This window comes from Hippocampus guttulatus, chromosome 12 (genome assembly GCF_054856545.1).
Source record: "Hippocampus guttulatus isolate MCC_2025c chromosome 12, RoL_Hgut_1.0, whole genome shotgun sequence".
NCBI lineage: Eukaryota > Metazoa > Chordata > Actinopteri > Syngnathiformes > Syngnathidae > Hippocampus > Hippocampus guttulatus.
Window position 1 is genome coordinate 15966630 of NC_141272.1, and position 142380 is coordinate 16109009.

At 42.6% G+C, this 142380-nt stretch overlaps 9 protein-coding genes and 1 long non-coding RNA gene across 16 annotated transcripts in view; 4 read left to right on the plus strand and 6 right to left on the minus strand.

The window, feature by feature from the left end:
• The window catches only part of sirt2 (sirtuin 2 (silent mating type information regulation 2, homolog) 2 (S. cerevisiae)), an 8070-nt gene extending 5130 nt beyond the window's left edge, over positions 1-2940 (plus strand). The window contains exons 15-17 of one of the 2 annotated variants that reach the window (XM_086125088.1): positions 362-428; positions 2094-2200; positions 2280-2940. In XM_086125088.1, the coding sequence (XP_085981214.1) occupies positions 362-428; positions 2094-2200; positions 2280-2283 (178 nt within the window). In that variant the 3' untranslated portion in view covers positions 2284-2940. Of the gene's footprint in view, positions 1-361; positions 429-2093; positions 2205-2279 lie in introns of those variants that run through there. The other variant, XM_086125089.1, reaches the window with a different exon arrangement.
• A 1575-nt stretch (positions 2941-4515) lies between these two features.
• Positions 4516-16128, plus strand: rinl (Ras and Rab interactor-like). Of its 4 annotated transcripts, XM_086125084.1 has the most exons (12): positions 4516-4743; positions 4893-5058; positions 9151-9262; positions 9914-9986; positions 10935-11023; positions 11163-11245; positions 11455-11686; positions 12420-13070; positions 13941-14258; positions 14373-14504; positions 15004-15294; positions 15942-16128. In XM_086125084.1, coding segments are annotated over exons 1-12 (2304 nt in total). In that variant the 5' UTR covers positions 4516-4741; the 3' UTR covers positions 16097-16128. The 4 variants fall into 4 exon arrangements, with proteins under 4 accessions (XP_085981210.1, XP_085981211.1, XP_085981212.1 ...); XM_086125085.1 differs by having other exon boundaries at positions 4517-4743; positions 15004-16128; XM_086125086.1 differs by lacking the exons at positions 4516-4743; positions 4893-5058 and adding an exon at positions 7574-7889.
• Positions 16129-22321: 6193 nt separating this feature from the next.
• Positions 22322-37944, minus strand: meis3 (myeloid ecotropic viral integration site 3). The gene is made up of 13 exons (XM_086126164.1): positions 37588-37944; positions 37228-37318; positions 29769-29908; positions 29345-29519; positions 29211-29261; positions 29080-29130; positions 28673-28822; positions 28432-28540; positions 27422-27567; positions 26731-26807; positions 25177-25235; positions 25009-25092; positions 22322-23454 (listed from the first exon to the last, which is right to left on the minus strand). Exons 2-13 carry the CDS (start codon positions 37237-37239, stop codon positions 23255-23257), a joined length of 1254 nt encoding a protein of 417 aa, XP_085982290.1. The 5' UTR covers positions 37240-37318; positions 37588-37944; the 3' UTR covers positions 22322-23254.
• An 11458-nt stretch (positions 37945-49402) lies between these two features.
• Positions 49403-50994, minus strand: LOC147197644 (uncharacterized). The gene is made up of 2 exons (XR_015102563.1): positions 50675-50994; positions 49403-50184 (listed from the first exon to the last, which is right to left on the minus strand). It is a non-coding gene; the product is annotated as an uncharacterized LOC147197644 (long non-coding RNA).
• A 3144-nt stretch (positions 50995-54138) lies between these two features.
• On the minus strand, positions 54139-63048 carry itm2ca (integral membrane protein 2Ca). 3 transcript variants are annotated; one of them, XM_086125620.1, is made up of 7 exons: positions 62808-63048; positions 57902-58048; positions 57571-57759; positions 56832-56942; positions 55226-55376; positions 54993-55099; positions 54139-54501 (listed from the first exon to the last, which is right to left on the minus strand). In XM_086125620.1, exons 1-6 carry the CDS (start codon positions 62898-62900, stop codon positions 55008-55010), a joined length of 783 nt encoding a protein of 260 aa, XP_085981746.1. In that variant the 5' UTR covers positions 62901-63048; the 3' UTR covers positions 54139-54501; positions 54993-55007. The 3 variants fall into 3 exon arrangements, with proteins under 3 accessions (XP_085981746.1, XP_085981745.1, XP_085981744.1); XM_086125619.1 differs by having other exon boundaries at positions 54139-54679; XM_086125618.1 differs by having other exon boundaries at positions 54139-55099; positions 62808-63047.
• Positions 63049-64091: 1043 nt separating this feature from the next.
• On the minus strand, positions 64092-73343 carry cab39 (calcium binding protein 39). The gene is made up of 9 exons (XM_086125914.1): positions 73131-73343; positions 69962-70117; positions 69700-69864; positions 68127-68245; positions 67779-67947; positions 66785-66844; positions 66531-66596; positions 66265-66408; positions 64092-66030 (listed from the first exon to the last, which is right to left on the minus strand). Exons 2-9 carry the CDS (start codon positions 70073-70075, stop codon positions 65842-65844), a joined length of 1026 nt encoding a protein of 341 aa, XP_085982040.1. The 5' UTR covers positions 70076-70117; positions 73131-73343; the 3' UTR covers positions 64092-65841.
• A 3583-nt stretch (positions 73344-76926) lies between these two features.
• On the plus strand, positions 76927-78306 carry her8.2 (hairy-related 8.2). Its single transcript, XM_086125776.1, has 4 exons — positions 76927-77012; positions 77145-77240; positions 77327-77405; positions 77662-78306. The coding sequence occupies exons 1-4, from the start codon at positions 76950-76952 to the stop codon at positions 77991-77993; spliced, it is 570 nt and encodes a 189-aa protein (XP_085981902.1). The 5' UTR covers positions 76927-76949; the 3' UTR covers positions 77994-78306.
• Positions 78307-81767: 3461 nt separating this feature from the next.
• Positions 81768-86438, plus strand: her13 (hairy-related 13). The gene is made up of 4 exons (XM_086126234.1): positions 81768-82064; positions 82152-82238; positions 82377-82458; positions 84265-86438. The coding sequence occupies exons 1-4, from the start codon at positions 81978-81980 to the stop codon at positions 84696-84698; spliced, it is 690 nt and encodes a 229-aa protein (XP_085982360.1). The 5' UTR covers positions 81768-81977; the 3' UTR covers positions 84699-86438.
• A 5931-nt stretch (positions 86439-92369) lies between these two features.
• Positions 92370-112885, minus strand: LOC147197649 (period circadian protein homolog 2-like). The gene is made up of 22 exons (XM_086124849.1): positions 112720-112885; positions 108237-108788; positions 107273-107365; positions 106631-106785; positions 106359-106480; positions 105976-106177; positions 104086-104137; positions 102950-103092; positions 102702-102780; positions 102505-102611; positions 102211-102364; positions 101738-101846; positions 101376-101652; positions 100953-101091; positions 100729-100865; positions 99103-99300; positions 98639-98884; positions 96262-97304; positions 95188-95386; positions 94856-95093; positions 94573-94723; positions 92370-94422 (listed from the first exon to the last, which is right to left on the minus strand). Exons 2-22 carry the CDS (start codon positions 108677-108679, stop codon positions 94267-94269), a joined length of 4443 nt encoding a protein of 1480 aa, XP_085980975.1. The 5' UTR covers positions 108680-108788; positions 112720-112885; the 3' UTR covers positions 92370-94266.
• A 6231-nt stretch (positions 112886-119116) lies between these two features.
• The window catches only part of pik3cb (phosphatidylinositol-4,5-bisphosphate 3-kinase, catalytic subunit beta), a 47086-nt gene continuing 23822 nt past the window's right edge, over positions 119117-142380 (minus strand). The window contains exons 3-24 of the mRNA XM_086125309.1: positions 140632-140827; positions 137330-137558; positions 134517-134737; positions 132657-132836; positions 131978-132145; positions 129569-129658; positions 129051-129305; positions 128232-128328; positions 128008-128138; positions 127350-127400; positions 126559-126747; positions 125030-125151; positions 124690-124833; positions 124450-124549; positions 123749-123945; positions 123562-123671; positions 123376-123454; positions 122830-122997; positions 122627-122750; positions 122356-122501; positions 121420-121552; positions 119117-120353 (exon numbers count right to left, since the gene is read on the minus strand). Coding sequence (XP_085981435.1) covers positions 120216-120353; positions 121420-121552; positions 122356-122501; positions 122627-122750; positions 122830-122997; positions 123376-123454; positions 123562-123671; positions 123749-123945; positions 124450-124549; positions 124690-124833; positions 125030-125151; positions 126559-126747; positions 127350-127400; positions 128008-128138; positions 128232-128328; positions 129051-129305; positions 129569-129658; positions 131978-132145; positions 132657-132836; positions 134517-134737; positions 137330-137558; positions 140632-140790 — 3231 coding nt within the window. The 5' untranslated portion in view covers positions 140791-140827 and the 3' untranslated portion in view covers positions 119117-120215. The remainder of the gene's footprint in view (positions 120354-121419; positions 121553-122355; positions 122502-122626; positions 122751-122829; positions 122998-123375; positions 123455-123561; positions 123672-123748; positions 123946-124449; positions 124550-124689; positions 124834-125029; positions 125152-126558; positions 126748-127349; positions 127401-128007; positions 128139-128231; positions 128329-129050; positions 129306-129568; positions 129659-131977; positions 132146-132656; positions 132837-134516; positions 134738-137329; positions 137559-140631; positions 140828-142380) is intronic.

A 142380-nucleotide genomic window follows, 5' to 3' on the forward strand; every position in this document is an offset into this window, starting at 1 on the left:
GCAATAAACCATGTAAACATAATTTTTAAGATATGACCCTACATACGGCGTCAACATCTTTCCTCCATACAAATGTGCATGATCAAAAGATGACACGATTGATTATTGCTTGGCTGCTTTCATCCGGTGGCTGCCGGCGAGTTATTAGCGGCTAAACTGCTTTCAAATGTTTTCTTTCCAAATTTTTCAAGCATATAATCACTCAGCCCTACTTGTATTGCCCTTCGGAAGGTAATCGATAGATTAGGGGAGTTGTCAGGGGCTGACGCAATACTGGGGCGTGCCCGGTATTGGTCCACAGACCGGTATTTGGGGAACCACTTGTATAGATGATATACTGTGGCCTTTTCTCCCTCACCAGAGATGTTGCTCATATCACTACATGTGATGATGGCTGTATGGCACTAGCTGACCTGCTGGGATGGAAGGTAAGTTTATATGTCTAACTGTAATATCAACTCTTGTACTTTCCATTTCATCTGCTATTTGTTTTCATATTTGTTTTTGTCACTTGGAACCTTTTTTTTAAAAGTGTCATTAAGATATCCTTTATTTGTCCCGCAATGGGGAAATTTACACTCAGAGTTCAGAGAGGAAAACACTGGGTAGGGAGAGGGAAAAAAAAAAACACGCTCGAACTATCCTCTTCTGAGGATAATTTAAGTCCAGGATAAAAAAAAGACCCGAGCACATAAATAAGCATATGACAGTTACAACAAGTCACAAGACATAACATGTAATGAGGGGGCGGCTGAATGGGAAGGGGGAGCGGAAGGGGGATGGGCGACCGCGACGCGGCCCGTCCGACCAGCTGCACGGTCCACCGAGCGCTCTGCAGATCATTCCACGTCGCAGGGGAAAAGAATAGGAACGATGAAGACGGTGATGATAAGGATGTGTATGCGCATGTGATTGTCTGGTTGTGTATGCGTGAACAGGCCGCAGCTGCTTCGTCAAGTCTGCTCATGAAGACAGTCCTGGCTTATCAGTCCATGGCCGAGAAGGAGGGGGTGATGGTGGGGGCACTAGCTTCCGTGCATACCTTCCATCCAGGGGAAAGGGGTCCAAATAGCGTTGTTTGTTTTGGAGGGACGGCCGCCAACAATTTCAGGTGGCCTTGAGTCCGTGGCTGTATCCCTTCACTGGCGCCGATCAGCCAAATCCTCAATTCCTTTAAGAAGCGAGAATTCCAACTTCTCCATGTTGTTGTCGATCGTACGGAGACGCTCCAGAACCGCAATTGCGGTTGAGCTCAGTCACCGCTTGAGTCTGAGTGTTGGACATTCGCGCTAGACCATCGAGAATGACCGGCAGCTTCTTCACTTCCAATAAAGCTGCTCCCGTCGGTTGGATTTTGCGATTGAACAGGAAACTGCTAACACCAAACTGCAGCTTACCTGATATCAGAAGGCCGATAATGTAGATGTCTTCCTCCTCCTCAACAGACAGAATTGACAGGCACACCATTCTCCGCTTCCTCCATGGATCTAGGGTGTACCCGGCAGAAAATGTCCCGAGGGGCAAGCAGGCTCCCCACTGCCTGCTCTTCTCGTCGAGAAAATTTTGTCGATTGCATCAAGAGACCAGCCAACCAATTCCATGGTTTGTTTTTAGGATGAAAAATACGGCGGAGGCTAGGAAAAGACAGCACAAGGACAGCACATAGACTGAGTGGCGAGCAGGGGGGTCAGGAGCAGAGCAAAAAAGTGTCCGCCTTCGTCGAGAGCCAAGCAGAAGATGTTACATAATGTCCCTGTCCTGTGGAAAAACTTGGCTGTCCATTTTTGTCCATCCAAGCCATGGATAGAAGAAAACAATGGGATTTCAATTCATTTCAAATGGCCAACACCGATTTGATATTCAAGTGTAAGTGTTACAAGTGAATTAAGTTAAATGAAGTCGCAAGTCGACAGGATTTCAATATGCATTAGAAGCACACAAAATCTTCCCCGCTATTCAAAACAACGGATGTTAGCGAAACAAATGTTGCCGCCGCACCGGCACTGCGCTGCTCTCATTGCAACACATTTATGTCTCTGTGTGTCATTGACATCAGCATTAGCCACAAAAATAAAATTGTTTCTTGTTTACAGGCGGAGTTGGAAGAATTAGTGAAGCGAGAGCACACCAGGATCGACAGTCAGGACAAGGAGGAGAGCAAGTCAAGTGAGAGCAAAGGTGCAAGCTCTTCATCAGTAATGTAAGGAGAAGCGTCGTCTTTTGCAAGTCTTGGCGGTATTGGAGGTTGTTCGTAAATTCTGATTATTTATTGTTTACAGCTGAAGCTTCCACTGCAGACCAACATGCTGAATTCCTCTCACATCCCATGCTTTTGTAAATATGTTTTTTTGCACCTCAATGAAGATAACATGCTTCTGATTCTCTCTGAATGCTAATGTGGTCTATCACATCACACAGCTCTATCTGTTGTCTGTACGGGTTGTTTTGACTTCAATAAACAGTGAGATTTTTCACCTGTTTTGAACGATACACAGGAAGTTGACCTAGTTTAGACCATGGAGGGTAATATATTTATTACAAGAGTGGCAACCTGGGAAAATGTTCGCCCGATCATTTAATGTTTGTTAGTTTCTTCATCAATTTATGTAACCATCTAACAACTTGGGATGGTTCCACACAGTTATAGTATATCACAGACTAGCAGCGTCGTGTAAGTAAACATGGTGGATGGTTAATATACTTGTGCAATATTAGGAAGAGGTGAACTTTTCAAATGTCTGTTTCTAATTAAAGGTATTCATTATTTTAATTTGTATTCATTTGCCATATTGAATAGCGGAGCGTTGCATGAAATAATACCGTAATTAGGAGTGACACAGGAGCAGTAACATCTGATGAGTTTACACTATCTTAACTTGCGTATAAAAAGTCATGGAAACAAAATGACTGGCAATAAATTTTATCTTTGTAAAACTCTCAGTGTTTCTTTTGTCATTGAAGTGTTGGTTTAACTCTTTCGGATACTTTTGGCCAGGGGTGTCAAACTCATTTCACATTGTGGGCCACATACAGCCTCAGTTGATGTCAAGTGGGCCGGACCATTAAAATTATGCCATACTCTGTTATCAATAACCAAAATACCATGTCTTTCCTTTGTTTTGGTCTAAAGAAGCACAAGAACATTGGGAAAATGTTGAAATTTAATGAAAATATCGTTTACAAAACATTTCATGAAGCACCTTAGATTTCCTTAGACAAATGTGCAATTTACTTTTATCATTCACATATATGCATTGCAACTGATCCCACTCATTGTAAAAATGCACAAAACTTGAACAAGTAATTGGTATTGAAAAATATAGTCATGCACTTTAAGATTAAATGAGATATTTTTTAAAGTATTTACACATGTGCATATGAAATCTAGATTTAATTCCTGCCTACACCTTAGAAACTAAGGAGAGTGCTATTAAATGTGTAAAGAAGAAAGTATTCACATGCCCTTGATACCATCTGCTGTGTTGGGTCTGTCTCAGCGAAAGACAGACTGCTGTTGTCTGATCAAAACAATGTTGTCTTCTACTCTGATTAAAACAGTGTGTCCCCTAGAGGATAATTCATGAATTGCACCTTATTAAAAATATTCATTCCGTGTCTTTTATGCATTTTTTCACTTTTAAATTATCCTGCGGGCCTGATCGAACCTCCTTGGGGGCGGGTTCTGGCCCGCGGGCCCTAGGTTTGAGACACCTGCTTTTGGCCATTGTGCCGTTTAGACAAAAACATAGGAACTTGTAATCAGTCATCCCTACAAAGACATTCAAGGATTTCAACTCTTTGGATACTGTTAAGAGGAAGGCCTTTTTGTCTTTTAGCATGACTATTTGACTTGTGAAAAGGAGCTGAAGTATCAAATTTGCCACAATCTTCACCTCCCCATGGGATAATTAAATGCCAGGTGTGCCCAACATTTTGTGCATGTCGTGTATATCTCGTGTATCAGTTTTTGCGCTTGTTGGATTTTAGGTGTAAACTTAAGAACGCTAAACATTTTCTAGATAAAGGGGAAATAACTAACGTTATACAGACTATTACATGACTCCCGATACAAACCAAAAGTTGTAAAAATATCACGGTTAAGGGTAAAGTATGAGCCTTAATGGAGACTTCTTTCTTCTTACTTTTTTCTTTTCTGATTGATATAAAAATGATTTATTAGATACAATCACATAACGGGGTAGGACTAGATAAGTGTTTTACTTCTTCCTACTCCCTTGAACATAATAACTGTGTTGAATGAAGATTGATTTCTTTCTTTTTACTTTTTTTATCTACCTTATTTTCTGTCAAATTATTACTGTATATATGTTTTATGTTCAATAAACAATAAACAAACAAACTTTGACTTGACAATGGTAAATTTGTATGAAAAGAAAACAACACGTTTCTCTATGACCAACGTGCAGTCGAAACTTTTTTTTTTTTTCCTGTTCTGAACACACTTCCAATGCTGGGCTAACCACATGTAGACAGACCACAACTGAACCGTTTCACATGTTGCAACGTAAGTGCAACAATAGGCAGCGGCACCATGTGCAGGGGACAAAACATTTACCAGTGGGGTTCTCGGACAATCTTTGATAAAAGACCGAGGTTCCCATTTTAGACTCTGCTGAAATAAATTGTGCCATGCAGAAAGGAAGAAAGGATTGCATCATGTGGAGACTTTTGCAATTACAGAAGAGCGTGTGTATCGACGTGAACTGAAGTTGCCCAAGACATGTAAGTGGAAGTTTTCCTCTGCCTAAAATCAGAAATAAGGAAATCACCGAACCTGTGTTATGGACATTGTTTGGCATTTATGTGCATGTGCCTGAGTCATGCATCGCCCAATACACACAGTTACATGCATGTATTGCATTTATCTCCAGGGAGAGTCACAGTCCATATAACGGGTCAACATCCATCCCGTGGAGGAGAAGCAGGAGGAAAATGACTGTGCTGGAACTCCTTCGAGGGTGTCAGAAAGCCTGGTGCCCAGCTGCACCCTGGGACAGAGCGCAGGCCCGTTCAGCCCTCTCTGGAACACCCGCTGGGGTGAGATCACAAATGATCTGTTAGCCTTCATAATACATTTCACTTCAGTGAAATACATGAAAAGTTCGGTCCAGTTTTACAAATGCAGGGGGAAAATGTACATATCTGACACGACCTGTGTCTGCACATTAAATGCAATTTGATCGTATTACTTTGTTGACAATGTTTGAAATTGTAGTTGTAGTTCGCAATCGTGTATATTACTGTATAGCAAAATGCATTTTTAATATCTTGTCACTTTATAAGGGGTAAAACACCTCTTGTGGTCCGGAACAGTTTTACACCCGTGCAAAAATATTGTCAAATTAAAACACCAATAACATGATCAAGAAAAGTTTTATTACCTTGGCAAACAGCCAATTTTAATCAGAGTTGGCTTTATTTGTTTGATTATTTTGCACATAGACGACAATAAAATAACCGAAAAACATTTGAAGAAATTGTGCCGAAGAGAACAGATTATCGAAAGGATCTCTCCTTTCAAATTCAATGTCTGCTAAATCATATTTTTGATGCTGAATTCAAAATTGTCTTTACTTTTTTTTCCGATCACATAAGTGTTTTTATTTTTTCATTTTGACCTATAAAAGCTTGCACGATACAGGTTTGACCATCCGTTGTAATTTGAAACACATCTTTTGATGTACTTGAACACATCATCGGAGACCTAGCCTGGGCTCCTCGGGTGTTTCAGGTCTTTCGACATCGGACACCCTCGCCCAGGCGACCCAGCCGCGGTTGATCAGGCTGCGGCTGTGTTCAGGTAGCCCTCGCTTGTGCCCCTGGTACTCCTCTTCAGATCTAGAGCCATCATCAGGCTTTCTCAGCTGCTTCGGTGATGTTCCATGAGTATGATATTCTTGGTGCTGTCTGAGAATAGGGAGGATATCAGGCTTCAGAGTTATGCTGACACTGTGCTGGGGGGAATTTTAGGTGCTTCTACAGATCAACAGAAAGTTTTCAGTCCTCGATTGATGCCCGGATTCCTTCTGGTGACTTCACCGCCGCAGTCCTGCCCTAACAAACTCAAATGCACGGGTGGTATGAATTCCTCGGCTTGCTTTGCTGATCTCCTTGCTGATGGTGTCGACAATCGCTTTCAGCATCTGGTTATGACACTCCACTTGCTTACTGTCTTCATTTCCACTTCTGCCCGAACCACCTTCGGGTCATTGGAGTCAGTATTGCCGGGTGACCCGAACCGCCTCCTGAGACAGCTGCTGACCTTCCTCTCCAGGGTCTCCACAGTGGATATGCGAAACCTCAAACACAAATAGCGGCCAGAATATTCTTGACGATATACCACGTTGTTAAATCTATGCTTTAAACTTGCCAGGGAAGCAGAAATGGTCTGTTGCTCTCAACCAGCTTTCCAGATCTTGGCAGGTTGACTTTGCGGCTGCTGTCAAAAACCTTGCCCAAACTCTTCACGGGCTGCTCTGACAGCAAAGCTCTCCTCATCCCTTCGATGTTGAAATGGAACCTGGCTGTGATCTTGACTTCTTCATCACTAGGGGACTTGGACAGCTTGAATTCCATTCGAGCTCACCGAATGAGGGTGTCCAGCTCTTGCAGGATCCACCCGTATCGCGGTGACTGTCAAATGATCCATAAAGGCCCTGATGGGCAACTGACGGATGCCTTTCTGCTCCAGCACCCCAGACACTCGGGCGTCTCATCCTGAAGTTGTAATAATCCACATTCAAATCTGCAACAGGGCGTTGCATACGATGTTTGGTTATGACGATCTGGACCCGCTTGTGGGGAATGGAGCCGTACGCATTGGCTAAGTCTAACCACAGGACTGTAAGGTCTCCTTTGTGTTCACGAGCTTCCCGGATGAGCTGGGTCACCACGCTTGGGTGTTTTAGATGCCTTGGGACTCCAGCTATCCCGCCCTTCTGCACAGATGTATTTATGTAGTTGTTACTTGGGAAGAAATTGGTCAGTCACCTTCCTACTACGGTATACTGAAGAAGATTTTTCCCTCCTCAGCTCAGCAGTCAGATTATTCTGAACTGATCGATCTTCTTGCAGTTCTTCTTGGGGATCTAGAGGCTCTCTGCACATCCCCACAGCTGCGCCACCATCCCTCTCTTCCAGATGACTTTTGGGATCTTCCAGAGTCGTTTCAGTAGCAAGCGGGAGTTCTTGTCGACCTTGCGCTGGACTCTACTTAGACCAAGGGCAGCATTCGATGGTGTTCTGTGTTCTTCCTTTGGCGATGTCTCACTGGTGTTGAAGTGCTCGGTAGGGAGGGGTGGATTTGCAAGGATGGAATAACTGCCCCCAGATACCCCTATTGGTGAGGGGCTGTTGGTGTTCTGCAGGTGTTGATCTGATGTAGATCAATTATCATTAGCATTCTTATTTTGAATATGGAGGTGCTTGATTCAGAATTAGCCCAAAAATAGTCACATAGAAGTTTCCTTGCATCTCTGATTAAAAAATGTTTGTTGACCAGCTTTATTAATGCTGTAAACTGAAAATTGACACAGTTCTTGTGTCTCCCCTCTGTTCAAAGACCTGATTACATTCCATCATTGTTTGTTCTATGAAATGACATTGTTTGCCCCGATGATATATGAAACATCCTTGGAGGTCTACAAATAATATGCACTTCAGTTCTGTTTTTCCGAAGTGACCTTGCTGAGCCAATACTAAAAATGCACAAGCCTCTCGTTGCGCTAAACAAGTAGTTCCTTTTTTTCGGTAGACAAAACCAATAACAGCACGCAGTTACGTTCGTGGTCGATAGCAGAAGTCGTGTTGAATATCGGATGGTTGACATTAGTGCAATGCACGGCGAGAGAAGATGAGGACATAACGAGGTACGTTTTGCTTTCATGTTATCAGGAATGAATTTGTCTCACCGTAAAAGGTGTCATACAGATACCTGCATGTGGAAAGTGATTGCAGGTAACAGTAAAGACGTTTTAGATTAAACAAACAACCAAGTTACCATAAAAGGAGCTCGCCTTGGCAACAATCTGAATATTCTTATTTCTTTAACAGCAATATCGACCCGCGATATGTGGTATTCGTATTTCGTTTTAGGTGACTTGATTTGAAATGTTTAACAATGGCCGAGAAACAATAATTGTGCGCTGAGAAGCAAGATCAATCTTCTGTACAGAGCGCTCCGTTCACAGTCTTGCATCACGGCAACTTTGCTGAATGTGTAGTTACCCGCACACAGACAGGAAGTGGCTTTGTGCTCACAATGAACACGAACCGAGACAATTCCTCTCAAAGCAACCAAGTACCGAATGCATTCAGAGACACCGCATAGTGATTATATATGCGAGTCACAATCTAAATAGCTGGCTCAGAGTTTCCCCGTGTTTCCTCCAATATTAATGCTTCAATATGTATATCGTAATCTCTGGTTATGTCATCAAGATATCGGAAGCGTTCAAAACTCAGATGGCACGCAATGTCATCATGAGGACAAAACGCAATCCTAAAGTACAATTATTGAAGTTAGAGTGTTGATGTTTCAGTCTGGACAATGAGGAGTAAATATCCATCACTGTTTCCTAATTTTGCAAAAAGTCAAAAGCAGCTCATTTCCATATTGAAAATCCGTCCTTAGTGCGGATACCATATTGCATCTATAATGTATGATGACTCACTTGAAGTGAGAGCCCTCCAAAAAAAAAACAACCTCTGTAGAGTATGTGAAGTCTCTGAGGAGAGACTCAGACATGTTAATGGCTGATACCATCAAGGTTGAGTGCTGGCGTATGTGCTACTGATCTTGAAAAAATATTGATCAAATAATACATTACATGTTTACATTTATGAATATCTGTAAGCTAACAAAATGTGAAAATTTTGGAGAAGCTTGCCGCAACTAGATTCCAACCAGGATGTACGAGCGGGGCTTTTACCCCGCTCAAGTTCCAGCAACGAATGTAACGTCATGGTTCACTTTCAAGAGTAAATGAAACCCGCTCGCTCGCTGCAATCATTTTCTGCTCACCTTCCATTTTTTTTTTATCATTGCTCAAGTGATGTTTGTCACGTTTTTCCTCAATGTGCTTTCAGCCACATTTCAAAAGGCTGAAATGAGTCACTGTCCCCCTCTAGAGTTTTGTGGTGGTGAGAGATTGTGTGACATCGCTGCCCAGCTTCCTGTGTGTGTCTTCGGGAGGAGACGATGAAGCTCTTCTTGAGTATAAGATTTCATGCACAGCCAAAGGTATGGACAAACTACGAGGCAGATCGGATTAATAGGAGTATACAAACAGTATCTGATTGAACCAATGAGTTTGATAGATGGCCATCACTTCATCCTCTTCCAACGAGGAAAACAACCCTAAGAAAACAAAATCCTATTAATTCCTCTTTTTTTTTTCATCATTAAAACATCTACAACAGAATACACTAAATGATAACTGAATAACTGCAAATTCAAAAAAGTTGCGGTCATGTAAGACACAAGTTAGCCGTATGTGGCTAAAATTGTAACGCTCCTGGCTACCGTATTTTCACAACCATACGGCGCAACCGTATTAAAAGGCGTAGTGTCAGTTACAGGTACTATTTCTGCATTTAATTCTAAATGGTAATTTGTTTAGAGTTTATAATCTACTGTAATATCATGAGATTTATTAGCTCCAAAATTGGTTTTACTCATAGTTTGCAAAAGGCCCCCCCAAAAAGAAGCTTCATTTTACTGTTGTAACATGCACAAGACACTTGTCACAACAGATCTAAAATCATTGTGTGAAAATGCGTGGAGAAGCTCTTTCTCTGAACCTCAACTAGTTGACACTTTTTAACATACTGTTACAGTAAAGTATTTAGTAAACCGTTTCGGCTTTTACATTGCCCACTCTTTTTCTGTCAGTTTTTCAGCTGTCGGAGTCTCGTCTTTCTTTCTCTGACTTGGCTCAGATGGTGTTTTTCTACTCTTTGACCAGGTGAGAGCTTTTAATTTCCTTTTTAACTAAGCTTACACCAAACTAATGAACACAAGCAAAAAACAAGGACAATGAAATAAATCCGGTAAATAAAATGGGTATAACAAATTATAATTTACAAAAATAATATCTTGCTCACTTTTGACTGATGCTGTCTTTGTGTGTGTGTGTGTGTGTGTGTGTTATTTTTTTCGCCAAAAATGTGACCAAAAAAAAAACACGGTAGCACATGCGCCTCGCAGTGCAGATGTCATGGGTTCGATTCTGGGCCTTCCCGTGTGGAGTTTGCATGTTCTCCATGTGCCTGCGTGGGATTTATCCGGGTACTCCGGTTTCCTCCCACATTCCAAAAATATGCACCGTAGATTAATTGAACACTTGGTTTGATTGTGAGTGCGGATCATTGTTTGTCTATATGTGCCCTGTGATTGGCTGGCTACCAGTTCAGGGTGTAATACGCATGATGCCCTAAAACAGCTGAGAATATATATATAAAATACAGTATTAAGTGTGTGTGTATAATTTACTGTATATATATCTATATATAGAGATATATATAAAGGGTGTGACTTCGTGAATTATTGCATTGGGTTGTAGTTGAGAACACATGTTCATAATTTATAATTATTAACAACAAACTGTACAGGAAGTGCAACTTCTGGTATTCCTTCCGCTAATGTAGCTAAAGACATCTTAGAATTGCCTCCGAGTGTGATGCAGTGAAAATCCAACACTTACAAGAAGAAAGCATATTGTTCATTGAATAGAAACAGTGTCATTCAGAGATGAGTATTATGACATTTATTGAGGCAGAAGTATAATTACTGTGTAGGATCTCATTCTATTGTGCATGTGTACCTTACGTTCTGACCAAAGTTTGAATTGATATCATGGCATGTTGATGAAATCTCTTTCAACTGTTTTTTTTTTTTTTATTGTCTGTGTTAGAGATGTGTTGGCTCACTGTCTAAGAATTCCTCATTGGATGGACAACGTGGCCCAGAGCAGCGAAGATCGTCTTTCTCAGCTTGAACCCCGTGAGTCATGCTCTCGTTTTACATCCCGGCAATATGCGCTGATTTCAAAAGTCTTGGATTCATGGTCATGAACAAACATGTGATTACTTAGCAACCGGTCACATTTTTTCTAATTTAACATATTACTTTGGTCATGCAGAAACCTGGCTCAGCACACCACCTCATCAAATGTCTGATGAAATGACGCACATGAAGCCAAATAACATAATGTGCTCCATACAGGTACTGTGATGCTTCATAGTTTTTGTGTGTAAAAAAAAAAAATCCAATATAATCTCCAAATGACTAAATTATGCAAACCATGTGTTTGTTGTGTGTGTTTTTCCCATATCAAAAAGTACATTGGTCATGCGTCATGGGAACTGAATATCAATGTTGTTTTCACTTCATCTCATGAATATTGTTCTTCATTTGTTTGTTTGCTTCTCCAGTTGACCTCCACCAATGGTGCAGTGTGTGTCATTAATCCGCTCTATCTTCATGAACACGGCGATGACTGGCTTTCCCATCAGGCGACTGGTTTGCAGTACACCACACCGACGTCAAATTATAGACGAGAACGACGCCTCAGTTCCACTCGGACGTGGGCCGGAGCGAGCCTCATGAGCAAACGAGCTATTTCCTTTGACCAAGAACCTTCATTTGCCAATACTGAATGCTCAGGTTGATTTTTTTATTTTTTATTTTTTGGTCTGTTCTTCCAAAAGCCATATTAATTTGTTTGTGAGTTTGAGAATATTTTGTCATTTTTAAAAAAAAATTGATTTGTGGACAATACAACTGGATGATCAGCTTTACGTGATAACCAAACAGCTGATTTATGTTAAAAAACTAAACATAGCTTCTTTGGAGCACAATCATTTGCTCTCGGGGTGCTTTTTGTGTGACTTGAAATAATGGGAATTTGCTTCCCCTAGAGTTGACTGCAACCAGTCCAAGTTGTCCTCCACCAAGTCAGTTTGGCTACGCTCCAGCTCACTTGTAACCCGAAATGCGTGACTGGATGAGTAGATGAAATATGCTCCTTTTACAGGCCTGGAAGATAGGTTGTTGTTTTTTTCCCGTGTCATCGGTCTGGATCAATGGCACTGCTTCGCAAAGTCAAACTGGCAATTTTGCAACTTGTCACACATCTTATCCAGCTGCTGGATGCACCCATTTACGGCAATTGCTCTTTAGGTTCTGTGTGATAGTCCAAGGGGGGAAAAAAAATCCTCTGCTGTTCAGCTGGTGGTTGGACAACAGCTAGTTGTGCATAAAGTACTGAAACTGAACAGTTGGACTTGGACATGCAATCAATTGTTTGCACAAGATAAGGGTGCATTTTTTAATTGCCCCCCAAAAGCCGAATATCCCAAAATTTTCGCGAATAATGTAGTTTCTGTTTCACTTCCAGGACTAACCCGAGCCAAATCAGAAGAGTCCCCCGCTTCAATACCATCTGTCCAAGGCGGAGTTGTCCTCAGGCGTTCCAGCCAAAGTTCCACATCCAGCCTTTCCAAGAGAGCCAGCACAGGGAGCTTACCTCGTTCCACTGAGCTGCTGAGCAGTGGCAACCCGAGCCCTCAGTCCCCCCACAGGGTCTCCTGGATCGAGGATGGATTGTGGCTGCACAGGCCACACTCCTTGCTCCAGCCTCCATCACCCGAGCTCGACTCGCTGTCCATCAGCAGCATTGAAGAAGAGCAGGAAGATCAGCCGCCGAGCCCCACCAAGCAGAACCCGTCCGCACAGAGCCTGGCCGACAAAGTCATGTATCGCCTCTCGGCAGTGGGCCAGGCTCTCGGCAGCCTGGTATGTCAGAAGAAGTGGCTGACCCACCGCGTGCTAGAGCTGAGCAAGAAGAAACGCGGCTTGTTTGCAGATGCCGTTAGAGAATTTGTGGAGGTGACGCTGCAGAGAGCAACTGATCCTGGGGCCTTAACGGGGTCAGAGTTCTTACAGGAAGTGAGGTCATCACTAACTTTGCTGAGAGAGACTCTCTTGGACTACCCTGATATCCAGGCACTGCTGGACAGTATGACCGACCTTAGTGATTCCGAGATAGGTGAGTGAGCTCACAGTGGGACTTTTTTGAAAAGGGTTCTTTCCAATGAAAAGTAAACTCTCACTGTTTTATTCTTTTTAAACGTTTATCATGTGTGCCTCCATTCACATACTACTACAACTGCTGTGACTGCTACAATGACTACTAGGGCTATTACAATTACAACTAATGAATAGTGCTGTCAGGTGATTAAAAAAATTGTGTGATTAATTAATTAGGGTCTGTAATTAATTATTTTAATTAATCTTTTTTTAATGTCATCTACAAATTACTGAAAAAAACCCTATTTTTGTTTTAAATATGTTACATTATTGAGAATTCTCACATGCTGCTCTATTTTCACCTCTACACTCCTCACCGCTGCTGACTAAGCCCGCCCAACTCCAATGGGAGCCTATCAGCTTCGGCTAAACAAGCCTCAACATAATGGCAGCCAATCAATGTCCGCTTCAGGCTGTGACTGACAGTTGTTTCCCCACCCTCAACAACTCGAACACAGGAAGCCAACGCATAAAAAGGGCTATTAGAAAAAAGCAATTCACCTACAGAAACAATTAGGGCAGAGAATAAAATTTAGATTAATGCCATAAAAAACAAAAATTATGTGACGTATTGATGTGATGTAATTAATGAATCACAATTAACGCGATAATTTGACACCTCTACTCATAATCATCATCTTCATAATAATAATGATGGTAACCATTATCATGTATTGGGGGGAATACTTTATTTTAAATCTAAAAAGGCCACATTTTATAGTCTATATGCACTATGTACAAGAGACCACCACTGTTGGAAATTATGATTGCCTTTTTGAATTGTCTGTGTCTGTCATGTAATTTTTCTGTGTCTGTGTAATTTCTTTAGACTCCCTGGTAGAGATGTCAGTGCATAAGGTGGCCCTTAAGCCTGTGTCGGCTCACATCTACTCTTGCATTCATATCTGCCGCACCAATGACGGCGGTCTGCAACGGTTGGAGAGCAAACAACGTGTTCTGGAAGACAACGGCGTGGAGGCGCTGGGAGGAGCGGCTGGAGTTGGAGTTCCTGACTCAGTCACTCTTGAGCGGATCCAGCAAAGGTGGTTGAGGATGCACGAGGCCTACTCCCCAAACAAGAAGGTCCATATCCTGCTCAAAATCTGCAAGAGCATCTACCATAGCATGAGTGCCAGCGCCAGCTCAGGTAGCCTGCTGATTATTTTTTTTGCTTTTATTTTTATTTTTTAAAGAGCATGGTTAAGAGGAGAAACCATACCCAGCATGGCCAAAGTATCAGTATCAGTCTCTTTTCTTGCAGATGTGGTGTTTGGAGCTGATGATTTCCTGCCTTGCTTGACATGGGTACTTTTGCGCAGTGAACTGGTCAATTTGCAGATAGACACCGACTACATGATGGAGCTACTGGACCCCACGCAGCTACAAGGAGAAGGTCTGGAAGATATAGTAACACTCACCAACATGCAAAACCCCCCCCGCAAAAAAACCCCAAATTACAGTGCTACTAAAACAGATGCGTCATGGTTTATACTTTTCAGCTTTTTTGGTAGCTTCAGATGCAAATGATGCATTTCGACAGTTTCATTATTGTTGTAGATACTTTATGTGTGGAGTTCTGTTTGGCTAAGTGATTCTCAAGCACTCTGCAGTGGCAAATTAGCGTAATACTAGAGAGGTATGATTGAACTATAAGTTGGTCTAAACATTATTTTTAAAGATCAGTTTGTTTCTTCACTTCCTGCAAATATGCCCGCATGAAGAAAATGCACACAAGATTCAAACCCTGGACCTTGGATCTGTGAGGCAGACGTGCAAACCACTAGACTGTGATTCATTCATTAAATTGCAACCATATTATGTACCCAATAAATGTGCAATGTGTTCGAGGTGCCATTGCTTTTACAATACTCACATTTTTTTCCCATCAACAGGTGGCTACTACCTGACAACCCTGTACGCCGCTCTCTACTACATCAGCAGCTTCCAGCCACGCTTGGCCGCCCGTCAGCTTAGCGTCGAAGCACAACACTCTCTCAGCCAATGGCATCGCAGGCGCACCCTGCACAGCAACCAATCCCGTCACAGTACGCGCCGACGGACCATTCGCAGACAGATGTGTCCTCAGGAGTCAGTGCAGGCTTCCGTGACAGAGAGTTCGGATGTAGAAGAAAGTGGAAAAGATGAGCCACAGCGGGAGACAGAGAGCAACGCAGAGACTGAAGGTGAACACACTGAGCAGCAGCGTGGACAGGATGCAGACCAGGACACTGAATGAGGATTGGAGGAAGAAAGGACATAAGATTAAAAAATGGAAGACAACGTGGGCGATGTTTGCTGAAATTGCTTCCACATTGGCTTCAACCACGGCTAACTACCACATAAAGTCAAAACATGGCTTGTTCAGGATTTAAACGCAGGAAACCCCTTCCGTCACACTGAGCCTACAACCTGAATCACATTACACAGGCGACTTGGTAGTTGGCAAGGCCAATTTATTTCTTCATAAATCATACATTCTACATGTTTTTTATAAATCATATACATACACATACACAGAGCTAAGTTAATCCTACATATTGTTCATTTATTGTGCTTTTTTTTTTGATGGTCTAAGAATATCCATCCATCCATTTTCCGATTCACTTTATCCTCACAAGGGTCGCGGGGTGTGCTGGAGCCTATCTCAGCCATCTTCGGCCAGTAGGCGGGGGACACCCTGAACTGGTTGCCAGCCAATCGTAGGGCACGCAGAGATGTACATCCGCATTCACACTCACACCTAGGGACAATTTAGAGTTTTCAATCAGCCTGCCATGCATGTTTTTGGAATGTGGGAGAAAACTGGAGTAACCGGAGAAAACCCACACAGGCCCGGGGAGAACGTGCAAACTCCACACAGGGAGGCCGGAGCTGGAACTGAACCTGGTACTTCTGCACCGTAAGGTCGACGCGCTAACCACTGGACCACCGAGCCGCCCGCAAATAATATTATCATTGTTATTGTCTGTCATATATGTACAGTAATGGCATTTGAAACTAAATCTTTCCAAACTATACCAATAGCCTGTCTGACATGAATTAATGATTCCTCCTTGATGAATGTTTCAGAGTCCTTTTATCTGCTACGTTGCAGGTACAGTATTTGTTTTTGCAGCTGCAGATCTCCAGCCTGTGTCAAAATGTCCTCTGACGTGACTTCTGTTTCTTACGTTGAGGATGTATGATCATTGTCATGCTGTTTTACTCGTTGACTGTTCAACCTCTGTGAACGTTCAATCACCAACAGGTGCATATTTTTCCAGGCGCTTGTGCAGGTGTGGTGGTGGAAACACAAAGTTCTCCGGACGGTTTCAAACTCCCTTTTGAAAACGGTTACCACTGTCCCATGAAAAAAAGAACACATTTGTAGCATCGATTTCAAGAGTCACACCATTATCACTATTTCCCTTGATTTAGCACACATGAGTACATTTAAAATCTGTTGGAGGAGACACAGGTCAAATTTGGCTTGGGGTATTTTTTGGGTCAACTTGGGGAAAAGTCACCAAATTTCACGGTGGAAGAATTACATTGAAGATATTTTTATTCCTGGCAAAAATGGGTCAAATTTGATCCTGACAGTATGTGGGGTTGAAGTGATGTTGTGTATGCGAGAACTTTTCCATTGAAGTGCATGCGGGCATATTGAAGAAACAGACCAACATAAATTGAGCTTGTGCTTATGAGTGAGTGAAAAACGGACTATCCGAGCCAGATGCTCCCCTTCAACTCAAAAAGACAGTAATACCTTTGTACCACTAGGGGGCAGTTATGCATGTATCCGGCCTTCTATTCTTATAACGCTTGTCCTCATGAAGGTGCGCACAATGGGTCACCGAATGATACACCCCAAGTAGCACATCAGTAGCTTGCAGGCCAGGCAGCTGTTTGGATAATGGATGGGTTGATGCATTTTACATATAAATATGCTGGTCAATGGGGCAAATTTGCAAATTCGGAAGTGTGTATGAAAGAGGTAGCATTTTTCATTTATCAATTGAAATAAAAATTTTAAAAGGCCAACTGCTGCAGTTGCAGAAGCATGTGTATTACATGCATCACAATTATTACCGCTTTTAATTAGATTTTTTAAATAATGTGTAACTTTTTCAGTCAGCTCTTTGAGTTTTATTGAGTGGTACCTGTAAAATCTTTCATGATTCAATATCAAGCAAAGTCAATGACAGCAGGCGACACTATTGTTGCAAGCTGCTACTGCTGATGTCGTTGTCTTGACTTGGAGTTCGATAAAGAACACAAGAGCAGATTTGGGCCAATTAATTCTTTGGCAATGAAGGCCCTGTTGAAGCTAACAAGGAAACCGATTGAGCGCACGACTTGTTGAGGAACGCATGGAGCCTTGAGGACATCAAGAAATCTTGAGCACAAACTAACTTGCAGCCAGGAAAAGAAAAGCGAGATACATTTGAGATGTACGACTGCAGAATGCTGGCTATGTTCCAACCACCTGAGTCAGCTGACAAGCTTACACAGTGGTGGGAGGGCCAAGGTATTGTACTCGTATTTCCAGTGAGAATTAATTCATAAAGAGCAGGTAGGTAGGCAAGTAGTGTGTTGGAAGCTGTACCCATGCGCATGTGATGATGCTGAAATTGAGTCCAGACATAAAATGGACCTAAAACTCCAAGTGAAATTACTTTTAATCCTTTCATGCACCTCGTAACCTGATAACATGATTCTCTGTCCACTGTAGTAACCGCTGTTCCTGAAAGGGTTAAACGGCTTTGCTTCGGTTTGGTACACTTTATTACATGAAGACGAAACATACAAACACATATACAAAATAATAATTTTTAAAAACTCATACAGTATTACCCCAGACCATAACCAACCCGCTCCCCTCCCCCCCTTCACCCGGCTGCTCTCCACCTACTTCTGGAACAAGTACTTTTGCCCCCAACTAGTCATTTTGCAAAAGAAAATATATGCACCAGGACTAGAAACACATTGCATTGCAATTCTGTTATCAATCATGATGTAATCAACAGCATGTACAGTATGTATCCAATATACTCATGAATGCACATAAATGACGCACAAACACATGTAAATAGTTATACGCAGGGGCACTTATGTAAATGTTACACACAAACAGCTCAATGTACACACATATGGAAACGTCTTATCGCTGAATTCTTAATGACCAAGCCAATCAAATTTGCCTAATGAGACATCTGGCTTTTTGCCTGCATGTTGATGTCAAGCACCGAAACAGCTGGCAAAACACACACACACACACACACACACACACACACACACGCACACACACACACACACAAGCAAGCAAAACTTAAGGATGTGTTAAAAGGAGAATGAATGATCAGAACAAGACTGGCACATGGTCGCCCCACCATATATTTCATATGCAATATATTATGCATACATGAGTGTGCATCTAAAATCCTCACCACATTCATGAATTAGATATATGACTGTGTGTGTATGAGCGAGAGTGTGTGTGAAACGGGGGGGTTACCACAGATGGCTGTGCCCTGAGGCATCTGAGGTACTGCAGCTAGATTGTGAAGACTGCATAACACACATCCACGTGTGTGTGTGTGTGTGTGTGTGCGCGCGGCCACTTACAAACTTTTACTGCACAGAGGGCAATGGTGCATCACAAATAAATGAAAATTGTAGTAGTAAAGTAGTAAAATTGCAAAAAGCAAACAGTTGTCGTGCTAAGGAGTCATGAGAGGCCGATGTGGAACCGTACCACTAAACCGTGGACGAGCCCGTTTCCACTGTGATCTTTCAACGGCTGTCACCATCCCACAGCTTTCCCCTGCTGCCTGCACGCGCACACACACTCACACAATCAAGCACCTTTTGCTTTCGAAGCCTCCGCCCTGTCCTTTTTCACCTCTCTCTTTTATGCAACTCCTTGTTGCTGTTTTCCTCTATTCCCTTCTGCATTCATCTCTTCATTTTGTCCTTCCATCCACCTCCCACCTCCCACTCCCTCAGTTACCTCTTCCCTTGAAGTCCCTTCCTCACCCTCCTCTCCCTCTTGTCTGAACTCTTGACAGGTATGTAATTGAATGATTAATGACGAACAGAGTAGGCCCTCTACACACACACACACGCACACACACACGCACACACACACATGCACCTATTTACGCCCTCAAACATCGGCCATGCACATTACATACAGACCATTGCCAAGCATTACATTCAAACCAATGATGGAACATCATTCGCGATTGGAGAATTGCTGCGCACTCAGAGAAATGAAAATACAGAATCTGATTGTTGATTTGCCATTTGTTTGGAAGTTTCAGATTCAGTGAGTTTTATTCCCATTCCAATAACCTTTCACCTTCTTGTACAACAAAACACACGCACACAGGCGCACACATGCCCACAATATGCTACAACAACCATGAATAGTTTTCATTACCTCCTGGAGTAGCCTCCATTTGTTCACATAACGTTTCATTTGCTGCAGTGTCCAAGGCAGGTTGTGGGATCAATCTATCGCCTGACCAATGTACACTCATACAACACGTGAGTGACCGAGCACTACACTTAAAAAGATCAGGTTCACCTCAAGTTTTCTTCCTCGCTAATAACTATTTCCTGAGGATTTTATCAGATGTGACTGTGTGGAGTGTGGCTCTAGAATAGAATAGAATAGAATAGACACACTCAGAATCACCCCACATACATTATAAAGCGCCCTATATAATGAATCTGTTGCACTGTTCAAATGTGCAGTGAGTAGAGATTATCCCCCACTTAGTGCCCACATTGCGTCTTGAAAAATAGTGACTGACTGATGGTCACTAGAAAAGCAATGTATCCCATGACGCATTGCACTGATATGGAAAAATAATTTCCATGTTTTTGACTACCCTTTGAGTTTTCAGTGCAAGACAAATTCCCGAGTTGTGACGCGCAAGCACACAGATGGATATTGATCCAAAGTGCTTTCATTGGATTAATATTGTAAAATACGTTGTCTTTCCCCATGACGGATGATTCAGCTATGAACTATAGTCCACGCTATTAACCCATTCAGTACCAGCCAATTCGAGACGAAGTCTGAAAAGACGTTTAAAAACGTCTTTGGGAGTGAATGAGTTACAATACCTAAATAAGATAAGATAAGGTAAGAATCCTTTATTAGTCTCGCAATGGAGAAATTCCCAATTCACAGCAGCAAAGTTATGAAAGGAAGAAGTAGAAGAACAAAATATAGGAGGGTTGGGAATGAGAGCTGATGAAGAAATAAAAACCCCAAAACAAAGGTCTCTGAAATCTTTTTTTAGATTTCGATCAGGATTTAAAGACGGGCAGTTCAAAAAAGTCCAATGTTTAATTCTCAGCCATTCTTGGGTTTTTTTTTGCTGTTGGAGGACCAAGGCGGTAGCTTTTCTGACATGGGGCGCATTTCACTCCAAGATGCCTTGTTTCATTTTATACAGCGCAGACTGAAGACTCTCTGCGCCCAATGCAGCAAAGTAGTCCCGCAACAAAACAGAGCCGGCTCATTGTTTCACAGTAGGCACAGCATTCTTTACTTTGCCCACAGGCACAGGCGACGAAAAAACTCGAACTACATGCAGGAAAAAAAATGTATGGAATGGTTGCTGAAATAACTTGAGACTGGAATTTGCCGTATTATTTTTGGACAATCACCATGCTTCTGGGAGAATGTCCTTTGGACAGAAGAAACAAACATGACTTTCCGGCATATCGCATTATCTTATGTAAAAGGGTGCATACAATGAGGCGGGAAAGAACACTGCACTAGATCACTTTGGAGGAGGCTTATGCTGTCGAACAGCTTTGCTGCTGCTTATGGAACAAGGTGTCTTAAATCTGTGCAGGCTACAATGAATTCTCAAGGCCAGAAAGGCATTTTGTTCGAAGGTTCGGGATGTACCAAAGGTCCTGCGGACTCTAACAGGACTCTAAAAACGCACACAAAATGGCTTCGGAGCAATTCATGGGACAATTCTGAAGTGACTGTCGGTGAGTCCTGATCTAAATCTTGAACAGCCTTGACGGGAGAAGCTGCATGCTTGGAGAAGGCGTGCTTCAAACTCGAGACATGCCATAGGGAGTATACACGTTTCACTCTCTTCATTGCAGTGACAAAAGGTTATGCAAAAAAAAAAAAAAATTTAAGATAATGACACCATAATTTTTTTCCATAACAATAACACATTTTTATTATTTCAATGTATTTTTATTTATTGCACTAACTTTAACTAACATTAAAAGACTGCAATGTTGACAACAATCATATAGTTTAGCCAGCCTTCAATGCAATCAATTTAATATTTTTACAATCATTTTATTGCGTGAAGATTTTCAGGGCAGGATGTCAGTTGTATCTTAAAATGACAATGATCATTTTTATGACGTGAATAGCCTGTATGACCTTTGTGGACGATTGAAGCAAGCCGACAAAACTATAGGATCCGAACAAGCAAGCAGGCACTACAGTGAGGCGGTAAAATAGTGAGTGAGAACGTTGTGTAAGGGAGGTGTAGGGGCGCTGAGGTCGGGACCTCGGTAACAGGAAGAAGAGTCATTTCCTGTTGACCTCAGTTTGAACTGCAACCCCTGACCCCCCTGCTGCCTCAGGCCCCACTAGGGGGCAGGGTGAGGTCTGAGGGGGCTCTCTAGGTTTGAGGGGTGAACGCACGTTTCTTTATGAGAGGAACGCGTGAGGACGTATCATTTGAGAGATAGAGCCTTCCCCTGGACTCAGGATGTAGAGGACAGACAAGTATTGCAAATGTCTGTGACATTCTGAAATCTAAGCATCCAAACAGGGACATTTTATCCAGGGGTGAAATTGGCTGTCTCGTGCAGTGAGACAGCACTCATCCCACCCGAGATACTGCTGGGCCATTGGCGAGCTTTTCTTAGAATGACAACTCGTGGGGCGGATCTTATTTGTTGGTTCCTGACGGCTTTCCGCTGTCTCCTCTTCCGACGCGCTTGGCGGTTAGCGTTCCCAGCTAACGGCTGTATGCTCACAGGCGCAGAGCTCTGAGTAGTGCTGAACAATTCAAAAGAATTCAAATGGACATTGGAATGTAGCGGAATGCAATTTTCACAAAGCAAAGGCTGTTGCAGGAAAAAAAACTTGTCATTTTTGTATTTGTTTGGTGTCGAGATAAGCTCAGCGTTTAATAAGTGCAGTCCATACAGAAAGATGACCCATCCACATGTGGTACAAAAAAACATTTTAATTCTTTGACCATATCATTCATTCAGAAACATTTTTCAATGCAGTCCGAGCAGAGCAGAGTAGATCGGGAGCGGAGTGTTTAAAGTCCTTTGGCTGCAGCTCCCGTCTCACTGCTGCGACACGCAACACGTATGCAAATGCTTGAAGAGCTTGTCTCCACCGTGGGCGCGTGCACGTGTGTCTGTGCGTGTGAGTATGTGTGTGTGTTTGCGTGTGCGCGCGCGCGCTCGTGCAACGCACACCTGTTGGCATATTAAGGAGGTAAGTGGTATGAGAGCGAGGCAGACTGGAAGTCATTCATCGTGTTCAGCTTCATGCTGAGGACGAGCACGAAGATTTCAAACAAGCGTGGGTCAAACTGCAACTGCCGTGAGTGGCTCACATAAATACAAAAATAGAATAAAAACTCAGATAAGCCTTAAATAAAGAGTGGGAGAAAAGGGTGTGTGTGTGTTTTCTGGGCAGTCACTTGTGCAGGAAGACAGAGCTTGAAGAAGGCATGGTCACAGGATCGAGGCGCACCCAGTTAATGTCTTTGTAGTGTAAAAACATGTCTGGCGATAAATATTGGTCTGTCGTCCTATCGTCTCTTGCGGGTGGTCCAACAACACGCGTGGCGGGATATCAACGTTAAAGCATTGGTCTCATCCACAGGACACAGTGGAGGCGATGGGAGCGGAGGAAGCACTTCTACTCAGAGAGTGGTATGGCTTATACCAGTGTGTGTGTGTGTGTGTGTGTGTGTGTGAGCGAGAGAGAGAGCTACATTGAGGTCATTGTCTTTTGGTAGGGAATGTAAACTCTTGGAGCAATTAGTCTTGTTTTCTTTAAATAGTGTGTTGGAATCATCTCACGCGCACACACACACACACACATACACACACACACACGCGCGCAGACACCCTCCACAGCTAGTGTGCATGGATGTCCAGTCCTTGTGCAAGGAGGGGCTCAGTGGTGTGAGCGTGTGGCGGCGGGTGAAGCAGCATGGCGGCGTGCGGGTGCGGGCCCGGGTAGGGGTGGATGGAAGGTCCTGGGTGGGCTGGATAGGCTGCTTGGGATAGCAGAGCCCCGGAGTAGTCCCCCTGCAGAGACGGCATCCCTTGAAGACCTGCATGAGGTGGCAGAGAAGGGATATGGGTCGCAATTTCGAGCACGACAAACACTTTGGCATAACAAAACGCCCATATAAACACAGCACAGACACTTGCGCTTGTTGTGGAAGTTTGAGCTGTCCTGGGAGAATGTGCTAACTGTAGCTGTTGTCCTTTGTTGTCCGCTCTGCCCCTGCCCATATGTATGGCCTGACCAATGTTATATATGTGAGGGGGGAAAATAATAGGAAATTTGCCCCAATTTTTAGATAGAAGGTTTCATCCCGACCCCAGCAAAAAGTGAATCTTCCCAATTCTCCTCTGATTTTAGACGTATGAGGATTGCACCCAATGGCAGCAATACACACTTTTATGCTTCTGCCAGAGTTGAAATAAGTTGGTCCACTTAGAGACATTCTTACCGGATTTGTTGTATTTTATCACTTATGACTTAATATTTGTGCACTTTACTATTTTACTACAATGAGGCGTTCAGATGATTTCCTGTTGAAAATTTCAATGTATTATTTATTGTAGTTTTCAAATTAGGATTTTTTTTTAATGCAAAGAATTAGCTATTGCTTTACATAGGGGCTGGAGTTACTTCATTCTCAAATTTATTGGAATTAATTAACATCATTATTTTATATTGTCTGGTTCTGTGTTTAAATCGGTATTCTAACATTATTTTTGTGCAACCCTGTTACTGTAAGTGGAGTTGTACTCAAATGACATTTGTAGTCCAACTTACTTTATTTCATTGGGATGGATTTATTCCATCTTAAATACATTCATACCTCGGTTTTTGACCATAATCCGTTCCAGAAGGCTGTTTGAAAAGCGATTTGTTTGAAATCCGAAACTATTTTATTAGCCCATGATGAGGGGCTAATACACTAAGCAGAAAACACATAAAAACAGTCAGATTTGCGTAAATCACAACAAACGCGTCTGCTCACAATGAACGTTACACGAGGAAGCGTCAACCGAGAGGAGTCGAGTGGCATATTCGGGTTTGATCAGTTTGGTCGAAAACCGGTTTTTGGTCGTAATCCGAGGCGTAAAAATCTCGAATTTCCTGGTCGAAATCCGATTTGGTCGATAACAGAGACGTTTGAAAACCGAGGTTTGACTGTCATGTTTTTCTGGTGCCTGCGAATCTGGAATCGCAGCAAACAGAGATAAATTTACAAAAAAAATATATCGTCAATGTGAGCTCCTGAATGGTAATTCTGGAATGAGCCATCCTGTAAATTGTCGTCATTGATGTCGGTGCAAGCGTGTATGTGTGTGTGTGCTTGCTACAAAGGCCTTTCCAATAAATCAGCTCCTTCCAAACGGAGACCAAATAAAAAGTCGCTTCAATGTACGCTCAATCCTTGACTCAAACAGCACTCTATGACATGTCGTTAAATAAAAATGAAAGTCATCATTGCTTGCATAATTCATTTCTGTATTTGAGGAAAAACTACGGCGTCTGTTCAAAGTGTGGTTTGTTAACCACAGTACACCGCGCTTGAATTTGTCTGATGGCTTTCAGTCATCAACGCGTCCGTGACGTTGTAGCTTACCTGCTGCTCGGAGGCCGAGATGAGCTTGTCCGTCAAGTCCGTAACCGAGAGCTGCTCCCTCTGGGCTGTAGGGACCACCCTGACCTGTCGGGGGCCAAAATATCCACAACCTCAGTCCACAGCCAAAAGGGACGGACGGCCAACGCTGACTGACTTGGAAACACGAACCTGAGCGATTTGACTGGTCGATCATGGGCTGAACGATTCTCCTCCTGGCGTTGATAAACCTGAAACAAGAGAGTGCCGAGAGAATGGAAGGGGGTCCGTTTGGGGAGGAAAAAGGCTGACAGAGAAACTGTTAACCTTTTCCCTTTTATAACCACTTAACCCTTTCAGAGGGTAAAGTAAATCAACGTTTGAACAGGGCTTGTTTTGATCACCCTGTGACAACTGATTGATCTGCTGAGATGGTCGAGCTCTGTGTGTGTGTGTGTGTGTGTGTGTGTGTGTGTGTGTGTGTGTGTGTGTGTGTGTGTGTGTGTGTGTGTGTGTGTGCGGTTACATGAATCCATAAAGGTTTTGAATCTGAATGTGTTTTTTTTAATTTTTTTTAAACGATGGTAGCCTTGGAAAGTAGCCCTTTATTGCCAGGGTAACTACGGACCATAGTTGCCGGGTAAAAATTCCAAATGGAGACTACTTTCAGAATCGCATGCTTGTCCCGAGCCCAAAAAAAGGTTACTAAGTGTAATTATTGCAATAATTGCAATTGAATGGACACAATATGTATCCAGTAATCCCTCGTTTATCATGGTTAATGGGGACCAAAACCACCCGCAATAAACGAAAATCCGTGAAGTAACGACCCCCCCCCCTCCATATAGGTACATGTACATAATATTTATAAGGCCAAATTTAATGGTATACATGCATGTAGAAGTAAATTTTGAAGTAATTAACATGACTTAATGCTGTATACTAATAGATTTAAACATGTATAAGTTAGGTTAGTTTATGAATAACAAAATACAGTAAACATATAAAAAAATAATAAGAAGAATATATTTTTTTGTTTTTTTAAGTCTGTAAAAAGTCCGCAAATGGTCCGCAAGAAGCTGCGAAAGTCAGCAAAACAACAGCAATTCACATAGAGCAACATATACAGTACTGTACTACATGTACATGAAAAAAAATTATACATATATATATATATATATATATATATATATATTTATTTTTTAATGAAAATGTTTGAAAAAATCCACGATGCACTGAAGTCGCGATAAACGAACCGCGAAATAGCGAGGGATCACTGTATTTGAATTATCTCCCAGGCAAAAATGTTGGAATTTCAAGTATTTCAACATGTGCCCTGTAAAGGGTTTACAGGACATGGGGGTTTGCTGTAAATAATTTGAATATTGGATATTGATTTGCTATGAAGTTTTATGAACTGGGTGTGAGTCCAATTTACTGCACCGCCGCTCCTGGAACAAAATGCTTAGTGGGATGTTTCGTCTCCCTTTTAAACCGGCTTTATTTTTAGATTTCATTGGCCTCTCATAAAAACGGCGCACTTTGATTTAATTCACATCTATATCCGACAGAATCCCCTCAGCAGAGCTTTAACAAGCGAAACAACGCGGACGAGGCTGGCTTTATGGTTGACGGCAAATAATACGACCCCGTGCGTTTGAGAAATGACAATTCATATATTTAAAGAAGGCCGAGTGATTATTGAAAAACCGCAGCACTCAAACGGGTCTATTGATCGGCACTGACCAGTTGTTGACCTGTAAGATGGTCAGACCCGTGTCCAGTGACAGCTGCTTCTTCTGCTCCTCCGATGGGTATGGGTGCTGAAAGGACACACAACACAGCTAAAGGAAACATCACGAGGCTTTTTTTGTTTTTGTTTTTTTTTACAAATGTGAGTTAATATCAGTCGTCTCGACAGCAGGAGGCTCTGTGGGCTGGTTAGTGGTTTTAGTTTATAGCCAGAATGAAGACCAGTATGGGAAATCTCATGGTAACTACCAATGACCTGGCTCTCCTATTTTCACCCTTTGAAAAGAGACAGATTTGTGCTGTGCGTGAGTGTGTGTGTGTGTGTGCGCGCACAGTGGCACAATTGAAGGGAAGCAACATTTGACCTGCCTCATTTAGTCACTAATTACCAATCTTACGGCCTGGTCTGACAATTACTCACCCCATTTATTTCACTTCCGCAATTATTCAGTCGCAAGCATATTCATATAATCGCTTCATCTCCGAGTCTTCATTGAATTTAACTGACCTCCCCTTGCTCCACCCTCCAGTATTTCCAGCCGTGTCAGTAAAGCTGCACCTACAGGCTAAAAATCCTCTCCTTCAGCAATCATCTTTTTATTTGCTCAAGCCCCGTTGTCGGTGTTCACCATTCATATGAGCAATGATGATGAGAAAAGGTTGAAAGCATGCCGCCCGCACTCACCGTTAGATGCTGGAAGAGCCACGCTCTCATTATGTTTGTGGCCACTTTGGGGAAAATGCCTCTCTTCTTGTTGTTTCTCCTCTCTCTGTCAGACTCGTCCTCTTCTCCTGTGCTGGGGGAGGCCACTCCTGCGTCCAGGCCGTCGCCTGGAAGCAGAGCAAATACCGACCTAATGTGAGAAAGTGCCAGAAACCGAGGCAGGGGCGGGGGAACTTGTCAGACGATTGCTTGCAACTCAAAGAAAAGCGACGGCATAACATCCAACTTCATCAGGAGAGCTGCCGCCGCTCGTTCCTGCCGACCGCTGTCAGGCTAGTGAATGGACAGACCTGAATACCTGGACTCACCCCCACGCACCCATTTTTCATATGCTTCGATCTACATTTTATCATTCATATTTATTGATATACTTTTTGTTCTTCTACTTCTCCATTTCATAATTTTGCTGCTGTCAATTGGGAATTTCTCCATTGTGAGACAAATAATTGTTTTCTTATGCCTTATCCGTCCGTCCCTGTCGAGTCAGTAAATACCGGTAGCCGAAGATGGGTGAACATTACAGTTGAGCTAACATACCTGTCAACTTGCGCGTTTTCCTCATATTTTATACGTTTTTTCAATCATTTCAAATCATGTACGGCGTATTACAACTTTTATACGAAAAAATACAAACAATTGTGAACCGATCTCGCAAAGACCATTTTGGCTCAAATCCAGATCGTCTCACCCGCTGGTAGCCAACGTCAATGCCGTCGTCGATCGCTACTATTGTCACGGCAAACCAGCAAAAGTAATCCTTAGTCGTATATTTTTTTTTCATCGCTGCCTACGGTCGGATTGATAAAGCATGATGTGCGCAGGCGCGGTAAGCCGTTGTACGGGTTTTTTGTTGCTTTGTAAGGGGAATCGTAATCATTCATAAGGGCAGCTATTAGCCGAGGTTGACAGGTATGAGCTAACTCAAAGCGAACTCTTTTTTGTGTGTGTGTATATTGCATGTAGGAGGGCACCTGTATCACTACAGTTGTCCGCTATGCTGTGCGAAGGCAGACCACAGGTGCCCGGGGTTCCCAAAGGAGTGGTGGCACATTCATCTGGCTCTCGTAACCACGACGCATTCTGCAGAATCAGAGAGAGAGCAGGAGGGGTGAAATCAGCGAGTCATGAAACCTCGAGCCGTTGGCCAGACAAATGTCAGGTTCCCCTTCCTTCTCTTCGTTCTGCGTCTTCTAACTTTGTGTCATGTCGCACCTGTTCGGACAAACTGGTGCAGGATCCGTTAAAGTCCTCCATGTCAGACTTGGAGCCTCCCTCCCGTTCGTCCAGGACCAAGTCTGTGGGCATTTTGCCCTTCAGACAGGTGATGTAACGGTGGCAGAAGTTATCACATAGGTCGTGCACCTTTGGGAAAGAATACAAGATCGACTTCTCAGCTACTATTGCTTAATATTCACATGTACAGTCCACATAACATTGAGACGACTGTACTGAAATGAAATTATCCCAACAAACCAAAAGCCTTTATGCCCGTTTGACCGCAGCATCTCAATTAAAAACAGTCCTGGCCCTATTTGTGTTCTTTATAATTATTTTTAACCTAAAATGTTTGTTTCGCACTTATCTCAAATGTGCGGGTGAACAACGGGTCGTCAACCAACCTTCTCTAACTCCAGCAAATGAAAGCGAAGAACTTGTATAGCCTGAATCATCTATGAAGAAAAGAAAGCTGACCATAGGTGCAACGTATCGTCGGGATGTTTCCTCTGCAAAAACCATTCATGTATCTTACCAAGTTGTCCAGCTCCGGATTTGAAGAAAATATTGGTTTCTCTGAACGAATCTGCGAAAAAGGAGCGTCAAAATGAGACCGGGTTTGCATTTCACATTTTTTTCCGTCCGTTGGCTCTCAGAGCTGCCCCTCACCTGTTTAGCAAATGCAGCGATGTCATCGTTGAAGGATTCCGAGGAGCACACGTCGCTGTGACTTGTCATGCCGGGGAGGTGGGATGTGGCCGATAGGGAGGAGGAGTCTCGGGGGGAGCAGGTGGCAAGCTCACACTTTTCAAAAACTAAGGCCAGGAGTGGGAACAGTGGGTGACTGCACACACAGGCAAACAGTTAACATACTTCAACATAAACGCGCTGACAGTTGACACACAGCGTGAACGCCATACATTCACGGGAGGTGTGAGAAGTCATTTTAAAGCACAGTATCGATGAAAGTGACAGCTGTAAATCTCACATAGGGAAGACAAACACAGGCTGAATGTTGATGCGCTTCAAGCGCGCACAGCGGTTTCAAGCGTTTTCATAAATCCCGTATAGGATTTCACACACGTGAACGCACCCGTAGATCTGGTCCTTGTGGTGTTTGAGGGAATCGGGGATGGGGGCTCCGTACTGAGGGGTAGGAAGTGGTCTGACATCCTCCCCGTAGACCGCCATCGACATGCCCTCCGTCCCCGAGTAGTGCACCAGATCTTCATACTTGGACACAATAAGAGACAAATAGAGCGAACATAAGACACATGTGGCATTGGACGGCATGGGCATTCTATAGTAGGGATAATGTGCTTCTCTTCAATGTTATAAATAAATAAATAAATAAACAAACAAATATATATATACTGTATATATATATATGTACAGAGAGAGAGAGAGAGATCTCAGTGGTTCCCAACCAGGGTTTGATCGAACCCCAGGGATTCGGTGAATCAGTCTCAGGGGTTCGACGGAGCCTCTGCCATGGAGGTTAAGACACACCCGACTCAACATGTCAATTACAGTCATACCTCGGTTTTCGACCATAATCCATTCCAGAAAACCGTTTGAAAACCGATTTGTTCGAAAACTGAAACCATGCTCTTTAAAAAAAAAAAAATCTTTATTGAACACGTCTGCTCACAATGGAACGCTACACGAGGAAGCGTCACTTCGTCGTGTCAGGAAGGCGAGAGGAGTCAAGTGGCGCATTCAAGTGCACTCAATTTGGTCGAGAACCGATTTTCGGTCGTAATCCGAGGCATAAAAAATTAGAAATTTTTGGTCGAAAACCGATTGGTCGAGAACAGAGGTGTTCGAAAACCGAGGTTTGACTATAGTTATGACACGCCTGCTTGGCCATCACTGGCAGGTTCATTTTGTGCACAATAAAAAATATATATACTTCATACTACAATTAATTGTGTTGACATGTTTTCAGTTTTTAATAAATGCGTTGTTTGTTTTTTTTGTCCTGTCATGTAAAAAGAATGCTATTTTTATTTTTCACTAATGAAGGGTTCGGTGAATGTGCATTTGAACTGGTTGGGTTCGGGACCGCTAACAAGGTTAAGAACCACAACAGTATTGCAGTATATAAATGCAGTACTGTGCAAAAATCTCAGTTCATCACGAGCTTTTTACAGTAGCCTGTTGCCTGTTGGCAAAATAAAATGCAGAAAAGAGTTCCATTCTACTTAGTATTTAAGCAGTGGTGCCCAAACAGTCGATCACGATCGACCGGTAGCCCGCAGACCGGCCCGAGTGGGATGAACGGATGAATCCTGTTATTCGAATCGTATGGGCTAGTAACTGTCACAAAGCGTGCGGTAATTCTGTACCGACTAGACATACCTGCCCACTGTAACACCGCCACCACCAAACGCTCGTCTGCTGACAACAGTGGCTGACGCATACGCGCTCCTTGACGTCTCCAACGTCATTTCTGCTCAACGTGAATCGACTTTCATGAGAGAACAGCACTGAGGCCCACCGGTCCCTCGTCTAGCGTAAATGCTCCCTGGCCCATGCAAGACGAGACGTCTGTGCCTGCTAGTGTGGTCAGGTAGCCTTGCAGGTCACCTAACGTAGACCACACTGATGTAAATGGTTTTGAATGGTCTGGTGTGACACTTGGGTGCCTCTCACCTCCCTTAAAAGTGCCTGGAGTTGAGTGGCATTCATCTTCCAGTTTCTGCATGACACTCTGTGACACTCAAAGCTCAATGGCCACTTTCATCTGAGAACGTCCTGTTTGAAGCATCGCAATGGCAAGGTACTGTTGATCCATTGTGAGGTGTCGTCTTGGTCTCATGATGTCAAAATGTGAACAGCATGATGAGGACGACTGTTCAAGCACCGGCTCTGATTGAACCAGGACATTTAATGGTCAATTCAAGAGTAGCCTGTTGTGAATTAAGAATAGCAATTTGTGCGAAAAGTACGGAAACATTTAACAGTTGGACATGTGCATTCAAAGGCTGAGAGAAGATCGCATTAAGTTCAGGTTTGAAGTCCTGAAATTTCCCCGAAAAGCCAAATATCCCTCACTTTTTGTGAGTAGGGTTAGGTAGGCATTGAGTTCCTTTTCAGAAACTCTTGTATTTACTTTCTTTTTCTGTTTTGTTCATATTAGGGGCCATTATAGGTGTTGCTCATCATTACTTACGTGCTCACGTGTGCATGTGTCTGTGTTTGCGTGCACGTGCGGTAAAGGTTCGATCGTGGGAGGTTGGTTGCTTGAAAAGGAGCACTTAAGTCCAAAAAAAATTTGGGGTTCAGAGCGCTTCCTTCGACTTTATATAGTTGGTCAATATTTTGTCTTGATTTCATTTTTGCCCTTATTGTGTTTATTGGGAACCTTGGGAATGGCTCGATGTCACATTGCATCGGCAGGGGCAGCTTGTTCAGTCTGACTGGATTTTGGATCGGATTGGATCAAATGTTAGAAATGAGTTGTTCAAAAGGGAAAAGATTCTGAAATCGGATGAGATCATGTTATGGACATTTGAATCTGGATCAATCCTTCAGGTTGTGTTCTAAATATTTCAGGAGGGTGTGGATACCTCTGATTGATCAAATAAATACATACATACATACATAAATAAATAAATGCCAGGATTATCTTGATCAAAAATCAAATTCAAATAAACATTCTCTTTCCCCACGAAATAAGCCCCCAAACACATTTCAAGTACAAACTAAAATGATATCTTCAATTTATGTCATTCATCACCGTATATTAATTTCAAAGAAAGAACATTGTTTATTTGAACTTTTGGACATTTTGCCTGGTTTTAATTTAAGACTTCTTCAAAATATCCACAATGTGTTTGTTTTAATATATTTGTTATTTGTTGCGACTCAGAAATCTTAATTAGAGGTGGGCGTTTGTTACTTTCGTGTTTTGTTGTAAAGCAAAAACAAGTGACCCCATGTTGGCTCTTCTACCTGTTGTTGTTTTTTTTTTTAATTCTTCAAGCCCTCATGTGATACGTCGTCCCATTTAGTGTGCCGGTATTCTTGAAAATGGTGTTTCTGGATCAGGGAGGTCGAACCCAATATTGCTTTGAAAAACCGTCATCAGGGTAAAACTGATTAAACTGATCCTGGTTGGCAAAAAAATCGCATTTCCAAATCGGTATCATTTTGATCCAGATAACATTTTTGAACAACTGGCCCCTTAAAATATACAAACGTGAATGCCAATTCTTTCATCACACAAATGTCAGTTTAACCGTGGGATGTTCTTCCATTTTTGTGTTTTTTCAAATGTGTTCTAATAAAGAGATTGAGAAATTAAATGTGCTTAGTAAAGCATTTCTACAATATGTATCAGCAATATCCTGGAATGACAAATGTATTCCTCTGCTATTGGAATTCCACTTTTATGGTCGTTTGCATTTGCTTGTACAAGAGCGTAAATATTCAAGCATAGATGTGAAGTCATATGAAAGTAAATTGAAGGGGGGAGAAAAGAAATAACACTGAAATTGTCCTTTTTCCTTTTCAAACAGCATGTTTGTATAAAATCAGAAAGAAACAAATGTTCCAGGCCAGGCGCTGAGCAACATAAAACTTCATACTTTTTTTTTAAATAAAGGAAGATTTTTTTTCCTCTGAAATAATTCAAGTCAAGTCAAGCTTTATTGTCAAATATGCTCTATGTGCAACATACAGCACAGATGAAATTACTTTTCTCTCTCAACCACAGTGTGAACTTTTTTTTTTTTAATAGACTTTCTATCCACCTTGCGGCAGCGCTGCATCGAGCCAGACAAATGCTGCATAAATAATAATCACATTTTGTGTACTGTTTAACTCTGAAGCCCGTTTTGGATCCTCGTCGACAACAACTTCCTGAATGTGACACAACAGCGGAGAGGTTGGGATCTCGAAATAACAAACGGGGCTTCATGGCACAAGTCAGACTTGAGTGGCCGGTCAAAAACACCCCTCGTAAACATGCTGTGACTGCCTCGCAGAGGTTCGCTATCGTGCCCCGAAAAATTGTGGCAATTGTGTGCCACACACGCATTCTCACACAAGCATTCCCTTAGCAGCACTTACACCCAAGGTATCATCAATATACATGTGCTTGGCTCCCTTGCTCCCGCCTCACCCGCTCCTTCTCTGCGCTAGTGAGCTCATTTGTGCTCGGCTGCAGCTTCCCTCTCTGAGGCTGCTCGGGTCAGCACATCTACTTTTCTTCCAGCTAGATTAAAGGGACTCCTGTCACGGTCCCCGCAGAGCAAGTGAGATCACAACACCGACAGACAGCACCTGCTCCATTGGCCCGGACACCCTTCTTCCATACTTCAGCGTTATTTTAAACGCGCCGTAAAAGTTATGATCTGCTTCGTGTAGTTTACGTCTGTGATGGACTTCTCCCCGTGGGCTACCACAGAGGTGATGATTTACCACGGATATGCACGCTGTGGTTGTAGAGGGTACAGTGAGGGAAGTGATCCCTTTACCGATATTAAAAATAGATAACAATGACCGCCCATCCATTATCTGTGCCACTAACCTTGAGGTTAACCCGGTTAACGTAAAGACCGGCCATTCTGAGGGCATTCACAAAAAATAATAATAATAATTACCTGTAGCTTGGGTCAAAAACACAACAGTACAGAAAGACTATTCGGTGTCAACATACAGGGGTTGGAACCAAAATAATAATTATTGACGCTGTCAGAAATGTATTGATTTTATGATATGTTTAGGACACTGGTTGTTAACCAGGGTTCAATCGAACCCTAAGGGTTCGGTGACTCGGTCTCAGGGGTTCGACGAAGCCTCTGCCATTGAGGTGAAGACACACCCAACTCAACGTGTCAATTAGTTACGACACGCCCACTTGGCCATCATTGGCTGCAGATGATCACATGACGGTGCTTGTCCAATCAGTGCTGCGGGAAATTTAGTTTGCTCAGTAGTCAACGTGTGACTGTCGTGATTGTAACTTGTGTGATTTTAGTGGTCAATGTGTGAGTGTCGTGATAGTACATCGTACAAAAAAAAGTATACTTATATCTTGAAATTGTATGAACTTTTTTTCTGTTTTTAATACATGCATTTTTTTATATCTTGAATTTATAAAAAAAATTATAGATGTATTTTTCACTAATGAGGGGTTCGGTGAATGTGCATATTTCCTGGTTGGGTTCGGGACCTCTAAAAATGTGAAGAACCACTGGTCTAGCAAGACTGTTTGCAGTACCGTTGACCGAGATTGCATCAGACACAGAGGAGTTTCTCATATTTTGGTAACCTCCTTAGCTTAATAAGATTATACTATGTGAATTTCATCACTTCAAACAACAAGCACAGTCACTAACGTATGTAAATGAATACATCTCTTGCAGTGTCAATCCAAACTCATTTGGAAGACTTTTAGCCCTTGTCTTGGATCACAGCAGATTAGGCAACTGGTCATATTGGTGTATTTCAATCTGATTAAAACTGGCAAATATTCCCTTCACTTCTCTATGTGACTATATTTCTGCAGGTTCCACATACGCCGGATCGCAGGACTTCACCGGCCCATCTGCAAGGCCTCCCAAAATAGGGCCCACTTTGGGAATGCACTGTCCTAAATGGCTTATCAAATTGTTTCATAGTCCCATATGGCCAGCGGGATCACAGAAAGCACCTGCTCTGAGGCCCTGGTCCGAGACACCTTCTAGTTTTATGGAGGTTGGCTATTAACACAAGCAGCGCTATCGGATTGCGCGTCTCTCTTGACGCATGACCCCGATCGGGTTTCGGTGCATCGAGCGGATCAAAGCGCAAAAGGCCGAGATGACAAATTCCGCAAATTTCCCCCCTTTTTAAGTCGCAGAGTTGACAAACGGCCTGCGAGAGGCAAGACAACATTTTCATTGCGAGATGTAATTGTGTTATTTTAACAGATAATGGGGCTCTAAAAGGTCCAGCCGCCGCCGGCGGAGGAAGGACGCGGGGAAAAGTAATTCCATCTCGGAGAACTTAATTTGTCTCCCACAAAAACACTTTGTTCAGGTTGAATAGTGAAATAAAAACAACTTCTTTTGTTGGCTGCAAATAAAGAAGAAATAATCACGTCTCCTTAAATTCTAAGATGTGAGATGGCTTCTCGAAATGAAAGGTTTTTACAACAATCAACTTTCTCGGAAAATAACAATGCTTTGATGTATTTGCAATTTTGACCAGGCGGACGTTTTGTTTTTGTTTTTTTGTCGGTTTCTCAACTTTTCAGGTATACTTCAATATACTTCTAATTTTAAATCTTGTTGAACAGTAATGGCTTGGAGTTTAAAGAATGAACAATTGCTGAAACTTATTCATGTGATGAATTTCAAATGGAGATCTCTTCTAAAAGTCTTTTCGTGCGGCAGCAAAATAGGCCGGGGCTGTGTCATAAACCACCAAATGAACTTTAAAAGCGTTCTACGAAAGTGGAAAGAACAGACAACCAATGTGAAAACCACTCAAATGATAAAAATGAATTATCCATTCGATGAGAAGATCTTCTTAAGAAGTGAAAATAGAAAAAGGAAGAAAAATAACGGACACTGGTGGTCATCTTGATCTTAACTCATGATCGCTGGCAGTAAAAGCAACACCATCTTACAAACTAGATCACACTTATTATTTTAAAAATCAGTTTTTACATCCCGTGTGCGTGCGTGTGTGCGTGTGTGTGTGTGTGCGCGCGCGTGTGTGTGTCCATCTCTAATTGCTCCCCTCCTCTGTGAGGTCTCAGCCCGCAGCCTCACTTCTCCTCCTCCGTGCCTCTGAATCAGTCTAGCAAAAAAAGTGACCTACTTACCGAGTTGAACAGCCGCCCCTGCTCTCCTCCTCTTAATGACCCGCACCATCTAACCCTTGTGTGTATTTTGCACCGTCGCACAACCAACATTGTATTTTCACGAGAAAACTCAACAAATCCCTGCACGCCAATGCAGCCAACTGTAATCCACACAGTGGCCGGCTGCCTTAAAAGTCAAATATGCTCCAGCGGTTTACGATCATACTGATTTATCATAACGCCCAAAAGACAAATTTGCGGTAGCTTAGATCAGCACTCCAGCACTGGGCCTTCGGGGGAATCGTAGGAACTGGTGTAAGCTTATGTTATATTATTAATGATCATTTTATGTTTGACCATCATATTATTTCATGTTAAGCATTCCTAAATTATATTCTGTTGTTTAATGATTGCTTAGACATGGTTTTATATTGATAGGTTCTGATTGGCTGTTAAAGTAAGAGAAGCAGGAAGTGATTTTTGTTACGAGAGTCGTGTTCTCGAACGTGCTGCGGTGCAGACGCTTGTTTCCCCCTCTTTTAATAAACCGCATTAAAGGATTCCATCTCTCCTTTTGTCATTCGTAAAGAAGAGCCATCCACTGAAAAACAACGAACCCCTCAACTTACACTAGCTTCTAATTAAGTTTTCACATGCAGCAATGCCGAGTGTTGGTGTAACTTACCTAAAATAAAATAAAATAAAAAACACACACACACAAACAAACATTACGGGAGTGCAAGCACGGACGTACCCTTTTCTCCATGCGACTCGCCAGTCGGTCCTTCCCCCAAGATGATGATGCACTGCCCGGCTACAGTCCAGCAGGCTCAGCCTCTGTGCCCCTGGAAGAAATGTGAAGACATTCAACAGCAGCTCGTGTTCTTTGCAGTCAGTGGATCTGCATTTTATAGCATGTACGTAAAAAAAGATGGCATTTTGAGCTCGTAAATAAAGACATATAGCATCCTGCGGGGAAGGGGGGGGGGGGGGGGGGGCTTACAGTGTGCACAGTGGCAATAAACGCTTCCATAGCCTAAATGCTATCAAAGGCTACTACAGTACAAGAGAATTCACACAAAAAAAATAACGATAGCGGTATAAAATATCCCACCTAAACGTAAATAGCTGCCGCTTGTGTTCGAGCCGTGTTTTAAGTCCAGAAAGCAGAGGCTGCGATCCTCGCTTCCGCCTGGTGCGCCTCTCGCTCGCTCCCGCTTCAAGCCGATCGGGATGCTCGGTGCTGTCGGGAAGGCTCCAAAAGAGACGGAAAGCTTCCAAAAGAGAGCGAGCGTCCTTGTGCTCGCTGTCCACGCAGCGGGCGGCGATTGGCTGCAAAATGTCACGGGTGGGAACGAGCGATTGTGTTTTCAGTCTCAAGAAGAGAGGAAGAAGGAGGAGGAGGAGAAGGCGTGATGATGGTGGCGGTGTGCGGGAAGGTTTCGGAGGGTCAAAACGCGACGGGGTCTCTTGCTCCCACTCATCTCCAATCCCTCCGCCTTTTCCTTTTCCTCGTTTACTACTCCTCCCGCTTATCACGCCAGAGAAGACCCCACGCTCGTTTTCTTTTTTAATCGCGTCCTCTTGCAAGATAACTACTTATATCTTTGAAAGCATGCGCCATGATGAATGTCCACTTTAACGCGAGAGAAGACGAACTGCTAATAAGAAGCTGTGATTATTTGTTCAGGCACGATCCGTTCACATCACATTAAAAAAATGATGCAATCTGTCATGTTTTGTTTGCTCCGGGGCCAATTTAATTTAAAAGCTCATTAGGAAGCTAATTGCGGTAAAGGCTGGCATACATCGTATGTCATAAATAAAGTCAAAGTGTGCTCGCTGACGTGGAATTTAAAGGCTGATAATAGCTTTCAAAGTGTTTTATTGTCCGCATATATCCTCAAGTGAACAGTCTTGTGACGTTGCGCAAATGTTGCCAATTGGTCCTTCCTCCGTGGTGTCAATGTTTTATTTTCACTTAACATGGGGGGTCCGGGGGGGGGGGGACATATCACCCTCACGTGTTTAAAAAAAACTCTTGTGTTGTTAATGACGCGTCAGTTACATAATAATTATTCAAAACGTCCCTCTTTGTCCGCTCCTGCTGCGAGGGGGCCAAGGGGCGGCTCCACTTCAATCGGCTGCCGGTCCACGTCGGCACCATGGGCGGCCTGGAGTGAGAGCGTGCATGGGGTGGCTTAGCGAACCCGAAAAGGTCTCATCCAGCAAAGGCCCCTCGGTCTTTTTACTCTGCAGGTTGCTGGTTTCCCTGGGAGGGGGTTGGGTGATGGGGGGGGGGGTACGACAGTCCCCCAAGCTGCTCCGACACCAAGCCGGCGGTACTAACAGAATTAAAAAGTTGTTAACATTGAATCAAAAGAATTCACTTCCATCACACTCCGTTGTCGAGCAGGTTCGACTCTGACGCGTTTGTAATTTCAAACCATCTTCATGTTTTTCCATCTGTCTTTCTATATCTCCCATCTTGTGTTTCAATTGGTCATTTCCACTTTGACTAACAAACCATTGATGTCGATCACTTTAGTTAACGTGCCAAACACTCCAAAGTAAATTTTTTTTTTCATCACATCAGTGCCTGTGGGACGACACCTCCTTTAACATGTTAATGAGAGCACCCTTGGTACAACATTTGTTGATAAGTTTGTGCTGAAAGTCAACACATCTGATTGAGGGTGTCTCGAAGAGCACCAACACCGGCATCACATACGATGAAAGAAAGAAATAAAGTACATATCTGCCTTTTCATCAGTCAAATTAGTGTTGTCGTTAAAAAAATACGACTAAAGTGTGTTGTTTCCCTTGGTACCATAAACATGAACTTTGAGCAACATTTCTGTCTCGACAAAGATGATTTCACGGGGACACTTTCCTGGTTTCCTTCAAAGGATCATGACTGCAAAACCATATCAATGTATGGATAAAACAACAAAATGATGAATGATTAGTCTATAAATCAGATGTCAAGTGAAAAAAACGTGCACAACTATTGTTTTATTTATTTATTTTAAAAAGGGGATTTGGTTACAAAAAAAAGTTTGTATTTTTTGTAACGCTAGACAAAGTGACGATACTTGACAGTGACAGTGACTGCACCGAATCGTCATACGCGGCACTAATAATTTGGTTGTAAATCTCGTCAAGATAGCTTTACATCATTTCGACAATGATGAAAAAGAACCCCCTGACCTTGAAGTGAGAAATGTCGACTTTGTAAAGGCACACAGCTCTTAGATTGTATCTGTAATTTGTGCAAGTGTACCTACAATTTTGTCATAAAATCATGACACTTGTACAAAGATCTGGGCTCTGAAAACCTGCAACCTTGGGAGATGTCGTTACGATGTTACAAAAAAAATGATGTAAATTTCTTCCTCGATTGACATTTTAAACGAAGGTTCTATAAATGGAACATGACATTTGTGAGGTTACATTTTACCCAAATAACGTGCATTTGTTAAGGCTTTGGTTTTGTATGCGTGTACATTTTGACGTTATTTTTGTTTTGATGCCACTTGAGAAAATAAAAGTAATAGTAACCGATCATAAGTGGCCTTTATAGTGTTAAGATGGTGTTTTTAAATGTGGTTCCAAACTCCTTTCTGAGACGTGGCAAAACATCAGCAGACGTTTACTGCAGATCCCACCTTGGGAAGATTCACATTAAAAAGCAAGCAATGCGGAACAAAACACACACAGCCCAAGTTGCTCATAACATCCATCCATCCGTGATCCCAGTTGCTTATCCTTGTCATTGATTTGTACACTTTTGAGTCACCCTGCAGGTGATGCCCTCCATAAGCAAATAGGTCATGTTGTGTGTCTGTGTGTGTGTGTGTGTGTGTGTGTGTGTGTGTGTGTGTGTGTGTGTGTGTGTGTGTGTGTGTGTGTGTGATGAATGCTTAACGTATTTCATTTGATCCCGGATGTAATGATATGATTTCAGACTGTACTGACATCATTATGGAAAAGATATTGCAGTGCTGTTTGACTTTGTTGACACCAAAAAAAAAAAAAAACCCCGAAAGATGTGAATTCATTCAATCAGGGCAGAGTCAGCGACTCAAGAAGCGTCTGTGTTTAGTCTCGGAGGCCGAGCAACAGAAGAGGTAGCGCGCAAGGCCACCCAGCCTAGTTGACTTCGGTGACTTGGCCATTAAGAAAATATGGCTGCCGTGACCTCTGGAAAACCTTGCACAACCACCCAAAACATCAGAGAACCGTGACCCTCCAGCGCTTGCATGTCAGAGTGGGAGTGGAGGTGAGTGGGGAAAGAGAAGATGAGGGAACGAAACAGAGAAGGCTAAAAGTTAAGGGGCAGTCAAAGGCGGGTGGGGGGGCGCACAGAGTGCATTTTTACGAGCCCGCGCCTCTCCAGTTTCTGGGTCATCTGGCCGCACGGGCATAAATTTTGGGCCCCTACTTTGCTCAGCTTTCCGCGTTTCCCTCACATGCGCTCTTATCCGGCTTGTTTGCAAAACTTTTCCTCCAGAGTTCCCTTCGCTCGCCACCATGTGAGCCATTACTCTTTCGTTATTTCTCCCCTCTTTCTACATTTTGGAGTGCTGACCTTTTCCTCCACCATCTTTCCTTGTCCCGCCCCCCCCCCTTCTCCATCTCTTTTTGTTTATGGTAAGACGGCACTACTTCTCTCCCTTCTGTTATTTTCTTCATCTCCCTCCCCACATCCCCTGCCCTGCCGCTTATAGATGGAGATTAACTGGGGAGCGCGGCACCATCCGTCCTCATGACTGTTTGTTGTTAAGGAGATGGATGAAGGCTCCTTCTGCCAGCCCCACGCAGCCGCAATTACACCAGCCGCCATGATGGATGGCGGTGAGGGAAAGGGCGGAGGGAAAGAAGGAGATGGAGAGAGAGAGAGAGAGGGGCATCTATCACGCCCCTTAATCTACCTGTCAGTGCACAGGCATGGATGGAGGAGGTCGGCTTTACCCCGACCGCTGCTCTGAGGTGTATTTCTTTCCCCGACTCGGTTTGTTCCGACTCATTTTGGAAGTCTTGCGGCTAAAAGGACTCAACTTATTAAATGTCCCGATGTGTTCACTTGATTACTTTTACTCTATGTGTGAGGGGCAGTCTGCAACACGAATCAATAGTTTGATGTGCAGTTTGGTACTACGGATTATTGTGGTCGTGGTTTACGGTGGTGCAGAACTGGATTGTATTATAATGAGAGGTCTTTCGAATATTTCAATCGCATTCACATTTACTTGCGCCGGCGACACGTGGCCTGCATGGAAATCAGGCATGTAAACCACCGTAGCATCTGTGAGGCAATGATAAATATGATCGGGGGGGGGGGGGGGGGTTCATCTTTGGAGACCCCACAAGATAAGGAAAATGGATGGATGTCTTATTTTTACACACAACAGAGGACTCATTACTGCTGAAGCTAATAAGGTATGAGCTAAATGTGTTGAATTTACTCCATTTTATTTCATCAAGTGGTTGCATTAAATAAGATCTTCTGGATCCAGATACATTTTAGAAGTAGACTCCTGCTCATCTTCAAAAAAAAGAAATTGAATCAATTCAATACACCATTTTTTTCAGTGTATGGTGGTGGAGCATTGCAGGTCAACACGGCTGCAAAGTGTAACCTCGACAATGAAGTACTGTTCAATCAATATGTCGCTGGTAGTATCAATCATAAATTAGCTTCTTTTTTTTTTAACAGCTACTCTCTTCACTTAAACAGATGGTTTCTCAACCCTTTTTGTCCATTTTAATCACCCACACGTTTGCACCTGTCCAGTTGTTGGAGCCATCAAAGAAACCGCCGACGATGACCTACGATGGGAAAAAAAAAAATCTGCATCCAAATTATTGCCACAATGCTACAGAAACATTATGAAAAGCAATCTGGGGTCCCCGACCGCCCCTCCGCCCCTCCTGCTCCCCCCTCGCATCCTCATCTTCCTCCCTCCTACCGTCTCATCTGTCCTGAGGAGTGAGAGATGGGACGGAGGGATTAATACTCTTCCGCCCAGCCAACCCTGGGAATGATGGATGGACAGATCCAGAAAGGGAATGGAGGAGGACAGGAAGATTAAAGGAGAGAAGTCTGAAGCTTCATCAATCCAAAGTCGGAGACCTGGCCCACATCACCCGCTAATAAGATCTGCTAGGAATCCATGATGTTGGAGAGAGGCAGACAAAGGGGAAGAGAGCGAGATGGGGAGCAGTATAATAGCATTAGATATAATCGAATCATGGCAATAAGATGTGAATGGATAGCGGTGATTATGTAGAAGAGAGACGCTTGGCGCCTTGATGAAGCTTTGAGGTGTGAGGAGAGACCTCATCGTTAGGCATCGGGGCCCGGCCTTTCGCCTCGGTGAGCACCTTCTCCCTCCTTTTATTTCAGATTTCCTCGTTCCAAGTGAAGCCCAGTCAAGCGGGCGGGTAAGGCAGACATTGGCGCTGGAGACAACGTGTGTTTAGCTTGCTACAGTAAGTGGCTGTGCGGCTGTGCACTTGTTGGCAGATGCGCATACATTTGCATGCCTGCATTTGTTGGTGCGCGTGGCTTATATTATGGCGGGGGGGGGGGGGGGGTCAATGTGATGTTAAGCATCCACTGTAAAGGGGGATAAAGTGCAGTTGGGCAGCCGTGACCTGACTCGGATGACATCAAGTGGTCGGTCACCGCCCTCCTCTCATCCAGGGCCCCGCAAGCTTCCCCCACTTCTAACCTCCGAGTCCACCAGGGCACATTTTTCATGGCCCAGCTGTCAGTGGGCCGTGATTGGTCGGCTCGGTAGACAGATAGCCGATAGGCTCTGATTAATAGTTGGGGCCCAAGAACTTCCTCATTGATCAACGGGACAGGCTGGAGGAGGAGGAGGGCTATGGGAGGAGAGAGAAAAAGCATGCCTGTCGCTCTGCAAGTGCTGGCTGATAACCCCGATAGCGTGTGTGCGTGTCTGTGTGTGTGTGTACTTTACAAGTATAGATTAAGGAAGCAAGAAACAGGATAAAATGTAAGCAGCACAGAGGGAAAGAGTTGCCGATGTATTCACTTTACTTTTCATCTCTCCTCCACTGGCATCAGGTGCAGTATGAACATGGAGAGGATCTTAACAAACTAATCGCACACATACATTCATGTATGCAACCGTATATGTTTTCTTGGCATCCGGTTTTAATAAGCAATGTTGCATGACTGGGATAATATGTTTTACTGTATCCCGTGTGTGTGTGTGTGTGAGAGAGAGAGAGAGAGAGAGATGGAGAGAGAGAGAGAGAGAAAGAGAGAGAGAGAGCACGTCCCTCCTGCTGCTCTGTCCAGCCTCCGGTTGATTGATGATCTCCTATCCCACGGGGTCAGCGGGGTCATGACCTCCCACTTTTGACCCCCTGCTGAGAGGGTCTCTCTCTCTCACACGCGCGCACCCCCCCCCCCCACACACACACACACACGCACACACACACAGAAACAGATGGCCTTCGGGCAACTGGCACTCCAGTCACCTTTCCCCAAAAAAATCATGCCATCCCTCCCACATGAATGCCATGTAAACATACAGTACAGTCATTGTAAACATAAAATACAATAAAAAATCTTTGTTGAAGCATATCACAAGACTGACTTTGACACCTACATATGCACATAAGGGAATCAAACGTTTTGTACAAACACGGCTTTCTCCTGAGTTTGTAATTTTGGAACACACACTATGCAAACGCTTTCCACTCGATTTCCACATGATCAACAGACTCCTAGCAAAACTCTACACATTTATGGCTATTATTTATACTATTCGGCACACCGTTCGGTCACCCTGTCGGGCGGGGGGCTGGTTTAGATGATTAGTTCACTAGTACTCGAAATAAGACATAGGTAAGCTGTTGCCGTGGCGTGCAATGGAGGGAGCAGGAAGAGTGAGAGTTAGAGGAAGGCGTGGAAGAAGACGTGGGGGGTGAAAAGGGAGAGGACAAGAAGGTAAAGGAGGATGGCGAGTAAGAAACAGAATTACCATTGACATCAGAGCTACAGTAATCATCCACAAATGTACGTTGATTGTTTTTATTCCTTCTCTCTAGCTTTCAGCGACATCAGTGGGATTGATGGGGGCGCGTGTTTGTTGTTGTGACATGGAGAAAAAAAAATAATTTGGTATTTGTTTTGATGTAAATAAAGACAAGAGCTTGTCAAGTTTACATAAGTATGACAAAGGTGTGACTTCAAGCCAGATGTGCTTTTCATCCTTCCCGTCAGTGTGTTTGTGGTTTGATGCAAAAATGATATTTTTACGAAGGTTTGAAGAGTTAAGGAAGACATAGTTGTTTTGGCACGAGAATGAAAATGGTTTGGGATTTTGGTGAAAGGTTTTCTTATTTGTGTGGAGAGTTTTGCAAAAATAGTCAAGAGTTACAAAAAATATGCTTGGGCGCTCAGGGAAAAAAATGCAAACAAAGTCAATAATGGAATCGTTTTTTTTTTTTTTTTTAATTAAATAGTCCGATTTCCAATTCACCAAACTGCCATTGAAACGGTAACAAAGCTCATTACGAAGCAGGATAGCCAACGGATTTTTTTTTTCTCAGCCAGTCAGCAAAGAAACCTCATGATATGATCGAGTGTTAAAAAAACAGTCTTTCCATGGAAATATTTCCTGAGATTAAAATTTAAGGCTAGATGTGAATGTTGTTTGACCTCAATAATCAACCCCCCCACCCCCGCCCGCCCCCACTCCCCTCCACGCAATTCTCTGACCAAAGCCACGGTCCTCATTAATGTGCATGGGTGATTTTCAAGTGCATCATTCTGATGATTCAGAACCGGGCCAAGCCAATATGTGGCGCACTGAGGCGATATTATATTGGGTGTCCACAAGTTGTGTCATCTACCCTAAAGCATACAGTATCATGTCATTGTTGTGATATGCATATTGGTACTATAGATTAGGCCAATGTAAACAGCAACCGAGAAGGTTTAATAATCACAAATGTTCTATCGTGAAGACGCTTTCATGCAATAAAGTGACAGTATTTACTTATTCGCATCTTATGTTGAGACTAATAACGCTCAGAAGTATGTTGTCAATTCAGCAGTACACAGTCCTAAAAAACTGGGGCCGAGGAGGCTATTTGCAGAGGTAGGAGTAAGTCACAATGTGCGAACTGCATGTAAGGCAAACAAGTGTGACAGGTAGAGAGACCAGCTATACCCTCCTCAAATTTCAAGCATGTTGAGTCAAGTCTTTACTTGGTTTAAGCAAGGTGTCAGTCAAGTCATACAAAATGATGAATTACAATAAACACTGAAGTAATGATCTTTTCTGTTTTTAGAATTCTCAAACAAAAGGTGTATTTACAACAAAAAAGCTTTGCCTCATATATGTATATATATATCCATCCATCCATTTTCCGAACCGCTTGATCCTCACTAGGGTCGCGGGGGGTGCTGGAGCCTATCCCAGCTGTCTTCGGGCAGTGGGCAGGGGACACCCTGAATCGGTTGCCAGCCAATCGCAGGGCACACAGAGACGAACAACCATCCACGCTCACATTCACACCTTGGGACAATTTTAGAGTGTTCAATCAGCCTGCCATGCATGTCTTTGGAATGTGGGAGGAAACCGGAGCACCCGGAGAAAACCCACGCAGGCCCGGGGAGAATATGCAAACTCCACACAGGGAGGCCGGAGCTGGAATTGAACCCGGTACCTCTGCACTGTGAAGTCGACGTGCTAACCACTGGACTACCGGGCCGCCCTATATATATGTATATATGTATATATATGTGTGTGTGTGTGTGTGTGTATATATATATATATATATATATATATATATAGGGCCCAAACTGAAGGGGGGGACGGACACCACCCGAGGGGTGAAACAAAGATTTTTTTCGTTTTTTATATATATATATATATATGTTGAAAACTGCAAACTCCCCCTTTAAGGTTTTAAGGTTTACGAGTGTTCCTTTAGTTTCAGATTACAGTAATCCCTCGTTTATCGCACTCAATGGGAACCAAAACCACCCGCGATAAACGAAAATCCGCGAAGTAGCGACGAATAAACATATTCAGGTAAAATAAATAAATATATATATAATTTAAGTCCGCAAACGGTCCGCGAGAAGCTGCAAAACAACAGCGAGTCACATAGAGCAACATATACAGTACTGTACTCCATGCATATGCATTTTTTTTTTATGTTTGAAAAAATCCACGATGCACTGACGCCGCGATAAACAAACCGCGAAATAGTGAGGGATCACTGTAATTTAAGAAACATTATTCAGTGTGCGTCAACCTGTATTCATGCCACTTCTGCACTACCATGAGTACAATATATTGATTGCATGCTACAGCCTACAAGTGCTTAAATTAACGAGCTTTAACATTGCTCGTAGAATATTAAGTGAAGCGATACTGTCTTCCTTTGGGATCATTCTATTACACTCTGCAAATACGGTGACTAGAGCAATGCTGTGATCCAGATTTGAGGTAAATGAATGCAAACACATAAATGAATCCTCTCCTCTACTTCAATAATGTGATGGCGATAATGTGTGTGGTCCACCAATCCCGTCAATTGTATTTTTGTTTTATTCAACCAACAAAATAAGAGATATTTGATAAGAAATATTGATTTAATACGCTGTTTAGATTGAGTATTTAAAAATGAAGGGAACCTTTCCAAGAAGGGAATCAAGGTAAATTGTGGGCCCCATCTTATCCGGACAAAACGTCGTTATTGTTTTATAGCTGAACAGTGACATCTCTTGGTTAAAGATGAAAAGTGTCCATATACAGTAACAGAGTGCGACTTACTTCCATCTCTCGAAGTAGCGCCAACTGCAGGGAGAAGCGATAATATACAGTATTATACAGTAATATAAAGGTTATATATATATATATATATATATATACATACACACACACACACACACACACACACACACACACACACACACACACACACACACACATACACACACACACATATATTAGAGAGGGCTGGCCTGAAGGGCAGCACAGAGGCACTCATCCTGGCTGCTCAGGAGCAGGCCCTGAGCACCAGAGCCATTGAGGCCCAGATATACCACACCAGACAAGACCCAAGGTGTAGGTTGTGCAAAGAGGCACCTGAAACGATCCAATCCAACACATAACTGCAGGGTGTAAGATGCTGGCAGGGAAAACCTACATGGAACGCCATAACCAGGTGGCTGGCATAGTCTACCGAAACATCTGTGCGGAGTATGGACTGGAAACCCCAAGGTCAAAATGGGAAACACCTCCGAAGGTGGTGGAGAATGACAGAGCGAAGATCCTGTGGGACTTCCAGATCCAGACTGACAAGATGGTAATGGCGAACCAACCAGATATCGTGATCATAGATAAAGGGCAGAGGAAAGCCGTTGTAGTGGATGTAGCGGTCCCAAGTGATGGAAACATCAGTAAGAAGGAAGACGAGAAACTCAAGAAATACCAAGGGCTCAGAGAGGAGCTGGAGAGAGCCTGGAAGGTAAAGGTGACAGTACTGCCTGTGGTGGTCGGAGCACTCGGGGCAGTGACCGCCAAACTAGATGAGTGGTTGCGCCAGATCCCGGGAATATGGCAAGCCATTTGAGCATTTATTCCAAATCCCTGATATCAAACATAAGTGTGTTACACTAGTTCGATCTCTTTCAGCACTAGTTCGACACTCGGCCACACTAGTGACACCGAATGTCGAACTAGTTGCACAGAAATCCTCACTAGCCACTCATTTTTGGCAACTAGTGCCACTTTTGTCCAACTATCCATCCATCCATTTTCCGAACCGCTTGATCCTCACTAGGGTCGCGGGGGGTGCTGGAGCCTATCCCAGCCGTCTACGGGCAGTAGGCGGGGGACACCCTGAATCAGTTGCCAGCCAATCGCAGGGTACACAGAGACGAACAACCATCCACGCCCACACTCACACCTAGGGACAATTTAGAGCATCCAATCAGCCTGCCATGCATGTTTTTGGAATGTGGGAGGAAACCGGAGCACCCGGAGAAAACCCACGCAGGCCCGGGGAGAACATGCAAACTCCACACAGGGAGGCCGGAGCTGGAATCGAACCCGGTACCTCTGCACTGTGAAGCCGACGTGCTAACCACTGGACTACCGGGCCGCCCTTTTGTCCAACTAGTGCTGACAAAATTCTAACTAGTGACACCTGGAAGCACACAAGCAGAGGGAACTTCCCAGCTAGTCAGCTTTTTTATGCCCTAGTGGCCCACTAGACCAAACTAGTGAGGTTCAAAGTCTTACTAGTTTACTAGTAAGGTTTAAAAAGTGTTAACATGTTAACTAGTAAAACTTGGATTGTTCTAACATGTTAACTAGTGGCCTATGATTTCCTGCACTAGTTAACTAGTGGGAGCTGAAATATCCATTAGTTAACTAGTGGAGGATAAAACGTTGATGGTGCACTAGTTTAAGACCGTTAAAGCCTTGATATCCAACTAGTGAGTCCAAAAATGTTACTTGCTCACCAGTGATGCCCCAAATATCCACTAGTTCCACTAGTGCGACATTTTGACTTCACTAGTTCGACTAGTGAAGTCAAAATGTCGCACTAGTGGATGTCACCCTACTCACTAGTCAACTAGTTAAATGGTCGTTTGATTTAACTAGTTAACTAGTGATGGCAAAATGTTCACTTGTACAACATGTGAAACACTAATGGCTCACTGGTCACGCTAGTTACGCTAAATGCTAATCAGGAGGCAGGACAGTGCCAGAAGTGAACACCTCCTATTGGCTCCACGATAAGAGCACCACCCAGCAAAAAATTAACCCTTTAAAACCTGATTCTGAGCTTTCACAATTATTTACCGCCATTTGCGTAATATCTGCAGTATACAGAAGGAATCAAGCAATTTTTACCAGTCAATGTATCTGTAGGTGATGTTTATTTATTATGTACACGGAGATAAAGAGTAATGGTACAGCTCTACAGTATCTTTCCACTTTTATATATGTATGCTATACTAAATAAAATTAATACGGCACCATATAATGCAACAGTTCTGCAACATATTCTCCCTAAATAATGATGTGAATTTTCAGTTGTTGCTAAATCAGTTAGGATGCTATAATTTGTGGTGTAGATGCGAATTTAGGAGAGCAGGACATCGCATTGCAATTGGAGCAGCAGCTTGGTTGATGATGTCCCCAAACCGGCTCATCTATTATATTTGTCGTGCAATACAACGAAAATGAGCACAATTGAAAAACATAGGCTTCTTATATTTTAAAATAAAATAATCACATGTTTACCGTTCTGGGGTTTCTACAATCATGAATGAAGGCATTATTTACAGCATCTTGACAGCAGTGTGATCGAGCAGATTAGATGGAGTAGAATTTGATTGGGGCTTCACTGATTTATTTCATACAATTCATATCCAAAACACAGTTGAAAAATATTTGATTGTTAAAATATTTAAATACAAGAACTATATCAAGAAATTAACAAAACATACACAGTTTTTTTTAAATGAGGAGAAAAGTCTAAAAACATATCACAGATGACAAACGTTGTGCCTCTCCTCCTCCTGTTCTTCAATGAAGCTGATCACCCTCCAGCTCCCGTTAGAAACATCGTGCTGCTGAAGGTGTGCCGGCAGAATGGTTGTGATGCAGGAGGTGCTGTGGACTCTCCCAGAAACGAGGACCTAGTTTAGTTTAGTTGTAGATCCAGTAAAACGTAGTGCAAATGTTACATTATTTATAATGCACAGTTACAGTCTTGTGAATATTAAAAAATGTACTTCATGTAATGCAGGCAGCGAATAATTCAAACGAACTAAGGCAGCAAACAGTAAGAGCAAAATCATGTTCCAAACATTAACTTTAACTCTTTTTTAAATGTCAATTAGCTTGTGAGTAATAAGACAAAATGTGACTGTCAGACAGAGAACTGTCAGAGCAAACGGCAGATTTGAGAAAGTCCTGCCGAAATAAATCTGCACCCGTCTGCGACTGTCAGCGTTGAACTGCCGCCATTGCTGTCAAAGTCAGACACATCTCCGAAATCGTTGGAGCAAATTTTTAAGCAGGCTTCATCTTGATAAATTGACCACATATTTGACATTTACACCATAACTTTACCGCCTAAAATAATCGTAAAACAACATTTTGTGTAACAACAAGAGTAATATTTACCCGAAAAGCTTTCAATGCGTCTGAAAGTTTTCTCCTCCGTTCTTGGCTCGAAATGCATCATGATTGGCTGGCTGCCGAAGTCCACGTGTCTGTCGGACGTGCTCTCATTGGTCTACAAAAGCCCTTTGAGTATTTATTCCATATTGCCCACTAGTTCACTAGTAAGATCATTTTGACGCCTACTAGTGAACATGTAAGCCACAAAACGCCCACTAGTTCACTAGTAAGATCATTTTGACGCTTACTAGTGAACATGTAAGGCCATAAATGTGCCCACTAGTTCACTAGTAAGATCATTTTGACGCTTACTAGTGAACATGTAAGCCACAAAACGCCCACTAGTTCACTAGTAAGATCATTTTGAAGCTTACTAGTTGACATGTAAGCCGCAAAACGCCCACTAGTTCACTAGTAAGATCATTTTGATGCTTACTAGTTGACATGTATGCCCCAAAACGCCCACTAGTTCACTAGTAAGATCATTGTGAGGCTTACTAGTTGACATGTAAGCCACAAAACGCCCACTAGTTCACTAGTAAGATCATTTTGAGGCTTACTAGTTGACATGTAAGCCACAAAACGCCCACTAGTTCACTAGAGACGCTCGTGTTTATTCAACTAGTTAACTAGTGGGAGGCATTTTGTCTCACTAGTCAGACCAAGAAATGAACTTGTGCAAGGTTTGACTGAACATTTTTGACATTTTTCCTACATGTTGGGCTTTTCTTTTCACTTGTTGGTGTTAATCAGCACTTGTGAGCGAATGTGCACAACGAGTGCAACAAATATCTAACATGTAGGGATTTTTGTTGCACTAGCTCATGTTTTTTGCATACTAGCTGGCATGCACATCGCACTAGCTAAATAAAATTGCTTACTAGTTGACATGTGTGCACAACTAGTGAACTTGTAAAGTTTTGTAACTGCCAAACATGTAAACTAGCCAAATGTGATTATTTCACTAGTAAACTAGATGTGTGCACATGTCACCTAGTGCCCAGTTTTGTCAAACATGTTCAGTCAAAGTCTATACATGTTCAGCATTGAGCCTGACAAGTGAGACAAAATACGTTCCACTAGTTAACTAGTGATATGAAAATCTGTGTCACTAGCTCACTAGTATGTCACACTGAACCCAACTAGTTTACTAGTGAGGAAACATGTGTATCACTAGTTAACAAGTACAGTGAAAATTAGCCCAACGAGTGTAACTAGTGGATATCTCTACATTGACTTGTGAACATGTTCACATTTTGAAACCGTCTAGTTAACATGTAAGGTCAAATCGATTGCACCTAGTTTACTAGTTTGGATTTCTGGATTCACTCGTCGACATGTAACCAATAATGGGCATCCTCCAGTGAACTAGCTGCAAATCCTCAGGACAACTTGTAAACTAGTGTAAAACATGCAAATGAAGTGGGTGTGATTATGACAAAATCTGAATCCCGATTGGTGTATTTTAACTGCAGATCCAATTGGAATCCTGCAGCCACATTTCTGCCCCACCTCCTCATTATATTTTGTGCAACTAGCTTACTAGTGAGCAGGTTGGCATCCACTAGTTCTACTAGTGAACATTTTAGACCTCACTAGTTGAACTAGTCCGACATTAAATGTTACACTAGTGCAACTAGTAAATATTTGGGGCATCACCAGTGAACAAGTAACATTTTTGACACTCACTAGTTAGATATCAAGGCGTCAAGGGGCTTTAACTAGTAAACTAGCTACTGTTTTATCCGCCACTAGTAAACTAGTGAGTATTTCAGCTCGCACTTGTTTACTCGCGCAGGAAATCACGGGTCACAAATTCACATGTTAGAATAATCCATGATTGACAAGTTGACATGTTGCTGAAAATGAATGACTAGTTGGAGTTTGTATGCAACTAGTTCGACATTCGGTGTCACTAGTGTGGCCGAGTGTCGAACTAGTGCTGAAAGAGATCGAACTAGTGTAACACACTTATGTTTGATATCAGGGATTTGGAATAAATGCTCAAATGGCTTGCCATACGGGAACAACATCGGACATCTCAGTCCAAAAATGTGCAGTGCTGGGAACAGCAAGGATACTGCGCAGAAGCCTCAAGCTTCCTGGCCTCTGGGCTGAATGGAGGACGGACACCACCTGAGGGGTGAGACATGGATTTTTTTACTTATATATATATATATATATGTGTGTGTGTGTGTTCTTGAAGTCTCGGCATATGTATACAATAGTAGCATGACTAAGACTCTTGAGTTATATTCAACGCTTCAAACGCTATCTTGTAATTTCGAAAATTGCAATTTGCTGATAAGTTGGAGAGTCGTTGGGTACTTTTCTCCAAAAAGCCCTTGGATCATTTCTGGCCCGTTTGCATGGTGTCCCTCGCCACGAGTTCAGTACACTGACGTTCTCCCATTATCACCAAATATGTATGATGTTAATTAGTGAGAATAAGAATTGTTATCTTCCAAGTTGTGACTCAATGTTTGAACGTTGAATAGAATCAAAAAACCGTTTAATCGACTGGAATTGAATCGAGCCTTTTTAGTCCCACATCTAATGCATGATGTACAATATTGTTTACATTGCAGCATGTGTCCACTGTACTGTATAAATGTATTAGCTAAGGGGTGGTAGAGTATAAACGACAAGGAGAACGAGAAGGGGAAGAGAGACGTCTTCTGTTGTATGTGAGCAAAATGATTCAGTCAGGATTACAGTTAACCTTCGAGAAATAGAACACCAACTCCAATTTATTTTTTTCGCAAAGAACAAATGCTTGTGGAAATGCCTGCACAATTATGCTGAACAAAAATTTGGAAATTATGAATGACTAAATAAATAGCAATCGCAATTTGAGAGCGACACGAGACCAAGCGATTAAGTCCCACAAGCGTGTGCCCCAGGAGACATGGTCAGGAATCATGTGGTGACGCATGCACATGAATTACACTGGTCAGCAAATCTGAACAGTAACTACGTTTTTTAATGAGATGTAAGTAAACATTTTCCTTTTTTGCAATTATTCCAAATCTGCCCTAAATTTCTCTCTAGCACGCTGGGTTTTCATCATCATAAATATGTAATATAAAGGCTAACACGGGTTAGCACGTCCGCCTCACAGTGCAGAAGTGCAAACTTCGATCCTCGCTCCAGCTTTCCTGTGTGGAGTTTGCATGTTCACCTCGTGCCCGAGTGGGTTTTCTCCGGGTACTCCGGTTTCCTCCCACATTCCAAAAACATGTATGGAGGTTGATTGGGCACTCCAAATTGTCCCTATTTGTGACTGTGAGCGTGTCTACTTGTTTGTATATGTGTGCCCTGCGATTGGCTGGCAACCGGCTCAGGCTGTCCCCCACCTACTGCCCAAAGACTGCTGGAATTGGCTCCAGCACCCCCGCGGATCAGAAAAAATGGACGGATGATTTCAAATAAACATTTACATCAAGAATATATGGACCACTGACAAAGTCTTTTTAAACTTTATTCACAGACAAGATTTTATAGGCGGGTAATATATACAGGTAAGACGGCTGTATTTACCCAACATCAAAAAATATGCACCCATCCGTTATATTAGGAGTAACATTAGTCCAGTCTTTGAGTCTGGACTAAGGCTTTGTACATCTTACAAAACAGCTTATCAAATAGCTAAAACGCATGCAAGGCAGAAACAGATAGGGTATACTATTAAATGATTCACATATGCATGATTTTCAATAACTTAATTGTATTGAAAAATGATGGGCCCTACATCCAATTATGGCTCTTGACTTCTGGAAGCCATGCCCAGTACTGCCCAGCGATGTCTTGGTTGCACGGTGCCTTCTTCCCTGCAAAGGAAAGACGGGACGAGCCGAAGCAAAAATGCAAACGCAACTAGTTATCAGTAGTTTGATCTTTCCAGTACAGAAATCGAGAAGCGACAAAATGAATGTGGTGAATAGATCAATCTCACCTTCCGTACATCTTACCGTGATACTAACCACACAGATAAGAAGCCCTCCAGAGCTGGAGGGAAAAAAAGGTCACTTTGACAACAAATGGGAGACAGTCATTTCTCCTAACAACAGTAACTATCATTGTACTCCCCAGGGGCCAAAAGACTTGGCTACATGGAAATCCTGTGAGAGAACCTGCAGGTTATTATTGCATCATTTGCTGGTACAAATAATCTGACAGTGGGGGGGGTGGGAATAGGGGCGGTAAATAAGCAGGGGATGGAAAAGAACATTGGTAAAGTGCAACATAATTAAATCCACAGGGTGCTACAGTAGCTGGAGAGGTGACTGGGATGTGCCATTGGTGGCATGCCGTGACACACCTGTGACCATCCTGCTCATATTTCGTCACAGATAACCGTCTCCACCACAAAGGTATTCTCAAAGTGACGGATGCGGTGGCAGTCCTTCGCCTCTCGCTTGGTGATGCCTGTGAGAGAAAAGAGGCCAGAGACATTCGGGTTGAGATCCTGGGCTACACATCTGATCACAATCCAAAACCAAGTCAACGACCTCCAGACAATTTTTTGCGATAGACTCGCTTCAATCGGCTTACCTCTGCGGGAGACACGACGGTTCAAGCGATATGTGTCTTTGCCGTTGCAAAGGCGAGAGATGAAGGGTCCCAGCTGATGCATGTTGTGCACTTTTCCGGTCACCACCATCTCTTCGTGAATGATGTAAGTCTGAGGCAAGTATGTTCCTTTCTACAGGACCACAAAACATAGAGCACATGGGAATAGGTTCCTGACTGACCCACGAAAGGTGAAAATCTGCACACAAAGACCATATGGAGAAAGCAACAACTTTTTTTTTTGGACGAACCCCCCTCCAATTCATTGATTTTAATACATTTAAACTTATTCAAACACACTTTTAAACTAAGCATGACATGTAGAGTGTACATACCACATTGTAGTGTCGGTTTATAGATATGTGACTTTAACAGGGGTGTCTTGTGAGATAAGCAAATTTGCTTCCGAGTGTCTGTGTTTGAGCTGCGGCTAGCTGACAGCAACTGTTGTGTGTTATCGTTCTGCGGTTATAAACGGCTGAAAAGTAAACGCGGGACTGTGACTCTCTTTTGCCATATCCGAGGGCAATACAGGAAGTATACTGGAAAAATTCATTTAAAAAGTGATGTAAAAAAAAATGTTGCTCCGTGTGACAATGAAGGCGACTCCAGAGCACTCCCGACAGTATTCAAGTGCAATAATGTTTGCCCAACCCTCCATCCATCCATCCATCCATTCATCCATCTTCTACAAGCCTATTCCAATTTACTGTTGGCGAAAGAGAAATTAATTGACGGATTGGTCACTAGTCAATCACAAGGCGCATAGGGCTGATTGACAGGGTTGGACTGAACCAGTGTCGTCTCAGAACGCGCCCAGGGTGTGGACTACAGGCCGCACTGGGCCAGACCAGCAGCCGCACAGCAGAAAAAGCCCTTTATTTGTAGTATTTATTGGTTTTTATTGTTTGAGTAATTAAGTTATGGCAGTTGAATTGCATAAACACTTGAAATCATCCACCCATCCATCCATTTTCCGATCCGCTTTATCCTCACAAGGGTCGCGGGCAGTGCTGGAGCCTATCCCAGCCATCTTTGGGGCAGTAGGCGGGGGTCACCCTGAACAGGTTGCCAGCCAATCACAGGGCGCACGGAGACGAACAACCATCCACGCACACACTCACACTTAGGGGCAATTTAGAGTATTCAATCAGCCTGCCATGCATGTTTTTGGAATGTGGGAGGAAACCGGAGTACCCGGAGAAAAACCCACGCAGGCCCGGGGAGAACATGCAAACTCCACACAGGGAGGCCGGAGCTGGAATTGAACCTCTGCGCTTTGAGGTCGACGCGCTAACCACTGGTCCAACTGGCCACCTCACTTGAAATCAATGAATCAAAAAAAAAAAAAATCAATATATAACATGATTCTTATTTCTAAATCGCCCAGCTCTAACGCACATTATATCCGATATGGCTGTGTTTACATGAAAGAACCGTATGCAAAGACACACATCATATTGGACCTAAATAACATCACCTGGGTCCATAGCTGGGCGGGACGACACAATTAAGCAATACATAAATAATGCAAATATTAAACATAACACACCTGGTGATTTGAGCATGGAAACAATAAATGCATTACCTTGACGTTGATGAGCAGCTCCCAAAGGTTGCGCGGGGGCATCACAATGGTGGTGTTGAGCTCGATGACGTAGCACTTGTCCAGGGCAATATCATGGTAAGCGGTCAGTCCCTGCAAAACACAGACGCTTATTGCAGATGAAGATGACACAATAAATAGCTTTAAAAAGATTCTAAAAAATTTCAAGTCATACGTTATTTGAGACATGCTAGCAGCAGGCCTCTGGAAATGTCGAAGAATGTTTACAACTCCGAATTTATTATACAGCGGAAGATACCATTTCAAAGACAGTCATACCTCGTTTTTCGAATGTCTGTTATCGACCAAACCGGATTGCGACCAGAAAATTCTCGATTTTTACGCCTCAGATTACGACCGAAAACTGGTTTTCGACCAAACTGAGCAAACCCGAACACGCCACTCGACTCCTCTCGGCTTCCTTACACGAGGAAGTGACGCTTCCTCGTGTGTCACTTCCCCGTGTAAGCGTTCATTGTGAGCAGACGGTTTTTGAACAGCCTTCTGGAACGGATTATGGTCGAAAACCGAGGTATGACTGTATTTTGGAAACGGTCCAAAATTTGAGGAGCAATGTGGCTCAAAGGAGAAAGTAAAGACGAACAAGATGATAACATCCTGGATCCGCATGAACTAGTCGATACAAAAGGTTCCTTATCGGGTGAAACGTGGATAAACTTTACCGAAGAGTACAAATCAAATACAAAGTACGTTTGCTCACTCTGTGAAAATCGTGGATGATGTCAGCCGGATCACTGCCTCCAAAATGAGGCACGGGCACGGTGATCTTCTCATAGTTGTCGGCCAAGTAGATGCCAACGTTTTCTGCCAATTCCTGTCGTCCACGCAGCGGTGCGTACACAGAGTCCTCGTAAACCACCTTGCAATGGAACAAGTTCTCCTCTGGGGCCTGTTTTCAAGCACACAATGCCAGAAATCACTCTCAAACTTAAATCAAACTTACTCTGACAATTTAAAACAAAAAACATGTTTCACTCTCTGATTTTGAAATGCACATTTTGCAGTAACAATAGACAAATCGGCGGCCTTACGTGAGGTATGAAGTAGTAGCGGTACACATAGATGGAGGAGAGGACCAGACCGGCCATGAAGACAACCAGGCCAAACGTCAGGCAGCACATCCCGTTGAGTGGAGACTTCTTGGGCCGCAAAGGTAGGACTAGCTCATCCTCCTCCTCCTGGGAAACACGCATATTGAAACTGCTACCTTCCATCAAACACTTTCCATCTCACTGAACTTCACTGACACCAGTGGACGACTACCGATGTCGACAAAATGTTCTATACAGTATTTCTAAAAACTGTCAGTTGTTTGTAAGAAAACGTTTGGGGGGTTTTTTTTCCTCTCCTCTACACCCCTCGCGATCGACTCGGGACCAGTCCGCGATCTACTGCGATCGCCGTAAAAGGCACCCTAGTGTAGTACGTCATTGTGCCGAAACAGCGAACTCCGTTGGATGTTGGTGCACTGTGGTTAAAAGCAAAAAGAGGCAGAGAAAGTCCCCTACTAAGCTGCAGTAACAGACATTCCCACAGAGCAAAGCAGGGATAACATAATATAGCATAAATATTTGACAGCTGCACACAGCTCTAGTTTGAAAGTTTGACATTTCCGTAACATTAATGCCAATTTCTTTTCGCCCATCCACACGGTTTCACATTAGGTTAGTATCACGCAAGGAGACTTTCAAGAGATACAATTAGATGGTGTGGTTGAACATTTTACTTTTCAAAAGTATGTTTGATTCTCTTGCATTTTATTTGTCAGTTTTACAGCGAACCTCAACTCGGAGTGGCAAATAACTTGAAGCAAGCACACTCCCCTCTTATTTTGATAACTGTGTAAGTGAAAGTCGTCTTTGTTTTATTTACTTAAAGCGATGTTCTGCGAGTCTCCGAAATTTACTGTTAGGATTAATTTAACAGTTATTGTAGATTGCTTTGGGCTACAGTTACTGTACACTGCGAGAAGTGTTTGAAATATTACACTCTATGTAGGCAACTACTAACTTTTAGTAAAAATGCTTTTTTTTCGACGTTTCTAATACAGTAGAACTAATTTTGCAAGGATCAGAGGAAATGATGAGAGTACTTGGCTAAGAGTGACTCAAGATGAGACGCGATGGTGTGACTCCAGCATTGACGCCTCCAGTCTCACAGCCCATCTGCGAGCACCAGTTGCATCCATCTTTTTTCTTTTTTTTTGGCGGGGTGTCACTATGTAGTCGAGCTGTCCACGAGTCGGTGATGAGCCCAATAGAGAAGTGAACTGGCCGTTAAAAACGAAACGCTGAATCTGAATTTTTGAAAGAACGGGGCACAGTGGATTCTCAATGAGGAATATTTGGGCGGCAACAGTCACGTCTCAGTATGAGCGACGTATCGTAGCCTTGTAGAATGAATCAAGCCAAGTAGCGAGTGAGCAATAAACTCTAATGAGAACAAAAAGGGTTACTGTTGCCCGTAAGTATGCCAAAACAGCCATGCTAACAAACTGGTGCGTGGTTTCCAGTGGCCGTTTCGCAATCTGAAGAGTGCAGAGTAGTGCGTCATGAACTCGGCAAGTACAGACTCCCTAAAAATGTGTGCGAGATTGCTCTAAGAATGCAAGTCTCTTTGTAAATTGAAACAGCTGTGTACTTATCTTCCTTCTGTAACTGATGTATTTCCCTAATAGCAGCCCAAAATACACCTTGGGATGTTTTCTTAGCCAAACTTTCACAAGTAATTCAACCGACGCTTGCCTGTTTTAAGCGAGCTGACAAGAACGTCTTGTCCGTGTGTTCCGAGTTTATTTGTACTTTCAATTGGAAAAGTATTTGGGCCGCAACTGATAACGTTTCACAGGGTCACAACACCTTTGTTTAGTCGTCATTGGTCGCTCACGCCACCCTAGAAAGGGAAAGGAAATACGAAAATGGCACTAGCTAACAACAGGTGCAAAGCAAGCGGATGGACTTAAAATTGTTCCAAAAGAATACCATTGGTTCTGCCGTTGGCCAGTGTATGGCGAGGGATCCCAGGGGTGAAAGTACATTATTTTAAACTCTGGATTATGAATTGGGGGTTCTTAGGCTAACGTGCCTGTTTGCACTGATGTTCGAGCTTTCGAAAACGCCGGCATCATTTCTGAGGTGCAGCACAGAAACGAGACTGACTCAGACAATGACATGGGGGAACTTGCCGTGTTTCATTGTGAACTTCCCCAGCTGTTCATGAAAATACGATACTCCATTTAACATTACGATAACATTTTATTCCCCATTTTTGGGACACGTTTTTCTGCAAAAGTACAAATACTGTAGTAACCCATACTGTAGTAACCCATTTGAGTTGATTCAGGACGCGCTTGTTAAAAGGTAAATGAATGACAAATGCAGCTTTTGGGTCGGAGTCCAAGCTCTACGATGTTTGTTTGTTTGTTTATTGAACATAAAACATATATACAGTAATAATTTGACAGAAAATAAGGGAGATAAAAAAAAGTAAAAAGAAAGAAATCAATCTTCATTCAACACAGTTATTATGTTCAAGGGAGTAGGAAGAAGTAAAAAACGTATCTAGTCCTACCCCGTTATGTGATTATATCTAATAAATCATTTTTATATCAATCAGAAAAGAAAAAAGTAAGAAGAAAGAAGTCTCCATTAAGGCTCATACTTTACCCTTAACAGTGATATTTTTACAACTTTTGGTTTGTATCGGGATTATATACTTCCACACCCTGACACTCTTGTCAATTTTCTCTTGTATTCATAATGGATATTTATATACCTTTCTCTATTTATCAACTTAGTTCTGATTTATCATTGTATTTAATGTTTTGAATTTATCATTTTAACTCTGATTGATGTAGGTTGTTTGTACTATTTTTTTGAACTCAGCAAGCGATTTACTCATTTTCAGGTCCGTTTCGAGATTATTCCACAGATTAACACCTTTGATAGATACACTTCTTTGCTTGATGTTTGTTCTTGTTTTGAGTTTTTTGAATAAGTTGGTACCTCTTAAATCATAGCTGCTTTCTCGAATTTCGAAAAACTTCTGAATGTTTTGGCAGAGCAGGTTACTGTCTGCTTTGTACATTAATTGGGCGATTTTAAAGTCAACCAGGTCATAAAATTTCATCGTATTTAATTTGATAAATAGTGGATTTGTGGGTTCCGTATATTTTGATCTATTAATAATTCGAATTGCTTTTTTTTGTAGGTTGAGAATAGGGAGTGTGTTTGTTTTGCAGGCATTTCCCCATACTTCCACACAGTAGGTCATATATGGTAATAATAATGAAGTGTATAATGTGTAAAAAGATCTCTTATTTAGCACTTCCTTGGTTTTGTAGAGGATCCCTACGGTTTTGGCTATTTTTCTTTTTACGTTATCGATATGTGGCTTCCAACATAGTTTTGAGTCTATTACTAATCCGAGAAACTTGGTTTCATACGCTCTTTCTATCTCAATTGAGTTTACCATAATTTTAGCTTGGTGTTTGATTGGTCTTGTGCCAAAAACAATTAACTTCGATTTTTTCAGGTTAAGTGACAATTTATTTCTGTCGAACCAGTTTTTTAATTTGTTTAATTCGTTTTCTACGGTTGTCAGGAGCTGTTTCAGATTTATTCCAGAACAGTAGAAAGTTTTATCATCAGCAAATGGGACACATTTAAATTGTTTTGAGACCTTGCAGATATCATTTATATATAAGATGAATAGTTTTGTACCAAGCACTGACCCCTGAGGAACTCCGTGAGTGATTTTCAGTTGATTCGTTTTTTTATTGTTGAGTTGCACGTACTGACTGACTGAACTTTTTATCCATTTATAAGCTACACCTCTAATGCCATATCTTTCTAGTTTTTTCAATAATATACTGTGATCTATTGTAGTAGCCACCAACTCTTTTGCACTAATGTCTCAGAACTAACACTGACAAGACAGCTAAATACATCTCTAAAAATAATTTCCCAAATCGTAAAACCAGGTAAAATGCGCATAATCTTTATTTTAATTTTTTTAATAAACAACGAATACAAACATTTAACTGGTTTTGTTACTCTGTTTTCTTGTCAAGACTCGAGTTGAGTTTGCGTAAGCCTTTGACAAGTTGTCCAGCGCTCCCTACGTGTAATTTCCCGAATGTTATGACACTGAACGGGAACATTTGCGGAAATTACATGGGCGCGTGAGGACAAGGACACAACGGTGCATGTGTGAACACATTCTGTTCCAAGCAGCTCTTTGTGTTCTCTCATCCCACACTATCCGGAGGCTTTTATTTCACACCGGCTGAAAGCGTGACGCACCACGAAACCTGTGTCTCCCCCGCTTGTCTCGCGAAAGCACATTTCCGAGTCAGGAATGCACACAAAGCGCTACAGTTTCTCAATATTCGTCACCTTGCTATTTAGGGATTCTACCATACGCATCGTGAGCTGATGACTGCACCGCTCACTCTCCTGTGAACATTTTAATACGATCCCGCAGGCAGCCTCATCTGCCATTTTGTCATCAAAACCTGGTGTATTTCTCCTATCCTGCAGAAGCTAATGGGGTGCGATTCCATGTACATTTTGGGGTAAATTCTCGCAAATCGCGACAGACTTCAACACACAGATATATACATAGACTGCAATATCGCTACACAGTACTGGCTTTGCGTCTTGTCCTCTGCATAAGAATCTACCGCGGATGGGTTTACACTAAATTCAATCGAGGCTAAAATGAACTGAACGCATTGTAAGAGGAAGCCATCACAGCCCAGGCTGGTTTTGTAGTTAAACAAATGGCGATACTGTGACATGTCAAGCTTCACATTGGCGTCCATGTACACGACGCACAGTCACCCCCGGGTTATAAGAAAACAACAAGCAACATTCATAACAACAGAAGAGATACGATTCAAAACAAAACAAATAACCAAAAGGAAACTAAACTCACCATCGGGTGGGGAATGAGGATTTCCGTCTTGTCGCCATTATTCTGTTTATCTTCTTTCTGCCCCGCGACAGGCTGGAAAGTGATCTTCACCATGTTTCGGTGTGTTTTGGGTCAAGTGTGTGTGCCTGCTCTACAGATCGTGTCGAATAACTGCTCACAAACAAAACCTTCACCTTTCAGACGGGCCACGTTCTCGCCGCTAAACTGCTTTCTGTTTGTTGCTCTCTACCGGAAGTGGGCTGCTTCCTCCCCCCCTTATCCTTCATTCTTAAAGGGCCCTTGACAAGGGCACTGTTCTCGTTCTTTGTCCCACAGTACGGTTTGTGATCACATTTCAATCATCACAGGAACCGACAACATCCATTTTTTTCACAGCTTAATCCAACCCGCTACCACACGGAGTGGTTTCTTGATTAATAATCTCTCTGCACACGGATTCCCGCTATTTGCTGGCCAGCCCGGCGGTCGCTTTCTGCCACGAATAGCAGGGACACACTTTATAGTTTGAAATTGTAACATCACTATTGGCCACTAGATGGCCGATATGGCTTCGATGCACTTCTACCGGGTCTTATTACAGTACTTTCCTCTACTGTGCTGAATGCAAACTCTCAGGATTGCACCTGCAAATTTTCTCAAATTGAATTACCGGTAGGAATGGAATTGTAAATCTGCAGAAATGAAAGCATTTAGCTTTAAAAAAAAATTTAAATCGTTGAGGAAAAAAAATAGCCCTTTGTTATCCCAAAACCAGTGCCGTTTTGGTGGACACTACACCACCCTAAGAATTCAATCCAAGTATTTTCATAATGATGTTGCATTTCAAAATGCTACACTTCTGAAATCTGTCATTTCAATATAACCCAGGTTAAAAACAAATACATAAAAACTACTTTAGAGCCTCAACTCTAGTTTAAAACAGCTGACCTCAATTTGAAACTCTACCCTCTGGAACTACACTTTGACCATTGTGTCCACTTTCACATTGTAATACGGTCCAATACAACGTCAGCAGAAGTCTATCACTAAAGTACACCAACGCAATCGGAGTCATAATTACATAACTGCATTTGCATGCTTAACACCTCTAGAACAAAAACATAAAACAAATGAAATATATTAAGTGCAGTTTGGCGGTAACTGTGCATATGCATAGTTGTGTCAATTGGGAATGCTGAAGTACCATCTTGGCGCTCGACATAGCATAAGAATGAAATGCTCATATTTATATCTTGACTGCATGAACACCCCCACCTAAAAAAAACAAAACAAAACCCAGCATCATTTAATTTCAAACGTTTTTTCTTTATTCTTATTCGGCTCAGGACTTTGACACTTCCGAAAGCACCCAAACGTTTTTCGCAGAAATTGGTGTCAAAAGCTGCATACAAGCTGAGTTCAACGTGATATTTCAAGGCTGTTAAAGAATCAACTCCAGTACAACGCCGTTAGAAGAGCATCATGCACAGCCAGTGTAGGAACATGCATGCTCAATGTGCATGGAGGGGCCGGGCTCTGAGCAGTGCTGTTGCCTGCACTCCAGGTATTTATTATTACCTGTTTGAACTATAAATAGTTTCCAGAATGTGGACTATCGTCGTCAACTCACTGCAATTCTGTTCATAGGTCTGCCAAAGTACCATGAGGACAAACCGTCACACCCAGTGTCCTAGCCACAACTGCTTAACACTCATAATTGTACTGGATTTATCCAGCCATTTAAAAAAAAAAAAAAAATCTTTACAGGAAATAGGAAAGCTACCAAGGTCCTGCTGAGTTTACCACAGACGCACTTCCCAAGAAACGCGCCAATAGCTCAGAATGAAGCGGGAAATACAAAAATCACTGCTATTGAGAAGTGGGGATCTCCTGGGGTCCTCACCTCCAATTTCCAGTGAGTTACTAAGCAGGCGATTGGCTTGTAATTCAAGCTCCACTGATCTCAACCTTCCTTTTCCTATCCAGGATCACTCCTGCTAGAGCCACCCAACCAGCAATGATATTAATACTTCCACGTTCCCTCTTTGTACATTATATCAATGTCGGGTAGCAACCTGGGAGCTGCCCTTTAGGTGACATACAAGAAACCCAGCAACCATTTCAGAAGTAAAATGAAATGTAAAAACAATTGACACCAGTCTTGCTTTGGGTTTAGGTAGTCATTTAAATACCATGAACGTTATGTTTGAGGTAAAGACCAATATTATATTCCTATGTTAAGGTTAAACAAAATCTACATGTCAAAAAAAAAAGGCATATGTACATGTTCTCCCCGTTCAAGAAAAGAATACAGAGAGGACTTTTGGGCGTTCAAAAGTGACATCTCTCTTCCTTCGCCCCGAGTATTTTCCGTGCTGGGTCATTTAACACAGCACACAGTAGGTCAAGACTAGCGGGTGGCCTGGCATTTGGGAGCTCACCCCACACATCGCGTTGTATGAAGGCATTGACGCATGTGCATGTCAGTCTGACCACTGAGCATGGCGGCCACTCTGGCCGGGCCACGGCGGCGCCGCCAACAGGTGCAGACGGACCATCTGTCAGCTTCCGAGGCATGCAGAAAACAACCATGTTTCTCGTACCGCTTCCGTCACAAAGGTCGGAGGCCATCATCTTGCAGGATGTGCGTATGAAGCTGGAGGCGTTACACCTGTAATGAGTCTTCGGTAGGTTTGAAATCTTGACTTCCTATGTGCGTCTCAAGTTATGGTTCAATGATTTTTGTTTACGATGGACTCGTGTGTTATTGGACCATATGTGGTTCAAGGTGCATGAAAGCAGCAGCATCTACTGTTTTCTTTTGAACAAAGACTCTGGGATGAAACCCCTCCCCAAAATGTTCACTTAATGGGCTGGCAACTTCCCAACAACTTGAAATGCGTATGTTTTTTTTTTGTTGTTGTTGTTTTTAAGTTTGCTTCCGAATTTTTTTTTCAGAAAGCAGAACAGCAGTAGCTGATGGGTCCATTAGGCAGGTGTTAAGCGGTCAAGACATGATGGCCCCGCCCCCCTCATTGTCCTTGGCAACCCTGCCTCAAGCCTCCTGCGGGGCAGGCCTCTTGAGGTCCCGGATTTGTTTGACCAGGTAGGTCTTTTCATCATTGAACTGTTCATCTTCCGTTCTGTCGTTCTGGAACTTGCTGAGGAACTCGATGAGCTTGGCCTGGTTTTTCAATAAGATGTCCAGGATGGGCTGAGTCTTATTCGGGTTGGCCACAAACACCTGACACGAGAAGCAGAGAAGCACATGTTCAAATGTGGGCCAAGTGTGTCTCATATGGAACACACGTGCTGTATGTAAGGGTGGAGGGATTGGTCCTTTTTTTTTTTAAAGAAAAACATTTAAGAAAATAATTGTTCTTTAATGTACTGTGTTGCAAATTATTTCCTACGAGATTGTGACATAGTGGACATAAGATGGTGTTGCCTGTGCGAGTGGTTTTTCGTTTCCTTTTACCTTAAAAACGTGGAACGCCTCAAATTGAATGTTGCGGCTCTTGTCACGTAGCAAATTCATCATGAGTTTCAGATTTTCGGGCTTGCTGATGTACTTCGTCATGATGCTGAAGTTGTGCCGGTCAAGGAGCAACTCTCCCAGTAACTGTTACGTCGAGAGTGACAAAACGGACGACAGTCCATCACACAAACAATGGGAATGGTTCGCCACTAGATGGTGCTCACGGGGGGATTCTTGACACGTTTACAAATGCTCCGCGCTCTTACCTTGAGGGACTGCCTTTTTGTCACATAGTTTTCAGAGTGGAGTAACTTCTCGTATTCACTAAAGAACTACAGAGAAAAGAAACAGAACACAAGCCGATGATCTCACTGGGAACAGTTTCACCCAAAAATGGCTTAACACAGCCCTAACAGAAATACTGTACAGTATGTCTGATAAAAAAAATGTTCCAAGAATTCAAAATTGAGCATTAAAAGCACATCAACCTCAACATCAACAACATACCCTGCGCACTTACTCTGTCATAATGTTGCTCCAGAAACTCTGCGCTCAGTAGCTTGTGTCTTGTAAGGAGGTCCTACAATCAAATTCACAGCAAATTTAGACTTGGTCATGGCAATGTCTGCTCCCATATTCTCTGACCGGACAGGTAGAACAAAAACACCAAAGAACAGATAAGAATTAAATATCCAGACTCAAGAACCCTGAATTGGAAAGTATATTTTTTTAAGTTACAGTACGATAGTTGTACGAGTGAAAAGACCAGTAAATGGACAGACAGATTTTCTCATGCTTTCCAAATACGTGTGAATAAAAATACAATTTGAGCGCATAGCTGCTCTACCCAAAAGTGATGCTCATGGTCCCATTAAAATGATGTCACCTCACAAAAAAAAAAGTACAGTCATGCCTCAGTTTTCGACCATAATCCGTTCCAGAAGGCTGTTCGAAAACCGAAACCACGCTCTTTAAAAAAAAAAAAATCTTTATGGAACACATCTGTTCACCATGGAACGCTAAACGAGGAAGCGTCACTTCCTCGTCTACCCGAGGAAGCGTCACTTCCTCGTCTACCCGAGGAAGCGCCACTTCCTCGTGTAAGGAAGGCGAGAGGAGTCAAGTGACGCATTCAAGAGCGCTCAGTTTGTTTGAGAACCGAAATTCAGTCGTCATCCGAAGCATAAAAAACTCAAAATTTTTGGTCGAAAACCGATTTGGTCGAGAACAGAGACCTTCGAAAACCGAGGTTTAACTGTATCTAAATAAGTGTATAAATGGCACACAATAATGTTAACTGACAATTGAAAAAAATTGACCTTGAAATGCAAGACTGCTAAAATCACGAATGCCTCTATCGTAGCTAACACTTTGGCCTTCAAATGGCGTTCCCATTGACTCTCCGTCAATGGGACAATCTTCAATAACTCAAAATTACTTCATGTAGAAAAACATGAGGACACGATAAGATAGATGCCTGTCGCGTGTGCGGTATCACAATACAGTCTCCTTACTTTGAAAGTGGCGAAAGCGTCTGAGGCAATGTCAAATGTGGACATCTCCACGTATCGGAAAAAGTCATAAAACTGCTCCGACCACAGTGTGATTTTGGCGAGGGGTTCATGTCGGATGCACTCCCTCAACATGATTCCACAGTTTAGGGCAATCTCCGGACACTCGTACCTGCACAGCACAACAACAGGTCCACTGAACAACTATAGTATAAAGCCCAAACACAAACACACACAGCACAGTATCATTGCACATGTGTGACTGGAACAAGAATGATATGAGGCATAAAATTGAGCTGGTCAATTATCAGCCCAACACCTACTTCAAGATGCAAAAAAATGTTTCCTTACCCTTTTAGTAACATGAAGAGTATATTCTGCTGGGTACAGAGGTACTCCACCGTCGGTGTCCGAGTGCCAATCTGACGTCTCAAGATGTTGTTGAAGATCTGAGCTACATCTTTCTTGCCCTGTGTGTGAAACAACAAAGACGTGAATGTCTGATCAAAACAACCGCACAATGAAGACACACTTCCATAACACATTTCCTAAACTAACAACCCAGTCTGGTAAAAATACAAAAAATTACGATGTCATGGCCACACACTTCCTTATTTGTAGAATTGGGTGAGATGATGATATATATCGTAAAGACGATAGTAAAGATTCTATGGTGTCACGTTTCTACAACCGTGTCTATCGTCATCTGTCATTTGCAGCAAACTGCATCTTATAAGCAGAGGTGGGCATCGCCAGTCCGGTGAGTCTCTCAGTATTTCAAGCCGGCCCAGTCGTCTGCGACAGCCAAACGGCGTCAAGAACAGACTTACCGGTTCTGCGTAACACGCGGGTGGCGCACACCCGACACAGCCAAATACAGGGGGAAAAAAACAACAACAACCAAAACAAAAACTGTGCTGTATACCTTTTTCAGTCCCACCTACCTCAATGACAGACATGTGTCATATTGACTTGCTTTAATTTTTTTTTTTTTTTAGGGACCAGAGACATCAATGTTAAAATGAGAGCAGAAATGCAAGTTCTTTATGCGTTAGTTCGGTACAGGAGTCGGAATCTTGTCTACCTGCGCGCAGCCGAGAAACTTCTGGTGCTTGCTCGGTGTCGCCGCAGTTCGCATTAAAACAGCTCCATGTGTACCGTTTCCAAATTATTGAGTACGTCACAAGATCAACTTCGTCATGTACGGGGTCAAGTCCCATCACACCACCATTCTTCCAAGGTGGATTTTTTTTTCTTTTACTAGCGTTTATTTATCTGTTTCCACTCTTTGAATCCGGTCACTATTTTGCAGAGAAGAGGCAGTTTTGTAACTCCACCCCTAATTTTCACCAGTACTGCACAATACTGATATTTCTGGTTCAGTGAAGCTCAAACTGTTATTCTTCTCAATGGTGCAAATATGAGGAAGAATGATTGAACTTGAAGTGAAGAGATACCGCTGATATCATGTTGGGGATCCAAAGTACTGTATTTCTACTTTGAATGTGATCAAACTAAAAGTATAAGATAAGAAAAAGATAAGAAAAACCTTTATTAGTCTCGCAATGGAGAAATTCCCAATTCACAGCAGCAAAGTTATGAAAGGAAGAAGTAGAACAACAAAATATAGGAGCTGCTGGAAAGGCAGCCACATTTTGAAGTCAAAATAACAAAAATAACACAACACAACACATAGGACACAGACAGTCGTGCAATCTTCACCACTTTTCTGCATACACTTTGTTGTCTGCGTTCTACGAAAAAATAAATCTATATGGCGGCTGATTGATCCTAAATATCCCGTGGGCGTCACCCGGGTGGGATAGAATACATTTTGGCCCCCTTTATGTCTGATACATGGTCATTTTCTCAAAGATGGGTACTTTGGTATTTTGCTTTGTCTTCTTCGTCAATAAGCTTTTACCTCAAAGTCAATGAGCTGCAGGTCGGCTATCAGCGTGCTGAGCAAACCGCTGTTGTAAAGCTCCTGAGCCAGTTGGGCCACTGCTTCCGTCTGGGGCTCTTTCTCATTAGTCCCGTACAGGATTTCCTTCATGGCCACCAGGCTCTTCGACACCTCTTCCGTGGCCTGATGAAGTAGACACACGTGAATGCTGAATTCATTCCGACATGATCCAAGAAAGTACTGTCTCAGCCCAAGAGCAATTTTGTGAGATTCAGCCTACCTTCTCGGCCTTTTTGTCAGAGATGTCATGCTTTTCAAGCACTGTCATGCTGTCCTTTAGGTTCTTGACGATGTCCGTCGGCGACTTGTGGGACTTGCCAAAGGGGAACGGCATGGCGGTGGGTTACCACGACAAATTGGGCAGCGCGCAGTCCACCTGAGTTATCAAATATAAGGATGGAAGAGGAATTGCAATTTATACGGCGTGAAAGTAGCATTCTGCCCGTGACAACGAGTTCCAACAAGTTCAAGATAATTACAAAACCGTGTGTCAGTCAATGAAAGGATGATACACAAGAGGTGACTCTCTCAAATGATTCCATGCAGACGTGACAGCGGACATGTTAGCACGGAGGCTGACAAAAAATGATAACAGTAGATCAAGAACACGATGTAGGGCTCCAAATCAGTAAGTATGTACAAACCGAAGAACATCAGCATACCATGTGTACACCATTTTAAATACAGCTCTTGCTTCATAATGAAAGTGTGTCGAAAGTTGTGGCCGGCAACAGCCTTTATTCATCGGATTCGACGGCATATTGAAACAGCTTTTCCTGAAGGCACATCGAAAATCAGCATTGTTCCCGCGATTTCCAAAAAGCTGCATCAAGTGTCAAGGAAGGGGCAAAAACAAGCAGTGTTGGAGTTCTAAACTCCTCCTTGATCCCGAATACTAGTTCAATCTTGTCAGGGCGATTTCAAGAAATACTTGTGTTGACATAAGCGATACAGCTGTGCGCAAGCCCTCCCACCCATTTTAAGAAATGCATAAGCTAAACATAGAAAAAGGTTGCTGCAGCTGACCTGGTCACGCAATCTGAAGCCTAGAAATGAAACTGTCATTACAATTGTAGTGACCCAAATTATCATGGTTATCCATACTATCGACATATTGGTTTGAGAAATTTGAAAACAGACTAAACGAAAACCATAAACTATGCACACCTAAAAATGCCGTTACGGGGTCTCCCGAAAAGTGATCATTTTGAACGTACGAAGCGATAAACACGTGCTACTACAACAGACACACGATAATCTTTTCAGCGTGATAAGAAAAAATAATTTCAAGATGGATTTTGACTTGATAATAATCACTGACTGTAATTAATAATTTCAAGTTGGCCACTTACACGCTGTTGTTAGCCATTCCTGGCTCCAGACCCTCAAGTCAACTATCCACAAGACAACATGAATGTTTCGAATTTTTCATCAACCGTGCATGTGATAAGAACCACATCAATGTAAACAGACTCACAATTTATTTTAATCTAACACAATGGGAACATATTCAATGAAAACAATTACAATTCTCAGTCCTGTTAATTGTGTCAATATCTGTGTTCCAAGTAACAACAACCAGCTGTTGACAACCTTATCTCACTGCTGCTAGTTAACTTGAGCTGCAAAACAAGGTCTCTTATCTACACGAGCCCCTGACCCACCCAGTTACTTTCGACTCGCTCCAGACAAACATTTTCAGCAGATGACAACCCATATCTTTGTTGTCATTTTAAAAAGAGCCTCTTGGGTGGCCATAAGAGATAATCCCAGGCTCAGTGAAAAGTAAGATAACAACAACCAATATGAAGTTTGCGTCACACGGCATGACTCATAGCAGTCTCATGGTCTATGTCACTCTCACGGAGAATCACCGGAACTAGAAATTTGTGGTTCTGGATGACCATACTGAATCTCCCGCTCGTTCATGAGTCCGTATGTGTATGTAGCATAAAATATGTTTATTAACAATATGGACAACGACCCCCCCAACACACACACACGTTTTGCACACATTCATATTCATATTTACACACACAGCTAGCATGAGAAGGTTGCTTAATATTACATCTTTAATCATCTGGAAACACCTCAAGTTTGCCAGGTGGCCAAATCCGTCTTTCACCCCGACTAATGCTTGTTAACATATCCCGCAGGCAGCCTTTCTGCTCCTGACCTGCTTCAGTATCAGTGACGCAAATAGGAAGGCATCACATATGGCAGGTTCCATCAGCTGCTGCTGCAATGACTGCGCCTGGCATGTTGGGAGTCAAAACTCAAAACTATTCACATGAGGAAAAACATTTCTAATAGGAATACAATAAGACAAAGTGTTGGACATGAAAGATCAGACCAACAATGCAAAGGAGTGAACAGTGCTGCACACCTGAACTGCTGTGGGATCTAACACATGAGGCGTCGCAAATTGTCTGAGCTGTACTGATTTAAACAATAGTTTGACTTTCGTTTGCTTTTGTGTATTACTGCACTACATCATAATAGAGATATTAACATTTGAAAAAATGAGGTAGCACACTATTGAAACAACCCTGTAAGGTGCGTCGCAGTCCTCCAAACAACGTTGGAGTACATCCAATGTGATCAATTAGTCGTACTCCAATTTATTATGAAGGTCATTTACTTGCTGAAAACGTTGATAAAAAACAAGGGGGGGGGGGGGATCATAACTGAAAGCTAACGGCCCATTTAGCAGTTGGTAACATGACGCTGAGTACCTCCCATTTGTGTTCAAGCATGCCTGCTTTGTGATGAGCTATAGCCTGCCAACTTTGCGCCAGCCTGGCACAACGCTCATTTATTCGTTGCGTGGCAAACACAGACACTCCGTAGAACATGTGTGTCTCATAGTGCTACGAGTACCGATTTGGCAACAAAATGGGAATCTCTTTGCGAGGCAATGCGGCCTATTACGCTTCAATCACTGCTCTCCAAACCGCTGGTTTAGGAGTGGAGACGTGTGCGTTCGTTGCAGCGTGTTGTCGGGGGCTGTGACAGACCCCCCGATTCCAAAACATATTAGCTCCTTTATTCTTTTGGAGTGTAGAAAGATCAACGGCTGTTCAAATACGTAGTTGGATAGTAATTCCGCACTGTAAGTCAACAATAAAACGGTGGTTGATCGTGGTAGCTTAGCATGGTCAGGCCTGGCAAAGGCTGATCGCGACAGCTTGCACAATCAAGCCCGTGCTTGACATCAACAACAGCATGCTAAAGATGTGCTACAACACTCACGACGTCATCAAGGCAAATGTCAGCAATGCTCAAACGTTTATAAAGGGATAATACCTTTTGGGGCTTCAACCGTTCAATTAGGCAGTCGCACAACATAATCTCCAAAAAGTGGGAACACTGGAAATGCAGCAGATTACCTCGTGAACGGCGTTTTCACTCGTTTCCCCCAATTCGTCACGTCGGTTAAAGGCAACGCAGGTCTAACTAAGAACAAAAAGCGCTTTGTTTTCCTGCGTCGTCTCCCCGCTTGTTCGTACTGTAGATAGTTGTTAATGTGGAGCCACAGTTCGCCAGATCCCCTCGGTCGCTGTTATCTGGCTGCGAACATGAGCAGAAGCGCCACTGTCACCGTCCCGCGTCTCTTGCGCCCCCTCTGGGCGTCTGATCAGGTGCAGTCGTTGCGGTTAGACGTCCGCTAGGGAGCGCGCTTAACCCGTCATCAAGTCGCCGCGGCCTATTTTAGGGGTGCTGGAGCCCGACTAAATGATTTTCTTGCTTAACCTCCTGACGACTATTAGTTCAAATTTGTCCTCTGTAGAGGACATTTGTGAACCTAAATATCTCCCACCCAGTGCATCCAATCGCATTAACTCATTTTGTGCTCTAAAGAGGACATTCAGTGCTTTGCAATGATACCAAATTTGAAGGGGGTGGGGCTTTGTTACTTTGACTTCTCAATAGAAGAAAATGGCTTCCCTCAGTGCAAGCACTTTTTATGGGAAGAGGAAAAGTAATACTTTGTATCAAACACATTTTGTCTTGAAATGCTGTTGGCATTTTATTTATAAGACTCTTATGTACACGTTAAAGTGTTGTTTTAAGTGTATTTGAGCCTAGTATTAAAGTGTTTAAAAAATGTCCTCTGTTGTGGAATTTCCAAAATTTCTTTTGGAGTAGTCCAATTACTTCACATAGATTGGGGAATTTCAAAATAAATGTGATTGGACAACATATTTTTTTTCCTGGTAGCCAGGAGGATATTTATTTATCCAACCATCCATTTTCTAATCCGCGTATCTATTTATTTTTTATTAAAACATGAAACAGTTCCATAAAGTGCCAAGAAAAATATTTGTCAAAAATCATCACCTAACTTATTATCCACCCGCCCATCAATCTTCTGATCCACTTATCCTCACAAAGTCCGCAGGGTGTGCTGGAGCCCATCCCAGGAATCTTCGCGTAGTATGCAAGGTACACCCTGAACCAATCAGAGGGCACACAGAGACAAACAATCATTTGCTCTCACAATCACACCGAGGAACAATTTCGAGTGATCCATTAACCTGCCACGAATGTTTTTGGAATGTGGGATGAAACCGGAGTACCCGGAGAAAACCCACGCAGGCACAGGGAGAACATGCAAACTCCACGCAGGAAGGACGAGGCATTGAACCCTGCACCTTTGCACCGTGAAGTCGACATGCTAACCACTTGATGACCGTCGTCGCAATTTTAAATATGATCAGAAATCTGTGGTTTTCCCGCTTCAGGACGGCCCTTTTTCTGTGTGATTATTCAACATATTCTGCTTAAATATATTGAGCATGTCCTTCTGATTAAAGATTCAGTCCATGTTTTCTCGTGACGTCACTGGGATTCAAGACTCTTGGACATTGCTTCTCAATTGTTGCCAACATGGGGACCTGCAGTTTTCTTTTGTCACAAAGTCATGACCCATTTGACTAGATGCTAACAGCAATTAAGAAAACATAATAGCTACACATACAGTACATAGACTACATGTCCAAAAGTGCCTGTCAGAGCACCTTACGACACTGATGATGACCATGTCAAGGGCAAACACAAAATGTATTCTTAACATTGTGACAGTTACAACCAAATGTTGTATGTCTGAATTGTTGTAACTGAGACCCTTCAAATTTTTACTACCGGTTCACAACCCACCCAAAACGTGACCCACTTTGGGGTCCCGACCCACCACTTGAGAGTCACTGCTCTTGGACACACCCCCTTCACCCACCACATCACTCCAGTCTTTCAACAACTCCACTGGCTCCTTGTCTGTTATACCGCATTCAATACGAAATACTGTTTTGCACCTTCAAGGCCATGAATAACCTTGCTCTGCCATGTCTCTCCTCCTTCACATTGCGACACTCTCTCGTTCTGTCAGATCTTCGTCCTCTCTCCACCTCTCCGTTCATTCTTCCAATCTGACCATCGTCAAGGACAGAGCCTTCAGTCACTCTGCACAGAGAAAACTCACGCAGGCACATGCAAGAACAAAATTCCACACAGGAGGGATGGGGCCGGAATTGAACCAACCCCCTGCATCGCCCATAATATTATTATCATCTTTACTCTATCATTTTAGTGTAGAAGTCAGGTGGAAATCACCCCAAAAATCTGGACATTTTAACGAAGCAAATTTAGATTTTAATGAAACGTGGTGTACTTATTACATCTGCTGCCATCAAGGGGCGTGGCCACCTTCCTTTGAACTCTGATTTCTTTTTTTTATTCAACACGGAATTACACTGAATTAATCAGTGAATTAGTTCAGTCTGTTGGCACTTCCCCCGCGACCCTAGTGAGGATAAAGCGGTTCAGAAGATGAATGAAGGCACTTCAAGAAGTAATTCGAGATGAAGCTGACAGATTGTGCTTCACCTTGCCAGAGGCTCCTCCTCCTCCTCAGCCTCACCGTCCACTCTTTTTTTTGGGGGGTGGAGGGTGTGTGTGTGTGTGGGGGGGGGGGGTCATTACTCTCCTCATGCTGATTAGTTTTGCATGAATACAAGCCTTTGTTGGTCTTCTGTTCCCACGACCCAGCATTCGCCTGGCAGTCGCGTGGCTCCAGTGCACGGGCCCCCACTTCAAGGCTCCAACGATTGTTGGGCATGTGGTCAGTCTAACATCTGCTCAACAAAACCGTTACCAGCAGATGCTCTCCCACACTCGACGGCACAAAGTGTGCTCCAGAAGTCAGCTGGTTCCTTCAGCACACTGCCGGTATTTTAGGGATTCGTCCCTTTCAAGTCGCTTTCTCAACAGAGCTGCATGAGGACTGCAGTAATAATTTCATTAAGAAGAATACTTGAATTATCTCGCCAGAGACAATTACGTTGGACATGCTTTTTGGTACGATTGCAAGTGATTTGAATATTCAAAGATAAAGTCCCAGAAAGAATGCGGTCTGCAGCAGTACTCCGAAGAAAACCGACATCGTCATAGCGGGGTTTTTTTTTAATTGACCTTTGTGACATTTGTGACTTCGCTCTGCTGATTTTGTCCAACATCAACAAAGCAACCACTGAGTACACCAGGCAGTAAGAGACTGTTTTGACGGCCATAGGCTAACTACGTGGTTGCGCAGCAACATTTGTGATATGAATCAAACGATCAATCAAAACTCAGATGAGTTTAAGGATAATTCATTCAAAACAGAACAATATGCACTCTGCCACACCCAATGTGCATGCACGTGTGCTCTCGAATTCCCTGCTGATTTGTCAACATTTTGTTTCCATCAGTCTGTGGCCTTTGGGCGCGGAAGGAGGCGCGGCCTCTTTGCAGGTGTAATGTAACGGAGCTGTCGCAAAGAATGGCTGAGAGGCTCCTCGGGGCAAATACACGGTAACTGCACACCCTTGTTCATCTCAGGGAGAGCAGGAAATGGCAACTTTTCATGGGTGGTGGCCTGTAAGGGAGTGCATGGTTTCAGGCTGAGGCTGGACATCTGTTGCTCATGCTCACCCCCCCCCCCCCCCCCCCACCCCACCCCACCCCCGACACCCAAAGAAGGCCGCTTGGTTCTCTGGGTGAATTTGTTGAATGGAGGCAGTGACCTGGCAGTCGTGAGTGTGTGTGGGAAAATCCCACAGCCAAAGAGAGATGCTGCATTCACATGCTAATTGTGTTTGTATAAATAGGAGGGCCGTAGCGCGCCGAGGGCCCTAGAGACACGCTTTGGAGAAGGGACTTCCAGCATCATGACTGCTACATCGATGGCGCACACTGTAGGGAAACACACCAGTGCAAAAGAGGAGAGGAAGGTATGCCACCATTTGATACCATAGAGCATTTTCTGCTTTGAGAGAAACTTCAAACACGTCGCTCTGCTGGGGCGAGTCACTTGTCTTGTCTGCCGTTTCATCGAGGTGTATCTTTTGCCTTGCGCTTAACAGATGCGGAAGCCTCTAATTGAGAGGAAACGACGCGAGAGGATAAATAATTGTTTGGATCAATTGAAGGAGGCCGTGATCAACGCCTTCAGACTTGATGTGAGTACTCCACGTGTCTCGGCTCTCTATCAAAAAGGCTGAAGAGAAATCAACTTCATACAAACTGGCCCATTGTCTCTCAACAGCAATCCAAACTCGAAAAAGCCGACATACTCGAAATGACAGTGAAGCATCTGCAAAACATCCAGACCACTACAGTCAATGGTAAGATTCTTTGTTTGATTTGTGTGACGCGACACGTCCTTGCCTTTGGGCTCATGTTGCGCCACGCGGTAATTTTTGGAAGCAGAGAGCTTCTAAGGATGTCATTTCAATTGTTGATTTCACGACACGTGACGACATATTCTATTCCTAAAAAGCTGCCATGAATTTATTCCCGGGAGGGAACGCCCGCTGCAGGTTACGTAGTCACCACTAGGGGACACTATGCCACATGTTGACCAGCCGCCCTTCCTTGCAGACCCTCTGGAGGCCCAGCAGAGATACAGCACAGGTTACATCCAGTGCATGCAGGAAGTACACAACATGCTCCTCACCTGTGACTGGATGGACAAAACTCTTGGCTCCCGCCTGCTCAACCACCTGCTCAGGTCCCTACCCAGGTCCACCGAAGAGCACGCCGTACAACCCACGGCCAGAAATGATGTCCCAACTCTGGTCAGTCAAGACGCGCGACCCCAGCGCAGCAGGGAGCAGACCAGCCACCACCTGTCTGCCGTTTCTCGACGCCAGGAGAGGGTTGTGCTGCACGGCTCCCGCTTGGGGACGTTGGAGATGTGGCGGCCCTGGTGAATCTCTGAATTCCATCAGCTTGTTGTTTGGCCAACCTGTGTTATGTATCTTATAGATATGCTGCTCAGAAGACAAAAGTGGGGCAGTTTTGTTCCGGTCGTGATTGTTTTTGGTGTGTTATAATGATTCTATAAAGACCTTTGCGCTGTACTTCTCTTCCGAAGTTGACTTCTCGTAGCCTGCATTGTAGAAGGCTCTTATTAATCTTTCAGGTATTTATTGTATTAACGGAGTATTTATTCGCTATTATAATGTATTGCTTTCCTTCTTTCGTCCGCTTTCTCGGCATTGCATAGATCTTTGTCTGACCCTTTTTACTTTATTAATATCGGTCATAATAAAATATATGAATGACTGCGGTTCTCTTGTCTTCATTTTGTTCAGATGTATTAAGGGTTGTGTTTCGTTTGACGTTCCTGCAATGGCGTCACACAGCTTAAATGTTGAGTTTGGTTAATGATTGGTAACGGCAGCGTTAAATGTTTGCGACCGTTGCAATGAGTCCTTAAAAATGCCTCACTCACTTTTGACCGATTTCTTTGATTTGCAATATTTACTCAACTGAAGCCTCAATGCAGTGGAGTACTAACACGTTAACCAAAGACACTAAATGTTGTCAGATGTGTTCGCGCCAAAACGGCTTGGTGCAACAGAGGTCCTATGCGGTCAATTCTGTCAGTGTGATTTGTGAAATTTGGAAAACACTCCAATGCTGACAGCGACATAAGATTGAGCTTACTGGAATCCCTCCAACTACAACCGCATCTCCTATCTCTGTGCATGTCACATGACAGTATATGATATTTGTTCAAAACTTGCATGTCAATTAAGTACCCGTAACATTCTAACTGATGCATGTCACAAGGGATAAATATTCTATACTATCACTTATTAGAGGATGAGATTTCGTCACGTGAATGCGACTGACATTGTGTCTTAATATGTTGACTTTGATGTTGTTACAAAGTAGGTCCGCACCATTCCACCCCTTTTTACGATATATATTCTTCTACATAGGAGAGGTTCAAGTTTTTTCCCAGCTGTCTTCCGACAGTCGGCGGGGACACCCTGAACCAGTTGCCAGCCAATCGCAGGCTTCAAAGCATTATTTTCAAGTTCACATCAATCAAAAACATGATCTTTTTTTTAAACTTTGCAATTAACTTATTAAATGACTGTAATTTTCTTAATTAAAATAAGTTTTAGGTCTGAAAACAAAGTTCTCAGTGACGCAATGCACCCTGATTTTCTCGAGGGATATGGATCAGGCCAGCCTGTGACTAGCAAAAAAAAAAAGAAATAAATCTGCGTATAATCGAAACTTATTATAAATGCATTGTAAATACACAAGATTCAAGAAAAAAAAACATGGATGGACCTCCAGTCATCATTTACCAAGAAAGAGGTGTTTGGCTCTCAGAACAAAAACAAAAAAATTGAAAATAAATTCACGATTAGGTGATTCTGCGGGTAACGAACCGAGAGTAGGCGGGGGTCCAGACTAATGTGCAAAATAATGGTTAAGGTAACTATAACTTCAGAGAATATTTTTGTCACAGCAAACATTTAACAGCGACAAGATCAGCATTGGTGCAAGCATGTCAAACATACATCTGCTGTTTCAAATACTGAATCGCACAATTCAATACATGTATTGAAATCACACGAGAAGCGTGATTAGAATTTTTTGTTTTTGCACATTAGTGACACATTTTACCTGCCGGTCTGTATAAAATATGAAAGCATTGCAGAGGAAAAACAAAGTCACGGACAGTGCCCTCATCATGCAGGGCTGAGAGTGACTCCCGGGTGTTTTATGGGCATTGATGTCGAACTCATCAATGGGATTTCAAAGCTATACATATGGCCCATTCTCCGTCATGATGGTCGTTATGACTGGCCCCCTTCATGTAGCCAGGCGGCAGGGCACGGAGGGGGGATGCTTGGTCCCTCCTCGAGCTATCCAACAAAGGCCGGTCGGGACAGCTGCTCCCAGTCCGCACCATTAAAAGATGTGGCGCAGGGGATCTGGGGGTGGCGAGGTGCCAAAGCCATTCCACTTTAAAGGTCTGAGACGCTTCCTTCATTTGGGGCAGTAGAGTTTTACTGACGCTTCTTGCGGAATGACGCGCAAGAGTGGCATTTTCCGTGCGGATTGATAAATCGAGATGCACCGTGCGCATCTTTCATCAACAGCTCAATGTGGGGATCGTGCACGTGCCTAAGATTGCACAAAAGGTTGAGAACAGAGTGCATGATGCAAAAAAAAAAAAAAAAAAGGAAGTGGAGGAAACAAAGAGCTATGGTTTCACTACAATATTTGTAAAATAAACACGACTTTTTTTTTTTAAATTTAAATGCCGTTTTCGCAAATGATGTTGCGTGGCGGATAACGTGGGAATAGTTGCGCACCAATCAGGAGTCGACAAACAGGGAGAACAAACGCATAAGCAGCAGGCTCAGACCAACACCTGTCGCTTTCTTTGGATAAGGGCCCTTAATTCCCCCGGCTGATTCTGTTTGGGCCGAGGGGCCGCCAACAGCAGCTGCCAACTGAAGGCATCGCGTTACATCCGCCCAACAGGCGAGACGGACGACCTGCTGAGGCTTGGACACAAATGCGAGCAAGAAAGTGGAACGGTCGGGCGCAACAAATTTCATGCAGACAATCAGGTACGCCTTGTGGAATCGAACGAGAGCACTGACAGGAACAACGTTCACGACGGAGCTTTGCTTAGAACGATGCTCATTTTTTTATGATGACATTTACAGACATTTAATCATGAAATGACTACATTTCATATTGTAGATGTGCTCTGCCCTAATGCAATTCTTATATTGAAATCATGATATTTCTTTAGCTTCAACATGACTACAAATACATCACAGACTCGATCTTGTAATGCACCGGTGTCAAAGTCAAGATCTGGCCCGCCACATCATTTTATGTGGCCCGCGAAAGCAAATCAAGCATGTCAAGTTCCATGGTGCTTGCTAAAGTCGGAACCAAAATGTCATATTTTCATATTACATAATGTCATATGTAATCCACAATAACAGTTATTATGTTTGACTTCTGATTTTAAAACTAGTTATTCATCAATTTGTTGTGCTCTGTGTATGTAATTTGTGTAGGCGATTAAAGATTTATATGGTTTCCCAAAACTCATAACGGCCCTCCAAGGGAAACCGTAACTACAACGTGGCCCGCGACAAAAATGAGTTTGACGCCCCTGTTAATGGATCCCAACTCATGCAGTTATTTTTTTGGCAATCTCATCCTGGGCTGGTGAGTGTGCCGATTGCTGCGACACGAATAAAAACAAATAATTAGGACACGCAATATAGAAAATTTCATGTACATACAATTTGCAATATGCCATATGTGCCTATTAAAGTATGTCTTTTGTATGTAATGAGTCTATCTATCTATGTATCTATCTATCCATCATTTGTGTGTGTGTTGTGTGTCAAATACACTGGTGTTTGGAACAATGCTCACAAAAGTACAATAGTACATCTGCTACATTAAAGTAAATAATTATTCATTATTTTTTGTTGCATTTTGTACATTAGCTTACTCTTGGAGAAAATAGCTTGCCAGCTGTCTTTTTACCATTATGTTAGAAAAAGAGAGAGAGAGAGCACTTTTTGCGCATCTAAAGTCCTTCATTCAGGCAGCAAAAAAATGAAGCGGTCGTTGCCTTGACACAAAAAAAAAAAAATCTCCCATTTAAATCTGACCAGCTCTTGTGCGGCTGACCGGAGACAAAGAGCTACTTGCCTATTGGCTGCCGCCGTGTGCGCCCTGTTGTCCCCCAGCAGGAACAGCTCGGCCCCTATTCACATGTAAATAAACCCCTATAAATACTAGTAACAACAAGTCAGCCGGCGACAGCAGCACGTCTCATTTGGATTGCACATTAAACACGAGCCAGGCAGCAGAGAGGGAGAGGAGAGGAGAGGAAAGCTCGACCAAGCAACATGGCTCCTTCTGCTCGGCATAGCAAGACCGACTTTGGCGTGCAAGAGGAGGAGTGCTACTACGGCATCCGGAAGGTGGACAGAAAGGTACACGAAATGGAAATAGGAGGCTGCGACGCACTGGGATGCAAGGCGACGTGGGAGTAAATATGTGGAAATGTTCATGTGTTGCAGACTAGGAAGCCTCTGGTGGAGAAGCAGAGGCGAGCTCGCATCAACGAGAGTCTGCAGGAGCTGAGGAGCTTGCTGGCTGATTCGGACGTGAGTACGCGCGCTAGCGCGCACGCACGCACGCACGCACGCACACGCACATGCGCGCGCACCTCACTTCACTCAAATGACACTCACATGCAGAATTTACAGTGAACTGCATTTCCACCCCCACCGCCCTTTTAACAGTTGCACTCCAAGATGGAGAACGCGGAGGTGCTGGAGATGACGGTGAAAAAGGTGGAGGACGTCTTGAAGAACAGAACGCAAGGTTTGGATCTCTCCGATATCATTCAATATAAGATGAAATAAGCAATACTCTTTGAAATTGAAATCCAGGAGGGTGAAATGCAGTTCGTTGGTGTCACTCAATATGCGGTCAAAGAAACATGGCTCGTAATCAGTGACTGTCCTCAGTTGCATGGGTTGGATGAGATTAGTGATTTCCCAACCAGCAGGATGTCAGAGCGGTGGCCCGGTGGTCCAGTGGTTAGCACGTCGACCTCACAGTGCCTTCCTGTGTGGAGTTTGCATGTTCTCCCTGTGCCTGCGTGGGTTTTCTCCGGGTACTGCGGTTTCCTCCCACATTCCCAAAACATGGCAGGCTGATGGAACACTCTAAAATTGTCCCTAGGTGTGAGTGTGAGCGTGGATGGTTGTTCGTCTCTGTGTGCCCTGCGATTGGCTGGCAACCGGTTCAGGGTGTCCCCCGCCTACTGCCAGAAGACAGCTGGGATAGGCTCCAGCACCCCCCACGACTCTTGTGAGGATACAGCGGATCGGAAAATGGATGGATGGGATGTGAGAGATCATAAACTGATCTAGTTTCCCTTAATTGGTCACAAAATATTTTTTTTTCTACAGCAAGTGAGATATCTTTGATCAGAGCCATTGACGTATAATGGAATATGTTTTCACTCGATAGCAGAAAGTGCATGCTAGATGTAATCTCTTTATCCACTTTTTGTAACATTTTTGTTTTAAGGTGTGCGTCGGTTAAATAAACTTTATCACGACTCGTCACAATATGAAAATATTTCGGACAATTGCCATGCTTCCAACTTTGTGGGAAACTGTTTGTTGAATGCTTGGAGGAGTTTTGTGTCGAAGAACACGAGAGTCCAAACTTCAACCCTACCAAACATTTTTGGAAACTAGACAGCGAATGGACTGGAGTCAGGCCCTTTCTCAGGTGCAACATTGAGGAACTCTTGACATCACAAATCCAACAGATAACACTCCAAAACCCTTTAAGGAGCCTTTCCAGTTAGAGCTGCAAAATTGCATTTCATCTTTGGAGTTTCAGTAGGTATCATGTTCAGGCGTTGTGATACTTTATGCTCAAATAATGTAATGCCATGACAGATCAACAAGGGCGGTGCAGGAAATCATCTAAATTCATCTAATTTGTCTGATTTAAAAAAAAAAGTTCATAACTTTGTTCATCTCTTTATGCTAGCGACATATCATGTCAGACAGAACCATGACATGCTCTTCGAAGCCTGTCCCCGTTGAAATACAACAGAATAAGTAATAACTGCAAGAATGTCAACTGAGAGAAGATCCTCCTTATCCAGCGATCCCTCACTCTAACGCGGGTCACCTTCACTGTTTCACAGATTCTTTTTTTTTAGTGCAGTTTTTTTTAACGCTTATAAACAGTGACTTGCGTTCTGCATCCTGATTGACTAAGGCACTGACCAACGTGAACTGTCTCCGCACCTCGTTTTTATACATACATAGCCCACAATGTCGACGAAACGTTCTGCACCTTGTTGAGTGGTGTGTCATGAAATATTTTTGTGTCAAACTTTTATTTTTTTTTTCCCACGACCTAAAATATACACTTATGTACCCAGGTTTTAATTGTCAAGCGTGACTGGCATATGTATAAGTATACTTGAGTGAGCATAAACCCCCCCCCCCCCCCCCCCCCCAGTAGCATTGCGACTACAGGATGCTAATTTTTCTAAATTCTATGCGTTAAACTGTCAATATGTGTATGGACTAAAAATATCTCCAAACTATCTTAAATGAAAGTCCAGTGGAGCTTTCCCTAATCTCCTCGCTCCAACAGAAACAGACACGCTGAGCCACGAAGCGAGCGAGCGGTTTGCAGCCGGCTACATCCAGTGCATGCACGAAGTCCACATGTTTGTGTCCACCTGCCCCGGCATCGACGCGACCGTGGCCGCTGAGCTGCTCAACCATTTACTGGAGTGCATGCCCCTCAACGAAGACCACCTCCAGGACATGCTGATGGATCTAATCGCGGACACGTCCGGGAACGCGGGCGGCACGTGGCGCGGAGGCGGAGACCCGCTTTGTTCAACGCTGGCCTCTCCCGGGGGAAGGAGCATGTCCTCCGGCACGTCAAGCGAGGACTCGTGCTCCGATCTGGACGACACCGACAGCGAGCACAACCAGAGCACTACGGAGGCTTTGGAAAACAGAGAAGCATTGAGCACGCCCACCACAACCTACTCCAGGTCCATGTGGAGACCTTGGTAGGAGACTGCCGGTTTCCGCGAGCTGCATGGATCTGTGGGCGCCTTTGAACGGAATGAGGAAAAATTCCACCCCAAAACAAACACTTAATAATTACAAACGAACCGACTTTTCCTCCGTCACCTCATCCGTGGATTTCTATCTGGTCTCCACAACTCACCTTCACAAGATAAAAACAAAATGACCCTGTGGATCCATGGGATGGTTCATTTTTTTTCTACTCAGTCTCATTTCAATTCTGGGAAATACTAAAGTCCACTCAATGCACACGCCAACAAAATGTGTTTGCAGCCGGCCGTTGGATTTTGCAGCTTCATTGTTCCGTTTGAAGAGTGGATTTTCCTTTAGGCCCGTCAATGAAGTAGTGGTTAGCACACTTCCTAATTCTGAAGTCCCGGATTCCAACCTCGACTTTGGGCTAACCGTGTGGCATTTGCATGTCCTCCCCATGCATGCATGCATGTTTTGTTTGTTTTTTTTTGGTCCAGCTTCCTCCCGCATTCCCAAAACATGTATGCCATGTTAATTGAATACTCCAGATTGTACATGGATGTGATCGCGAGTGTGAAAGGTTGTTTGTCTACTTGTACCTTGCCATTGGCTGGCAACCAGTCCGGATTGTACCCCGTCTCTCGCCAAAGTCAGCTGGCATCGGCTCCAACCCACCCAATGATGACCCCAATGAGGAAAAGGAGTGTCCATAACACTGGTCAAAGGCAATTTCTAATCAGACATAGCTTTCCTTATGTGTCCCTAATGTATTTTTGACACTGATTTCAGAATTGTCTTTACTTTTCATCCAGTACATCCATTTTAGAGATATTTTCTTTTTTTGGTTTGTAAGATTGAACTGTAAAAGATGATGTCATTTATAGCTATGATGTTTCTGGAAAGAAAAATCCACCTGTTGCTCAACCCAACCTTTAATTCAGATAAATATTATTATTATTATTACTATCAAAACCTGATGTGCTAAAGCACATGTGTCAAAGTCAGGGCCCGGGGGCCAGATCTGGCCCGCCACATCATTTTATGTGGCCCACGAGAGCAAATCAAGCATGTCAAGTTCCATGACGCTTGCTAAAGTCTGAACCAAATTTTCAAACTGTCATATGTAATCCACAATAACAGTCATTATTCTTGACTTCTGATTCATCAATTTGTTGTGCGCCGTGTATGTAATATGTAGAGGTGATTAAACATTGATATGGTTTCCCAAAATTTATAACGGCCCTCCAAGGCAAACCGTAACTACAATGTGGGCCGCAACAAAAATAAGTCTGACACCCTTGTGCTAGAGGGAAAAAACCCAAAACAAGGGCCCATTCGGAATAAGTGAAAAAAGGCATTTAGAAAAGTTTACCTCTCATCTCAGATTAAAAAATGCATTAAAAAATCTGTCGACCAGTGTTACTGTTGCATGGACGGATTTCCCTTGAGGGGAGCATGTGGCCCGATAACACTCTTCCTCACACTTACAGTTCAGCCACGATGGACAAAATGAGGAATTGACCCCTGTTTATGTGAATAACTTTCATGTACTGTATATAGGATTTGTATGGGGAGAAGCAAGCTCTTTTAGAAAATGTAAGTTTGGCAGTGCCTCTGATTAATATAAATACTGTATTTTTAATGTATTCCATCAAGATTTGTAGTTTATCTGTCCTGTAAACTCCTTTAGAATGTTGTGTTGCTATCATGTGTAGATCACTGACTTGGATGAATAAAATATTTTAACGGAAATGGTTTAAGTGTACAAGTCATGTGACTTCATGTGAAGACTTTTTTTTGGGGGGGGGGGTCACATTTCTTGTTTTGTGGGGAACTAGCTGTTGATGCGAAGATGTTCTTTATACTGCCGTGGGAGTCACAGCCCATCCATTCTGTGAGTTAAACTCAGTGTTGTTTTTACTTTCTGCCTCATCAGGCATGCACACTGTCAAAACAAATACGTCACACTGCTGCTTCAAAACAGGTTTTGCTGACAGCTTTGCATCCTTGACACACAAGCGGTTAGAACTTCACGCATTGTGCCAGACGGGGTGTGTTGAAACATAAAACAAAAAGCAACCAAATACTGAGTTTGGGGCTCATTCCATATGATGCCCAGCACTGCGTTTTCTTTGTAAGGCAATGTGATTTGCTTGATATGATTTTGAACTTGATTCTGGTCTGTTTATTGACTCTCTCTATGAGCTATCTCAAAACTGAGATCCACATTGTTCATTAGATGTCAGACTACATCAGTATGTAGATACTCTTGAACTGGAATTATTATTGTTTTTTAATTATGCTCATGTTATCCTTTTTTATAGCAGAAAACAGATTATTATGTAACGTGTTATGATTCAGGTGTCAGGTTATTTACTTACAATCTCACTATATAGTTAAAAAATTGAGTGGTTAAATGTTATTCTTGCTTTTGACCTGCTTTCATTTGAATTTCTATGAAAGTTGCATTCAGTTTTTTTGTTTTCAGACAATTGGATAAAAAGACTTGAAAATGAGAACACAGCATAAGACAATGTTTGCATTGGTTCTCATTCGATGTGAAAGCGCACAGGCTGTGGCTGGTGAGTGTGCGTTCTCCTTCGAACATCCTCTTCTTTGAGTCGCACCTCTTAGATGAGCTCATTGACAAAAAGCTGTGAAATCCTGTCTGGATTGTATGGACTGAAAATCAGAATGCACTGACAGCCGTCTTCTTCCTTGATGACAAAACCAAGCAATTGTGAAAAACGCTCAGTGAAAACAAATGTGAGTCCATTTCACGTTCCCTGAATTGAATGACTGAATATTTGAATTGAATATACGGTGTCGGATGATCCTCCAGCCTTGAAAGTATTTAAGGCAAGTAATTAGCAAGGCTGAGCGGTGGAGGGGTGTGAAAGTGACAGGAAACACACAAGGAGCTCCAGTGATCAAAGCTGCGGCTGGCCATTTGACAGGGAAGCGTCAAAGCCTCGCAGAGCTGAAAAGAACTTGGAAAGGATACGGGTTGGCTCTGGTTCTTCAAAGACAAGGCACAACCATGCGCACGCGCACACACAGACGCACAAACACACACACACACACACACACACACCGAGGCCACAACATCTCAAAGCGTATTAATACTTAAATAATGAAGATCTCCTCTCACTTTAACCATACTTAATTTCATGACGTGAAATCGGCGCCTGTTTAGTTGAACACAAATCTGACAAACATACAGGAAGCTTGCATGACTTATTCTGTTGCAACGGATGTCAACCAGTGTATACGCGGGTTTATTGTACCTTCGGTCATGTCATGGAAGAGCATGTCAATGTTCTGCTTGTCGCTATATATTGCTGGCCTACGACATATAAACAAAGATATATGTTGGTGTTTTCCGAGGGGCACCTCTGATGATCTTTCATTGCACCTTGGTCGGGAATCAATGCTTTGCTGATTCCCACTGTGGACATCCAGGTGTTAAAGCAGTAAAAAAAAAAAAAAAAAGTGCAGAGATGCAAGGTTCAATTCCGACTCCCACCTTCCTGTGTGGAGTTTACATGTTCTCCGTGCCTGCGTGGCTTTTCTGGTTTCCTCCCCCCACATTCCAAAAACGTGCATGGGAGGCTAATGGAACACTCTCAATCAGGGGTGCCAAACATACGGCCCACGGGTCGGAACCGGTCCCCAAGGTTGTTCCATCAGGCCCACGGGATAATTTAAAAGCGAAAAAATGCTTAAAAGACACGGAATTAATATTTTAATAAGGTGCAATTCATGGAGTATCCGCTAGGGGGACACACTGTTTTGATCAGAGTAGAAGACAACATTGTTATGATCAGAGAAGAAGACAACAGCCGCCTCATCTGTCCCTGAGACAGACCCAACACAGCAGACGTTATCAAGGACATGTGAATACTGTACTTTATTCTTTACACATTTAATAACATTCTCCTTCATTTGTAAGGTGTAGGCAGGGATTAAATACATTTTATATGCACATGTGTAAATGGTTAAAAATTCCTTTCTTTATAAATCTCGTTTAATCTCAAAGTGCATTACTATATTTGTCAACACCTATGACTTGTTCAAGTTTTGTGCCTTTGTACAATCAGTGGGGTCAGTTGCAATGGATATATGTGATTGATTAAAATAAATTGCACATTTGTATGAGGAAATCTAAGGTGCTTCATGAAATGTTTTGTAAAAGATATGTTCATTAAATTTCAACATTTTCCTAATGTTCTTGTGCTTCCTTAAACCAAAACAAAGGAAAGACATATTATTTTGGTTAATCATAGCATAGTATGGTATCATTTTAATGGTCCGGCCCACTTGACATCTACCGAGGCCGTATGTGGCCCACAATGCGAAATGAGTTTGACACCCCTGCTCTAAATTGTACCTTGGTGAAAGTGTGAGCGCGGATGGTTGTTTGTATATATTAGCCCTGCAATTGGCTGGCAACCTGTTCAGGGAAAATACGGTAAATAATTCATTCAACTTGATTCTTTTACGTCACAATCCCTCCCCGTCTCTTCTGGTGTTCCCCAGGGTTCTGTCCTAGGTCCGCTCCTTTTCATTGTCTACCTCCTTCCGCTCTGAAACATTTTCCGCAAATTTGGCTTACACTTTCACTGCTTTGCGGATGACACCCAGCTCTACCTCTCCAGCAAACCCGACGCTTCTCTCCCACCCTCATCCCTCTCTCACTGTCTCTCAGAAATCAAATCTTGGTTCACCCATAATTTCCTCAAGCTAAACAGCAATAAAACTGAACTCCTACTCGTCGGTACCAAATCCACTCTAAACAAAGCCGACAGTTTCTCCCTCATAATTGATAATGCCACTATATCTCCTTCCCCCCAGGTGAAGAGTCTGGGTGTCATCCTTGACAGTTCACTATCCTTTCACTCCCACATCAATAACATTACCCGGTCCGCTCATTTCCACCTTCGCAATATAAACCGCCTCCGTCCCTCACTCACTCCTCACACCACTGCTATCCTTGTTCACAGTCTCGTCACTTCCCGTATTGACTACTGTAACTCACTCCTCTTCGGTGTCCATCAAAAATTCCTCCATAAACTTCAACTTGTTCAGAATTCAGCAGCCCGGATCATCACGAGAACCCCCTCCTTCCATCATATCACCCCCATCCTCCGACAGCTCCACTGGCTTCCTGTCAAACTTAGAATCAACTTCAAATTACTTCTCTATACATTCAAAGCCATCCATAACCTTGCGCCCCCCTATCTGTCAGATCTTCAAATCTCCATTCGCTCTCGCTCACTCAGGTCCTCATCCTCCCTCCACCTTTTTCTACCCACTGCCCGTCTCAGTACAATGGGGTGCAGAGCCTTCAGTCGGTCTGCCCCCAAACTCTGGAACTCACTTCCTCCCAACATTCGTAATATTGACTCTCTTTCCATATTCAAAACCCAGCTCAAAACTCACCTATTCAGACTTGCCTACCCGCCTTAAATCTTTCTTTCTTTGTTTATTATTTTATCTGTGTTTTACTATTGCTCTTGGTTGTACAGTGTCCTTGAGTGTTATGAAAGGTGCTTACAAATGTGATGTATTATTATTATCATCATTATAAAAACACCTTTTAAAACGCATTATTATTTGTTCTCTTTAAAATTGCTGACTTCATAATGATAGTCTGTCGGAATAATAGAAGCTAATGTTCCTTTGAAATCTGTTGTCATTCCACACAAGTATATTTTGTTTTTTTACTGAACATAATTTGCTTGACTAACCAAATGCAATTGTGTGGAACAGGGTGAAAATTAAGATATTGATTGTTGACAGCTCAATGATTATTGACAATTGACAAAAGTATTCGCGGTCGAATGAGCACCCTTCCATGGAACAATTTCTCTCCACCACTGCCATCTTCTCAGTTCAATTAACTTTGTGTCGAACCAATCAAACAGGAGATAGGACTTGAGCATCTTTGTGAATCAGCTCTAGGGTGGTGGCCAGTGCATATAAGTTTTGTTTCAAAGGTCAGCTTAGTGAATGCAACAGTTGGCCTGAGAGAAATTTAACGGCCGCTAGGCAGCATATGGCGCTGAAAAGGATCCCTGGGCAGCCAGCCTGGCTACCCTCGACTGTCTTTGACTCTCAAAGAAAAATCACTTCTTGCAGCAGCAGCAGCCCAACTCGGGAACGACCTCCAAGCAGTGTTGGGCGTGCCTTTGGGCTATGAACAGTTCCCAGTCCACAGCCGACAACTGGGTCTGCAGGTACCCGAGTCGCTGCGGCTTTAGGAGCCGCTTTGGGACCCAGTTGGAGGTTGCTCAACAGCAACAGTAGCAGCAGCAGGCTGAACATCAAAAGCATATTGTATGTTGAGAAGTATCCGACCGGATTAAGAATGTTTTTTTTTTCCCATTAACTCACTGAGGCATATGAGTGGACAGTTGCAGACAGAAGCTTAAGCGACCTCATCATGGGCCTAAACGTCCGATTAACTTAGATTTATTTTTCATTGATTGATTGATTTGAATTCATTTAGGATTTTCTGTAATCGGCGGCATGGAGGTTGATTGTTTTAGCACATCGGCAGAGTGCAGAGGTACTGGGTTCAATTCCAGCTCCGGCCTCCCTGTTCACCCCGGGCCTGCGTGTGTTTTCTCTGGGTACTCCGGTTTCCTCCCACATTCCAAAAACATGCATGGCAGGCTGATCGAACACTCTAAATTGCCCCTAGGTGTGAGTGTGAGCGCGGACGGTTGTTCGTCTCTGTGTGCGCCAAGATTGGTTGGCAACCAGTTCAGGGTGGACCCCGCCTACTGCCTGAAGACGGCTGGGATAGGCTCCAGAACCCCCCACCTCCGCGACCCTTGTGAGGATAAAGCGGATCGGAGAATATATATATAAAACGTAGCCACCACTGAAACCATAAAATTTAGACAATTATGAAGCAAGACTTAAGATGACATTTTGCCATCAAACAGCGTCCAACTGAAAACAGCAACGTATGAAATGAACTTTAATGATTCATGAAGGTGTTAGACTGGCCAAGCCAATCACTGGACCTTAACCCAATCTTTCCATTTTACTTCCTGAAGAGATGACTGAAGGGAGTAACCACCAGATATGAAAAAAGAACTGAGAGACTTTGCAGCAAGGGGCTGGAAACGCATTTCAAGTGAAGAATGCAACATTCCTGTGAAGTCAACGGGTCGCAGGCTTGATGCAAGTCGATGTTATTGCAAGCAAGGGTTATGCTACAAATGAAAGTGAATATAATAATGTTCCAATACTTTGGCTCAATTAAAAAGTGGGTGGCTTCAAACAAAAGCTGCCCTGTCTTGAATTGTTAAATACGGAAACGTGTTTTTTTTTATTCCGTTGATTCTCTGACCATGGCGATGTCGCTGGACCTCCTCGAGAAAAGCATTTTGTCAAGACAGTAAGAAAGAAGTTAACAAGAACTCCAACTGGGAAGTTATCGTTCCTTATTTTTCCGAGGTTTGTGAATCACAAATCTCAAAATCGATCACTTCCAAATAGTCAATGCTTTTTGGGCTCTTTTCAAAATGTGGCCGTGCGACTTCCTATCAGTTTTGTGTGTATGTGTATTTTTTTTAACCTGCACCTTTTATGAGTCATTGCTTTTTATGAGTAATATTTGTATTTGTAGGCACAACATGTACCATACCAACACAACTGCTTTCTCAACTGTTTAAATAGTTCTTGTAATTTTATTACAACATATTACAACAAAGTTTCAAACACAAATCCCTACATACAATAATGCACAAAACTGCACTATAGTTGAATATAACCAGACTCATACAGTGGCAACAAAACATATGGACATGACACGACCTCATGTGCCAGTACCGTGTATGTATATGCATTTACAGGTCAGGTTTCCTCTCATTCGCTCACAACTCTCCCCAATGTGGAATTCATTGAATATTGACTTCCCTCTTTGTGGAAAAGAGTAAGGCGTAAAACATTCTCCATGTTCCCATTCCCGATGTATGGACCGCATTTGCACTCTCAATGCTTTCCACACCCAAGAGCTTTGGGGAATCCTCAGCACAGAACTGAGACACATAGGGAGAGTAAATGGGGTGAAACGTGGATGTCGTCGAGCCTCGGCCAGTCCGACAGGACCGTCACGCGAGAGAATCATCACACATGGCCCAAATGCACGTTTAGAGGAAGTTCTTCACTGCTCACAGTAGTAACATGACACGGGGGCTGTGTCCATCTCCAGCGACACATGTGTTACACACTCCTAAAATCTTTTCATCCAATAAAATAAAATGGACAACATAGGACCACAGAAACCGAGTTAAAAATTGGACGAAAAGCACAAATGTTGAAAAGAAAAAATGACAAATCCTTGGTCTCGCCTGATACATTCCCAAGCTGAGTTTGTCAAATGACCTGATCTGATCCCAGGGTGCCAAGCATCCCACCCGACAAAACAAAACTGACCGTTACGCCGTTTCCTGACTTCATGCAAAATAATAAAGGGGTTGTGTGGCAAAAATATTTGATGCATATTTCTTTCCTATGGTCCCATGATTTGTTACATTCTTCTGTATTCACAGAATACGCAAGGATTGAATACAGCACTGGAAACCATTGAAGCAATGACTGTTGCAAATTGGGAAAAAAATAAATAGTAAAAAAAACGCCCCTCTGCTAAAACTAGTTTAGTATTCTTCAATTCCTATGGATTTTATATTTTGAGGGTGTGTGGTTGTGGTGGTGGGAGTACTGTCATCAAACATGTCACCCACTACCTCTTGTGTGCAGGTTTCATACTCCAGTTTAGGCCTCTTGACTAAAGTGACCTATGAGGTCCTGCAGATGACTTCTACATGTAATATATACAGTAGTCAACTGCCGCTATATACAATCTTCATGTTTAAGCGATTTGGCAGTAGCATAAGAAACCCTGGTCTCGTTTACATCAAATACAAAATAAATTAGTTCAATGTCTGTCTTGTGCTGTGCATCAGATCGTCACTGCCGAGGCAAGTTGCAGTTCGACTGCACGTGGTCCGTCATTTCTATTGGCTGATGAGTGAGTGACATACTAGTCAGTCAGTTTGCCTGATGACAGAAGTGCTACGCAATGGTCCAAGATGTACACGCACAAAAAAATAAAAAACACAAAAAAAAACAGGGTGACCATACATCATCAACTCCAATATTCCTCATGGATGAATAATGAGCTGGAGGAAGAAAAAAAAAGTGCTGATATTAACTCTCAGGAAAATAAGGTTAGGGGAGGGGAGAATTAAATAATAAGACAAGTGTACATTTCATATCTGGGATTGAATTCGGACAGCTGTACAGCATAAAGGCTCTGCACGCACAGGCTGCCGTGTGATCACTTTGTACTCATCACGCTCTCACAGAGTCAGCACACAAAGACACTCACAACATCCACACAACCGTCACAGCTTCAGTTCATCTGTGTTTAAAGAGTCTCGTTGAGGACGGCCAGGCACACGGCCGGTGAGTGCCACGTTTACAATATTGTGTGTCTGAGTGTGCGTGTGTTAAGGGTCCATGGCTGGTCAAGGGTGTCCCCCACTGCTGGCAGTGTAATGGCTCACGAGCCAGAGTCAAGCTTGGGCTGCGGCTCCTCTGATTGTCTCTTAGCGTTTTCGCATTCTTGGCTCAGATCCTCGCCCATCTCCCCTATGTCCATTTCAGGGAGGTTTTCCTCGATGTGGTCCTCTGCGGCATCTTTACAGTACAGACACTCCTGAACACACACAGGGTCGCATTAAAGGTTCCGGTTAGTCGGCATGCTTTGACACACTAACCAGCCAGCAGACAGATAAACAGCTGTACAAAAACAGGACTGTCAACATTTCAATGGTGTCTGAAATATTTCTGGGAATTTGGTTCGGACCTTCACATTGATAGCTGCAGGTAGCCCCCCTCTTCTCATCCAAGGGTGTTCCTCCAGCAGCTCTCGGCGCTGGTCTGAGGAGAAGTGGGGCTGGTTCTTCTGCATCTGTCTCAGCCGTTCCTTGTCTTCACGCAAAATTTTCTGAATGTCCCTGTGGATCAAGTCATGCAGCATTTTGATGTTCTGCTTGCAGTTGAATAACAAGACTTGGTGAATGCACTGCTCATTAAAAATACCCCCCCCCCCCTCCCCCCGTTGCAGCGAGTTGCTGCCGTTGACTCACCTGCATGGCATTTGGTACGTCATCATGACCTTGTCGTCGGCGTTGGCCATCAGCAGCCAAAGGGGCTCCTGAAGAACGTATTTGATGAAATGCTTGCCCTCGGCTTTGGCTGACGTCGTGGCCTGTGATTGGCCACCGTCAGAATCTCCTTCTCCTCTCGTCTTGGCTTTGGTTTTCGTCTTCGGGTCATGTTCCAAAGAATCAATACTGCCAAAGTATTTGCTCGTGTTGCTGGTCCCTACAGAGAGTTTTAGGCAAACAAGTTGAAGCCAATTCAACAGGGGCTTCAAAAGCAGCTTTCTTTTAGCTTGGTTCGGCAACTATGGACAAACCTGTTCTGCTGCCTGAGGCTCCGCTTGCTGATGTACCGCAGCCATTGCAACCAGAGCCTGATCCTGAGCCTGATCCTGATCCCGATCTGGAGCCCATGGACCCAGATGTTGCTGAACCGGTGCCAGAGTGAGAGATATCCAGTAGGTCACAGGAGGACGAGTGACCGTCACTATGCGCGCCATCCTCTGGAGAATTAACCTGCATCATCATGCGACAAGAGAGAACACAGATGACGTCAAAGCTCTATGGAAAGCCGTTTGTATTCTAATTGCGAATATTGATATCAATTCAGTGACAGATTGATTGGAAAGTTAGTTTCGGAGGTTGAGAGTCAGCTGGAAATCGGACTCACTTTCTCTGAGAAGGACTGAATCACAGTCCACAAAAGTCAAAGTGCAATACGTGCGTTGGATAAAACTGGGATGAAGTGTTTCCCATGTTACCTGCTCCCACTACATGGCACTTGTTTTTAACTGTGACGCAGTGCTAGAAAAAGAAATTCCTCCACCACTTTGTCTGAGTGCTGGGATTTGACAAAAACGCTCAATGTTTATTTAAGCCGAAACCTTTTTGGCCCAGTTGTTGAGCTCCCATTTGTTCATACATGAACAGAAAGAGGGAGCCCACAGGCTATGCAGCCTTCTAGGGTTAGTTAGATGAGTGACAAAAGGTGTCCACCTCCACAAAGGCGCTGCCCGATGAGATCGCTTGTAAGCAAAACATTACAGAAATAATGTGCTGTTGTGCCACACAGCTGACGTAAAAAGTGGCTAAGCCAAATAAATAAATTCAAACGTACCTGTAGATATTTAAATGTATGAAATTAATTGAAAAAGATGAAAATGGATGACATTTTTGCTATGAGTTAGTTGGTTTTACAGACAGAAAACTTAATTTAAGCAATTTTTTTAAAAACACTTGTTGAAATATTTAGTTCATTTTCGTGACCTAACTCTCTTAATGTTGAGGACCAAAGCACGTACTCATAAATGGATCTCAACTCGATATCAAACACATTGCCATGCAGGTGCTTCGCCAGATAAATTACGACTTGATTCAAAACAATCTCTCACCAGCTGGAGATTTTCAGCCTTGGCTGAGGCTGTCGTGCTCTTTTCCCCCACAGGTCCTGCTGCAGCAGAACACGCCGCCGTGCTGGTGCTGAGAGGCCCAGCAGAGGGCACCGTACTGTCCTGCCGTTCAACCGAGCGCTGGCCCTCTTCCATGCTCAGTAGATTGAGCTGCAGGGGCGAGCTGCACCGTGACTCAAAGAGTGTCGGTGATGTGGTGCGCTCACGTGCGCCGGATGCTGGGGTGGAGGAGCGAGATGCCGCCCCCTCTCTGGGCTCCAAACCTAAGCCTTTAGGGGCTTGGGTGTTTAGGCTATAAGGGAATGGCTGAGCTGAATATGGGGCCTGGGCTACAAACGGAGTCGGGACTGAGAAAGTTGGCTGGGGAGTGAAGGGCTGCTGGGCAGTGTAGGTGGCTGGGCGACCCTGGAAAGGCTGCTGGGATGGAAAGGCAGTCGGCACGGGGAAAATCTGTTGGCTGGTGAAGGGGGGTTGTGTTTGCAAGGTGTAAGCTGGCTGCGGGGTCTGAAAGGGCTGCTGGCCATTGAACTGAGGTTGCGTCTGGGTCTGCTCTGGGAAAAACGCTGGTCTGGGAGCAGGCCCCATTTGGCTCAATGGTCCCATTTGAGGGAAGAGGTAATTTGGTAGCACAAAAGCCACCACCGGCGTAACGATGGGCGCGGGGAAAGGAGTGGCAGTCGGAGGGACTTGGCTGCTTTGGCCCTCCACAAAGCCCGTGGAAAGGGAGGGGTCAGGACGGGGGACCTGTGCTGGAGCAGCAGGTGTTGGTGGGTAGAGCTGGTACGCAGGTACCATGGCTGGGTAGGACACGCTAAAAGCAGACAAGGACGCTTCCGATGGAGACCATGACGTTTGGTTGAGGCCCTGAAGAGGGGGGCGGGGTTTGCGGTTTGACACAGCGCTGTCTGACGATTCAGGATGCTTCATGCGCGGCTTCTTGGACTTCCTGTTGCGGTTCCCCCTTTTGGCAGTCGTCTCTGGCCGAGTGGCGCCCTGTTTGGCAGCACCTCGTAGTCCTGATGGTTCTGACGTGACACATTCGGAGGTCAAACAGTTGTACTTCACATTATCTGAACTTCACCAAAAAAGGTCATTCAGCACATCACACACACAAGCAGATAATAAATGAACTAACATGACAGAGGCATGAAAGACAACACTTTGGACAGTTTGCAAGTCAACCAGGAAACCTTTGACGGAAGCCCTTCTCTCTCCCACATGATTGGGCTAGAACGCTTTTTGTACACTTTACAGAGTCATTATTGGATGAATCTGTTGAGGGGAAACTTGACTGGCCTGGACGTCAACCAAATCAAACGGCTTTACGATAAACTACAAGGAAGGATAATGAGTGGGCCATATCCAGAGTGGCTGCCTTTCCAGCAGCTCCTATATTTTGTTCTTCTACTTCTCTCTTTCATAACTTTGCTGCTGTGAATTGGGAATTTCTCCATTGCAAGACGAATAAAGAATCTCTTATCTTATCTTATCTTATCTTATCAAACATTTCACAGGAGTGCAAGATTTGGTATCTTCTTTTTTCACTTCATGTAGGTGTAAGAGCTAGGCGTCCTTATACAGGGTGACCCAAAAAGATGCGTACCCATATTTTATTCGATAAAAAATCAATTTTTTAACAAATGTCTTTTCTGTTGCAGGACGTGAAAGGTGAACCTATGGATGATCGTTTTTAGCTATAGTTGCCCCAAAAATGTCTTGGACAAATCAGCAGAAGATATTCTCCCTGGAGATCTATTTTGCAACAAAATCATACCAGAGTGTACAGATTCAGTTTCGAAAACTTTTCCATTGTCGCAACGTTCCACCAAAATCAACGATTGTTAGTTGGGTTACGAAGTTCAGAGAGCATGGGACTGTAGTGAACTTATGTTCTAAAGCCACAGGGGGAACTTATTCAGGCAGGAAAAAGAGTGCAAGGACAGAAGAAAACATTGCTGCAGTGAGGGACTCAATAGAACGCAGCCCTAGGACACATCTTGGGAAAGCCATAAATTGACTAAAAATTGACAGAAATAGCTGAAACTCTGGTGAATGGTCTTCCATAAACTGAATAATGTGTGGTTGTAATTTGAAATAAATAGCTTTCTAATCAAACTCACAATTGAAAATTTCATGGGTACGCATCTTTTTGGGTCACCCTGTACTTTAGCAATTGAAAGAGAGACAGCCAAGACAAAGGGGTCCAAAGTTCACGTGAAAGTAGAATGAGGTTGTCTCTTTCATGTGTAGGAGCTGAACGGCCCATACTTGAATTCAACGTCAGTGCGTATCCCAAGTAAAGCTACCTCCGTGATTAGGGTGAACAAGGTGATGTGGTTGTTCAGAAACGCTTGTTTACCTTCAGGATTGACTGGGCCCTTCTGCCTGTGCAGATGGCTGGAATAGTCCTTCTGGAACGTCCTGGCTTTACAGAGTTCCCGGCAGCGATTGAGGAAGGCCTGCTCTTCTTTCTGCGTGTGGGCTGCCAGCACCTGCTTGGTCAGTCCCAGCCGCTTATAGGCCTCCTTCTCCTGGCTCAGCGGAGACACCACACTGACAGGCGGGGCGGGAGGTGCGGGACTCTCGGCAACGTCCTCAATGATTTCTGCCAAAACATCGTGTTCGTAAGCATCAGTCGACATTTGGAACACTCTAATCTAATACCCTATGCTGCTCTTACACTCTCCTTTTTGCATGGCACCTTCTTACGGCTACAACATATTTGGTTGTATTAGCCAGCATTACAAGTCCTCATCTTATTACTTTGTTTCGTGTTCGGATTCGGAGGGAATTGTTATTTTTAACTGCAAATATAACACTCACCAGACTCTGGTTGAGGCTTCTTGTCTCCCACATGCACAATGGTGCTGCTATAGCTACACTGAGATGTGATTGACACAACACTTTCTGCCTTGCTGGGTAAAGGAAGGGCTCCCATTGGTGCTCCAACCACTGCTGCTTCAGACTTCTTGAGCACTTTCATGTTTGACAATCCAGGCTGGGCCTCGAGCATCAAAGAATCTAAAGAAACGAGTCACACATCGTTGGCACATCACTAAATCCAAGAAAAGTGCATTCGAAGAAAAAGGTAGAGGGAAATTTCTCAAATCTTCTTGCTGTGCTGGAACACAAATGTGTGTGCATGCAGATATGTATACATACGTATTTTAGGGGTGCAACATATTTAAGTGCATCATATCCAGCGGTCGGCAAATGTGATAGCTTAGCCCCTTGTGAAAATTCACACATTTCCTCTAAATTCCCAATGGCCACCATTCCCCTGTTCGGGACTGAGGTGTTTTAACTGTCCGAAAAGTTGGCTTAAACCCGAGGATATTCACTGCTAGCACGCAACTACCCAGCCACCGTTGTTAAAAACTGGGAGGCAGATACACAGTGAGAAGTCTCACAGTTTTCCCAATTTGGATGTAAATAACTTGAAATTAAATCTGAAAGTCTGCAGTTGAAGAACAACTTATTTGTTTCATTTCTGATCCATTGTATTGATGCTTGGACCAAAAAAGACCAGGATTGTATGTGTACATGTCCCATGAAGGAAGAGCTCATTCATGTATGATTACCGACAAGGAAAAAGTACCGTAATATTACACATAATAATCGCTCCTCTATTGAACAGTCCCACCCACCCTCTCCAGCCCGCCCTGACAGCACTAGGTAGCTCCTTCAGCCAGAGACTGTTACACCCGCGCTGCAAGAAGGAGATACCGACGCTCGTTCCTACCAACTGCTGTCAGGCTGCTGAATAAAAATAGCAACAATAATATTAATAATAATTAAATGATGTGGAAAACAACTGTAAATAGCACTGCGATTTATCCATTTTGTATTTATATTGCACTTAATTGAACGGTGTTGTTTTTTTTTTTCTTCTTCTCTCTGCCTACATTCTTGCTGCTGGAGGCTGTAAATTTCCCCAGTGTGGGACAAATAAAGGATATCTTATCTTATCTTGAACATGAATTATGACACATTTCAGTTTATATGCATCATACATAAGGCGTATTTAGCCGCCTATTTTACATTAGCAAAAACACCACCAAACAGAAATATTATAAAAAGCGCTTTAAATGCAACATGCAGAGAATGTATTTCTATAGTATTGATTTTACTTAATTGCGCGAGTGTTCTGGAACGTAATGCTCACGATGGTTTATTTCTTATGCCTGCCACTCACTATAAGACACTATTTTAAATAATAATACAATAACCATAATAAAAAAAACTGTTACTAACACGGTAAACATACAGTATAATTTCACTTTTAACCTAACATTTCAAGACATCGTTGATTTTTCTAAGAGTGAACGTGTACTCAACTGAAGCGAAAGCCATGAGCACAAAACCGAGAAACGAACCAAACTGGGAATTTTGTAAACCGTTCCATCGCAAATGTGTTCGTGTGTGTAACCTTGAATTATCAACACACACCTTTGTTTGAACCACCAGGAGCTTGCACGGTGCCCTCTGTACACTTTTTGTCATCATCTGAGTTGGAGGAGGTGGTGTTTGAAGAAAACTGGTATTTCCTCTTCACAGTGATGGGGATGTTACAACTCTCCAGGTACCTGAAAAACGGTACAGGAGACTACTGTAAGTCTAGAATGGAAACATGGCACAAACACAGATATACACACACTTGCACAAACTCTTACCGGATAACACTGTCAAGGCAGCTAATCTGCTGGTAGGAGCAGACAGTCTGGTCTTTAAAGGTGAATTCATCCATGCTCGCCGCATTACTGTCTCTCGGTGCAGAATCCTTCAGACGCACCACTGGACTCTTTTGCGACGCTGCCGTTGCAGAAAATGAATCATAAGATCATGTCAGAAAGACACCCAATATGCATGTAACACGTTTAGTGCAACTAGCGTGTACAAAAGAAAACAAATGAGTTTTCTCACTATCCTTCACTTTACTGTGGGTTCTCTCAAGGTGCTGTGTTAGGATTTTTCACAATTTTAAAGCACCCAGTCCAGTATGTGTGTTTGAATGGAATTTTGTTTTCCTTCTGACCACTTCTATGGAAGACAGTGAAACCCTCAAATGATCAGTTTTATTATTGAACCAAGCTCACCATCAGAGTTTTTCTTTTCGTGTTTGGATGGGTATGGAGCTGGTGATGGCGGAGGGGAGCGCAGGCACAGCTGGGAGTCCTGGTTCTTGAGCATGTGAACTCCCTTACAAATCTCCTGGAATGTCCTTGTGGGCTTGGCCTTGCTCGTCTCCTCAGCTGTGTTCCCGGCTATCACATTCCCATTGCTTTCGCTGGATGAGCCATTGCTCACCTGTTGTTCGTGGGAGCCATTGCTGCCATGGCTACCATAACCACTGGATCCCATGTTGTGAACCGGCTAAGGATACAGTGGCCATTTAGAGAACTTTGCAAAAATCTGCATTGAACGGTGTTTCAATAAACGATATATATAGTGTACATACTTGTAGGAGGAGCCTGTGGATCTGCTCACTAATTTCTTGGATGTCTGAGTCCATCATCTTCCCTTCATTGAAAGCCAGTGCTGCAAAAACATCTTCATTCACAGGGCCCCTGAAAATAATGTCAATCGTGTCAGTTAATGCTATGCAATGACTATGTAGGGTTGAGATGTGGTGCAACCAAATTTGATGATGAACTATTTCAATGCATGCCATCTATGACTATGAATGTGACAAATTAAAGTCTAATAACACTTGCCACTTTGTTTTTATGTGCTTTGCAATTGGAAACTTAAAGACTGAGGACATGATTATATCATGCTCATTTTAAAATATTCACACTTCCCCCACCAAAAATTGGCCCAATACTTTTTCGCATTAGTGTGCCGTCATGGTTGGCAGAATTGTCGATCAAAATCCAAATTGGCTATCAAAAAGGGTAACATAACTTTGAATGTGTGCAAGCAAATACTTACATGCGGACTTTATGCCTTCCAATGACAAAGGAAACTTTACGGCTCCAGGGGTTGACAAAGCTGGACCAACTCGTGTCAATTGTGATGTATTCCCCATTTCTTGCACAGAAGCGTATTGAGGAGTGGTCAAATGGTTGACCAGCATACTTCAGAACTGTTGGTGAAGGGAAAGCGTGTGAGATGGTATCGTCACAGAATATACTGTACATTTTTTTTAGGAATTTTAGTTGTCATAATTAGTACAGCCTGATCGTAAAGACTATATGAATCCTAAGAAAGAAAATCGAGCCTTACTCTTGCGATGCACAGCCAGCATGATAGGTCGATCACTTGGGTGCAAATTGAGCAGCACGGGTGTTCCGATCAAGTCCTGGGGTAGGTAACCCAGCAGCGGAACAGCCCTGGCGGGGGATTTTGAAAGTCAAGAGATTGATTCCCCACACGCAACATAGGGTCATCCACAAAGTTCACAAAGGTGTTCTCTTACTCACCTTTCATCCACGTCCTGAAAAACACAGTTTGGCGTGTGTGTGGTGGTGAAGATGCGCTTGTCCGGAGGGATTCTGGGTGCTAGCAACAGAGGAAAAAAAAAAAAAAAGAGACGTGTGGTTAAATTGAACCAATTTAAAGCATGGATGGGGAAAAGGACATTTGTCATAGTTAAACGGAGCCTTGTCAAATCCATGTTTGTAAAGTACCGGTAGTAATGATGGGCCAATGCAATGATATGTGGTCTCACCTTCATACCCAGAGTGCACCCTCTCTGCCAGCAGGAGGCAGCAGAACTGCTCCTCAGACAATTCTGCATCTTGGACTTTCATGAGATAAGGAGTCATGCGAAAAGGGTAGTACTGCATATCCCCATAGTGCTCCTTCCCACCGCTGAAACACATACATGACCATTTCATTTAGTTTTGTTCCATTCAAATAACTCAAGCGGACTTGCACTTGTCGCCCTGTTGATGCGTTATGTCCTATTATGAGTGATAGAAAATTGGGGCTCACCAGCATGGTGCAGGTGCACACCAGGCAGCCATCAAGAGCTATTATTAAATTAGCTAACTGGTCATTCAACATTGTGATTTCATGGGAATATTGTAAAAGTAATGCACAAATGTTAAGACTTGCCGAGGTTCAGAGAAATTGTTACATATTGATATGTATCTCTTTTCTTAAAACTTTTACGAGTGTGTCATGAACATGATCAGACTTGTCTGCAACGTCTGCACAACCATTATAGTATTGCAAGTAATGCACCGCAATCACTTTATTTCTGCTCGATAAATCTCCACATTGTTGCACAGCTGACCTTCGGTGCGCAACTGCTGAGTGGCACCCTTACATGACGCAAAGACTTTCTATACTTTTGTTTGTCGTAGTTGCTCGTTAGTGCAATTACTAGTGACAGTCATGATTACGGAGACAAATTTCTTTGTGTGTTTTACATAGTTGGCCAATAAATATGTTTCTGATCAGGGCCTTGAAGGAGACGAATATCAGCAATCATTAATATTAACAACATATGACGATTAAAGGTAGTTTGAGCAAATTTGCTATTTCTGTGCGCATTAAACTGGTAGCCCTACAACATTAATGAGAACCCAAATTGTAGTAGTTTTCTAAAAAGGTTGGTGACCCCCTGGTTAAACCTTTAATGTGGCTTCAAACTAGTGACCCAAGAGCACTTTTTTGTCATGGAAAATCAAGCAGCCCAAATTAAGTCAAGTGCAGTAAAAAGGAGCAGAATATCAGGTGCTCACAGCTACTACCCCACACAGTCTCTCTTTGCTCCAGCTAAGTGCTACTTCGCTTACTCGGGCATGGTTAGAGCAAAAAAACTATGAATCACAAATACTGCTGTGTGCTCTCACTCACCTGATGCGGCAAAAGAAGGATTTCTCCTGCATGCACTCCGTGGGAGACGACTCTGCATAAGGGAGGAGAGGCAGGATGACTATATCATCAACAGTGCGCATTAGCACAATCAACCATGCGTTCAAGTTTTTGATGAGACCAAAATGTCAGCGAGGTCCTACTCATGACATTTACTGGCCAATAATAAATGTGCCCGTTGCCCCAAAGAAACCAACTTAGGGCTGTCCCAATTCAATCATGATTGGAAATTGGGGTCAATCACATTAAGCCGATAAATATTAGGTGAAAAAGATCTCCCCCCCCTTAATTTTTAAAGGTCACAAACTGATAAATAAATGCAGAGGAACAATGATAATGCTAAATGAACGAGCAATAGTTGTTCGTACATAAAAACGAGGAAGAGATCAGATGTTTACTTATGGGGCGAATTGATTGATAAGGGAAAAGAAGTGCTATGGCGGCGACTGACTAAGCAAAACGTAGCTGCTGCCTGATGACATCGCTCCAAGGCCACACAGTAAAAAAAACGACATTGGAGCTTTCCATGTGGAACGGAGATTTATGTTTTAAATTTACAGACTAGACTATGTAGTTGTTCTATTTTAGGCCCCAACCTGGGATTTCACTTGCTTATATTTGAGACTGAATGTGAGGCTATCCTCTTAGAAGGACTGTTAAGCGCCCTAGTTACTTCTACAATGGTGCAGTGTGTGGGATAGATTCATTGACCATTTAAAACGTATTAATTTTGTTACGGCACTCACTAAGTCTAATTTCTGATATTACGTCTTCCATTTTAGTTTGTTAATTTAAGAGAAGATATGTAAATGATTTTTGCCTGTATCTTTTTTTATTTTTGTGCATCACCACTGATATGCTATAAAAATATATTTGTTTACTTGATATCACCTACTATTGTACTAGTCGTGAAGCAATGTAAAACGGTTTCATGTAGGGATATTTGAATAAACATACAATTGACAAGATTTTTTCTTCATGCATTGGCATGGTATCGAACTATTTTCTTTGCAGATAGACAGAATCAATAGACTTGCAATCATGATGGAAAATATGTATGATGGTACATGCCTAAGCCAAAACTTTAGTGAGACAGCAAAAATACAAGCTGTATTGGATGTATTAAATATGATTTTTTTTTGATATTTGAAAACAGCAGGAGGCGGTATGATACCCAGTAGAATTGACAAAAGCTCAATCCCTTTCCACTAAAATAGGTATATTATACAGTAACCTCCAAAATTATTGGCACCCCTGGTTAAGATGTGTTGAAAGTCTTAAAATGAACTTGATTTTACTGCAGAAGCATACTCTCACACTGAAAAGTGCAGACACGGTACACTAGACACAGAATCACGCTCCTCTCATGGCCATCTCAGTCCCCAGACCTCAACCCCAATGAAAACCTGACTGACCAACTGACTAAATGCACTTAAATTAAGCGTTGGATTTTTCTCTCTCTTTTTTAAAAGTTTTATTTTGGTCCTATATTGTTGAAAAAAAAAAAAGAATTTATGAGAAGCTAAAAAAACATTTTAACTTGGGGTGCCAATAATTCTGGAGGGCAGGGTATATAAATACAGAGAATAAACAGCATATAATACAAAACAGTGTGGCAGGTGTTTGTCCGTGTGCATGAATTGGTTTGTGATATGTTGCTCATCGAAATGAAATATGTGTTATGTGTGTACGGGCATGTGTGAGTGGGTGGCTCATGTGAAAGAAATGGATGATTTTTTTTTACATGTGTGCAGGTGGTGAGATTTGGGTTTCATGTGGGTTTTCCACGTGCCTGTTGCAGATGGTGGCAATCCAACCTCCATGCAACGTGTTAAAGGGCAACACTTCTACCCGTTTAGAAATTGCTGTTACCTGCTCCGGTGCACATGCTCCACGAAGGCAACCGGTACGGCGTGGTGAAGCTGTAGAACACGCTCACGTCCTGAGGTGTCAAGAATTCCACAAACTTGGCATTATGGAACACCTCGCGCTTGCAGTTTAAGATGGTCGCAGCCTGATCGGAGATGTAAACTATTTTTCCGGTGATTAGTGAGACAGCCACAGCAAAGATGTCCTGGAAGACACAAAATGCATTGCTGTACAGTGCCGTTAAAAACTTCAAAAGAAAAACATAACAAAAATTACATGTGTGTGTGTGTGTGTGTGACAATGACAATTGACAATTTTGGGGGGCAATATTTGATCGGAAATTAATCCATTTGAAGCCATCAGAGATCTTTGATCAAGGGACTTACAGTGTTTCTGAGGGTGTATTCAGAAGTGATGCTGTTGATTTCCTCAATGGTGTAAGATGACACTTCAAACCCAGGTGGTTGGCTGTCGTTGATCATTAGCATTTGGTAATACTCCTCATTGGCTGTAAACGGAAAAAAAACCACCACACCTATAAAGCTGTAATTGTAGAAGTTGATGCAGGACAGCATTTGCTCAACAACCAAAGACAACGCTGATCCGGTGTGGTTGTTGTAGACTCACACAAGATAGCTGAGCAAGATGGAAGTCTTACCTTTCACCTGCTTGACACACCGTAGAGCATATTTGAGTGTGTTGACAGTGGTGGACTTGCCCTTGCTCCTCTTCTCCATGGGCAAATGCATTTTCAGCTCCTTCAGGGTCTTGAAGAGCTCCTTCTGTGTCTTTGCCTTAGCCGACTGTTCGCTGCTGCAGAGCATACACGAGACAAATCCACGTGCATCAGAGAAAAAGGGTCTCACCAATGCTGGCACGCTCCTGAGCGGAGGTATAAACTGGCTGAGGAACGATGATGGGATTGACTGGCACTGAGGTGAGTCAGCATGAGTGAGATGTGGATGTGGAGGAATTAAAGAGCCCTTTCCTCTTACAGCTGAGGCTCAGTTACTTTGGTGAAGGGCAAAAGGACGAAATGGAAATAGACGGAAATGTGGCTGACTGTTCAAGTTCTGAGGGGTCACTTGAATCTATCACACGTTAAACATAACTTTGAAAGGCTGATATTAATGCATGCAATCAAACCATGATGATGACTGCACTAGTGACTTGCTGTCACTTGTATTTGGTTAACCAACAACCACACTAGCTACAACTGCTGGCATATAGGCCCTCTTATAGCTTATCATATAGGCGAGTTGAACTGGGAGCTGTAAATGTGTTTAAGGTGTACACTTACCTGCAACCACTAGTAGATGGGTTGTCCTGCTCAGAGCTCATCAGACTGAAGGCATTGGAGCTGCTGGGTGGTGAGGGGCTGTGAGAGTTGGAGCTGTAACATTGAATAACACGTTAGTGACAAGGTTGGGAGCACGGTGAAGGAACAGCAAGAGGGCCACAAAAAAAAAAATGCTACGCAAAACATCAAGTGATCTAGGAACTTGTTTGAAAGTGTCAGACGATGTGAATTTAGGTAAAGAGATTGATTATGCATGGAAAGAACACAATGAGTCCTTTTTAAATTAATTAGGCCAATTAAGAGTCCATTCAAGTCTTGAATGGTTTTCATCGAACTCCAGGACAGTCAGTGCAAAACATGCTTTGGGTCTGCGTCTTGAACTCCGAGAAATTGTATTATAAAAGATGTGGAGTATTTTCTGTCTGAATTCCGCCAAGAATGTCCTTGGAGAAGAAATACCTGAGATTTAATTTGCAGCTTCGTCCATGCTCAAAAGCTACCATGGTGCTCATGATCCCAATGGCCATTAGAGGGCTCTCAAGGAAACCAATTTGTCCACAATACAACGCAGTTACAGCAGCCCAGAATTTGAGAGTCAACGTTCCTAAATTTCACACTGCAATTATACTGACCAAAAACATCAGTACAACACTCTATGGCTAATAAGTTGACGTCATAAATAAAATGTCTGCTACTTTAGACTGGGTGTCTTCATACCGATACTTTTGAAGCCTGCACGCACGCGTCTGCAATACTTTAAGAGTTAAAGTGCTGCTGAATAAAACAATTCTGTGACTGGCATCTTAAGTCTGAAGAAGGCAGACAGTTTTGCAGCCATGACTCATCATAGAGAAAATGGTCCGTCTATTACATTTAATGATCCATACTTCCATGACCGAGACGGTCCGCTTCAACAAAACGGCGGAACATTTGTACACGACTGAGTGCGTTCGAGTGCTTTCACCTCTTGTTGCTTCCTGATGACTCGTGTAGAGCGGAATCCTTCCCATTTCCATTTGAACTGCCCACAGATTCATTGCCATGAGACTCATTTCCATGCGATTCGTTGCCATGGGATTCTGTCCCGCTTCCGCTTGAGCCAGCCATCTCGACATCTTCGTGTAAGCGGGTGCGCTTCCTTTCATCATGCGGAGAACCGGACGAGGCGGGGTGCTCCTGGCTGCTGTCGCTCCCCTCGGAAGCCAACCCCAACTCGGGTTCCATGTCACCCCCGTCCCTCCTGCTACAACCCTCACTGTAACTGCTGGCCATGCGGTGCAGTTGGCTGATGGCGGAGCACGGAGAGACCTCTCCTTCCTCCACCTGAAAGATGACCCTTTCACGGGACCGTTCCCGCCCGTCCAGGGTTGAATAGCGGTAATGGTGAGGATCACTCTTCTCTGACATGGAATGGGACAAAGGACAGGAAACAGGAGTCTAGGCTGTCTTCCTCATGGCAGCAACCACAAATGGAATTGCAGTGGGGTAGTTGAGCCCTCACCAGGAAGGACGTTTTCTACATGAAAAGGGAACATGTACATTTGGCATTATAAAGTCATGCTCAACAACAAAGAATCCAGCCTAAAGAAAGCAGCAATCAATAATGGTGAAGAGAAAGTTGACATGAAAAATTCAGCGGTCATGACTGTTTGAGGTAGATGCTAAAGGAAAGGGCACCGTCTCCCAAAATAACTTCTATTATTACAAATAACACGGGATTCAGACCTTTCTGGGCGAAGATTTTCAATTGAAAGGAAGGTATGAAGCTCTGAACACGAATGAGCCTCCCAAATATAAATAGCATTTGTAATTCCCATTGTTGTACTCTCAGCAAAATGCCCATCCGCCATAGAACACATTTAGATGCATAAATTCTTTCTAAATTGCAGCTTTGTCCCTCCAATCTTAGGTTTTCTACAGGAAAACCTTAGATAGAGATCCTATGCAAACATGGTGAATTATCGATGAGTTCACCTTATGTAACGCAGAGATGTACTGCAGAATTGACTCTTAGGCCCAATTCGATACAGATGATGTACAATTCTGTATGTCTGATAGCAACCCTTCCCGTCCATATATTGCAGTAGCAGCTGATATGTCACTTTAAAGGAAGGACAACTTACAGTGTGTCACATCCACTCTAAATAGATAACACAACCCAACGTAAAAAAGAGGCGATTTTCACAAGCTTAGTATTTGCCACCCCGACTTTAGATTTCTTTAGGAGGTATTTCCAGTATGTTTGTTGAATCCAGCCTGCAACAAACACTGCACGAAAATGCAGGCAGCCTGCATCTACAACGTTTATGTAAGACAACTTCGGCAATCTGATCACTACACTCTTTACATAAGCACCTGTGTGCAACCTTATGATGAAACAAACCCCCCACAAGTAGTAATGTTTAGTTTTCTCTTAAAGAATACAATAAATTCTAAGCAACGACACATCCTTCTGCTTTTGACATGCTCTGAAGTTGGGATCAGAGGAGACCTGCTATTGGCCGCAGCAAATAACCAGTCAGGAGCAAGGAGTGTCAATCGGTTCCAGCCATGTTAGCCAATCAGCGGATTTACAGCAAACACGTCTCCTTTGCTCTCAAATTAAGAAAATAGTTTACATAACAAATGTATAATGTATGATATGGTACATTATTCCAAGGGCACTTGTTACCATATAAATCTACCCAAACATGAACCCATGACAATATAATCTAACAAATAATAAACTGTCTATCAAATTAACAGTCTCTCACGCCATAAAAATCAGACAGCATTTCAAGGAAAGCATTATAGAATGGTATTTTCACCAGAAGAAGAAGAACAAAAAAAAAAATCAACATATAATAATCAAATTGGCCTTTGGTTTGCTGCCATATAAAATCCGAAACAAACCAAATCAAGATGCTGCTTAAAAAGGCAGAAACACAAATAAGATTTCCGACACTACACTCAAAGACAACAAGAGCATGGATTCCAAAAGGAACACACAACCAATGGCAAGGGAACCCCCCGTAATTTACAAAGGAAAAAGCCCCAGCGTTCGCTAGGAACAAGCTCACAACTGCATGAATAACAGAATGAAACTGAAGTCAAGTACTGTAGTGGTTGCAGCTCTGCATCATCATTCAGAGGCTGAACCAGCTCTCACAGCATTATACAACGGCTGCTCCAGTCACATGGATTTGGACCCAGTGCAGCTCCAAGCTCCTGTTGCCTTGTTTCATAAAACCAAATGCTTCATCCAGGAGTGGAACTTTCTCTGCACATTACTGACAAAAATTCTAAGAATAAAACAACAAAAATCCCACAAATACAGACTTAAATTTTTTTATTTTCTGTCTCTTGTTTGGTCACTATCAGCACTAACGCACAATATAAAACCAGACATACATAATTACATACGGTAGTTTTAATAGGTATTAATAAGATAAGAAAAAAGATAAGAAAACCTTTATTAGTCTCGCAATGGAGAAATTCCCAATTCACAGCAGCAAAGTTATGAAAGGAAGAAGTAGAACAACAAAATATAGGAGCTGCTGGAAAGGCAGCCACTCTCGCGGCGCCATTTTGAAGTCAAAATAACAAAAATAACACAACACAACACATAGGACACAGACAGTCGTGCAATCTTCACCACTTTTCTGCATACACTTTGTTGTCTGAAGCAGTTCTAGATGAAAGAGGAGAGGATCAAAGTGTCCTTTCACCAGTGGATCAGAGACGTCATGCTGAAAATGTGCACACGTCTGCTACAAGCTAAGTTTTGAAAGCAAACACGAAGCTGTAGCGTCCATTGACGAAAAGAGATGAGTTCACTTCTTCTGTCCCACGTAATCCGCTTCAAACTCCAAGCCGCGACTCCCAGTTCCAAATCCGCATCGGCGCTCCGCGCTAACGCTCCTTTCTTCTCATCGTCGGCTCCTCAAGACTTACATCCATCCAGCCACAGACCGTTCAACAGCACCGATCTCTCCGCTGAACAAAGCGGGGCTGTGAAAAATGCTGCCCATTACAGGCGCAAGACACAAGCGCCCCGGGACTGTCCAGCAACGACAGTCAAATGGCGCCGACATTCCTCCCAGTCAAAAACAGTGCTGGTATACCCATGCTGCCGAGAAGGCGCAACCACCAAGCACAGAGTCTCCTCCTTGATGAATGTCGTGGCCAAAAAATGCTGAAAAAAGTCCACATCAGGTCCACACGACGTAAACAACACAAAGTGACAAAACAAACACAATAACAACAAAAAAAAAGCAAGGCTCATGAGAGCACTTGCTGACGGCTGCCTACTCCGGCGACATCTTGACTTCAAAGAATAATAGGTAGATACTTTATTACTTAGGATTTACTTCTATTTCAATACATTCCTATAAGTGACTTTCTGCATTATAAGACCATTGCAAAATGTGGCAGAAGTTAAAAATGGAAACGCCACAGTTCAGAAAAAAACCTTCGAGATGTTTACAATTAGTGAACTCAAACGTTTTGTGTATCTCAACCCGATTTTGACAGTCCAGTACAGTGCAGAAGGAAAGGTAAAAGTTTCCCTTTAAGATGGAGGCCACATGAGGCCTTAGCAAAAAATAAAATATACACACACCCATATATGTATATACGTGTGTGTAATATATATATATATATATATATATATATATATATATATATATGTGTGTGTGCACTGTATATATCTATATATACACACCATATGCATATATATATATATGTGCGCACTGTATATATCTATATATACACCATATATATATATATATATATATATATATATATAAGTACACACACACACACACGCTTCCCCCCCCCCACACACACACACGCGCATGAATCATTCCTACAACTCTGCCGTCATTCGGCTGCAGAATTGGCCATTTCAATCAGCTATCTTCGAACATCAAATAAAATGGTCATTTCTACATTTCTAACCGTTATACATGAATGGGGCGATGTGTAATAAAGGCTTCCACAATAGACGTAATTGTGAGATTATATTGATGGGCATCGATTATTTCGCATACTTGCATGTGATTGAACTTTAAATGTAAGAACATATACGATTAAAAACACCTGAAATGGGAATAAAAAACATCCCTTCCACCCCCCTCACCCACAGTGACCTGCTATTCACAATCCACACACGTTGACCTGCAATCCACAGCACGGTACACTGACACAGTTATGTAAAATTGACGATACTGCCCAAAATCAGACACAAAAACAACATTCAGATGGCCCCAGACGGCCCGCGTCACGCAAATGAACCTCATCTCCCTCTATAGGTAATCACATCATGATAAAATGTGATTTTTGCTTTAAAAAAGTAAAAAAAAGTAGAGCAAGCTAAATGGCCGCGCATGCGCAGATCGGATTTAGTTATGCAACTTATTTTTACGCTCTTACTATATGTACGACGAGGAATTTAAGCAAAAACTCACCTGATTTATCAAAAAAAATTCCCCTTTCTGGACGTGTCTTGTGTCATTTGTAAGTAAAGCCGAAAGGCGAAAACAAGATCCGCGTAAAGCTTAGTATTCCTCAATGGGAGAGGGCATTCTGACAGGCTGACACAGTAGTCGGCAGTTCCTCCCCCGGTTCCCTCCGGTTTAGACACACAAGCCAATCAGCGAACTCTCAGCGCGACCTCAATTAAGACCCCGCCTTTACCGTTGTGCAATTGGTCGGAAAACGTGCGTTTCCATGGAAAACATGACGAAATTACTAAGAGCGGAGCTCATTGGCCAACGGAGCTGCCAATCATTTTATATAAACAAGCCAACCTCCGCACGTGGAATCCCATGTTACGTGTCTCGCGTGGTGTGAGCCGGTAGTTGAGACTCCGAAACAACGCGTTACAAACTGGAATTACATAAAGACTCAAGTATGACTATTCACTATTCACCTTTTCACCCTTTCGTAACATGCGATCAAAGCACTTTGAAACACCCCACATATTCGTTATTGCTACGAAAACATGAATTGCCACGGGTAGTTATTTAAATAGGGTGTGTAAGTTGATTTAAACTACTGCACGTTGATCATGTGAACAAATTATGACAAATTAATCGGTAGTATTCATGGATAACGAGGAGAGTGAGTCATTAGTTACAGTGTCCACTGACGGGGAGACGTTTTGACTCCGTGGTCCGGCATTCACATAAAACGTTGAGAGTTTTGATCCACTATGATGTGTCATAACATTAATTTTGAGCCCTAAGATCGTGCTCAACAAACCAAAAAAAAAAGCACAAGAGTTCCTCATTTTCTGCTCACTGCTTTGCAAATACGTTAGGCCTACAGTTATTAAAAAAGTACAGTATTTAGAAATTATTGATCTGGTCTCATGTGCTACTCAGAGTTGTGATTTAAAGTTTTGGTGGGCCTCAGAAGATGTCAACTTGGGTCCCAGACTCTTAACATTGGGAACTGAATGTTTTGGGTTCGATTTGTACCATGTCAGAAAGTAGGCAGACATTTTTCTTTTTTAAAGTCCAGTCTCTATTCACGTGTTTTATTCAAAACGCAAATATAATTTGTTTGCTTTCATGAACGACCTGACCTGGGAAATCACCAAGTATTACCATTGGCAGAAAACCATAGGATTAGGGCTCTTTAAAATTATCCTAAAACGGTTTTCTCTTCCGTTTTGTGTGCGAGCTTGGTGAGAAGAATGATGCTTTGCTGATTATAATTATTTTTTGACCATTGGCTGTTTGACCTTTGTGATGGTCGTGCACTTTTAATGTATGCTCTCATTTATGGGAATCGCTAATGAAAATTAGTCAACATCAGGAGTGGTATGAATATATTGTTGAGATTCTTTTTCATTATTGTGCTGCTGAAGGAGCTGAAAAGTTAAGTCTCATTTTACTCAGTATTAAAGAAAATATCACAAAGGTATTGAGGGGAGAGAAGCAATGCTATGTATGTACGAACACATTACATGAGCTTTTTTATTTTTATTTTTTACATTTATGGCCACAATATAGATAAAACAGACAGAAAAGGCTGATGTGTGGCCATGAAGTCGATATAATGGGCGCACAAAGTACCGGGGTACTAATTTGTGGGTTAAATTCACATCAAAAACTTTTACATTTGCGTAAGCAAACGGCATGCACCTTTACCGGATGTTGACCTCAATGCTGGATGTCCTTAAAGACAAGTGTCTTTTAGTAGTCTGTTCTCATCAATAGCCCGGAATGCCCGTTTATTTGATTTTTTTTCCCAGAATGTTTTTGGAACTCATTACCAGCCTAAAAGAAAATGCACTCTTACTACTGTATCCCTGCAGGTCGTTGTTTTGAGCCCAGGCTTCAACTTCTACTTTACCATTCATATAAAATAAGGTCTCAATTTGCTGACTCAATTGTACAGATGTTTGTTTATATGACCTGTGATTGATCTGGCGACCTGTCGAGGGTGTACTCCACCTCTCGCCAAAGTCAACTGCGATTGGCTCCAATTAAACGAGAACATAATGAGGGCAAGCACCTTTGAAAATGGATGGACAGAGGGTTCTTTTTGCAGGTGTACTTAATAAAGTGTCCAATGAGTAAGAATTATCAGCAGACAGCTCAAGATGTTATCCCACATTTTAATTTGCACGACAAATGGTCGCTCTGTTTTATGATGCATGTGGCATACTGTAGTCCATATTGTGTTGACTCGAATGGAACACAGGGAAATGAGTTAATCATGAGGGAGCATGTGTTTTCACATGATGACATGGTAGTCACAACTCCAGATTTTACACCCCATGAAAGCCAAGAAAGTAAATGGCACGAATATAGCCTCACGCTTGCTGAGTAAGTGCCAGTGTCTGGTCGACAATCTTCCCTGCTGTCTGCCCGCCTGGGGTCCATTTAGCACAACTCTCTCACATCCACCTCCTTTCACTGCTTGAATGCCCCCACCGCTTTCAATGGCATCATGCTGAGATGCTAAAAATTTCCAGGTTATGTGGCAAAAGGCTCTCAAGCACAGCGGGGAGGTCTATCACTTCCAATTTTGTTACTATTGAGTAGAAAATCCCCGGCCTGTGTGAGCTGATCATCAGACTTGCAAAGTTGGCTGCTGTGAAGGGAGAAAATCCAGACTTCAAGTGATTGGACAAAAATGATTCACATCACTGAAGCCCTGAAAATGGACAAAGTTATTCATCCATTTTTTTGAGCTTGTTCTCATTGGGGTCACAGGTGAACTTAAGGCAAGGTGGAGTACACACACCCTGGACTGGGCACCAGTCAGTTAAGATGGTCCCCGTGCAAATGTTTTGTTTCTTAATACTGTGCTTGCTTTGCCCCCTTTAGCAGCAATGACGGCCGCATCTCCTTGGCAAAAAGCCTCCAGGTCCTTTGACTTAGTGGGTTGCCTTACTTGAAATGCACGTTTGAGATGTTCCCAGAGAGAGTCAATGAAATTGATTTCAAGAGAATGTGATGGCCACTCCAGAATCTTCACTTTGTTTATGCTGTTGCCGCTGAAGGGTTGACTCAGGCCTTATGTTTTTAATCACTGTCATGTTGGAAAGTCAAAGTGCGCCCATTTATGTGCAGCTTCCCGGCTGATGAATATTAATATATTCATTCATTTTCCGATCCGCTTTATCCTCACAAGGGTTGCGAAGGGTGCTGGAGCCTCTCCCAGCTGTCTTCGGGCAGTAGGCGGGGGACACCCTGAACCGGTTGCCAGCTAATCGCAGGGCAGACAGAGACGAACAACCATCCACGCTCACACTCACACATAGGAACAATTTTGAGTCTACAATCAGCCTGCCATGCATGTTTGGAATGTGGGAGGAAACCAGAGTACCCGGAGAAAACCCACGCAGGCCCGGGGACAACATGCAAACTCCACACAAGGAGGCCGGAGCGGGGATTGAACCCAAGACCTCTGCACTGTGAGGTTGACGCAGTAACCACTGGCCCACTAGGCCGCCCTGAATATTAGTAGTCCTCCAATATTTTCTGACCTGTTACATTCATCTCATCATTGTGCTCTTGTACTGGAGCTCACACACCACCACAAGACCCGCGATCCACCTCCATGTTTCACAGCAGGGATGGTTTAACTTTCAGGAAAAGCTGTGTTGACTCCTCTCGTGTCATCACTCACACCACCCTTTTGCAGACAAACCAGGATTTTAGCTGAAGTTGATTTTGGGTTTCTCGTTACATCTCAAGCAATCTCCATTGCAGTTGCAATCTTTGTTGCTCTGCCTGACTGTGGCTTGGAATTAACAGAACCACTCCTTTTCCACTTCTACGTCAGAGTATAACCACGACATGGAGGCATTTTCAAATATTAAGAAATCTTTTTATATCCTGTCCCGGATTTTGAAAGTTCAACTAGCTTTTCATTCAGGTCCTTTTACTTTCTCCATGACTGAGTACCCAGAAAAATCAGTGCGGTCCTCAACCAAATATGCAAGGGGCTCTCAAGAGCAGAAACTCATTACTCACTCACAAATTACAGTCAAACAATTCATAAGTGTGGAAACACACACACTTAGCTTAGGTAATAGCAACTGGCTATACACTCTCCCTAAATATAGGAAACATTTCCCATATGAGCAGACGTATAATCCCCAAAAATGATCTTTCACACATTCTGCTAGGTTATGTCAATTTGTAAGTGCATAGACAAACAACCATTCACACTCAATCAGCCTGTGTTAGATTCCAAACCTACGGAGAGAATAGGAAGAACTTTTCTTCTATTTTTAAGTCCTCCATTTATGCTCCAGTTTATCTCAGGTGTCATGCATGCATCAGCCCGTCAAAAATGAGCTCCGTTCATCGTTGTCTATTCACCACCATCCTGTATTTCAATAACATCACATCATTAGACTGGGAGATTCTACGTCCCAGCCCGCAGGTGGGAGGAATTCTCTGAACAAGTGAGTCACCACGTGGGCAGCCCCGGAGGTTTAAAAGGCAGACTTGATTATCTAACCAGAAATCCTCTGGGTAACGTGTTTATTATTACAAGATTTGTTGAGACAGCTTCTGGTTGTTATTATTGGGTGTGAAGTATACTGGGGCGGCCCGGTAGTCCAGTGGTTAGCACGTCGGCTTCACAGTGCAGAGGTACCGGGTTCGATTCCAGCTCCGGCCTCCCTGTGTGGAGTTTGCATGTTCTCCCCGGGCCTGCGTGGGTTTTCTCCGGGTGCTCCGGTTTCCTCCCACATTCCAAAAACATGCATGTCAGGCTGATTGGACGCTCTAAATTCTCCCTAGGTGTGAGTGTGGGCGTGGATGGTTGTTCGTTTCTGTGTGCCCTGCGATTGGCTGGCAACTGATTCAGGGTGTCCCCCGCCTACTGCCCGGAGATGGCTGGGATAGGCTCCAGCACCCCCCGCGACCCTAGTGAGGATCAAGCGGTTCGGAAAATGGATGGATGGAAGTATACTGAAGTTGGTTGGATTAATTTGTAGGTGCATATTTCCGAGAGGTTAAAATGAGGTGATAGTCTGAATGCAGCAGGTAATAAAAGATATAAAACAAACAACAACAAAACAAGGCTCTGAGGTCATATTTCATGTCTAATACTGTATGTGTTGATGCAGATTTTTCTTTTTGTCATTTGTTAATCATTCTTCAAATTTATGAAAGAAACCACATGCCAATGAATGTGATTCTCCCAAAAGTAGAAATCCTTCATGACTAATACGTAGTGTCTACACTTTACATTTAAGCTATCATACGTTTGTGTTCCCGTCCACCCGGTTATATGGTTACGTAAGTTGATGATCAACAGCAGCAGGTAACAGCCACTGAGCAAACACTGCCTTCCAATACAAATGAGCCAATAAAACATCAGTGTACGGCGACGTTTTTGCAGATAATGAAAAGAAAGTGCATCAACAAAGGGAAAGATCAAACATCCATCCATCCATTTTCCCATCCGCTTTATCCTCACAAGGGTCCCGGGGGGTGCTGGAGCCTATCCCAGCTGTCTTCAGGCAGTCGGCGGGGGACACCCTGAACCGGTTGCCAGACAATTGCAGGGCACACAGAGACGAAAAACCATCCACGCTCACACTCATACCTAGGGACAATTCAGAGTGTTCAATCAGCCTGCCATGCATGTTTTTGGAATGTGGGAGGAAACCGGAGTACTCCGAGAAAACCCACGCAGGTAAAACATGCAAACTCCGCACAGGGAGGCCGAAGCTGGAATAGAACCTGGTACCTCTGCACTGTGAGGTCGATGCGCTATCCACTGGACCACCGGGCCGCCCTAAGATCAAACAAAGCATGACGATGAATACTTTAACTACTACTACTGTAATGACAGTACAATTGGTGAACTCGTGGTTAGCACATCTGCCTCTCAGTTAAGAGGTTGTGGGTTTGAATTCCTGGTTTGACATGTTCTTCCTGTGCTTGCGTGGGTTTTCTCCAGGTACTCGAGTGTGCTACTCACTCAGAAAGGGTTCATACTGCTGTAGCTGGATTTTGTAGGACTGCAAACAAATCACTGTGATTCCAGGAAAGGCTCAAAATATTCCCTTTCCCACTCTTAAAGTAGCCCTGCTTTGGATTCATCCAGCCATTTTCTACACCACGTATCCTCAGTTGGGTCACGGCAAGTGTGCTGGAGCTTATCCCATCTGATTTTGGGTGAGGTCTCCAGTCCATCAAAGATGGGGGTCAGTGCAGAAACTATATAGTGTTTTTGTTTCTTGAATAAAGCTGAAGCATCACATGGGAGGCTCAGTTGAATATTATTCTGCATGAAAAAATATATTGGTTTGGAAATAAAATCCTGCCAAAACTCTGCTGTGTGTAGTGTGTATACAGCACCATGAATTATACTAGACCATATGCATAATTTTGAATGGACAGGCATCTTTATTGAGGCACATTTGTTCTTGTTATGATCTATAGCCAATACAAGACTAAATATTAACTGCTTAAGAAATGTAAAATATTTTCTTTGATGTGATCTTACACGTTTTAATGTTCAATGTTCAACAGCTCTACAAAGCTGGACACATGCACACCATCCCCACATTATGTACAACAGACCACAGAGGGAAATGCAGCAGAGGCGAAAATAACTTTTAATTAAAAAAAATATTAATAGAACTCCTATGAAAAAAAAAGCAACAACAAAATCCTGTACATTTGACAATATCCAGTGTCTAATTCTATCAATGGTGGTGCAAACCATAGTTGCAACACAAAAAACGTAGGCCTAAGCCTAAGGGGTTTTATACATGTCAATGTGGTTTATATACACTCAGTGATGGATATTGCACAAAATACACATGTAGAGGCAGATCCTTTGGGGGTGGTCCACCATACTGTTTGTCAAAATAATAATTGCGCATATAAAAACTGTTACTAGAGTGGGAAAAAGTTCCACATTCATGAATAAAGTCGGCGACACATAACATATGCGTTTTGTTATTTCTCAGCAAGTCCAATTGTCCTTGGGTAGCGGGTTATTTCTCCCCCACCCAAACAAAGTAGATTGCGTTTGTGGTAACTATTGTTTTGGACTTGATTGGATTGGGGGGGGGGGGACAAAACAAAAACATGATGTCGCATTTGTTTCTAAAATGTTCCAGTGTTTAAAAGTCCAATTGAATTCAAGAAAGCCATTCAAAAATAATAACAAAAGGCTCACTTCCCTCAAATTCTCATGATTCTGGAATGAGGAGAGGAGGAAAAAAGACATCTTCTTAATTAAAAAATACAATCTACCCACAGGAATGGGGTACACTTACAGCCCCAGTGCCAGCTGGACTTCCTGTTGGTGTGAGGATCCTTTGAGGAATAGAGGAATGTGGTCATGGGGGTGGTTCGAGCCGGTGCCCATTAAGTTCTACAAGTGTCAAGTCCACCCAACTAAATGCAAAAGGGCTACAGCGGATCAGCCTGTGATGTGGATGCACTCCTGCCTTCAAGGTGTCTCTAGTGCTCTAGGAGCGGTTGTCTTTGGCAACATTGTGAGCCATCCAGTTGACTTTGGTTGTCCAGCTCTCCCTCAACGCCTCGTCAAATTTCTGTCGGAACTGTTTCAGCGCATCCTCGTCTGTTTTGCCCAGTGCCAAGGAATCCTGTGGGGTGGGGATCATGGAAGCCAAAGATAGGAGAGACAGATGTGGTCAAAACTTGAAAACTTCTCATAATGTGCATCTTCCAAATTAGGGATGTGGAACTAGCACACTATAACTGGCCCATTGATTAAGATTTTTTTTCATGTTTTTCAACCCCCCCATCCCCCCCAAAATATCTTCATTAAAAAAATTATTCATTAATCCATCCATTTTCTGAACCATTTTATCGTCGACCTCCCAGTGCAGAGGTACCGGGTTCAATTCCAGCTCCGGCCTTCCTGTGTTGAGTTTGCATGCTCTCCCCGGGCCTCCGTGGGTTTTCTCCGGGTCCTCCGGTTTCCTCCCACATCCCAAAAACATGCATGGCAGGCTGATTGAACACTCTAAATTGTCCCTAGGTGCGAGTGTGACCTTGGATGGTTGTTTGTCTCTGTGTGCCCTGCGATTGGTTGGCAACCGGTTCAGGGTGTCCCCCGCCTACTGCCCGAAGACGGCTGGGATAGGCTCCAGCACCCGCCGTGACCCTTGTGAAGATAAGCGGATCAGAAAATGGATGGATGGATGGAGTGGTACACACATTTCATGTGTATATCATGTACACAGTAGGGCTTGCACGTCTTCATATTTTCATGCCCGTCCACACTCTGAATTTCATTGTGGAGTAGTAAAGTGTACAACTATTAACAACAACAATAACAAAAAACATTGTGCCAGAGACAGAGTCATTCCCATGCGCAATATGAAACACATACCATATCAGAAGGACAACAGTGCTCCCTGCAGATTCATTAAGGTATCTCCATACAACTTGCTGAATAAAACAGTCGACCAAAAAAAAAAAAAAAAAAGAAAAACAAACAAAAAAAAAACACCACTGCTTTGGATTAGTTGAATGTGATTTGCCTATAATTCTACCCGTTTAATTGATTAGCTTTCAAACCAAGATTTATTCTAATTACTGTCCTGCCACTCGAATATTCTCGATACTTTATTCATTTTAATTAGGCAGTTTTGACACGTCAGCAAGGATAGTGTTGAAAGACATGCACGCAAGTGTGCTTATCACCTTCAGGTACTGGATGTCTTTGACTGAAGTGAGCTCAGGCAGGCCAGCAGTAAGCATGAGGGCAAAGAGTGTAATGAAGAGGTTCCCGTTCTTCCTTAAGATGAGATAGGCCTCTTCACAGTACTGACGGAAGCTGCCAACACAGAGACACACACAGTGGAACTTCATTCACAACCCGCATAGACTGGAGTTAAACTTGCGCTTGGAATGCGAGTATGAGCTAAAGTTGTCAGGATAAGGTACAGTAATCCCTCGTTTATCGAGGTTAATGGGGACCAAAACCACCCACGATAAACGAAAATCCGCTAAGTAGCGACCAATTAACATATACAGGTGAAACAATTTTAAATATATATATATATTTTTTTAAGTCCGCAAACGGTCCGCGAGAAGCTGCAAAACAACAGCGAGTCACATAGAGCAACATATACAGTACTGTACTCCATGTATATGAATTTTTTTTTTTTTTATGAATATGTTTGTGAAAAAATCTGCGATGCACTGAAGCCGCAATAAACGAACCGCAAAATAGCGAGGGATCACTGTAATGAGCTATACGGTATGTTCAACTTGCTTCCTGGAATTGTATAAAAATACAATATGGATTACAATAATAATAGATAGTGTACATCCAAATAAATACACATATTATTTTTTAGGCGAATGTATCAGATCTTGGAGGTTTTGGGGAAGGATAACTTGAACATGACGCAAACGGCGCAAGTTCATCGCGCAGTCTCTTCTGCCATCTTCTGGTGGCTATGTATATTGCAGTGATAAATAGAAGTTATCTAGAAAGATTGTTAATACATAGAAAATCAGTGACAACAACAACACAATCAACACAACCCTGTTACAATATGATGACTCAATTTGTTTCCAACAGTTTATAGCCCAAGACTTTTGAGTTAATAAAGCAAACAAAGTAGAACAGACCTGCCAAATTTTTCAGTGTAACCAGTTTTGCCCTGTTGTATGACGTGGATAAAGTCATGTGTGAGGATGAATGGCACACGCTCCCTCTTTATGCCAAACTTTGACTTGAAGTTGCCCAGAATGTGACCGAAGTCTATGTGGAAGAGCTGACGGGCAGAAACAAAGACAGTGAGCTCCAGCTTATACTACCTGCATTAAAAAGACTTATTTGCGGTTTCCTGATGAAACCGTCCACTCAAGCATCATATAGTCAATCCGATCTTTTTCCAACCTGTCCAGTGCTGCGGACCATGATGTTGTCACTGTGGCGGTCCCCAATGCCGAGGACGTATGTGGCTACACAGTAGCCTGCACAAGACAGGGTGAACTCCTCAATGGCCCGATCAAGAGCATCACTGTTCAAATGCAACAAATGTGTATTTTTCAGAAAAAGACGTATATGAAGACCTATAATAAACGATAACACCACCGTACCCAGAGTTCCGTTCCTTGAGCCAGTTGAGCAAAGCATCCTTGTTAAATGCAGCAGTGGCTGCCACATTGGAGCTGGTCAACTGGATGTTGGCAATTGTGTCAGCGGATGACACGACCTCAATCAGCCCTGCCCGGTCACCTGTCGCTAGGCAACCATATGGTACTATCCTGTATGACACGAGGAGAAAGAAGCAGCTTTTAGGATGTGAATTTGTGAGATCACATGCACTTATAATAAGACTTAGCCAATTGCTCATTTGACAGTGAAATAAGAGCGATGGAAGACTGTTACTATGGTAGTGAAGTGTCTGCACATTGTGACACATTCTGTGATTGTGTGCCACTGCGGGCTACTGGGAAATGCGTGAACAATATTTAAAAAATATCAGCCAATCGTTTTTTTTTCTTCGAAGAAATGTCTCAATACGATCAGGAAAATTGCTGTTGATGATTGATATCCCGAAATGTATTTTTGATGCAGATTTTTTTTAAATGGCAAGTTTTTAACAAGCACTTCAGGTTTTTCCAGATACAAAACACACTCACCTGAGATCTAGATGAGCCTCCTTCCATAGCAAATCCATTAACCTCAAAATCTGTAGTGTCAACATATCTTGTCTTAGGTCTGTGTTGGGGTTTAAAAGAAATAGAGAAAAAGAATAGATAGAAATAAAGTGTTAAAACTGTATGCTAGTTAAAAACTCTGCCCCACCCCTCCCTGATTTCTCCTACCATCCCCGTTCTTGAAGATGATTCCCAATGTGTCTCCTGCCAGCAACTTGTTGTTGTAAACAATCCAGAGTGGCTTCATCTTGGAGTCCATGTAGCGACACTTTTCCACGCTGACATATAAGGACAGAGCATGTTAAAAAAGTGACAACTTGACATATTGCCGCATGTTCAAAGATTGTGCTCTCACTTCATGCCTGACAGCAGGACATTTGGATTTAGAGGAGAGTGCAGATCAGACAGAGTCTCCGAGTAGCCACTCTGCCTTAGGCAAGTCATCATGGCCTCCTTGGTCAACATTGCCTCCTTTGTCTTTCCCCGAGCATGCTTCATGGTTCCCAGCTTTATTAGCTCATTCACTGACTTTAGCTTACTCAGGGCTTCCACCTAGTTGGTGCAAATTAATTCAGGTAAGTCATGGTTTTGTTGTCTTACGTTGACATTTTTACCAATCCGCATACGAGTCATGCATATTTTTAATTAGGAAATAATCGATTCCCACTGCTGAGTCTGTCAAGCATGATGCCCTGCATGTTATACTTAAACACACAGAGTCAGAAATACAATGATAACCCAGCGTGTGTCTCTTCAAAACAGGAAGTGGCTAATGCATGACAGGGTAGAAGAGGAAGAAGGAGAACTTCCCAGGGACCCTCTGTCCGAGCAGTAGAGATGGCAAAGGTTAAAGGTCACAGGGTGATACTATTGTCAGTGTGACATGCTATAAATACCATAACTCTGATGCTATCGAGTTTATTTCATTCTGGTCCACAGTTATATGTAGTAAATTAATGATGACATTCTCAATAAATCCTCTTTGAATCTTAAGAACATGATTACATTGCTATCGTGCGAGTTCAGATGTGTAAACAACCACAAAAAAAATTATACCTGTTTCTTGAGAACCTCAATATGAGGGATACTGCCTCTACAGTAGGCTTCGAGCATGAGGGCAAATTGAACTGAAACAGCAGGCATGTGGATTTCCGACCTATAGGTGGCAGCACAGACGAAGCTTAATCAGCAAAAAAAAAGTGTTGCCCCACAACTTTCCAGTACACGTGGTAAGAAAGAAAACCAAAACATATCATCAAAAACAACATCTCTCTTTAGAATGTAAACAAACATTACCTTAAATGCCAGAAGAGGAAGTGCCCTATTTTGCGATTTCCTTGGGCTCGCTCCAACAGGAAGTGGGTAAGGGCGCAGTCATAATAGGGCTCATAGCGCAACACCTGCACCAACTGAAGCAAGTACTGTGACAGCTCTTCGTTACTTAAGAAGAACAAGAGGGAAGGAAGAGTCAACATGAAGTCAAATTTCTACCCTAATGAAGAGTAAAATTTGAGAGGAATAAAAACAACGCGCACACAAACATGATTATAGGGGAAGGCATTGGAAATGTTGACAAAAGTAAAGGAAGAGACAAATGTACAATATTTAAATGATTATTTAGATTATTTATGCTTACCTCATATCATACAAGCAGCGTACAGCGTACTCTCGGACATATTGATCTGGATAGTTGAAATCCAGAAGCTCCAGTGCATCTCTTGGACACAGTCTGGGCCAAATCTGAAGCAGTGCTTGCAGCTGAGAAGCACGCGCGCGCGCACACACACACACACACGCACACACACATGCGCACACACACGCGCACGCACACACACACACACACACACACACACACACACACACACACACACACACACACACACACACACACACACACACACACACACACACAAAATCCAGATTATACAAACCCTTGAAACACTTGCCTATAGGACGAGAGCATACAATGCTGTGATAATTTTTTTCCCTGTTAGAAATGATGATCATAATTATTTCTATTATTAGCATTGGTAAACTGCTTTCTCCAACTTGGCAAAATAATAACAATTCCCCATAGGATGACATTTGAATACAAAATACCGTAATCTAAACCACCGTGGACATCAGATGATTGGCACTTGTCATATTCCTCTTCAGTTTGTAATTTGTAACTTTTAGGCCTGTTTGTTTTGAGTCATTAAAAAAATCCATTTGAGTTTATCAATATTCATACATGAACTTTTTTAGGGCCGTCACTCAGAATTTTTAATTGATTATTCTATCAATTATTCCATTAATTAATCAGCTCAAAATTTATTTTTGCAATACAGTTTATTGCAAAATACTCCGCCCCCACCCCGATATTAGATTATGAATCCATTATTGATGTTTATTTGGTATTATTTAAGGATAGAAAAAAACAAAAACAAAAAAAGCAACAAATGAGCAATATCTCATGAGAGGGAGCGATGTCTTCAACAAACTATTTGAAACATGGAGCTACTTTCTGGGGCCTGAACCGTGCAAAAGGCTACTCGTTTGATTCATACTTCTGAGGAAGCTTCATTTACAGATAATTCATACTATAGGTGCAAATAATGATTATTTTCAGAATAGATTCAAGTGACTATTATTTTGGGCACAAATTAATTATGATTCAGTCTGTAGCAGAAAAAAGGGAAAATATTGATCCTTGTTTTCCAAAGTACAAGCAAACGTTTACAATTTTAAAAAAACATTTTCATTCAACATAAAAGATATTCAGTCTGTGTTCATGAAGGACTGCAAAAATTGGAGAATATTTACTTTTGAGAGGCTGAAAAAGATCTCCAAACGATGAATCCGTTTTCAAAGCAATTGCTGAGGAATTTGATTAGGGGACGATTGTTGATTAATTTTGACAACTCTACATCTATCACATGCAGGGCTAGGTCAGCGTGTTAATTTTTTATTTTTTTAAACTAAATTTTAACTCAGTTTTATGTCAGTGGATCACAGTAATATGCTCTATTTTGTTTGCAGCTTCCCTTTTACATTTCTTTCAACCATACTTACAGTAATTATTATACCATATTGGTATTTTCTTATATCAAACACTGCTAAAAAAACATTCTAGTAGGTAGGCATGTGGTGTGGTGTTTTTCCTGTTTTTTCATTTTTGCAAACCTGGGCCATGTCCTCATGTTTGCTCCACTTTACGGAGAGCAGCAGTTTGGGCAGGGACTGAGGGAAATTTTCTCGGCAGTCGTAGCGTAGTGTCCAGATCAAGTCCTTCTCATTTTCACACAACTGAGAGAGAGGATCCCGTTCCATGATCTCCTTCAGCTCAATGTGGAACTTCTTGCCTCCACGGCCCTGAAGAAAATGATGTAAAGTTAAGAGAGATGAGGATAGCAAATAGGAATTGGATCGAAAGGTGACTGCAGTTACCATCAATGCCCACCAGATGGCAGGAGTGTGTCAACATGGCCTATTTTTCCAAGTTTCCATGAATTTAAGAGATTAAAACAAACATGCCAAGGTAAAAATAAAAAATAAAACAAAACTACAAATATTTATTCCACCCTTTACAATAGAGGTATTAAATTCAACACTTGCAGTTTACAGACCACACATTACCTCACTGATTGAACATTGCTAAAGAAATGCAGCTCTATATCTTATTCATATATTCAGAGGGATACTTCACATTGGCAAATTGAGTTCAGACATGCCAAACATAGGATTATGCAATGGGCTGTCGACGCCCAGGGGGCGGTTTTAGGTTGAGTGATAGAAAAAGAGCAACTATTCTGATTGGAGTTTAGTTCCACCCATTTCAAGCTAACTAATGGTTTTGAAAGGAAGAGTGTTATGTGTGAATAGAGGGAGGGGCCATATTGAATAGCATCATGTGTCGTCTTATTTTTATTATTTTGCTTTATATATGCAACTACACCTGCTTTACATGAACTCACCATAGGTGCACAGTCACTTGCTCTGGCAATCTCTGCAGCCTTTTCCAGGATCTATAAACAAGTATGAATGACACACTCACCCAGATATCAGATCACCATAATAACAAATACAGTCACTGAAAAAGTGTTTACAGCCCTTGAACTTTTCACATTTTGCCACCCTACAACCACAAACTTTAATGTTTTTAATTGAGATCTTAAATGACTGGCCAACACATAACTGTGAAGTGTAATGGATTTCTCTCTCTCTCTCTCTCTCTCTCTCTCTCTCTCCCTCCATATGTATGGTGAGATCCTTGGTTTTCATGATTCGCTAGTGGTCTCTAACTGAACTTTATTTACAAATTAGGTGACCTATGAAAGAAACCGATTGTTGATGATTGTGATGCACACTGTACTTTTCAAGATTTATATTGCATAAAATTTGTAAAACTGAATTTTGTTCCACTCCACGATTACGTGGTACTTTGCGCGTGTGTATGTTTGTGTGTGTGCATGCGTGTGGGTGCGTAACACATTTTATTTTTCAACAAAATACACATAGGTTTCTGTGATTCTAAAGTCACAAAATGTGAAAAAGGTCAAGGGGTGTGAATACATTTTCAAGGCATCGTAGGTACCAAATTATCAACAGTACAATTGCTTACTAGAGTCTGACCTTGTCAAAAGGAGGGAAAATGATGGGATGAGGTGAGTATTCTAGGAAATTGATGTGCAGGGCAGTGGCGTTTTCACTGTATGGATTGGTCTGAATAGTTCCAATGGGGTTCAGCATCTCTTCAAGTTCATCTGTCCAAAATAACATAAAATAATTAATTTGTCAATTACAGAACAAGCTTTTCATTGCAATAAAATATAAAGTAAACAAGTAAAGTTTCATACCAGGAAATGAAGACCAGCAATGAAGGACGATATCTCCCATCTTAAGCTGACCTTTGTAGTCAAACACCATTGTGTTAACCCAGGCTATGGGGTAGTGCTACGACACAAAGATTAAGTTATGAGTCAAGGGTACTGGTCGGCAACCTTTTACACTTAAAGAGCCATTTCGACCCGGTTTCCACGGAAAAGACAACACTGGGAGCCGCAAATACTTTTTAACATCAGAAATGGAGATGTTAACTAATTTATTCATCCATCCATTTTCTGATCCGCTTATCATCACAAGGCTTTAAATATATTTACACACACACGCAGTGCAGTTTTGTTGTCGCTGGGCTTTCCGCGCATGCCGCTTGTTAAATCTCCCCGCTGACACGTCAAGTGTGCGCAAACGTCACTGAAGAAAGCAAATACTGATCACCGAAAATGCACAAGGTCTGAAGAAAGAAGTTGTGGTATCGGGAGGTAAAATAACAAGGCCACAGTGTAGCCAAACACTCTATTTTCTTAACAGGCTATTCACAGCACAACACTAGTTCGTACAACTCACTACAGCCACCACTATGGAACTCCTCTCCTTCCTTTTTTATCTTGACAGTATCTTTATTGCAACACCGCCACATAGTGTACAGTAAGAGAACATAACATAAGTGATACGCGTTTTTAAAATAATAACATACAGTACACTTCAATCTGACACTTAGAATTGATTTTCACAAGCTGCGCAGAGCCGCATGCGGGTTCGGAGCCGCGGGTTGTCGACCACTGGTCAAGGGTATCGTAAACGTGAGAAAGTTGGTGAAGCTGCTGACTTCTTACCACTTTCCCTGCTTTGCGAATGGTCTGGTACTTGTTTGGATGGGCGTTTTTGGTAGACTTCTGTTTCTTGACCTTATCCATGACGGCATAGATGGCGAAGCAGAGGCGTGTCATCCGCGGCAGGTCGCAGACTGAGATTTCAAACTCTAATGTACTCTCTTTCCATGTGTGTTCGGAGCGGCCGTTGCTCTCACTGCTCACAGCTGGTTTGCACAGTAGCTCTGTTCCGTGAAAAAGACCAGCCCTGACCTGGACCTGGGCACCATCAGAAAAATACAGTTTGATTTAATAACCGAATGATAACTAAAGAGTGGCGCTAGAGACACTGAAGGTAAATAATCTGCGTCATAGATGGTTACTATTTTGGTAAATTCCAATGTGAATTTAATTGTGTCAATGTACACAAGCATAAAACCATTGCATTTTTTACTTCATTGTTATTAAGTCTTTTGCAGGTATTGACAATGTAAATTACTGTGATAGATGTGTGTTTAAAAAAAAAGAAAAAAAGAGTTTACCTTAGCAGTCTCCTCTGCATTCACCTTGCTGCCTTTCAATAGAACTATCTTAAAGGGGCTTGGCACGTCCCACACACAAGTCTGTGCTTGCTGTAGAAACAGAGAAATATAATTAATACAGAATCACAACATACTGTCCTATAGTATATGCATACATTCATCCATAGTATGTACATAATGTGTGTATGGGAGTGGCGGGCTGTGTGTTGTGGTGGCAGGGTCATACTGGAAGCTAATTATGTTCAATATCAAGTGAACTGGGTTTGCAACTCAATGTACAGTACGTTATAGTTCCACAACTGCCATAACAAGTGTGTGTGTGGGGGGGCGGAAGGGGGGGGGTGTTATTTATTTAAAGCTACATCAGCTGTCTGCTAACTGAAAACTGAAAACACACTTTTTACTTGAATACCCGAGAAAGTTGTTGATGTGTAGTTAGGAGGGTATAAAAATGAAGTATCAAATTGGGGTGGGGAGAAAAACCTATATTGGTTTTGCATCTGAATCTTTGACTTTTGTGTTTGCAAAGGTTGCCTCTGGGTACTCAGGTTTCCTCGACATTCCCCAAAAATACTTGTTAGGTTAAGTGAGGACCCTAATTTTTCCACGTGTGTGAATGTTAGTGTGATGTGTGGTACTCAGTGATTGACTCAGTGGCCCAAAGACAGCTGGGATAGATTCCAGCCCACCTCTTACCCTGAACAGGATAAGTGATAAAAAAACGAATATAATTTTTTTTTAACTCATTCACTCCCAAAGACGTTTTTATATGTCTTTTCAGACTTGGTTTAGAATTGGCTGGGACTGATTAAAGGATTGAGTGACAGGACTAATTTACAAAAGGGAGAACAGATTGGGCCACTGATTGACTCAGTGGCCCAAAGACAGCTGGGATAGATTCCAGCCCACCTCTTACCCTGAACAGGATAAGTGATAAAAAAACGAATATAATTTTTTTTAACTCATTCACTCCCAAAGACGTTTTTATATGTCTTTTCAGACTTGGTTTAGAATTGGCTGGGACTGATTAAAGGATTGAGTGACAGGGCTAATTTACAAAAGGGAGAACAGAGATGTATTAACAAAATGATTAAACATGCAAAGTCACACAAAACAAGGACTAGGACACGGCTGTATAAACACTGGTTCGTTTTAACAGAGTAAATTAAGTGTGCATAACTTGTATACTAGGTTATTGCAAAGAGCCATGACACACTGTACATATGGGCACACAAATTGCCTACATCCTCCGCCCTGACTCCCAAGCTCTCTTTTGCATGTTTTGAGAGTGGCTGCCATTACAGCAGCTCCCATACTTTTTGTTCTTCAACTTTCTTCCTTTCATAACTGTGCTGCTGTAAATTGGGAATTTCTCCATTGTGCGACGAATAAAGGTTTTCTTATTCTTATTCTTTTTGACAAACACCCTTCTTTGTGTGGCTTTTTAGCCTGTGCCGTGTTCCAAAGCAAGTGCTTCATACATTTTGGGAACAACTGTATCCACTTCTCTGCATAGCATACCCCACAGTGAAATATAATGGTAGGAGTATTATGATGTGGGGAATCTTAAGTGCATTTGTAACTGGCAATGTTGTCGAGGTGGGAAGGAATACTGAAAAAAGAAGGATATTTGGAGATCTGGGAAGAAAATCTCAAGCAGCCAGCAGAAATACTGGGTATGCATCACAACCTTGTTTTCTAATATAAAAATGACGCAAAACATATAATATATGACGATATATATAAGTCGCAGCAAGACGGAGTACATGTGTGTGAATGAGAGGGACCCAAGTACAAGAGTGAAGTTACAGGGAGAAGAGATAAAGAAGGTGGGGGGGATTTTAAGTACTTGGGGTCAACTGTCCAGAGCAATGGAGAGTGTGGAAAAGAGGTGAAGAAGTGTGTACAGGCAGGCTGGAACGGCTGGAGAAAAGTGTCAGGTGTGATGTGCGATAGAAGAGTTTCAGCTAAGATGAAAGGCAAGGTGTATAAAACTGCGGTGAGACCAGCCATGTTGTTTGGACTGGAGAAAGTGCCACTGAAGAAAAGACAGGAGGCAGAGCTATAGGTCGCAGAGATGGAAGATGTTGAGGTTCTCTTTGGGAGTGACCAGGTTGGATACGATCAGGAATGAGTACATCAGAGGGACAACTCATGTTAGAGGTTTTGGAGAGAAAGTCAGAGAGGCCAGACTGAGATGGTTTGAACATGTCCAGAGGAGAGAGTGTGAATATATTGGGAGATGGTTGGACTCAACGGAGCATCAATGGAAATAGAGCCTACGCCAGCTGTGTGAAAGGCTCCTCGGTGAATCACTACACTACCAACGCTGCACTAACAATGAATATTTTGGGAAAAACCCCCACATCTGATAATTTTTGAGAGTGAAGCATTGACTCATTGACTCACCATGGGAACCCTTCTTTTAGGAGGTAGCGGCAAAGGTGGGTTGGAGGATTTGCGATTGATTACTGCTCCAATAGCACAAATTTCCTTTTCAAACATGGCCTTGACTGTGCTGGAGGAAACCAGGGTAAGGTGTGGGGACTCCTTCGCCTGCATGCAAGTGCGTATATACTACACACAAGAAAGGACATGTGCAATTTCAATATTTTGTTTATTTATTTATTATTATTATTATTATATATATTTTTAAATGACAACTGACAATGGAATAAGGCTAATAATATATCTGACACGTTATGAAAAAGCCCTGCGTACTTAGATATAATAAGCAGAAATCCAATCCTCATCAAAAATAAATAAATAAATAACACAAAAGATAAAACATCAAACATCAGCCATAAGACAATCATATGGATATACAGTACATTCACCATTCACTTTGTATTTCTCCTTTATTTAAGTATTCAAGTTTGAAATCTCTCTTAAATTGTACAGCTGTTTTACTTTCTTTAGGGCGTTTACATGGGAAAAGTCTCTACTTACAAAATTTTCTACTTAAGAAATTTCTTCCAGAACCAATTAATTTCATAAGTAGAGGTACCACTGTACTACATTAAAATTTCTCTAAAACTTAAAAAAACAAAAACCTAATAAAAAAATCAAATAAAATGCACTCACTGACCTTGTATTCACAGAGAGCATGGTCTCCACAGAGAAACTCCATGCAATGGCTGACTCTAAGTACATACTGTCCTCTCCATGCCTCCTCCTCATGCCCATGAGTGGTCAACCACTTCCTTACAGCCAGTTCCATCAGCTCGGCAGCACTGCAGGATGCAGGCACTTTCACACTGGCAGAATCCTTTAGGGAGAAAAAAAAAAAGGATTGTATTTATCATTGCAACAACAAGCAACTTGTAGTTCTATAATGTAGATTCTGACAGAATATGTAATATTTTGCATGCGGTGATGTACAAACTAAAAATGAACTACTGAAGGCACGACACACAAACACTGTACAATAAAGTAGAACGTTAAGTCATTGACTTTACACACACCTTATGACAAGTGTGTATGTGTAGTGCAGACTTAACTCAGCCAGATGGCACAATATGTTTTGAATGAAACAGGGAGGCTTACTGTTGTATTCTAATTATAGCTCAGTACTGACCCGATTCCTGAGATGGAATTATAATTTCCTGGTGATAGAATTGCATCAATTAACAAAATAGTATTGTGGATAATGCGTCACATACCACACGATTAAATAATGACGGCAACATAAAGAGAGACCAGAGGGTACATGGGCATGGCTAACAACTAAATAAGCCTCATGAAATCACTCAAGGAAGGCTCACCGATGAACAATGACCGTGCTCACTTCATAACAATACCACACTTCCTGAACATATAACTTATTGTGACTGGCTTTCCAAATAAAGACTTCCTGACAATTTTCACTTGAGCGCGTGAAAGAGAATACTATAATGAACAAAGGCTTGAGTTAAGAAAAACTGAACGTGCCGAAAGAAAGGAGAGAGCAAGAAAAAATGAGTGAAATGCTGAAGGAAATGAAATCATGGACCACAGGCAGGGTTTCAGTCCACTGAGCTCCCTGTCAAAATCTGTGAGAATGGTATAATTATGATGCGAGTTCTGACCCATTTAGCCTTGTCACATGACTTGCATGTTTGTCTCAGTTTACAGTCATATGATGACATCAAGCAGAAAAAGCTGCTGTGTTGATTTTTGGCAAAAATAAATAAACAAATGATCTCCCTTTCGCATCATTTGTTGTCTCATGGTGCAGTCATGGTTATTTTCCTTCTTTTAATCTGACATTAGGATGAAGGACGATCTGCTGGTGACGGCATGTTGCGGTCTGCTGAATGGTTGACACTAGATGGTATTGTCTCGGAACAAACAAAACACATGCCAAAAAGAGGAAACAAAAAAGCTGTCTGTTTTCCGTCTTTGTTCTTTTTTCTTCATTAGTGTGCCTCGTTATCCCACACAACATTTTCCGACATATTTACCCACTTATTGATTTACCGGGCATGACGACGCGATTGGCCATAGGTATGAATGTGGGTGGCCGTCTGTCTCAGTGAGAGCTCTGATTGGCTGACTCTGTCTTGTGTGAATCAGAATCAGAATCAGAATCATCTTTATTGGCCAAGTATGTAGAACACACAAGGAATTTGTCTCCGGTATAACACGCTGCATTAGTATCATCGTAAACAACAAATCATTGAACCATTTTAGAGTAACCAGTAGCAGTATTTGTAGTACAAGAAGAGTGACTACGTCAGTGACTGTTTAAGGAGTTAATGGCTAGAGGGAATGAGAGTGTGACAAGTTGTTTGTCTATATCTGCTCTGCGATTGACTGGCAAGCCAGCTCGAATAGGTTCCGGTTTAGTGGCAATGCTAGAGAGAACGAATAAATGGATGTTCAGTTTAAACATTAACTAACACAGTGTTGTCACTTAATATACCAACACAAAATTCTGAACCATGACTTGCACTCACAAATTTCTTACCTGAGATTGGTCAACGTGGATGATGACTTTTAAGTGAGTTGAGCGGTCATTGAGTCCATCGTTGATGATCCTTGGCTCGAGCTGTGGGGAAAAACATGCACGCAGCCACTCTGTCCACGTCATCATCTGGAGACGTTGCATTCTCTCTTCACTGATGCGAGACATTTTACTGCGAAAGTCCTTTACTTCCTGGTCATTCATGCCGTCAAGTTCATGAAGGCCTAGTAAAGAATGTGGAACAAAAGCATTTGCACTTACCATACAAAAATGCTTCTAAAAAAAGTACAATTGGTAAGCACTAGCACAAGCCTGTACATTACAAGAAGTCCTATAAAATTTAAATTACGGTACATACAGATTGCATAAACAGTTGCAATTTATCTATTGTCCAGTGTGCATCAAGTTTTCTCCATTTTGAGCACCAACTGCTGATTCATATTGGGCACACCTCGGTGAGACTCTCAAATGATTATCATGGCAAATCTCCCTTTTCCCTTCAACATACAGAAACTAAGATGAGGCCTTCCAACATACCGCTCTTGTTTAGTTGCTCAACATACATACACGTGCACATACGCAAGCACACTAAATAATCCTCTGTATTAGTCCCTATGGTGGCAGGTGGAGAGACGCTTTCAAAGGCTTATTTTTACTTTGCACTTTGAATTCGACCTCACAAGGTCTTGTTTCAGGCTATTGTGGATGTCGCCCGCAGGCCATAGAATGCCCATGTCTGATTTAATCCTTAGATGGCACCGGAGCAGAAGAGAGTCTCCGCTGTCGAACTATAGAGAGCAAGAAGCACGCAGAGAACAAATGCTCTCTACAGACATACTGCATGTGATTTTATTCATTCTTACCTTTCACAAAACTTTTCATACATAGCATCCAGAATGTACCATATTTTCCGCACAATAAGACACACCTAAAAGCATTCAATGTTCTCAAAAGCCGACCGTGCGTCTTATAATCCGATGCGCCATATGTATGGATCAATATTCTGATTTCTTGGATGTGGTATTTTAAAGCTCTTTGTTCTGTAAAGCACTTTGTTACAGCTGCAGTGGTTATGAAGGCTCTTTATAAATAAAGCTGTATTGTATTGTGTTGTATTGTATTCCTATAGCATCTAGTGGATGCATGACGCAACTGCAGCCATTATTATAGCTTGTATTCTATGCGCCTTATAATGCGGTGCACCCTATATATGAAAACAGTTTTAAAATAGGCCCTATATTGAAGCTGCACCTAATACGCCGAAGCACCTTGTAATGCCAAAAATACAGTAAATCAATTGATAGATGGAGTATTTCCCCTGGTTCATGCCAATTAACTTCTTTTTTCTTTTGCATGTGATCACTTTATACTTTTAGCTTCAACTTCACCATATCACAAATGAGTAATTTTAGAGCCACAAATACCTCTTTTGCCCTTAATGTACAATAAGATGAACAAAAGTTAGAATTACAAACTCAGTCTCTCATTATTTTATTGAAACAATAGCCTCCAAAATGTGCTGGAGCTAAATGTCAGAGGTGCTGTTTGGGTGATTAAACCTTCTCACCCTGCTCTCTGTTGAGCACTTGATCACTCCATTTTACTAAAGAGGTTCAGCACAATACTCCCTTCCTAATGAAAACAACACGCCGATATTTAAAGCCATTTATCTTCCGAATCACGCCTTGCTTTGATGGAATGTCTCTGCTCCACCTCACCTACTTTTACACTAGACTGACATACAGTAGTAAAAGTGTTTTTTTGCCCCTTTTTTAAACAATTTCCAAGTACAGAAAACATTAACAAAACAATGTCCATTTCTTGTATCTTGTGAATTGAACCTTTTGTCCTATTGCCACATTTCAGGCTTCAAACAGAGATAAAAAAAATAATAACAATAATAATTAAAAACAATCTTTTTGTGAAGAATCAACACCAAGTGGGACACAACCGTGAAATGGAACGAAATTCATATATTTTTAACTTTTTTTTTTAGAAATGGAAAAAAAACTGTAAAGTGGGGCGTGCAATATTATTCGGCCTCTTGACTGTCAGTGCAGCCAACACACTTCAGAAGTTCCCTGATGATTTCGGAATGATCCCATGCAGACTTAAATGAGATGATGATAGAGTCCACCTGTGTGTAATCTAATCTCAGTATGAATGCACCTGGTATGTGAGGTCTCAGGGGTCTGTTAAAAGAACATTGGGGAGCAAAGAGCATCATAAAGACTGTTCTGTTTTCCCCACAGTGAATATAAGTTTCACTTGTATAAATGTATTCACAAATTTCATACAAACAAAGGCGTATTATTTATCCAACCCATTGAGCAGGCCATTGACAAATTTGTTCAACCACTATGTAGTTTGCCCCAATCCAATTACGTCTCCCATGATGCTCGGGTACGATGCCCATAACCTTGTACGCACCAACTACTTAGCTTCCCTCTGTGTTAAAAAAATATATTTTTAATCTTCTACTCTATGTAGATGTGGGTTGCAAATTTTTGCTGCTGGAGTACTGAGTCGCCCTGATCATAGTACATTTATACTTGGGGAAGCATTATCTTGAGCAGACATGCAACAACAGCGCTTTGCTTTAGAAGGGCCCCTGATAGGAGAAAGCTACAGACGGGACTGCTGGCTGATAGATAAGTGTGTTAATTTCTGGAGCAGTGTCAGAGGGGAGTAAGTGCTCAAGGCATTTGGTGATCTGGGAATGACTTATGAACTATGAACTCTAAAGTGACTTCATTATTTTAAATCAGACATGGAGTGATCTGTGTGAGAGCTTGAATTTAGTAAAGATGTCTTACCCTTGCCAATAAGTATGCCTATTTTTGAATCCAGCAGCCGTTCTGCTTGGCTGCAGTTGCGGGTCACCAACTTGAGTACCGGTAAGAAGGGACGAACGTCACAAAGTCTCCGGGTTTCATCTTCGAGTTCTTCGTGTACGGCAGTCTGGTTGACACACTCGAACATGTGGCTTTCCATTTCGCCCAAGGCAGGAAACAATGGGAATGTCTGAGCTTGTTTCCATAACAGCTACAGGGAAGAGGAAGAATGAACTGAGAAAAAAGGAGCACCTTTGCAAGCTTTAAAACCAGATTCATTGATTATAATAGACATCATATTCATAAGTTGTCTAGGTGGAGTCTTAAACCATGGCAAAAAGTATGTGCATTTTGGACAGTGTTCTCTCGCGATTCCGTGGTTCGGTTATTACTGATTCACACGACTGCTGATTTTCATTTGTGACTAACTTTATTGCAGTTTCACCTCACTATCTTGTGGGGTTTCTTGCAATTTTTCGTCTCTCTACGTCGGACTAGTAAAGAAATGTCAATTATTTTATCATTATTATTTTTTGAGAACATGAACTTTAGGGTCGCGGACAGAAATTCACTCTGTTGCCAGTGCACGACTCAGAGTTTGTGTATTCGGAGAGGCAGAGTATTCTCCCCTCTAATTAATTTCCCAATGCAGCCCGTGTTTTAAACCAATCAGCAGCTCGGACTTCAACTGTTTTCATTTGGACAACTCGATTCACTGGTGCAACCTTGTCTCCATTTAGAGCGCAGAGGGTGTGTACTGGCACTGTTTTTGATACACTCTGAATAACCAAACGGCACATTTCAACAACGCTCAGAGTTTCCCAACGGCTGGGGTGAAGCAGTGCACACTCGGAGGATATTTCCAAGCAGACTCTTGAGCTCGTCATTCCCGAAAACCCCGTTCACTCATCGTGGGTGCGTTTGGAAATGCGCTCCAAGTGCTTAGCTTTACTCAGAATATTCAGAAACTTAGAACATCGTTCAAATGTGCCATTCGGTTATTCAGAGTGCCCCAGAATGGAGCCCACTGACGGCAGTACACTGGATAGTAAACAGCTGCGTTCAAAAATTGTGAGTGGAGTGCGCTTTGCCTCCAACAGCAAACGAGCATGAGGAAAGATCAGCAAATAATTATGTTCAAAGTTTTGTCTTGAAACAGCTTACCTTAAGTGGAAGCCCATGTCGCATTGTGGCCAAAAAAATACAATCTTGGTGGATGAATGTGCTTTTTAAATCCTTCTTGTTGTTGTGCAAAGTGAAAATAAATTGCGAAAATAAGTTGCCTTTACTGAATGAAGCGCTTCTTCATTGTTTTTGAAAGACCAGAGAAGAAGAAGACAATAAAGTAGAAGAAGCAATGGGTCATGGAAACTAATTTTAGATTTGCACAACCACAAGGATTGTACAATTGGCTACAATGCAATGCAGGATTCTAGTTTAGGTAAACCAAGAGAAACCTTCCCGTACCGGTAGTTATTAGCCAACTTCCGTCATTCTCGTCCGCTGCCAGGGTGCAGTATAGGCTCTGCTCACATTAATTTAGGAATGTAACCTGCAGCTTGGTATTTATTTTTCATTTTGCATTTTAAATGTTAAGTTTAACAAGTACAGTATTTAGGAGAGTGGGAACCGTGGTGTGTGGGGACTCGTAACAAAGGTGAAAACGCCACCCACACCTCCTTCAAAAATGTTTTTGTCAAGCTCCACTTCGCGGGGAAAATATCTCAATCATAACAGAATTGTTTGATATACGGTCACAAAACTCATGTATGATAGAATAAAGTTCCCACTCCGTGACCAAAATAACAATGCCCATTTTTCGGGAAAGGTGTATGTACGTTTCATCACAACGTTACAATTGATAAACAGTGGACCGTTTCCCATTAAGTGATTGAATAAGTCTATGAAAAGTGCATTTTGAAATAATAACTCAAGGCGATGAGTTGACAGTAAGATACAAAGAGTTTTTACATGGCATACCTACCTCTTTTTCCTCTTGGCTGTTTTGTCCTTGATACGGCCATTAAAGTAAAAAAAAAAATCATCTCATAGTCTTTGGTTAAATCAATATCCTTACTTAACATCTCACGTGTGCTTATTTTTTGGTATCAAAGGCCCAAGGGTTCTTGCTTTTGCATGTGATAATGTTCGGGTGCTTCGTCTTCTGTTTAGAGACGTCCTTCGGTGATCACTCACATGTGCATGCTCCATTGACAAAGCACTCATTTAAGTGTACTATATACTGTATGTAAAACTGAATTCATCACATTTGAATGAATTAGTCAACAAATACTTGTGGCTAGAGAAATATTACATTATTAAAAAAAACATTTGTCCACCAAATGAAACACTAAAGACATGAACATCAAATATGGGATTGGTTGGCAGCTTCAGGTGGGATGCTGTGCCGGCTAAATGCAGAGATGAAGCAGAAAAGCGCTATACCTCAACGTTACCCAATGAAAGCAGCTGAAAACAGACATATGTGTCTCTTGAACCCATTTGCGTTCACCCACAAGGCAGCGAGAAGCAGAGGGAGGAAATAATATTTTCCAGGACAACTCAAGCTTTTCCAGGACATTTTATTTTTTTGCTCATTTTCCAGGTGTTTTCCATGACTGGAACATTGGTCAATCATTTTCCAGGGCGTTTGGGATCCCTGTTTTTATATTAGTGCTGGAGAACAATTCTGTGAACTTGCTGAGGAAGTTTATCACTGCTTACCACTACAGCAGACAAAAATTGCTGTTTGGTCCACCTAAATGAATCCGCCTCATATCAAGGAATGAAAGTATGAACAACCTGTGCATCTGCACTATTCAAACCCAGTAATGTACAAGACAGAATGCTACATTGATTATATTAGTTTATTAATAGGCACACTACAGCCAAACGCGAGCACCAAATAACTGGCTTGCAGTCCAGGGTAGGGAAGGAAATGTTGGAAAACTCACGTTTTAAAATCCAAAGCCATCGAATCAGATAAAAATACATTTTAATGGTCCAAATGTAACACAATTCCTCTCATTGTGGACAAGGTGGGGCTTGGTTCTCATGTTTACCCAAGATACATAGTCAATGGACAATGGAATGAGTAGAAGTCACATATAAATATTCCCATGCCTTATTTCTTTGATCTCTGTAAAATAATGTTTCATGGCGATTTTTGGGCGATCTTGTCTTTTTCTAACTTTAGGACACAAAACAAGGGAGACAAAATTCTACAAATCCCATCCAAGATTGGTTTAACAATCATTGTGTGAAGACAAACAAGCTCTTCTTACCAGTTTGATATGTTGAAAGGTCGCCTCGCGAGGAACGTCCATTTGAATGTAGATACCGGTGGGAAGGAGGAAGTCCACCGTGATTTGGTCCGGGGCATGGCCAACCAAGGGCGAGTGGTCTGCCCATATGTCCAGGAGGTCTGTCATGGCTGGAGGCATGGCAAGGGGCACCACACACCACCTCAACCATAAGGACCTGTAGAACAGTCAAAGAAAGATGTGTGTTGATTCTTTTTGCCCGTATATGTGTTCAAACCTCATTTTTGTGAGCTATACAAAAAAAAAAAAAAAAGGTTCAAATGTCATATCAGGAACAAATAAAGTTATTATTTGTGCAGAACTAGTGATAAATACTGGTAGTCACCTCAATTAAGTAGTTCAGGAACAAGTGGCATTTCAAACACAATGTTGCAAATGTAATCAGAGTAAACATGGCTCGGAATCATTCTACAAACATCAAACAACTGCTCCTTAAGCTGTTTCTTGTTTGCTATATGCGGAGAGTAAGTTTGGTACATGCCTTTCTTTAACAACAACAAAATGCCAAGGAACAATAATTCAATGCTCTAGTGCACCCACGGAAGCTGGTGGATTTAACTTGGGATATGGCCAGTGCACAGCGGAATGTCCACTAAGCAAACAAAACAGGTCAGCCAGCCCTTACCACATTAGAAACTAGTCCTCATGCAGAGAACACATGCAAACACCACGTAAAATATCTACAATCATGGACAGATGATGCATACACACACTATACCGGTACTTTAAATGTTTGGCATATAACACAGAGGCACACGCCATGTCACAAAGGAGTGAAAACAATCATTGGGGGGTGAGGTGGGACAAAATTTTTCACAGATGAACTGTGTTCAAATTTCAGAGGCCACCAAATGATGCTTCAGGGTTGAGATTAAAACCTATGAGAAAATATAAACACAGTCACATGTGGATGCGGGAACTCAAATTCAAGGAGTTTCTCCTGAGTTGCACAAAGTGGACATCCTACTGCTCTCAATTTGTGCTTCTTCAACCACACCACTTCCACCTGCTCTTTTCCTCATTAGCTTGTCCTCAGATGGTCCTGCACATTAACTTCGCCACAGGTCCATTTCGGCTCAATCAGCCCATTGGAAATGACAGGCCTGATTGCCTCTAATGTTCTTTCCTCTCCAAGCTAAGTGCTTGATCTACCAGCAGATGAGCTGCTGTTATGCCACGTGTCTGAAGATGGTGCAATATCTGCTGTGCGCTTGGAAACACTTGCCATTATCAACTGTACAAATGGAGATAATGTAAAGTGTGTGCTTGTGTGTTGTTCCAACAGTCGATTGCTCAGTGAACCTCTTTAGAGGGTCTCCGCGTGGGATCATGGTCATAGATAATCAAGTAAATAAAACAGACAAAACACACACAAGACTACACTAGGTTCTAGTTTTGGATGAAACAACCTGAAAGTCCCAATCATCGATTGTGTTCCGCCAGTTGGAAAAGGGAAAAATAAACAGACTTTTTAATTTTCTAAGAGTGCAGGATTACACAGACGAAAAGAAACGCGTCTGAGTGATTTTTCCACGAAACAAAAGGACACTTGAACAAGATGTGCATGCGTAAGTCTGGGCTTGTTAATTATAGGGTTCATGAATGACAGTTTCACACAAGACAGCTTGATGAGTGTCTGCTCATGCTGTGATGCCACCACACTCTGTGCCTCTCTGTCTCATATCCACATGGGTGCGTGCATACACCCAC

Coding starts and splice junctions, on each gene's coding strand:
- rinl (XM_086125084.1), top strand. Junction 9,263..9,913: donor GATTTCATGCACAGCCAAAG/GTATGGACAAAC, acceptor TTTTTCTGTCAG/TTTTTCAGCTGTCGGAGTCT. Junction 11,024..11,162: donor TCTTTCTCAGCTTGAACCCC/GTGAGTCATGCT, acceptor TTGGTCATGCAG/AAACCTGGCTCAGCACACCA.
- meis3 (XM_086126164.1), bottom strand. Junction 28,541..28,672: donor GCACCAGTTTGTCCGAACAG/GTGCGACATGAC, acceptor CTGATTCTGCAG/AATGCGTCGTGGTTACGAGA. Junction 23,455..25,008: donor TCTCGGCCTCCGAGCAGCAG/GTAAGCTACAAC, acceptor CACCTCATGCAG/GTCTTCAAGGGATGCCGTCT.
- itm2ca (XM_086125620.1), bottom strand. CDS start 62,900: ATGGTGAAGATCACTTTCCAGCCTGTCGCGGGGCAGAAAGAAGATAAA. Junction 58,049..62,807: donor TCCTCATTCCCCACCCGATG/GTGAGTTTAGTT, acceptor CGTGTTTCCCAG/GAGGAGGAGGATGAGCTAGT. Junction 56,943..57,570: donor TCATCCACGATTTTCACAGA/GTGAGCAAACGT, acceptor TGTGTTTTGCAG/GGACTGACCGCTTACCATGA.
- cab39 (XM_086125914.1), bottom strand. CDS start 70,075: ATGCCGTTCCCCTTTGGCAAGTCCCACAAGTCGCCGACGGACATCGTC. Junction 66,597..66,784: donor TGGAGCAACATTATGACAGA/GTAAGTGCGCAG, acceptor TTTTCTCTGTAG/TTCTTTAGTGAATACGAGAA. Junction 66,031..66,264: donor AGGCGTTCCACGTTTTTAAG/GTAAAAGGAAAC, acceptor TTCTCGTGTCAG/GTGTTTGTGGCCAACCCGAA.
- her8.2 (XM_086125776.1), top strand. CDS start 76,950: ATGACTGCTACATCGATGGCGCACACTGTAGGGAAACACACCAGTGCA. Junction 77,013..77,144: donor GTGCAAAAGAGGAGAGGAAG/GTATGCCACCAT, acceptor TGCGCTTAACAG/ATGCGGAAGCCTCTAATTGA. Junction 77,241..77,326: donor TCAACGCCTTCAGACTTGAT/GTGAGTACTCCA, acceptor GTCTCTCAACAG/CAATCCAAACTCGAAAAAGC.
- her13 (XM_086126234.1), top strand. CDS start 81,978: ATGGCTCCTTCTGCTCGGCATAGCAAGACCGACTTTGGCGTGCAAGAG. Junction 82,065..82,151: donor TCCGGAAGGTGGACAGAAAG/GTACACGAAATG, acceptor CATGTGTTGCAG/ACTAGGAAGCCTCTGGTGGA. Junction 82,459..84,264: donor CTTGAAGAACAGAACGCAAG/GTTTGGATCTCT, acceptor TCGCTCCAACAG/AAACAGACACGCTGAGCCAC.
- LOC147197649 (XM_086124849.1), bottom strand. CDS start 108,679: ATGTCAGAGAAGAGTGATCCTCACCATTACCGCTATTCAACCCTGGAC. Junction 102,365..102,504: donor GCTGGCTGTGCATCGCAAGA/GTAAGGCTCGAT, acceptor CTTCACCAACAG/TTCTGAAGTATGCTGGTCAA. Junction 95,094..95,187: donor AGCCTCAGGCAGCAGAACAG/GTTTGTCCATAG, acceptor AACTCTCTGTAG/GGACCAGCAACACGAGCAAA.